The 144,179-nt window shown below is 37.8% G+C and overlaps 3 protein-coding genes across 4 annotated transcripts; 1 reads left to right on the forward strand and 2 right to left on the reverse strand.

Annotated features, from left to right (window-relative positions):
* Positions 1-3,950: 3,950 nt before the first annotated feature.
* LOC106084311 (H/ACA ribonucleoprotein complex subunit 2-like protein) lies at positions 3,951-4,950 on the forward strand. Its single transcript, XM_013247891.2, has 2 exons — positions 3,951-4,290; positions 4,594-4,950. The coding sequence occupies exons 1-2, from the start codon at positions 4,037-4,039 to the stop codon at positions 4,823-4,825; spliced, it is 486 nt and encodes a 161-aa protein (XP_013103345.1). The 5' UTR covers positions 3,951-4,036; the 3' UTR covers positions 4,826-4,950.
* Positions 4,951-20,579: 15,629 nt separating this feature from the next.
* On the reverse strand, positions 20,580-81,941 carry LOC106084314 (probable helicase with zinc finger domain). 2 transcript variants are annotated; one of them, XM_059361362.1, is made up of 5 exons: positions 79,900-81,941; positions 63,373-63,924; positions 48,734-51,145; positions 45,434-48,656; positions 20,580-29,390 (listed from the first exon to the last, which is right to left on the reverse strand). In XM_059361362.1, exons 2-5 carry the CDS (start codon positions 63,703-63,705, stop codon positions 28,600-28,602), a joined length of 6,759 nt encoding a protein of 2,252 aa, XP_059217345.1. In that variant the 5' UTR covers positions 63,706-63,924; positions 79,900-81,941; the 3' UTR covers positions 20,580-28,599. The 2 variants fall into 2 exon arrangements, with proteins under 2 accessions (XP_059217345.1, XP_059217349.1); XM_059361366.1 differs by lacking the exon at positions 79,900-81,941 and adding an exon at positions 78,748-78,914.
* A 3,669-nt stretch (positions 81,942-85,610) lies between these two features.
* LOC106094378 (uncharacterized) lies at positions 85,611-86,941 on the reverse strand. The gene is made up of 2 exons (XM_013261589.2): positions 86,854-86,941; positions 85,611-86,785 (listed from the first exon to the last, which is right to left on the reverse strand). The coding sequence occupies exons 1-2, from the start codon at positions 86,879-86,881 to the stop codon at positions 85,914-85,916; spliced, it is 900 nt and encodes a 299-aa protein (XP_013117043.2). The 5' UTR covers positions 86,882-86,941; the 3' UTR covers positions 85,611-85,913.
* Between the last annotated feature and the right edge of the window lie 57,238 nt (positions 86,942-144,179).

Below are 144,179 nucleotides of genomic sequence, written 5' to 3' on the forward strand. Positions count from 1 at the left end.
AATAAATTTTTTTGCGTGCAATATAATTGCAATACATACTAAGCCCATTGAGATTTTTGTAGTGTTTCAAAAAAGTAACCGTGAAAACCATGAGTTTTCACCGGTGAAAAACGAACATAGTACCGGCCATAAAATCGGTTAGTTTTGATAAATGCAAATTTGCCATGCAACAAGTGTGGCAGATTGGTCAAACTAATGTTTCGTTTTTTGTCACTAAGTGTTTGCGACTAGAGCTGCGTACTGGGCTTATAGTAGAAATTTGTTCAAAATACGATGTCACCCTGTGTAATTATCATCAATGTTACCATCAACCGTATCCGTGCTGCTCTCCAGTTTCTAAATAAAAATCCGGAAAGATTGTTCTACGACAAAAAATCTGGGATATGTGTGGTATACCAAATTAAAGGTACTTAAGTCTTCTGCCCTCCAGTTTTAAAATAGAAATCTGGAAAGATTCTTGTACTAAAAACAGTTCTGGGGTATGTGTAGTATACCATAGTAAAGGTATTGATCTCCCCTTTAAAGGTTGGTACTATATTCGGTTTTCACGGTGAAACTCCATATAAAAAAATGAGCGGAAAATATTGAAAAAAAGTATTCATTTCGCCATAACTTGTTTTTTATCGAGGGGAAATTTACGCCCAAGAAGGGCACAACCACTGTCGCTGCACAACAAGTCTTTTCAAATTTGCAACTTTGAACAGATGTTTTGTAAAGATCAGCTGTTTTAAAAAGCAGCCGCTACATGAAAATACAAAAGTTATCGCCAAAATGTATCAAAAAGCAAAGGTAAGTAAAAAATATAAATATTGTTTATTGGTAATTATTAAATTTGTTTAATTGTTATTTACTTTTAATGACAATAACTCGACAAAAGAAGTTGTAATTTTACCTCAAGTCAGTTGTTCTACATTAGAAGATAAGTGGAAAATTTGCGGAATTATTTGGAAATTTTTGAAAAATTAAAACATTGTATCCTTCCAGACACCAAGAAAAGAGCCATTATCGGTTTCTTAAGCGTTTGATAGAATCATCCCTATCGGAGAGCTACGATGAAACCAACACCTTTTCTTTTAATATGTTAAGAAGGGAAGATGCTGCCATGGAATTGAGTGGGTCTAGCTGGGTAGTTAAACAAATGACGCACAGGGGGATTAGAAAAAATTAGTGCAAATTAGAAAAAAAAATTAGAAAATTGTGAACGGATACAGATATCTTCAATGATAACAAAGTGTCCATAGTCGCCACATGACCAAATAGAATGCTTCCGTAGCCTCACATCAGCCACAATGTCCAAAAGCATTATATGGTTAGTCCAAGGTATCTTTGTCAGCAGAATAAGTGTACTTTTGTGCACGGTGATGGCATGTTAAGCAGTTGTAGTCCTATGCAGCCTTCGAAATGCATGCTAATGCTCGGAATGGAAATGATCCAACGAGAGGAGCGGGAGGAGTAGTCCCTCATGCGTCTTGGCTACTGATGAGAGAAGGGAGATCGGTCTGTACGACACCCCCTTACTCGTGTCCCTTTCAGGTTTCAACCAAAACAAAAAAATCAGCTGTTTTTCTGCAAATTTTTACAGGAAGTCGTTCGCGTACTTTTGCTCGCAAATTTTTAAGAGAATAAATTGGCGCTTACTCTTCTGCAAATTTTTACTGAAAAAGTACGCGACCAGACCTATTGTAACTAAGTGTTTGCTAGTGTTATGCGATGTTTACAAGACACATCTGATGTATGGTTATTGAATAAGTATTGGTGAAAACAAAGATGTATTCGTCACTTGTACACATAACCATCAAAATCATTTCATTTTTTTTTTCGTTGAATGATGTTTATCGATTACCGTTTACAAAGAAATGTGTAATCATTGATTGACAGATATTGAAGAACACGTTATGTGACAAATAAGGTAATGAAATGAGAAGCAAAGTATGAAAAAATAAATAAAATCAAAGAAATGAAAAAATCGATGTACCGTTTTAGGCAAAAGCTGAATTTGTTTCTTTTTAAATAGTTTCGTGTTTCATTATTTATTAATTTCGAAGGGGTGGGTTTTGGTTGAAATTGCAACACCACATGTGAATTTGAGTATGGTCCACACAGCTGATAAATTGGTTGGTGCTATATTAATTTGTATATGTAAATGGCAACATGTTGGCCAAAGAAAGCCAAAAAAATCAAATGTGGTAACCTTGTCAAACCACTGAAAGAACGATTTAGAGACATTTTTCCCTCAAAAAATACGTAGTACCGGCCTTAATATGGCGTATGCACTTTTTTGAACGAAGTCCATTCATGGCTTTCAGACTGGATTTAGGGTCCTACCCTCCAGTTTCGAAACAGAAAACTTGAACGTTTGTTCTACGAAAACCCGTTCTGGGGTAAGTGTGGAACGCCAAATTAAAGGTAATGATTTCCACTTTAATTTAGTAGGCGCACTTTTTTGAACGAAGTCCATTTATATCTTGCGATTAGTGTCCTGCCCCCCCAGTTTCGAAACAGAAATCTGGAAGGTTTGGTTTACGAAAAACATTTCTATTGTAGGTGTGGTATATTTAAATCTTGTATGTAAAAAATTTCGCTAAAAGCGATAAGGTACCTGCTGTATCTCCTAAACTATGCGTCTTGAAGGGAAATGGGCCTGAATTCATGACACCATAAAAAAATTTCATTGTAAATCCACTAAAAATTTAAATTTCAGTTGAAAAATTAAAATGGCTGTATATCTTAAACTATGAGTCTAGAGGGAAATGTGCCTTAAGTTAACACTTAAGGCCAAAACAGAATGAACGCGTTGAGGAGCGTCGCGTTAAAAAATGCAACTTTGCAAACAAATATTACAAAAGCAACTGGCAAAAGTTAAATAATTTTTAACTTTGACGACCAAAAACTCTACTTCACGTGTGGCAACACAGAATGGAGCTCGCTTTCAAGCTTTCAAAAGTTAAATCATTTTTAACTTTGACGACCAAAAACACTACTTCACGTGTAGCAACACAGAATGGCGCTCGCTTTCAAGCTTTAAAGTCGAAAGTTTTTTAACTTTTTCCCGTTTGTTTTTTGGAATGTGTATACGGAGTTGCATTCTTGCAACGCGACGCTCAGTACCAAAGCTCATTCTGTTTTGGCCTTTAAAGACTACCAAAGCAACGCAGAAAAGTTAAACAATTTTCAACTTTGACGAGCGTCATTCGGTGTTGTCATACTTGAAGTAGTGTTTTTGGTCGTCAAAGCTAAAAATTGTATAACTTTTGCGAGTTGCCATTGGCCATCTTGTTCCCGCGGCGATCCGTCGGAGCTTACTCACCTACAGGAGCTTGACGAGGATAGCCTCCTCCAATTTTACTCAGCTGTTTACGGTACGCTATCTGGTAGTTATGAAATGATGTGTACCATAGACGTAGTGTAATTGTCGCAGTAAAAAAAGTCTGTCCATACACAACATGCACTTATAAGGTGAGGTCATGCGAACAGCTGAGTCAAATTTGTTTATATATGTTTTGACTTGAGTTTGCAGTAAATCTAAACGTCAAAGGCTCGATAACACAGCTGTGATTTTTTCTAAAATATTAATAAGAATTTCTACTTGATCCGATGTTACACACATAAGCAACAAAACAGTGTTACAATGATGAAAATACAAATATAAAACACATTTTATGAAGATAAGTTGTAAAATATAAGTTGTTTATTTCTAAAAACCACTTTGACATTTCAATTTTCGACATTTACCACTCAAGTTATTTACTTTCGTTGGGGGTAGATTTTTGCTGTTGTGCTAATGACTCTACCTCTTAATTATACCATGTTGGGCAGGTGAGCCAACCTTGTTAGTTCAACCATTGTCTGTGCTACTAATAGACGACTTCGATTTTTCCTCACAAAAGAATCGAATAATCGATTAGTCCAAAATCGATTTTTGGATCTCTCTGACAAACGCTGTCGTTTTTTAGTTATCTGCACGTGTTTTGTTTTAAGCGTGAAGAGTGGTATTTTATCCATAATATTTTCTTTAATTTTAACTAAACATTAAAAAATGGGCAAAATTAAGACTGAACCCTTGGATGATACTGCCACCAGCGAAGCATTGAACGTCACTAATGTCAGTGTAAAAGAGGAAGATACCTTTGATGACAAACTGAAGTATGTGAATGCTATTTCTCAACCCATGGCCAGCAAGAAAATAGCCAAGAAATGCTATAAACTTATCAAGAAGGCAATGAAACACAAAACTTATCTACGCAATGGACTTAAAGATGTACAGACACGTTTGCGTAAAGGCGAAACTGGGTAGGTGGCACTTGACAATTGCGGTATAGTCAGGCTAGACTGAACGCTTGATAGAGTGAAAGCCTCTTTCGTATAAGTGAACATATGTAACCCCAAAAATAGAACGGATTGAGCTTACAATTTAAATGTTCATAATTTCCAACATATTTCATTCGGACAGAGAATCTACATGCAAAATTAATAATTTTCAATGCAATAAACCTTTTTCAACGTACTTAATTAGAGCTCTTGCACTATTAGTTCGCTCCCTTACCTTCCTATTGCCTGATATTTGTAATTTACTGAAGTTTTGACTTTTTATAGCTTGGTCATTTTCGCTGGAGATGTTACACCTGTGGACATTATGTGCCATTTGCCTGCGGTGTGCGAAGAGAAAGGTATCCCCTATGTTTACACTCCCAGCCGTGCTGATTTGGGTGCTGCCATGGGTGTACGACGCGGTACCGTCGCTTTATTGGTTCGGGAAAATGATGACTACAAAGATTTATACGATGAACTTAAACAAGATATATCCACCTTGTACGTTCCACTGTAGACGTGTAGATATTTTCCCATATAGTTTTTTTTAGTTTTTTAAGGCAATAATACATTAAGAAATTTTTATAAAATTTATAGAAATATATGAAAGAACCAAACCTAAGGAGCAAAGGCAAAGCTGCACTTTATAGCGTATTATACATTTTTGAGGGGCTTTTGCCTTAAAACGGTTGATGTTGCAGGAGATCAATGGGGGTGTCCTATAAAATAAAGTGTAGTTTTGCTGGAGCAGGATGTTTTTTGGTCAAACTTTCCATTTCCATAACCAAGTGGGTGGGCATAGAAACACAGTTTTTTTTTGTTAGTTTGTCCCTTTGGGATCTTTTTGTTTTATTTTATAACTTTTTTTTTGTCATTTCTTTTCATATATTGATTTTTAAAAATTTTCTGGTATTCTTTATGCTAAATTACTTGAAATACATACAATATATATAATTTTTTTATAATAATAATCTTTTTTTTTATTTGTAGTTAATTACATTGATTTATATAAATTTTTCTTATTACTCGTTTATTATATGTATAAATTACTTGCCAGGATTTGAATTGTTTGCCTTATACAATGTATGAAGAGGTGTATTTTGGGATTCATAGTTTATAAGTGTTATGGGATATATGGAAAATGAAACCTAAAACTTAAAGATTATAAAGGTGTATCCTTTATATTTCCTACGAAAGAATAGAATCTAAAAATGTCTAGAAATAGCTATATATCAAAAGATTATTTAAATATAATCTTCATGATTGCATTGTATATATGGTTTAAATAACGCTTCAAAAATTAATCAAAAAATTGGGTGAAGTAAAGGAAGCGGGATACCATACCAAACATAAATATGAAAATTCTTAATGAAAGAAAATGTATGAATATGATCGTTTATGAAAAATGTTCTTATATTTATGTAATGTTTCATACATGTAAAGAAACTTATATTATTAATAATATTATTAATTTTTATCATAATATAAAAATTATGTTATTGAAAAATGTCCACGGAAGACATAGAAAGTTGCCAAAACTAAAAAACGGACTCACCTAACGTTGACGGCCGCCGCAAAAGAATTCAGGAACATTATTTGCGAATCTACGCCAAGAATGTGTGATGTCTATACGTAAAGGTGGTTACATTTTAAGGGCGGATGTTGATTTTAAATCATTTTAACGCGTTGCTCGATTGTATATCTAATGAGTTTGAGAAATGTCAATTTATTTACCAAGAAAAACTTGTCGTTGGGGTGTAAGTCACATTCACCACGATTAGTGGCTAAAAAAGTAATCGGCGAAAAATATCTAACTTCTCACATATCAATGAGTGCAGTCCGAATCAAGTTTAAGCTCAATGATAAGAGGCCTCCTTTTTATAACCGAGTCCGAACGGCGTGCCGCAGTGCGACACATCTTTAGAGGGGAGTTTTACATGGCATAGTACCTCACAAATGTTGCCAGCATTAGGAGGAGAAACCACCGCTGAAAATTGTTTTCTGATGGTCTCGCCAGAATTCAAACCCAGGCGTTCAGCGTCATAGGCGGACATGCTAACCTCTGCGTTACGGTGGCCTCCATTCGGACGATTATAACGCAATGAATAGTGTAATTCATTTAATGCGACTCATACAGTGGAAAAATTGCGTAAAAACCTTCAAGAGGATTGCTATGTTCACAGTGGGAACGAAAGCTCTTCCAAAATGATGAAAAATGTTCTTGCGTGCGTACAAGGCAATAATGAGTGTGTGTGTGTGTGTTGCCCATTAATTCGTGCCAGCAAATTTTATTTTCCAGATAGGAAGGGACAATATCTCTGGTCCAACGCTAGGAAAAATAAGCCTCTACAAAAGAAGTTCCGATAGTAAATTGAGGGCATGAAACATAGTGGTGATATATTGGGTTGCACAAAAAGTAATTGCAGATTTCTCAAATAGTCGGCGTTGACAAATTTTTTCACAACTTGTGACTCTGTAATTGCATTCTTTCTTCTGTCAGTTATCAGCTGTTACTTTTAGCCTGCTTTAGAAAAAAGTGTAAAAAAAGTATATTTACTTTCTTTTAAAAAATCCGCAATTACTTTTTGGGCAACCCAATAATATGTGTGTTCGCGTACTCAAAAATTTGTCCAAATTTGCACAATTTGTTACTGGAAGTCGTTCGAGTACTTTATTTGCCAGCAGAAGAGAGCGGGAAAGTGCGTGAGAGAGAGCACAATTTTGAATTTTTGGTAATTGAGAGCTTGGAAATTTCTACTAGAGGTTTATTCCCAGCAAAAAAATTGCAGCATCGAACAGCTGTTTTATAAATTTCAGCTGTTTCAAATAAAAAGCAAAAGGGGATGTTGGAGAATCATTTGATCTTTTGAAAGGAGAATACGTGCGATTTTTTTTCGGAAGAACGAATTCTTTCTTTTTTTTTATTGAGACCGAATAAGTGAAGATGGTTTGGTCTGAAGTCGATGAAATTGCCTTAGAGGACGGGTATAAATACCCTTTACCCCGGATAAGAAGATATAATAGCTACAGGCGAAATTATGTCGCAATTTTACAAGCATACCAAAGAGGCAGAGGTTTCCCTATTATGAGAATCGTAATGATCTACACAATAAGTATGCGAATTTGGAGACTCACAATCACTTGTAATGATCGTGACACCATCAATAGTATTGTTGCTAATGAGGACCTTCGCATGACAAAGCGTTCTTATACCTGCTGAGCTCTGCGAAATTAGAGCAGTGGTGCAGATACCAGTTGATGAGGAATTTACAGAGAAATTCCTATTCGAGAATATAATTATCAGGCATGAGGCCGAGTATGGGCCGATTGCTGAGAACATCGATATAACTGAGGTCAAACGCTTCACCAGACCCGTTCCTGTGAAGGTAGGAGAATCAATTCAGAGGCGGTAATGTTGTCTTTCTGTGGTGACAGATTACCATCCCACTTAATTTTGAACAAGGTTTATTTTCCGGTGAAACCTTTCATTGAGCGGATTCTTAAACGTAAGAAGAGTTGGAGGTACGGACACTCCGCTGGAGTCTGTAGCCGATCGCACGAACATTTGTTGGCATTTGTTCATTAATACCCAAATGTTTTGACTGTGGAAAACCACACGACTCGAGGTCCAATAATTGCGATATTCGAGAAGGAATTAGGCAAAAGGCCAAGAAGGATGCGGAGGAAAAAGCCCCAGAGATCATGGAAATGTCCGAAGTTACAAAGCAACCCATTTCTACAGACGTTTTCAACTTTTTGCAAGAAGAATTCCCAGAGGTAAATACGAAACGTCCGAAGTTGAAAGCAAATGCCAAAGCCAGTAAGAAAAGAAAGCTTACAAGAATTCCATATATAGCTCCTAGTGCTGAGGGCATGTCAGCAGACTCTGACCCGAAACTGAAAACGAGCTCAGATACATCTACCAACGTTTCGGAGTCAATTGCAAATCAAGTCGAGTTCGATGTAAACTCACACCTACTGAAGACACCCACATTAATCCAGTATCTAACTACTCCATTAATAACGATAATTCTCAACCAATTACAACCAGAACAGACCTCATCCATATCCATAACCTCCGATAGTGGCATCAATACACCCTTACATATTTTTGAAGCATTTCAAAAAGAAGGAATGAAGCGTCTTGATGACCATGAAGATTCTACAAATCAATTTAAGAAGCATTAGAAATAAGATAACCGCAATTGTCTCAATTCCTGAAAGATTCAGGGGTAGACATTGCTTGCATATCGGAGACGCACCTGGATAACTCAAATGATTTCTCAATTCCCAGCTATAACGTTTTAAGGAAAGACCGGATTACCTACGGTGGCGGCGTTGCTATTCTAATAAGGAAATCTATTAATTTCACCAACATCGACATCAATATTTTGAATTGCAATATAGAAGTAATCGCCTGTTGTATAAACAGCGAAATCGGCCCAATTGTAATCATATCTGTTTATATTCCACCTAACGTGACACAGCGGATCTCATAAACATTGTTTCATACATTCCGCTAAATGCGAAAATTATTATGTGTGGCGACTTTAGCTGTCATCCTCAGATATGGGGTTGCACCGATACTGATACCCGCATCCAAAAATTGGATATATGTCGCATCTTCTACTTGATTGTTCTCTGAGCAAAATTTTCAAGATAAAAAGGATCCAATTTGGAGCACTTTGAATCGCTCTGGGAGCAATGATATCCACCCATACACAGTCCCTGGAACTAGAGGCCAATGTTGTGCCTTTACCGGAGAGATTTAAGTTCCTGGCCAGTAGTTATATTAATAACATTATTACCGATTGCAGGAATCCAGCTAATTAATTTATTCAAAAATATAATGAACAGTTTCAAGCCTGGCCCACATTTTTCCAACTGTATGACGGAAAAAACAGAGAATAATCTCATTAAACAGAGAATAATCTCATTAAATATCCACTTCAAGCTAGCCTGTTACTCCCCAACCTTACATTTCTAGACATCTGTATAAATCGCTCGTCGACATCAGCCATTGTGTACAATGTACAATGTCACTATGCAGACTAAATTTCCCGATTATACCAGGGTATTCACCGACGGTTCAAAAACTCCAGACAAAACCAGCTGTGCCATGTGAATGGCTTTACTGGACGTCGAAGCATCCTTCACCTTAGATAACAACTCTTCTATTTTCTCTGCAAAGGCGTATACAATACTAGAAGCCTTAATGCTAATCAAAACCTGTGATCCCGGGAAATATATACTCATCACAGACAGTCCTTAAGCCCATTGAATCCCAGAACACAAAAAATACCCATCACTTTATCAATAAGATAAAGAATGAGGTGTACCAAATGTCTAGGAGGGCCTTTACCGTACACTTTCTATGGGTGCCTAGCCACTGCGACATCGATGGTAATGGGTATGTGGACCGTATTGCCACTAATCACAACCCGACTGACTGGCACCCAAATTTATGCCTATCTGAGTTGAGACAACACGATGAATCCTCCGCTGTTACATCTTGGCAAGGAAAATGGAATACAAGCATACATATATGGTAGACGATTTTACTCGTTTTCTCCTAAAGTTCACTGCCTTCTTTGGTTCCGAAATGTTAGAATGCCCCGAAGTGTCGCGATAACAACGATAAGACTTAGGTTCGGTCACAACCAGATGAAATATCATCTCCACAGAATTAACATAACCAGCTCTGACAGATGTGATTATAAACATCAGATGCGAATATAAACATCAACAAAAGACTTTCCCTATTACAAAAACTTCAAAATCTTGGCATACACAAACCATCGATAGACACGATACTGAAAATTAACAACATCAAGGCTAATTTTGCTTTATGGAAATATTACAGAGATGCAGGCATCAACATTTGAAAATCGAGATATGACAAACTGATAGCTACAATTGTACCCATGAAAAATCCCCTGAAAGTGGCAACATAGACTTAGTGTCTCATGTCACTTTAAATTCCATCCCAAATGCGGTGGAATTGACATATGGAAAACATATGTCAGAAGAAGAAAAGAGGCTGTTATTACTCTCCTACAAATTTTTGCTGGAAAAGTACGCGAACAGACCTAATATTATCAAGGCCACATGGTTGTCCCCGATCAAGAAGCGAGAAATTGAGAGAATTGATTTGGGGAGCGAACAATGTGGACATAGAAAAGCTGCAAACGAAACCAATGGCGACGGGTTACTCCATTTAATTAACCCAATTGCTTAATGAAGGACGCTCCTTGTACCAAAGACATACCGGAGCTAAGACAAAACATTGTCCATGACGTGACGTGACATGACGCCATGTAACTTAGGTGCCGTCATTGGCAAGCTGTGGTCTACTGTTAAGTTACTTTCGAACCTCTGCAAGCGGAATGGCAGGACCTCAGTCATTTTTGACGACATAACATTGACTGGTGGGAGAAGAAATGCGCCCGGTTATTCAACCGGCAATTTATGGGGCACCCCGAGAGTGACAAGGAAAGGAGTAGAGCCATTCATCGTATTCGTGATTTCCGGGCGGTTGAACAACCATCGCAATTAGCTTGGACGAAGTTAAAAATGCGCCAAGTGTTCAAAGGCGCTGGACCCAGACGGAATCTCTACACTGACGCTGAAGAACTTGTATGTAACGAGAGCCGAGTACATCATACTGCTCTTTAACCTGTATCTGAGCACTCTCATAGTTCCCCATGTCTGAAAAAATGAGCAGAGTGATCCCGCTACTGAAAGCAAAGGACCTAGGTAAAGAAGAGTCGTTCAGGGGCCTAATCACGACATTCGATTTCCATTCTCTTTTTGCATTTTTCGAATCATAAAAGTCGATATCGTGTTTCGTTTGTTTAAAATATTGGGTTGCCCAAAAAGTAATTGCGGATTTTTTAAAAGAAAGTAAATGCATTTTTAATAAAACTTAGAATGAACTTTAATCAAATATACTTTTTTTACACTTTTTTTCTAAAGCAAGCTAAACGTAGCAGTTGATAACTGACAGAAGAAAGAATGCAATTACAGAGTCACAAGCTGTAAAAAATTTGTCAACGCCGACTATATGAAAAATACGCAATTACTTTTTGGGCAACCCAATCATATTCGATTGGTCTGTTGTCAGTGAGGTGAGGTTTATTTTGACTGTGTATGCATTTATTTGCACAGATAAAGGCTGGTACTATATTCATTTTCCACAGTTGAAAACACACATTTTTCACGGTTACTGTTATGCAACACTACCAAAATCTCAATGATCTCTCAACACTTATATGAAGATTTTTTCATAAGTAATGATGGAATGTCCTACTGAGTGTTTTTGCTTCAAAATCTATTATCTGAAAAAAGTAATCACTAAAAAATGTCATGAAAAGCGAACATAGTACCAGTCGTAAGAATGCAAAAACGTTCATTTTTAGTTGTGTTCTTCACCATTTTTTTTTGTCTCTCGGCACGGGATAGCTGTGAGCACCACACGGGCTGGCATTGAGGTCCGATATGTGTGGTGTTCGTTGCTGTCAAGAGAAGCTTAGCTGCAAGCTACCGGCCGCGTCCACAGGTTGCGGATAGTGGAATACTCCATACGGAGCATTCCACTATCCGCACCCGTACCCTAATTTTCAGAAACGCCAGATCTCGGAGATCGGTGGTGCGATTTAAGCGAAATTTTGTTTCCTCTCATATGGTACCCTAAAAATAAAAATTTTGTATCCAAATTTCGGATGGGGTACCTAGGGGGGCAGCCCCACCCTAAAACCTACCAAACATATATTTATACAAATCACGACAATATGGGACTCAAATGAAAGGTATTTAGGATATCCAATTGTCGGACCAAATGTTAGCGGGCCCGAGGTGGGCCCTCCGATTAAGGGCCCGACATATTTACCGACCATGGCAATATGGGACTCGGACTCCAAATTTCGGATGGGGTACCTAGGGGGGCAGCCCCACCCTAAAACCTACCAAACATATATTTATACAAATCACGACAATATGGGACTCAAATGAAAGGTATTTAGGATATCCAATTGTCGGACCAAATGTTAGCGGGCCCTAGGAGGGCCCTCCAATTTAGGGCCCGACATATTTACCGACCATGGCAATATGGGACTCAAAAGAAAGGTATTTGCGAGTAGAATACGAATCTTATATCCAAATGTGGGACCACGTATCTAGGGGTCCTTGAAAAATATCACGTTACGTTGTTTGGTCATGTTTGTAGTTTTTATCCGAATTAAGGGAGCAAAAAAGTGAGTATATTATAATTATTTTTTTAATTTTATAAAATAAATACTTCGAAGTCCTATTTTTTTGCCTAATTTCTCGAAAATTTGGGTTTTTACGATAGGTAAATACGTGCGGGCAAAAACTCGCACATTTCTATTCGATGTTTTGAATAGCATTAATCGATAACGGATGCGAGAATGTGAAATTCGATCGTAAGTCGATTGCAGATGCCAGAATTAGGCCCCTGTATATAATTTAGGGTTTAAATGCAGTTTACGCGCCCCTCACCGATCTTCTTGAAATTGATATATTTTCGGGTACGCCCTTGGTTTCGTTTCGCCGGCTAATGTGAAATATTTGTGAAATGAGGTGACTCGTATGATTGATTTCACCAAAAAACTGTGAAAACATTTCACTAAAAATTTTTTGGTGAAAGCAATGTAAATTCCTTAAAATCACAAAACAACTGCTGAATAACCACTTTTGGATTGTTTTTTTATTTGTGTCATTAGTTTTAAAGTAAAAAGGCGTTATGTTCAGCCGGGCCGAATTTTGGATACCACCACCTTTCGTCATAGTCCGGTGAAAAATGCATAATTTATGCCCCCAAAGCAGCTTTATCGAAATATGGTCCGATTTGGACCAAATTCGACACAGATATTGAGAGGTCTAATAAGTCATTGTTTAATTTTGTAGAACAAAATATTGGTCTTTTTGGTAGCCATATCCAAATATAGACCGATCTGAACCATATACGACATGGATGTCGAAAAGCCTAACATAAGTCACAATGTAAAATTTCAGCGGAATCGGTTTATAAATGTGCCCGTTTAAGGGCCAAGACTTTAAATCGAGAGATCGGTCTATATGGCAGCTATATTCAATTCTAACCCGATCTGGGCCAAATTAAAGAGGGCTGTCGAAGGGCCTTACACACATCACTGTCCCAAATTTCGGCGAAATCGGACAATAAATGCGCCTTTTATGGGCCCAAGACCTTAAATCGAGAGATCGGTCTATATGGCAGCTATATCCAAATCTGGATAGATCTGTGCCATTTTGCAGAAAGATGTCGAGGGGCCTAACATAAATCATTGTCCCAAATCTCGGCGAAATCGGACAATAAATGCGCCTTTTATGGGTTCAAAACCTTAAATCGAAAGATCGGTCTATATGGCAGCTATATCCAAATCTGGATAGATCTGTACCATTTTGCAGAAAGATGTCGAGGGGCCTAACACAAATCACCGTCCCAAATTTCGGCGAAATCGGACAATAAATGCGCCTTTTATGGGCCAAAGACCTTAAATTGATAGATCGGTCTATATGGCAGCTATAGCCAAATCTGGACCGATCTGAGCCAAATTGAAAAAGGATGACGACTAGCCTAACACAACTCACTGACCCAAATTTCAGCAAAATCGGATAATAAATGTGGCTTTTATGGGCCTAAAACCCTTAATCGGCGGATCGGTTTATATGGGGCTATATCAAGATACAGCAGATATAGCCCATCTTCGAACTTAACCTGCTTATGTAAAAAAAAAAAAAAATCCGTGCAAAGTTCAGCTCAATATCTCTGTTTTAAAAAGAGTGTAGCATGATTTCAACAGTCAGACAGACGGACGGACATGACTAGATCGTCTTAAAGTTTTACGCTGATAGGGTCGGAAATGGATATTTCGATGTGTTGCAAACGGAATGACAAAATCACTTCAGTGTGGTCTCAACAAGACAGCCAACTAGAAAGCCGCAGGAATTTCGAAATTTTAAAACAAATTACAAGTCCAATCGGCCCATTATTAAAGAAGATATTCGGATTTATATTTAAAACTTTAACGGCCTATATCTCAAGAACCGGGTCCTTCCTGGACAAAATTTGTATTTTATTTGGTTCGCGGCATGGGGCGCTATCACATGACAAAAAATATTGTTAAAATCAGTGAGGGGCTCGCTGTTGTTGTAGCAGTTTCTTGTGTTCTATCTTTCGTCAGCTTGATTCTGTTGAGTGCCAAGACCCAGTTACTCTGTGACTAAGATGGGGTGCTGGCCAGTTAAACAGGTAACGAGTATCTTGCGGTCCCTGGTTACAATCGGGACGAACATCTTGCACGTCGGTATTAATCCTTGCTCTGTAGGAGTTAAGGCGGCTACATCTGAGCCATAACTACTCTGGTTTGCCGGGGGAGGTCAATTTCTACAGGTGCAATGGGAGGCGGTCGTTCTCCAAGGGCTACATTCACCTGGTAGCCATTTACAGCATCTGCTACCGTTTCTGCATGAATGTTGTCTAGACCTGCATTATATAGAGGTTCTCTCTTGTAACGCTGAACCTTACGCTCTAGATCATGTAGATCTACTTTAAGGCTTCTGGGCAGTGGATATCTAGCCACAAGATGATAAATTGGATGGTCTCTGCGATAACAGCCCAAAAGGTATTGCTTAGACAGCATGTAGTTATGTCTTCGCACTGGTACGATCTTTGTATCCTGATGGAGGTGGTCCACATGAGAACTGAAGAGACAGCCCGTCGCAGTTCGGAGGGCGGCATTCTGACAGATCTGAATATTATTCCACTGCGTGTCACAAAGCTGACAAGACCACACTGGCGCTGCATAACTTACCACAGACCGGCCAATTGCTTTGTAGGTGGTCAACAAGGTTTCTTTGTCTGCACCCCAAGGGCTGTGGCATGTGGGGAGAATGTGTAAGAGCTGTCAAATGTGATGCCAACTATTTTGGGACACTTGATGGTCGGAATCATTTCTCCATCGACCATCACAGTCAGTTCAGTGTTCACCTCACGCGTATTTTTACGCGTGAGGCTGAAGATTTGGTGGCAGATATCTTCAGATTTCTTGCAGCGAAATATGAGGCAATGTTGAGGTAGACGTACAACCTATTGCAGATGTCAACAATGGGTGGCGGGCCTGATGCCATGATCTATGCCGTCTGGAGAGGGTGGAATGGAGAATAGGGAGAGGTGAAACAGTGCCGGAGATATCACCCCACCTTGGGGAACTCCCTCTTTCACTCTACGATGCTTCGACTTTTTATCCCTAAATTCCACAAATGACTGGCGACCACACAGATAATTCGCGACCCAACGTTTCAGGCCTGGCTGGAGGGAAGTGTTGGCGATGTCGAATGCCTTCGATTGGTCCATTGCACGAGGACCGTCCTATCACATGGCCTAGGCGGCGGACCCTCCCCCTTACCCGAAAAGTACTACCGATCGGGACAATATGGGACTCAAATATAAGGTATTCAGGCCCCAAGCAGACATATTGGGCGTTCATGTCAATATGGGCCTCAAATGAAAGGTATTCGGGAGTAGATTACGAATCTGGCATACAAAATCAGATCGAAGTATAGGGGGGGTACCCCTTCCCTCCAAAAACGCTTTAAATGGGCATATGACCGTAGAATCAAAAACGGCTCAAGCGATTTTCGTAAAATTTTCACAGATTGTGTAAGTTTGTCTGGAAGGAAACATAGGCTATATAATTTTTAGATATCGGAAGGAGGCGGTCCCTTCCCCTTACGCCAACAACGCCATCCAAAGTCAAAAGAGGACTGATATGCACAATATGGGACTCAAATGAAAGGCAATGGAGACTAGAAAGCGAATATCGTATTAAAATTTGGGTCCAAGTACCCAGCGGGCCTCGCTAATCTAAAAACTCCTCTAAACAGATATATTCGACGTTCATATCAATATGGGCCTCAAATGAAAAGTATTCGACAGTAGATTACAAATATGTCATACAAAATTAGGTCCAAGTAATGGGATGTCGCCCTACCCCCAAGTACCCCCAAATGGGCATAATAGCCGACCATGTCTATATGGGACTCAAATGAAAGGTATTTGGGAGTAGATTTCGAATATGACTTTAAAATTTGATTTCGAGTCTAGGTGGCGCTTTTTTTCCAAAAATAAGTCAAATAGGTTGATTGACCCATTATGACAATGTGGGACTAAAAGGAAAGGTATTTGAGAGTAGAAAACGAATTTGATATCCAATTTTGGAGCCAAGTGCACCCCCAAACTGAACTTAATTTTCGATTATGGCAATATGAAGCTCAAATCAACGTTATTTGGGAGTGAAGAACGAATTTGATATCTATTTTCAGGGAAAAGTGCCGGTGACCGCCCCAGCCCCAAAATACCATCCAAACATTCCATATTTACTGACCAAGATAATATGGGTCTCACATTAAATGGAATGCAGCACGAATTTGATATCCATATTTGATTCGAAATGTCTGAGTGCCATCCCTCCCCGAAAAAAGCACTTCTCATTACCCTAATTTTTAAAACCACTAGATCTCGGAGTTTGGTAATGCGATTCGTTCGAAATTTTTTTTGCACTCTCACAGTCAAAACGAAACATGTTTTCTATTGTTGAGGTCGGGTGCTTCGGGGGCCGTCCAAAACCCGCCAAATGGGTATATAGATCAATCACACAATATAGAGTTCAAGCGAAAGGTGCTTAAGGGGGAAAAAAAGAAGTTGATATCCAATTGAAGAGCCATGTGTTTGGGGAACTGCCCTACCCGTAAACACCTTCCTATTATATAAAAGCTATTTGATGTTTAAATTGATTGATTTTCGGGAAATTGAAACTCATTTCCGGGACGAAGTCCTTGGGATCCATCCCACCCTCAAACAGAATTTATTTACCGATCATGTAGAGCACGAAGCGTATATTTACATTAAGGGCCAAGTGTCTCTAAACCGGAATTATTTACTAATACGATAATATAGGATCCAAAATAACGGTATTTGGGAGTGGAGTAAAAATTTACCCAGGAACCGAGAAGGGGCACACTTCTGACACATCAATGAAAGCCTTTCGATTCAAGTTTAAACTCAATGATAAAGGACTTTTTTTATAGCCAAATCCGAATGGCGTGCCGCAGTGCGACACTTCTTTGGGGAGTATTTTTTACATGACCATGCATGGCAAATGTCGCCAGCATTAAGAGGGGATCACCACCGCTTTAAATTTTGTGCGATGTTATCGTCAGGATTTAAACGCAGGCGTTCAGCGTTATAGGCGTACATAGGCTACAGTGGAACGCATACGATATACACATTCAGGGCGAAGTGTCCCAACCCTAAAAAGATATTAGAGAGTTAAAGAAGGCGCAGCGGAGCGGGCCCGGTTCGGCTAGTTAAAAATAACAAAAAAGTGAAATTTCCTTTTTTCAATAACAGCAAATTAAAGAATTAGGAAAAACTCTACCAAAAATAAAAATGAAAAAAAATAGTAGTGAAAGGAGTTATTTGGGTCTTGATTTGTATATGATGTAGTATGTATGTTTGTATAGCTGTATGTGATGAGTGTGTTTTGTGGCTTTCAACTGAAATATTACAATTTATTTGTTATTTTTTTTATATATTTATATATATTTTTAAATATTTATTCTTTTTTTATTTTCTTAATATTGTTTTCGTTTTTTTTTTTTGTTGTTTTACATAAGCTTATATAAATTTTTGTAATGATTGGTTGTTTATTCGGTTGTGGGTAGTTTGTTTTTGTTTTTTATTTTACTTTTAGTAAATGACAATTTAAAATGTTTTCTTTCTGTGTTTGTTTGAATTAATTAGTTAATAATTGTAATAATAAACATAAAAATAATAAGTAATAATTAATGATAGTTATCATAATTATATTTGATAATGATATAAAAAGGTAAATAATAAACACTATATTTAAACTATATTTTGTATGAATATAATAGTATTTTTTTTGTTTTTGTTTTTTTTTTCACAATGTTAGTTTTTTTTTTGTTTTGCGTACATACATAAAATATTTTTTTGTTGCATATTCTGGATTTATGCTTATTTGTTTTTTTTTTGTTTTGTTTAAGTAAGAAAATAGGTATAAATTAAATTATTACAATAATTTTTAAAATTTTTATTTTTGATTTTTTTTTTTTAATTTTCGCAATCTGCATTTTCTCTATATATATAAATGATGAAATGGTTTTTTTTATACAGTTTCTTTTTTGGAAAACCATAAAATTACACTAAAGAGCTTACACAATGTTTGTTTTTGTATAAAGGCTCCATATATGTATATTAGTATATAGATGAGGTGATATTTGGCCAAAATAAGAAGGAAATAGCCAACAAAAGTTTTGCCATGACCTAATAAAAATTAAATTTGAAGGTAAAACTTGTGTTAGCCGGAAAACTTCAATTTTACCAAATTCACATGCCAAGAAAACCCCAAAAGGCAATGCCCCAAAGTTAATGTTTCATTCAAAATTTTAGCTTGTTGACATTGTTTTGAGGCTTTTGGGAGAAGGGAGGGGTTTTGTTTTTTTTATATATATATTCTTTAAATATACATATATTTTTCAAAATTTTTACATTATTTATTTTTTTAATATTTTTTTTTTGCATAGTTTTATTAAAACCTTATTTTTTACAATATTAGTTTTTTCTGTTTTTTTTTCTAATTTTTTTGTTTTGTATTTTGCGTTGTTTTTTTTTCCTTTTTAGCTTAAATTATGTAAAAAGAGTCCTATTTATAAGTTCACAATAAAAATCTTATACATACATATATATAAATTTTATATAATATTTTTAAATATTTTTTTTGTTTCATTTTGTTTTTTGTTACATTAATTAGTTAATTACAAAGTTTGCAAAATTTTTTCCTGGTTTTGTTTTTAGTTTTTTTTAACATTAATTTTGTGGTTTCTATAAAATATGTGTTTTTTATACATTTAAATATTTTTTCTTCATATAATTTATGTATATAAACTCAAAATAGCATTTAAAGTGTTTGTTGATTTAATTTTTAGCAAAAATATTTATATCTATTGTAATTCTAAAGTTTTTTAGCCTTTTGAGTTTTTTTAGTTTTGTTTATGTTTTTTTTTGTTTTTAAATTGTTTTTTTTTTTTAACTTAAATTTTTTGTTTTTTTTTTTTAATTTTTTTTTTACATTTTTTTTATTGAGTAGTGGCTTAATGAAATAGCTGAGTTAGTTTTGTTTTTATGGAAGATTTCAAATCAAAGCTACCTAAATTATTTTAATAAACACAAAATACTAATGCGTTATAAAATTTTAATAATAAGATTCTGAATAGTGGAGTGGTAAAAAAAAAAAGTTTTTTTTTTTTAAGAATAACAAGCTCATATACTTTGTAGGCGTGAGTTAATGAAGTAATGCAAGTTTAAACTAAAAGCTTATTCCGCCACGACTTGGAACAAGTGCACCATACCGTTTAAAACCTCTTACATAATTTGTTTGTTTCACTAGTTTTGGTCAATCCCATGGCAGCCGGTTGTACGTACCGGATTTACCAAATGAATTCCTAATACACACTGCTACTACACCAACAACAACAACACTTAGTTATGGTAGAAGGGGTATCGAAACTAGGTGTTGGAATTTTTGAAATTGTAAATGAGAACACAAGGGCGAAGTGCGTTTTTAGAAATTTAATTTAGTTATAGAATCATAGATTTTCAACACAGAAAACAAAATAAAAATCGGTTATAATCATGAAATTAATTGATCGAATTAAATTTTTTAATTGAAACTGCTTCAATCACGAAAATGATAATATCCATCACCGTTTTTTGAAAAAGTAATTGAAAATTTGTTCAATTAAAAACATTGCATATTCAATTAAAAAAAAAATGAAATTTCCAATTAATTCTTTCATTGGTCCAATTAAAAAAAATGATTGAAATTTTAAATTAATTTTTTAATTGATCCTTAAAAATATTATTGAAATTATTTGAAAATTCCAATTAATTTCTATATTTGGTACACAGATGTTTAGCTGTTGGAACATGAACCTGAGGTGCGTTGTTTGGGCAAATGTCCGTGGGCAACCGAAAAAAACTAGACTTTAAATGAATTTACTTGAGCATTATATTTGAAAATTTTTAAAAATACGATTAATAAATGATTGAATCAATTAAATTTGTAATTTTCAGATTCAATTAAAAAAATAATTGAATCAATTAATTTGTTAACTTAAAAGGATTTTATTTTTACAATTTTTTTTTTCTGTTTGGTAAAAGTCCCTTGGCTTAGTTCTTGGCCATAGATTGAATTTGGAAAGGAAAATTTCAGCAAAGGGTCAGAAGGCATTGAATGCCTTTTACTGCAATCAAATTTTGGCAAATTCTTACATTTAAATATTTGCTCTAGTATCAGATTCCGGACAAGGGCAAGCTTCTCGGTATGGTCGGTGGTGTATTGCAGCGCGATTGTACTAATCATTGGGAGGCACCTGGTGCGATGCCACTTCTATGTTTAATGTGTAGTATTTTGTATTTTTGGATTATTCGATTAATCGTTTATTTGAAAATTCAAGTCCAATGATTAACCGAACAAGACCGAAAGATTGATTGACAACTAATCGATTAATCGTTTAATATGTCTAATAAAACAAAACGGGAAATTTTTTGAGATCTTATTCTTCATATATATGTATGTCGATTTAAATTGTAAATCGGGAAAATTGAACCGATTTATTTGATCTTCCATTTTGAACTAAAGTAAAATATTTCCATCCCAATCGAATGAATTTTTACACAAGTGGGGCCCAAATGATCAACAATTCACATATTTTAAGCTCTCTTTACTTCCAAACGATTAATCGATTAACCGTCCCAAATTATTCGACTCTGTATAATTTTCAATTGTTCGATTTTTTGAAAAGTCATGAATAATCGAATGTACACTCTAGTGTGTAGCAAAGATAATTTTAGGCAAGATAAATTTAACAGGTAGGAGCAGTTTAGCCAAAAAAAAAAATTGGTGCACTATCTGTCAAAATCAGTATTAAGTGCAACTCTGATTTTGAGTGTGTTGCCAGTTCGCGCCATTTTTCGTTGGTTGTGTGCCTTATTGCTCTTAACTATAATGCACACACACACACAACCAAAACTCGTTGACTGATGGTGCACTTTGCGTGAAAAAATTGTACTCAGCTATTTGCTGTACACTACCAGGGTTAATATGTCTTGAATTTTAGGAACCTGTCCTTCTTTGGGTATGCCCAAAAAAAAAATTTATAAATGAAGGGTACCTTATATCTGAGAACTCCATAAAAATTTCTACTAAAATGCCGTTTACCCTTTTTAACCCGGGTACCGCCAGACCAAATCCAGAAAGGAAGACAATCTTCAAGACACCATTAGAGAAAAGTCTCCGGAATGTAGTCGGTCGTTCCTGGGGCATACCCATAGTCGAATCGAACCCACGACCCCTGCACTGATAATCCAAGCACGCTAACACCATCTCGGTTACAGGGGCGCCCTTTTACATGGCATAGTACCATACAAATGTTGCCAGCATAAGGAGGGGGAAACCACCGCTGAAAATTTTTTCTGATGGTACCGCCAGGATTTGAGCCCAGGCGTTCAGCGTCATAGGTGGGCATGCTTATAAATGCGCTATGGTGACCTCATTAACAAAAGCCAAAAGAGAATCAAAAACTTGCTCGACTTTTGTACACTGGTGGTAAAGATAAGTAAAGATTCATTATCACCGAAGGCGAAAAGTGGTGGCTCTTAGTTGTTATGAAGCAGCGGGTGCTGGTCAAAAGCCCAGCATCATAAACTGACATTTTGGGGAAGGTCTGGTACTTTATTCGAAGCTTGAAAAGAACGTAAGAACGACTGCGTAATCCCATTACACCAGAAAATGTCACATAATGCTTCTTTACTACAATTCCAGACCCCATGTAGTGAATGTGGTGGAATGTAAGTCAAAACAGGATTTAATGGAGGAAAAGGAAACACAATATGTGACTGTAGTGCAAATGCTCCATACGGCAGTCGCGTACTATCAGCGATATCGAGCGGAGAGCCTCAGTGTGAGGCCAGGCGACAACGGCTTTTGGACAAATACCGAGTGCCTATGATGATCGATATGACAAGGCGAGGTATTGGCGCTTTTAAATAGCCAATGGCCACCCTGTTTCCGCGGCGAACGAGCCTGCTCACCTACAAGAGCTTGACGAGAATCGCCACCTCCACATAAAAATGAGGCTACAACAACAACAACTACCGACCAAATGGGCCACATAAGCTTCTGTCTACAATGAGAAAGACCTTTAAAATTGGCAGTATCGCCACCATTAAAGCTATGAATATGAATCACGGCTTACCGTAAGCATAAGTTTATTACTATCTTCTTTTCTCTTATTTTGCCTGTTGAAGATTTTAACTATGCAAAAACTGGTCAAGCGTTAGTAGGAAGTGGAAAGTCATAGCGGATAATACATAAACGATAAATTGATTTCTAAAGAATTCCAAAAAAAACGCATAACTTTTTTTCACATCGCATAGTTTACAAAATTTCTTAAAATTTGTAACGAAATGTTTTTTTTTTTAAGTACCAGCTAAACCGTAAACTCACTTTCACTTGGTATAGAGTTTAGTGTAATAATAAAAAGTTGCCTGTTTGTAGTCGAGCCTGAAAGTAGATGATGATATAGAACAGGACTGACCTGAGCCTCGGGTTGGTTACTAAGTTTCGAATGTGAATTTTTTTTCTATTGCCTTTAAATTTACACTGTGTAACATTTCAATGGAGGATTTGTACTAAATATGAATCTTAATATGCTTGTAGGAACTAATAAACTGTCTATTGCTCACATATAAAACTAGGATTAAAATAATTAAAATAAAATTAATGCAAAAATTTAAGGATCCTATAACAGATTTGAATGTGGTTCAATGTATTTCTATATTATATTTGCTTTATTTACAACAGGACATTCAAAAGCGTTACACCTCGAATGAATATAAACAGGCAAAGCCATATAAGATGGCATACCCAGCAACTAAATTGGGATTGTTTAACTAACCACTTTAGTTATGCTACTCCTTATACTGGATATGATGAAAAATGGAGTTTTCGACTGATTCAGCTTTTGCATGGTTTGCTTAAGTTGTAGCAAATAGTTAATATTGTCTACACTCGGATAGCAAAATCCTTACTAAGACCCCTAAACATTAAACAACATTGTTGCTACTATTAACGACCTAAAGAGTTTTGACGAAAATGAAATTTTTTCCAAAAATACTTTTTTACACGTGTATTGGTTTTATATCACGAAGCTTGGTGTTATTTTTCAAGCGTTTCCGTAATATTTGGGCAGTGAACAAACCTAAACATAAGCGCTTCAAACAATATTCCACAACATTGTTTTATGATTTCCAATAATACCAACAATGATAAAACCAAACTCAGCTTTTCATTAAAGTCCTATGGCCGTATTTGTGAAAAAATCTTAATGTAGCTTTGAAATAGTAAAATGGTTACTGAGCGGGTTTTGCTTAATAACGAACCAAGTGTTTATTAAAAAAAAATATTAGTAAGTTTTGAAGTGGTCATTGAAGACCTGTCTATTGGCATTTGGCTTTTTGAAAGCTTTTAATTGAGGAAACCAATAATACGTCAGAAGGAGGTCATCTCTTTTTGAAAATATTAAGAACAATTCGTTTCTCAATCGTATTTCTAGTAATCCTTGCTTTTTTGATACATAGAATATTGATATAAGGGATTACTGCTGCAACAATATTTTAATCCTAGTTACTCACTGAAAGGGTCTTTTTGTACCATCGTTCGAGAGAGTCTATTTTATTCTATTTATAAGAACCCTATTACAACTTGACAGGTATAGAATATTTGAGCAGGCCGAAATATTCTATACAATTTCGCCGTTATATTTTATTATTAGTCTCTGAATACCCTAGAGCTTAATTTCACAAATTTGAATTCGAAATTAAAATGTTTTATTAAAAAAATAATTGATTCAATAATTTTTTAATTGAATCTAATATAGTTTCCAATTACAAAAAAAAAACTCATTATCTTAACTGTGCTATTGTAATTTAATATCTTTGATCCTAAGTCTTATATGCAGTAATATCCAAAAGATAAGATCTCATAACTCTGCTTTGTAAATATGAACATAATAATGAACCAATAAAGATGAAATTGAAATCCAATTACAAAAAGGGATTGCTAATGTTGCCTTTCCCAAGTAAATGAGTAATCGATTCAAATGTTTTTATAGGCAGAAAAAAAATATATAAAAATCGGTTTCAATCATGAAATTTATTGATTCAATTAATTTTTTAATTGTTGTTGTTGTATTAAACTGTTGTTGTATTACGAAAATGAAAATAAATCACAGTTTTTGAAAAAGGTAGTTGAAAACATTTTCGATGAATTTTTTTAGCAGGTCCAATTAAAAGCTTTATTGAAAGTTTTTGAATATTTCAAAAAATGTTTTAATTGTTCTAATTAAACAAGTGGTTGACATTTGTAAACTAAGACATTAAAATAAATAGTAATATTTTCAAGTACCTTTCAAGTAAAATAAAAATGCATTAATGTTTTATATACAGAAAAAAAAATTGGTTTTAATCATGAAATTAATTGATACAATTAATTTTTTAATTGATACTGCTCCAATCACGAAATATCAAGCACTGTTATTGAAAAAGGTGGTTGAAAAAATAAACAACTAAAAAACTTGTTAACTCAATTAAAAAATGATTGAACATTTTGCAATTCCTAATTATTTTTTTTAAGGTCTAATTACACAAATAATTACAAAAAATTTTTAAATTTTCAAATTTTTTTTTTTTTTTTAATTAAGTTTTAAAACTAAAAAAATCAAGTTCAGCTAATAAAAATTTATAAAAAAAAAGTAAGTAATTCAATACAAAAATGAAAATTTATGTAACAAATTAGTACGTTGACAACGCAACTGAAGTTGGTTTGCCATCCATAATCGACCCATAAATATTTTTTTAATTGAATTAATTAAAAAATAGATCATATTAAAAATGTTTAACAGCTCTATTCTGAATAGCAATTCCCTGGGAATTTATTCCCTACTCCCTTTTCCCCTATTCTGAATAACAATTTACTGGCAGTTTATTCCCTTTTCCCTTATTCTAAACAAACTTTGAAAAAGGAAAATACCTCCCAGGGAAAAAAAGTAGCTACTCTGAATCGATATAAAAGAGAGAATGAGATGGTAAAACTTGGCAAAAATTCCCCCAAAACAAATGAAAGGGAACTAGGATAAAAAAAATTAGCAATTTTATTGTTTTTATAAAAAAATGGTACCAATTCTTATTATTTATGAACAATTTAAAATGTATGGAAATTATTTTTCACTTTTTCATCAAAATCAAGTACCAAATTGTTGAGTTATCCCGGTTAAAAAAATGTCATGTACCCACCCACCATAGAAGATTTGCTTAAGTTTTTCAATTTATTGGCACTCAGTTCCGTGTCGGATATTTAAAGGAGGTTCCTTATCATTGAGCTTAAAGTAGAATCGCACTCAATGATGTGCAAGAAGTCTTCTGCCTGTTACTTAATGGAATGTTCGTGGGCAATTATTCAAAGATACTTGGCGCCACATTTGGCAGCATTTACTCCACAGGAGTAAGAATAAATCCATAAGTCGCTTTTCGGCAGCACTATGTCCAGCAGCCGTCCCAACCACCAAGAAAAGCGGCCGCCGCCCGGAAATGGCAATTAGATCTTCAAGTTCTAACTCCATAAAAGTAGGCCTTTAGATTATGATGATGGCGTATCAGGCATTTATGACAATGAAGGAGAAGCAAAGCTCTATATTACGATTCAGCCACCTTAAGCAATTAATTCCGTGATTGAATCTGATTATTTTTTTTTTTTTTCGTAACATCGTTTAAACAACATTTTTTGAAAATTTTACGCATTCCATTTATTTTTTAGAGCAATAAAAAATTTTTGGAATATTTCGAACACATTCAATCACTGTTTAAATTGGATCAAATAAAAAACTTGACGAAAATTTCACATTTTTGCTTTTTTTTTAATAGAATACACATTTATTTAATTGAAAAACTTTTTAACTTCCTTTTTTAATACTCGTGATTGAAGCAGTTTCAATCAAAAAATTATTTGGATCAATTTCGGGATTGAAACCAATTTTTATATATTTTCAGACATGAATTTTTCGAAGAAAAAAATTGAAAATTTCAATAATTTTTTAATTAGACATCAATTAAAAAATTAATTGAGGATTTCGAAAATTTTCAATCTTTTTTTAATTGAATATAAAATTGTGATTGATATCTTTTTCGTGATGGCAGCAGTTTAAATAAAAAAATTATTTGAAGCAATTAATTCCGTGATTGAATCTGATTATTTTTTTTAGGGTGTGGTAGCATTTTTTAAAAAGCATTTTTTTTTTTTGAAAATTTTACGAATTCTTTTATTTTTTAGAACATTAAACAAATTTCAATCATTTTTGAAATTGGAACAATTAAAAAAATTGTCGAAAATCTCACAATTTTATTAATTTTTTTGTATGTTAAATCATTTTTTAACTACCTTTTTTTTAAAAATAGTGATTGATATCTTTTTCGTGATTGAAGCAATCTCTATTAAAAAATTAGTTAAATCAACTAATTTCGTAATTGAAATTGAGCATTTTTTTCGATATAGGAGCGTCCACTTTTTTAGAGCAATTAAAAAATTAATTGAAAATTTCGAAAATGTTCAATCACTTAGTCGGAAATTTGAAAATTGTAATATTTCTTTTTTATTGAAAAAACTTTTCAATAACCTTTTTTAAAAACGTTGATTGATATAATCATTCATTTTGTGATTGAAACAGATTCAATTAAAAATTTGGATGAATCGTTATTTCATTGATTGAAAACTTTTTTTCAAATTTTTCGGTATAAATCGCTTAAAGTAAGAAAATGTGGTAAAAATGAATTAAGGATTAAAGTCTTACTAATTCTGTTTTGATGCTATAATTGACCAAAATATTTCATTTTATAAAATGTTATTATTTGGTGTTATTTTCATACATCACATCGAAATGGGAAGACATAAAACTCATTAAAAAAAAGATAATAATTAGGGTTTTCTAGTTTTGAAAAATTTTATATATACACATTCCTATTTTTCAGTGATTTATAGCAAGATTCATTGTGAAAAAATATTTATTTGGGAAAAATTGACATAAATACAGAAAGAGTACGACTTTAAGTCTAATTTTTACTTATTTTCTTTCAATTTGTGCCTTTTTATATGAAATTTCTACTATTGGTGTATTCAGAGAATCTAGAATATTTTTTTTTAAATTCCATCATTTCGATTTGAAAGAGTTCTCATTTCTATTATGAAAACAATACCAAAGAGACCCCTTAAATGAGTCGCTTGAGGTTTAAGATGTTCTTCAAAAATATACCTTAGTATAGTAGTATTAAACATATTGCTGACAATCAAATAATTCAAGGATAAATCTAGCTGTAACTAAATCTTAATGAATATAAAGCAGAACCCTTCAAACTTTTAACCTTTCAAAACTACAAAAAAATCATTCTTTAATACAGCCCTTAGTGTTTTTTCTCATGTAATTCTAGTCTATAATGTTACCTATGTTATAGCTAAAATATTTAATTAAATCGTAATTCATAACGTGGGGGGAGAACAATCTTAGTAGAAAATCAGGTCAACATTGTCGACATTGAATTTCAAACAAATAAAAAAAAAAAAACAAACAAAGTTTAAAGTTTTAAGGCTTTTCCCCATCGCTGGGCTGGAGGCTGAATGAAATGAGGTGCAGAAATGTATGCTTAGAAACTTTACTTTAAAGTTTAAAAGTTACAAAGTATAGCTACAAAGTTAAATTTTATAAATACCAAAGAGTGAATATACAAAAACGATAATTAATTAAATAATTTCAAGTGAACTAAAGGCTAAACTAAAATTATTTAAAATTAATTATAGTAGTAAATAAGAGATAATAATCCATTTTTTTTTCAATTGCCAAACAAATACTAATCGCTATCACTTTTCATTTCAATCCCCTACATTCTCGTCGCCATGCTCAGAGTCATTGTTTCTGTTTCGTAAACTTGTCCTCATTTGTCTTAGGTTTTCTCGTGCTAACCCAACTAATTATACAATACATTCACATACATTATAAGGTGAAGATATTTTCAATGCATCGCAGCCAAAGCCTTTTACTTCTTTTTCGTAACAAATGAAAATTCTATTGAAAATAATTGTAAAAACCATTCGTACCTTGACCCAGCTCCCTAATAGCTGCAAAGGGATCTTTATCCCCACATTCACCATTGGCGGTGCCGCCTACATTTAAACTCAGGCCCGCCAAGCCATTGCCAATGCCACCACCACCACCACCAGCACCAGCGCCCAATGCGTTATGTGTAAAATTATGATGCTGGTGTTGCTGTTGCAATGTGGATTCTTGTGTCTGAGGTGCCTGACTCAGCACTGCTGCATATGTTGTATTACGACTATCGCCCGATGTCGAAACTGCATTTCCGCTGCCACCTGCACCTGCACCACCAGCACCGCAGGCGGCATTACTCGTCTGTTGATAGTTAGGTGTATGAAAGCTGTTGGCTACGCCATCGGCTAAAGCATTAGCAAAACTATTATTGCCCATAAATAAATCCATGTCACCACCTTTAATGCCAGCGGCATTGAAATTATTGTACAATAATTTCTGTAATGTGGCATTATTCTGTTGATGTTGTTGATCCTGAAAAAGTGCTTCAATAAGAGTGCTAGAACCGGTCGTCAAACCTGCAAGTATGTCATTGGGACTGCTGTTTAAAATATTATCGGGTGTGGACGATGGCAGCGAGTGACCACCGGTAGACGATGTTGAATTGCCAGCACTATTAAGATTGTGACCATTTCCCATTGTAAGGCCTTGGCGTCTATAAAGTGGAACAGATGACGAATTCGATGATGTTGAACCAGCGGCGGCCATATTGGGACCCAACATGAAATCTTTGCTATTCAGCAAAGAATCTGTAGAAAATAAAAAAAAAACAAATATGGGTTAATTACATATTTTGGCAAAATTAAAAAAAAAAAAATATTGTATTTATTGAAAACGAGTAAAAGACCTTTAAGGCCGAGCCGAGTCAAAAAGCCTAATGGTTAGAGATCGTAAATGGTATCGTAAATACCTGGGTAGTTACCCATTTATACCAACAATTTTGCAGATATCTTGGGTATAAAAATATTTTCCAAACAATTGTTGATGTTTTCGTATTCTTTGTATATAAATCTGATCTTCTGATCTCATAAAATCGGATTTTAGTTATATATAGCCGCTATATAGACCGATCTCTAGACTTAAAGTCTTGAGGCAATAAATTGGTCATTTTTCAAAATAGTTTCCAAACAATTTTTTATGTTTTCGTATTTTTTGTATATAAACCTGATCTTCTGATCTCATAAAATCGGATTTTATAGCCGCTATATAGACCGATCTCCAGACTTGAATTGGTAATTTTTCATCCGATTTCGATGAAATTTGGCACAGTGAGTTCTGGTGGACCCCAACCCATTTCTATGAAGTGTGGTTCAGATCGGACTATATTTCGATATAGTTGCCCTTAGACCGACCGCCCGATCTCCTGATATAAGGTATTGAGGCCATAAAAGATCAATTTTTTACCCGAATTCGATGGAAATTTGGCACAGTGTGTTCTGGTAGACCCCTACCCATTCCTGTCAAATGTGGTTCAGATTGGACCATATTTAGATAAAGCTTCCATATAGACCGATATTTACCGATATAGTGTAATGAGCCTATAAAACAAGCATTTTTCATCCTGGTACCCCTCTTAACCTTTAACCTTAAGTTTTTGTTGAATATCATCAAGTTCAGACTATATTTGGATATAGCTGCCACATAGACTGATCCCTCGATATAGAGTATTGAGCCCATAAAAGGAGAATTTTTCATCCGATTTGGATGAAATTTGAAACAGTGCGTTTTGGTACCCCTCTAAACATTTTTGTTGAATTTCGTCCGGTTCGGGTCATATTTCGATAGACGGACGGGAGGACATGGCTAGATCGACTGAGAAAGTCGAGACGATCAAGAATATATATACTTTATGTGGTCTTAGTCGAATGTTTCGAGGTTTTACAAACGGAATGACTATATTAGTATACCTTTATCCTGTGGTGGTGGATATAAAAATTGTCAAAGGCTTGGACACACTAGAAAATGGTATAAATCTGTTGGTGCATACGAGAAATGTATGTTTCTACATTTACATAATAATTGCTCTAAAATTTTTTGTGTAAACTACAAAGTTGAGATGCAGATACCCAGTCAACTAAAGGTTCAGAATTCGGTCAGAAGCCGGTACGAAAGTCGGAAAATTTATTCGAATTCGGAAGTCTATCTGAATTCTTAACGAAATATATATGAAGTGGTTGACACAATTTCGGAACGAAATGTCTGAGGGAAATCTGATGTTTCTGATAGAATTCATAACCAAAATTATGGGAAATTCGACCGTTAAGACTTCTGACAGAATTCTGATGTTGAGTCTTAATGAATATGGATGTGTTTTCCGACTTGTCTTATCGATTTTTGACCGAAAGTATACAGTTTAACCTCGATTATCCAGGCCTCTATTAACCGGTTACCCTTGTAAACCGGCATGCAGAGCTTTTAATTTTGAACCTCTATTAACCGTGCTTTACCTCTATTGTTCGTGCTTACCTCTATTAAGCTAGCCATAGACGAACGATTTGTTGGTGTGATTTGCAAATTTATTGCTGCGATTTATTGCATACCGTTTCTCCACACACGCTCGAACAAATCATAATTCGGCTGACGTTGAAGAGTAAGCATATGCTACGAAGCGGATGATGTTCATTTTGTGTTTGAACTTCGGTTTGTGCTTTTCTTTTCTTTTCTTTTTTTCTTTTCTTTTGCGCATCTTCTGCAGCTCCCTTCTGTACGTTGTTCGTAGGCAATTATATTTTTTTTTTACTAGGTCCACCGAAGCATTTTTATCAACCTCTTTCCATTTTGTTACGAGTTTTTCCCATGATTTTTGTTTTTCTAATTTGTCTTTATATTTTTCACTTTTTGTTTGCCAAATGGCATTTTCATTTTTTAACACATCAAAAAATTCTATCATAAAGTCTTTGCTTGCCATTTTTTGTGTGCACTACACGACCTTTCGTTACAATGGTTGAAGAGCAACTGAAATGGCAAAATGGCTTAAAATTTGCGCAGTAGCCCACACACGTATGATTTGTTTGCCAACAAATTGCAAGTTTTTGAAAATTTTCAAAAACTTGCAATTTGTTCGCAAACTACCCCACAGACGTAAAAACGCGACCACAAACCCAACAAATTGCTCGAATTTATCGTTCGTCTATGGCTAGCTTTATCCGTGCACCACACACATGATTGTTTGATGTAAAATTCTGGGATTCCCCTTTTTATTTTCAGTTTAAGGTGAATATTAAATAAAATTCAGTTTCTAATTGAAAGTTGATCGGTCAAGGTGTTTGTTCGAAAATGGCTCCACCAAAAAAAAAGAGACAAAAGAAAGCACGAAAAGTTTTTCGATTCAGGAAAAACTAGAGCTGATTAAAGATCAAAGTAGAAACATGTCCATTGGTTTGTTATCAGAAAAATATGGTGTTGACAATAAAATGTGCGCGATTTAATTAAAAAACTAGGAAAAAATTTTTAAATTTGCCTCTATAAATGGTTTGAAAAAAAAGACACACTAAAAAATGTGAAAATCCAAAAGTTATTTCGCAACATACAGTTGGTTTCGCCAAGAAAGATCCAAGGCATCCCCAATTTCAGAATGTGGTGATTATAAGGAGGCCATCGTGGCGCAGAGGTTAGCATGTCCGCCTATGACGCCGAACGCCTGGCGTGAACATCAGCAAAATTTTCAGCGGTGGTTATTCCCTTACTAATGCTGGCTACATATGTGAGGCATTCTGCCATGTTAAAACTTCTCTACCAAGTGGTGGCGCTATGCGGCACGCCGTTCGGAATCGGCATAGAAAAGGAGGCCCCATATCATTGAGCTTAAACATTAATAGGACTGCACTTATTGATATGAGAGAAGTATCCCCTGTTCGTAAATGGAATGTTCATGGGAAAATTAGTTAGTCAATAATCAGCCCAATTCTGAATTCTCCCTGGGAATTAATTTCTCCCTCGAATTCTGATTGTATTGAGTTGAATCCTATTCTGATTGTATTGAGAGAAGAAAAATTTGGGAGAGGGAATTTCGAAAACAGCTGTTTGGCTTCAGCTGTTTAATTTTGGCTAAACGTTTAACTATTATTTTTCGGAAAAAGTAACATAAAAGGGAATAATAAGCAAAAAGTAGTAAAAAGGGTGTTGAAAAAAGTTTTAAAACATGTTTAGTGTAGCTTTTGTAATGTTTGTTTTACTTTTTGTTGTTGTAGCAATTTGTCACTATATTTCTGTGTTGTGATAACAACTTTCCGTCTTCATCCAACAATCGTTGGCTAAAATGAGATGCTTTCAGAGTGGTTTGGTGGACGTTGGCGTTTTCCTTGTCAAAATGAGTGTAGGGGGCTGTATCTACCGGATCGTTCTTGGGCAGAACTACTTTAGTGAGTAATATAGTGGTTTGCTTCTACTACGTCGTCGTGAATGCTCTGGTGGTCTGTCTGATATGCTGCTTTATCTAAAGACCTACATTTATGCAGCTAGAATTTGAATATCTAATCGACATTTCCTGGCGGTGGCCGCTTTTCTTGTTGGTTGGGACCGCTGCACCTAATGCTGCCAAAAAGCGATTTATGGATTTATTTATATCCCTATGGCGTTAATCTTGCCAAATGTGGCCTCAAGTATTGTTGAGTAATTGATGGTCTGAAGTGTAATGTTGCAAATTTGCCCAAGAACATTCCATTAAGAAACAGCCAGAAGACTTCTTGCATATCAATGAGTGCTGCCCAATTTTACTTTAAGCACAATGATAAGGGACCTCCTTTTAGTACCACTTAGTAACATCTCTTTATACATATGGGTCTAGGAATATTCAAATATGAACCACATATTTTGATACCTATGTATATCCCATGTCAGCCGGTTATACGTTCCGGATTTACCCAATAAAGTCCTTCATCGGAAGGGCTGCGGCCTAAGTGTACAACACACTGCTGAAACAACAACAACATGCCAATGTATATTCATATACCAATTCTAGAATTCTCGTATTTTATTGTCAATAAACCTGAAAAACTTATGCAAACCTTCTGTGGTGAGTAGATGACATAGAACCTAATAAAAATTTGTACTTGTTTTTGATGAAAGTGAAGTGAAAAATAATTTCCGTACATAATAAATTGTTCATAAATATTGTAGTAAGAAGTAAATTCATAAATTTTTATACTAACTCCCTTCCATTTGTTTAGGCGAATATTTCCCAAATTTTATCGTCTCATTCTCTCTTTTATTTCGATTCAGAATACCTACTTTTTCCCTGATAGACATTTCCCTTTTTCGTAGTTTGTTTAGAATAAGAGAAAAGGGAGTAGGGAAAAAAAAACTCCCAGGAAATTGTTATTCAGAATAGGGGAAAAAGGAGTACGGAAAAAACTCCCAGGAAATTGTTATTCAGAATAGGGCTGTATAAGTCAACCACTCTGTATTGAAAGTGAAAATCTGTCAACTGAACAAATTTATAACGCCGACGAAGTGTTTGCCTCAGACTTCGCTGCGGGGATTCCAAAGTCGACTTTCGACTTTTTGTGGGAAAAAGGTCGAAGTCGACTTTCAACTATTAAAAAATAGAGCTAGCAAAATATCAATGGCACTATCGAAATTTTATATTTTTTACTGAATATCGATTCATATTTTTCCGATGGATACTATCGCTAAAGTTAATTTTTTTGAAAAATTAAACAAAAATAAGCAATCCGACACTGAATGTATACTTTAAGATACATTGCTCATATGGAGGGCGCAATCTTCGTCCGATTAGGATAACATTTTGTACAATAATTTCTCTCATGACTTCCAACTGACCTTACTAAACATGGCATGGTAACTCACAAATGTTGCCAACATTAGGAGGGGAAAACCACAGCCGAAAATTTTTTCTGATGGTCCCACCAGAATTCAAACCCAGCGTCATATGCGGATATGCTAATCTCTGCACTACGGTGGCATCCTAATCCCATACTAATGTAGTCCCAATTTTTGATATTTTTGTTCTGAAACCCAGATTTTTTTCCATTATGTCTAAAATTTGGCAAACTACTTTCGGCCTGGCGAAAGTATATTCCAATCCATGGACGATTCGATTAATATTTTATAGTAGCTCTCATATATTTAAGGTACATTTCACAAAGAGATTTTTGCATCGAATTTAGCGAAGTTTAAATGGAATTTAGAACAGAAAGACTCCGATTTGGGGCAGGCGGTCTTTTTTGCTGTTTAATGGTGACGACAACAACAAAATTTGAAAAATGGTCTTTGGTAATGCCGGATACATAAAATCGGATAGAATAGAGATATTTTAGGGTTTCTTTTTGAGTTTTATAGGGTTTTTGATTTTTATATAAGTGATTTCTCGTATGTGCAATAAAATGTGATGTTCTACTTGGGGTTAACATTCAGAAAAACACTAATTGGAAGTCGGCTTGGATATATACCATTTCAAGTTTTAATTAAAATATGATATATAGCGGGAATGTAGAAACTATTGAAATTCGGAAAAAAAAAATGCCATATTGGTGTTAGAAAGCGGGGTGGGGTTTGGTATAAAAATGTGCCAAATTTTGGATTTAAAACTTTTTCTTAATACCTCCCCTTATGAAAATACAATACAAAGAAATGTTTATACCTTGATGGAAAACGTTTACGTAGAAAAAAAAATAAGTATTCTATTAAGAAAATTTTGCAAATTTTGACAAAAAGTCGAAACGTTGCTTTGTGCTAATGCAGCTGGGACACACAGATTCAAACTGATGGTAATAGGAACAAGTGCCAATGCAAGAGTATTAAAAAAATGTTCCCAAGCTAACTGTTATTTATATTATCAATCAAATAAGAGAGTCTGGGTAACACTAGAACTTTTCCTCGAGTGTTTCAGCCACAATTTTGTGCCAGAATTAAGAGAACATCAACAAAACATTGGTTTCGATAGGAACTGCAAAGTGCTTTTGCTTTTAGATAATTGTTCATCACACCCAGATGTAAATGTTCTGAAATCGCAGTAAAATTTTTTTCACCGAATTTCACTTGCTTAATTCGAAGCTTCAAATGCAATCACCGAAAATTAATGGTCCAAAAATTTTTGTAATATTAAGACAGCTTTGTGGACAGCTGCTGCATATTGGGACAAGACCACAAGTGTTACGCAATGTTTGGAACAACCTGCTGTCCCAAGATGACGAAAATACAAACTATGCCGCAGTTGTACAATCAGACATTCTAATACCGCCTGGATGTTCTATTGATGACCTCTCAAAGTGGATCGAGTGCGATGTCACATCCTTTGCTATTCTATCTGATACCGACATAATACGTATGACAAATCAAAGCGAAGATTACAAGACTAATGGGGATTCCGAAGTGAGAGACGAAGAAAACTCAAAAGACCCAGAAATACTCATATTGGCTCAAGCAATAGAGGGATGCAGTGTTCTTTTAGAATTTCTTGAAAACAATAGAATTCTAGAAATTTCAGAGTCAGATGTAATACAGGTACATCGCACTCAAACAAATCTACTCAAACTAAAAATACACGCTTAAAACCCAACAACACTTCATAAGTACTATAAATAATAATATTTAACATATATTATACAACGGTTGCCTTTTATATTCCAGGATAAAAGAATATAAAAACAAGTAAAAAGGCGTTAAGTTCGGCCGGGCCGAACTTCCCACCACCTCGGGAATATACGTAAACCACTTTTCATCCAAATCCGGTGAAAATTGTATACCTTTTGTCCCAAAGTAGTTATATCAAAATATGTTCCGATTTGGACCAAATACTTATAAGTACAAGTCATTGTTCAATTGTGTATAAAAAAATATTGGTCTTTTAAGTAGCTTTATCTAAAAATAAACCGATCTGAGCTACATACGACACGGATTTCGAAAAGCCTAACAAAGTCACTGTGTCAAATTTCAGTGAAATCGGATTATAAATGAGCCTTTTATGGGGCCAAAACTTTAAATCGAGATATCGGTCTATATGGCAGCTATAACCAAATCTGAACCAATTTGGCCCAAGTTTCAGAAAAATGTCGAAAGGCCTAACTCAACTCACTGTCCCTAATTTCGGCGAAATCGGACAATAATTGCGCCTTTTATGGACCCAAAACCTTATATTGAGAGATCGGTCTATATGGCAGCTATATTCAAATCTGGACTGATATGGGGCATATTGCAGAAGGAAGTCGAAGGGCTTTACCTAACTCACTGTTCCAAATTTTCGGTGACATCGGACAATAAATGAGCATTTTATGGGCCCAAAACCTGAAATCGAGAGATCGGTCTATATGGCAGCTATATCCAAAATTGGTCCGATCTACACCAAATTGATGAGGGATATCAAAGGGCCTAATACAATTTACTGTCCCAAATTTTCGCAAAATCGGATAATAAATGTGGCCTTTAATGGCCTAAGACCTTAAATCGGACGATCGGTCTATATGGCAGCTATGTCCAAATCTGAACCGATCGGAGCCAAATTGACGAAGGGTGTCGAAGGGCCTGACACAACTCACTGTGCCAAAATTCAGCAAAATCGGAGAGTAAATGTGGCTTTTATGGGCCAAAGACCCTAAATCGGAGGATCGGTCTATATGGTAGCTATATCCAAATCTGGACCGATCTGAGCCAAATTGACGAAGGATGTCGAGGGGCCTGACACAACTCACTGTCCCAAATTTCAGCAAAATCGGATAATAAATGTGGCTTTTATGGGCCTAAGACCCTAAATCGGCGGATCGGTCTATATGGGGCCTATATGAAGATATAGTCCGATATTGCCCATCTTCGAACTTAACCTGCTTATGGACAAAAAAAGAACCTGTGCAAAATTTCAGCTCAATATCTCTATTTTTAAAGACCGTAACGTGATTTCAACAGACAGACGGACAGACGGACGGACATGTCTAGATCGTCTTAGATTTTTACGCTGATCAAGAATATATATACTTTATAGGGTCGCAAATGGATATTGCGATGTGTTGCAAACGGAATGACAAAATGAATATACCCCCATCCTTCGGGTGGGTATAACAAATATTAATCATCGAAAATCGCTTTGTTTTTCAAAATATTCCTCATTTGTCATGTGTTTGAACCAATTATCGAAGCACTTTTGCCACTCTGATTGAGGTATCTCCAAAACATTGAACCGCTTCTGGAGGTGTCAAAGAACGTTGACCTCTCATTTTATTTTTTACGTTCGGGAATAAAAAGAAGACATTCGGTGCCAAGTCAGAACTATACGACGGATGACTCATGGAATCGATGTTTTGAGTGTTCAAAAATGCAGTTGTTTCGTATTTTCCGAGCATTTCTTTCGACCAATCGACAAGAGACGTTTTTGAGCGATTTGAAGCTCAATAATGAATGTATGCTGGTCCCACTTATACCTAAGGTTGCCTCTATATCACGATAAGTCACATGACGATCTTGCAATATCAGTTGGCTTACAGCATCAATGGTTTTTGGAACAACAACTGATTTTGGACGACCTTTACGAATTCGCCTTGGAGTGAACTATGACCTCGGTTGAATTCACCATATCATCGATAAACACTGGTCCTTGATAGAGCTTCATCGCCAAAAATTGCATTAAGTTCATCGATACACTGTTGTTGAGTTAAACCACGACGAAAGTTGTAAAAAATAATCGCACGAAAATGTTCAAAATTTAATTCCATTTTTTGGGCGAGATGAATCTTTTAAGTTACTGCAAACAACACAAATAGCGCACGTATGTCAACATGTTCTGGTTATACGTACAACCTCAAAAAATGTCAAGCTTTACGTTAGAGCTGTCAGTTGGCAGATTGCAACACAAGGTTTGTCCGATCCCGAAACCTAAAAGGCAACTCTCGTATATTTAACTCCCATATATATGGCTAATTTGGGATAGCCATATTAGTATGAAATACAAAATTTGTATTCGTATCGAGAGAAGGTTGGCCTGATTTCACTGCTGAACCTAAAGAATTTTTAATTGAAAACTAATTTGAGTGCAAATCTGACACTGGAACGAATCTGAATCAAAATACTTACATAATAAGAACAATAAATCTACTAAGGACTGAAGTTTTTTTGTAAATTATTGAAAAATTAAAAAAATAAGTTTGATGATCCACACAGTAGTAGACATTTCAAAGACATTTGGATGTTCCCCCGCCAACTTGTTAAACAAGCAAGAGAAAGCAAAGGCGAAAAAACTAATGGACCTTTATTATCTGAAGAAATAAGAAAGTTAGCAATTAGTTTCTAAGAAGAATACACAAATAGTCATATTTAACCGGGTAAAAGGGATTTCGTTTCTATAAAGCAATCAGATGGGAAGCGTGTTCGTATGCAGAAACGTTTTAATTCTGTGTAATCTCTCGGAGCTTTATCATATTTTTCAAACAGAACATCCAGATTGTAAGATAAAATTTTCCACTTTTGCTCGATTGCGTCCGAAGCACTGTGTTATTGCAGGCTCAAGTGGAACACATTCAGTTTATGTATGCACTTTCCACGAAAATGTGCGTTTAATGATCGACGGAGCATCTATACCCTTTGTGATCGAATCCACCGAAACTCAATACGTATAAAGCCTGTTTAAAAGTCATGGTCTGCGAAAAGGCGACACCTAAGCTGAGCAGATTTGTATCTCACACAAATATGAGTATCCCAAAATTACCCATATACAAACACATAGTCCATAAAGTCTGCGTTCTTGTGACAATTTCTTTTTTAATGAATTAAAAACAACATAAAAATAATAAATAAAGGTAAGTTTTGTTGTATATGTTGTTTTTTTATATTTCTTAATAAAGAAAACAAAAACAAAAATACAAGTTTGCTTTTCCCTTTTTGTTCTAGCGGTACTTTTGTCTCATAAGAAGAAATTATGACAACCAAAAAGTCTGCGTTCACTTTGTTTACTTCGAAAGTACCGTTACTTTTTATGATGCTTGTTCTTATTTTTGATCAGTTTCAGTTCATTATCATAACAAGTGATAGTTACACGAGTTTTTTTTTTTTAATTAATAAATTTGGAAACATGGAAACTAAAGGAAAGGAAATATGCATATCTGAAAGAAAAATAATTATTAAATTGTGGAAAGAAGGACAAAGCTTTAGAAATATTGGTGGAAGAAGATTTAGTCAAAAAATTTGAGTTGTAGTTTACACCGCAAGTCAACATAGTGATGGAGAGACACAAAGTTTGTACTTGCAAGCAAGAAGAAAGTCAAACAATTGATGAATATGTGACACGGCTACGAAGCTACAGCACGAACTGTGAATTTGGCTTGCTGCGAGAATCCTTAGTGAGAGATATATTCATATGTGGTCTTTCATTTAAATATTCAAACATCAAGGAGAGGCTTTTATCGAAGGGAGACATTCAATTATTGTAAATAGAGCCCTTACGATTACGCAAAAATGCAATGGCGAAGGAAAATGCGTTGATGTTGCAGCCTGAGTGTGTGGAGGAGAACGCTATAAACGTTGTGCAGAGACGGAACGTCAGAAAGCAGACTCAAATGCAAAAGTATGGTGGCAGAAAGTACAATAAGAACGACGGCGTTAAGCGTCAGAATTTTAATAAATATTCTAAAGGCGTCAATTATAAGAAATGTGGACAAACACATGGAAATAAAAGTCCGGCCGAAGGTGTGGAATGTCATAAGTGTGGATACAACCATTTTGCAAAAATCTTCTTTTTAAACAACAAAATGGTAAAGCAGCCGAATGCAGAAGATGATGGATTTGAAGATGATGATTTATTCATCGGATTGGTCAATGGAGATGAACAGAAGCTTATTGAATGGAATGTAGAGGTAAAAATATCGAAGTTTAGAGTGGTATTTCAAATAGATACCGGTGCCCAGGCGAATATCTTATCTTTTGAGACAGCTGAGAATTTGAATATTAAAGAAGAATTGAAGAATACGGCAGTTAGAATATTTACTTTTAGTAAGGAGAGAATACCTGTTCTTGGAACAGTGAAATTGAATGTTTACTATAGAAAGAGGCTTTATGTCAAGAAATTTGTTGTTGTTAAATTTAATTGCAAGTAGAATTGATAAGTGGAGTGAAGAATATATCTGCTGAGAATATAATTCAGAAATATTCCAATATACTTAGTGGTCTTGGTTTATTGCAAAATGAGTTCAATTTAAGGATTAAAGAGGATACCATTCCTGTTGCAGAACCACCGCTTAAAATTCCGTTTAAGTTATATGACGGTTTGAAAAGAGAATTGAATCGAATGACAGATTTGAAAGTGATGTTGACTAAACCGAACGGTGACATTAGATTTTTTTTGGACCCGAGGCATTTGAATATGGTGATTTTAAGACCCCGGTTATTCTTTTCCGAGAATAGAGGATTATAAGGCTAGGCTCAATGGGTCGAATTATTTCACGTCGTTGGATGCTAGTAGTGGGATTTGGATGATACCTTTGGATGAGGAATCTTCCAAATTATGTACATTCAATACGCCTTTTGGGAGATATCGATTTTTGAGATAGCCATTTGGCATAAACGCAGCACCTGAGATTTTTCATTCTGAAATGATGAAGCTTTTTGGAGATATACAAGGGGTATAGATTTACATAGATGATTTTTTGATATACTCTTCGAGTATGGAAGAGCATACGGCGATTTTGGAGATGGTTCTAAAGAGGGCGAGCAGGCTTGGATTGAAATTCAACAAGTCGAAGTGTAGATTTTTGAAAGGGGGAGATAATATTTTTAGGTCATATTTTGGATAAGCCTGGGAATGGGTTGAGATGAGAAGATTAAATCGATTTTGGAGATGCCGCGTCCGAATGAAGCCAAGGATTTGCAGCGATTTTTGGAAACGGTGAATTATTTAGGATCTTTTATAGAGAATTTGTCCAAGAAGAACAAGAAGTTGAGGCAGTTATTGAAGAATGAGGTTTTGTGGCATTGATCACCTGCGCATAAGATGGAATTTGAGAATTTGAAGAGGGAAATAACGGCTTCTCCGGTTCTGTTCTACTTCGATCCGAGAAGAGATATTGTTTTGTCAGTTGATGCGTCGAAATTCGCCCTTGGGGCTATTATTTTGCAGGATAAGCACCCGATTGCATATGCATCAGTTTCGTTGACTGAATCTCAGAAGTGTTATGCGCAAATCGAGAAGGAGCTTTTTGCTATTCTTTTAGGAAATGTACGGTTTCGCCAATTTGCTTATGGGTCGAGGATTGTTGTTGAGACTGATTCCCCCAACTCCCGGTAGGGAGTTGAAAATTGCTGATACATTGTCTGGGCTCCTTTGGCGAATGAGGTAATGACTGGTGTGGATAAGGAGATTTCTTTACATTGTAATTTTATTTCATCCCATTTGGAAGTTCCATTTGCGGGAATTGATGTGATAAGGGAACATACATTGAAAGATGAAGTTTTTTCGAAGATATTTCGATATGTTCAGGGTGGCTGGCCGGGGAGTAAGAATGCTGTAGAGTCTAGTGTTTCTCCATATTTCAAGATTAGGGACGAGATTACTATTTCGGATGGAGTTTTGTTAAAAGGTAACAGGATCATGAACCCAAGTAGTTTAAGGCAGACAGTTTTGAAGAAAATTCATGAAGGGTATTTAGAAGTTGTTAGATGCAAAAATTAAGCTCGCCAGTCTGTTTATTGGCCTAATATCTACAACGATATTGAGAATATTGTTTCTAATTGTGAATCGTGTCTTAGATACCAGAACTGCAATACACATCCGGAGTTATTGTCGCACGAGTTAGTGGATTTACCCTGGTGGCAAGAATGACAAGGAATATTTGTATGTCGTAGATTATTTTTCGAAATACATTGAACTTGAAGTACTTAGTAAGGGATTTAGTAGTTCTTTTGTAATAGCTAAACTTAAGTCAATTTTTTCGAGGCACGTTATTCCGAAAACATTTGTTTCCGATAATGGGTCTCCTTTTTTATTCTATGGAATTTAAAAAGTTTTGCGATGGTTGGGGTATTGAGCATCGAACATCGAGTCCGTATCTTCCGAGATCGAATGGTTTAGCAGAGAGGTCGATTCAGACGGTCAAGAAATTACTTGTAAAGTTTTTTAAAGCCGGTTCGGATCCATATATTGCGTTACTTCACTATAGGACTACGCCTAAGGGGAATTTGCCTAGTCCATCTGAGTTGCTCATGTCAAGATCGCTTCGAACTAAAGTTTCCTCAATTCTCGAGAATTTTGGTATCGAAACTAATTTGAAGAGAAGTTCCGAACATTACAATAAGACGGCTAGAGTCCTGAGTCCCGTTTTGGAGGGGGAAAGCGTTGTGTTTAAAAATACACCGAGTAGTTGTTGGTATCCCGGAAAAATTGTAGACGTTTGCAAAGAACCTAGATCATTTGTAATATTGGATAAGAAAAATACCCGAGAATTCAATTAGCAAAGAAAATGATGTTTTGGATGAAGACAGAGAACAGGCTGATGAAGGTACATGTGCAAGGGACGAGGTAGACAGTTACATGACTAGAAGCGGCAGGACTATTAGACAGCCTGCAAGGCTCAATTTGTAATTTACTTGGTTAATGTAATTACAGTAAATGTATTCCATTTCAATGAATCTTCATATACAGTATTAATTTTATTGAATTAATTTTGTTAAGTTAGATTAACTTTATTACATTGAATTAGTTTTGTCATATGGATTTTAATTGACTTATTTAATTTATTTTATTATTGTCGTAATGATAATGTGAGACACCCTGTAATGAATATGTGAGACACCCTGTAATGAAATCAGATCTCATAGACAGCTACATTGTAACTTTAGAATAAGATCTTTATAAATAAAGATATTAAACTTAACAGAACAGAAATAAGGAACATTTTGAGGCATAATTGGTGAAATCGAAGGGCGCATAAAGGGTTAAAAATTTGAAAAATTTTGTAACACATATTTTTAGAATTTAGGAAATTCTGAACAAAAAAACACTTTAGGCGCTTTAAAGCCATTCATTTGTTTTGAGGTTATAGCGGTTTAAACATTTTTCTGCTAAAAAGTTTGAATACTGACAGTGTGGCAACCTTGCATCACACGGATCTAAATGTATAAGTTAATTTATATATATATATAGGTGCCAAAAAAATATGAGCACTGTTTTGTTTTTTTGAAAGAATGCCTCATATATCATTTATGTACAAAATAAATAGAAGGGGACCCAGAACAGAGCCCTGTGGAACCCCAGAATTTAAGGGAAGAACACCAGATCCGCTCATATATGAAAATACAAGTTTACAAACGGAAACTAAAACGTGTCCCAGAGTTTCTCAACCAATGTCTCATGGCATCAATCAATTCTGTAAGATGAACCAGCAACGATGAGGTACTACTATGCCCACACGAAAAGCATAATGCGAATCAAATATTCTATAACTAGTACTAGTAAGAATCTGGTCTTTCACAATGTGTTCAATCTAAGACAGAATTGGATGAATAGATAAAGGTCAAAGATCCTAAGGGCTACGAATAGGGGAAGTCTTAACAATGGGCGCAACACGTGCAGTCGTCCACGCTAAGGGAAATATAGACGCGTTAAACAAACTAACAACATAGTCCGAAATATGGGGATATATTAAAGTAAAAAATCTTGACGCCACCGTAGCGCAGAGGTTAGAATGTCCGCCTATGACGCTGAACGCCTGGCGAGATCATCAGAAAAAATTTTCAGCGGTGGTTTTCCCCTCCTAATGCTGGCGACATTTGTGAGGTACTATGCCATGTAAAACTTCTCTCCAAAGAGGTGTCGCACTGCGGCTCGCCGTTCGGACTCGGCTATAAAAAGGAGGTCCCTTATCATTGAGCTTTAACTTGAATCGGACTGCACTCATTGATATGTGAGAAGTTTGCCCCTGTTCCTTAGTGGAATGTTCATGGGCAAAATTTGCAATTTGCAAAAAATCTTGACGACATGCCATCAACCCCAACTGACTTCGATTAAATTCAAAGCAATTAGAACATCATCGCTATCAACCCAAGAAAAAGAAAGGGCCTCCATCAAAGGCTTTAAAAGAATTAAAATCGAAGACAGAAGAACTATTAGATGGGGACACAGAAGCAAAAAATTAATTAATCTCTTCAACGATTTCAGCCAATCATCATTATGCATCATTTAATCTCGTATCCTAACAATGGGAACAAAAGCATAAAGTTGTTCAAAAAGTACAGAAAGCATAGCACATTTGATATAGAAGTAAACAAGAAATAATCAAAATTTGACAAACAGAAAGCAAAAGTCCATCCCAATCAATGTTCTTATAGTCGTGATATTCAATGACTTCCTTAAAAAAGGTCATACAAAGACGCAAAAATAAGCGCATGATGTGATGAAAGAGATGGACAATGAGCTAGTTTGCAACAATGTACACAAGAAATATCGTTTACCAAAATGAAATCAATTAGCGATGACGATGATCAAAGTGAGTTGGCCTTGAGTTATGCAGAACAAACAAGCCTATTCTAGAACACATTGATCGCAGAGCAAAATCCTCATTGGCGCTAAACATGTCACAATTGTAATCTCCGACAATAATCGCAGTGGAATAATTTAAAAGTATATTAGGATGAAGGTCCTCAGAATAAAATTTCAAAAAAAGGGACTCACACCTTCCTAAAACCGAAGTCCGGAACACAACTTTATGTTGAAAACTTTATGTTGAAGCCTTTTGGGTACATAAATTCCGACTTCGCCGCCCTCATGCCTCGACGATCATTTCACATGCTTTAAATCATTCAACACATAAACATAGCTTATCCAAAAAAAAAATATGTGTCTGTTAATTGTTCTACTTACTATTTGCCATGAAACCGCCCTGTGCATTGGCGGCTTGTTGCTGCTGCTGCTGCGGCGGCATACCACCGATCATGTTGTTTGGTCCCATTGTATTTTTGGCCATGTTACCACCCTGATGATTATTCATTACAGCTGTTCCGCCTACACCATTTGTGCCTGCACCAATATTGGGAAACATTTTGCTGCCACTCATTAGTGGGTTAGACGATGACGTGTTCGTATTGAGCAGCATTTCGCCACCATTCATGGTGGATGCAGGATTATTACCACCGTTACTGCCGCCGGCAACACCAAAGAGATCTCGCAAAATAGGTTGTGATATTTCATTGCCATTTATTATGGAATTAAATACCATATCGATTTGTTGATTGAAATTAATATCCAATGGTTGGGGATCATCGTTGAGGCATGAATTCGTTTGCAGGGGATTACCTTGGTTTGGTGGACCCATGAAGGGATTAATATTTCTTTGTGGCTGTTGTGGCTGTTGCTGCTGTGGATAGTTCATCAGTGGCTGCATGAAAGAGGCATCTCTAGGCATCAGTTGCTGCTGTTGTTGTGTAGGAGGCTGTGGCTGAACTCCCATGTTATTCATAAAGGATTGTGGCATGTGTGGTGGAGGTTTGTTCACCGGTGGTTGGGATTGCTGTTGCTGCTGCTGCTGTTGTTGTTGTTGTTGTTGTTGCATCATGGAACTTACTTGCCTCAGAACTTCCGTGAATTTGTTGGCAGCATCTTGTCCTTGGGTTTCCAATAGTTTTAAGTACCACTTGTATTGGGATTCTTTAGGTTCAAATGTCATTTCATAGATGTTCATGTTGGGTGGCAATAGAGAGGCATATTCATGGGGTTGGGGAAATCTCAAAGCAGTTGGCGATTGTTGCTTATTTGCCGAACCAACCATGGCATTCGGTGGTGGTGGAGGGGCTTGAAACATCGTGCCACCGATGTTTAGGGGCACGTGCACGTTGTTAAGGAATTGGAAGTCTTTATCTTTCAATGGACCCTGCAGGTTGTTTTGTCCGAAAAAGGCTGCATTTTGATTAGGAGCTGCTCCCCCATTGCCACCGGGTGGTCTTGGCATGAATGGATCCATGGGACTTATGGGACCATTGGGTATACCACTCATATTCCGTTGATTTATCATTTGCAACTGATTTGGAGGAGGTGGTGGGGCATTGCCCTGACCAAAGCCACCAAAGTTTGTATGATTTTGTGGTGGTGGAACTTGTGATCCTTGACCAGGGTGTTGCTTGCCGGCATACAAAGCCTTATTTGCCAAGTAGCCCAAATCATTCGGATTGTTGCGTAACTGCTGTTGATTCGGCAAAGGAGGTGGTGGCTGCAAAGGTACGCTTTGCCCCCGCATATTTTGGGCTGTTTGTTGCGCGGAAATTTGTCGTCCATTTGCTCCGTTGGGATTAGGAGGCTGTTGCATCTGCTGTTGTTTCGGCAAAACAGTCCAGGGATTCGATTGTGGTGGTGGTCCCCAAAGACTGGCATTCGGATTTTGTCCAGATGGTACACCTGATTGTTGACCGGGTGCCGAGGGAAAATTTCCCCCACTCCCAGGTGGTCTCAGTTGTTGTTGTTGGGCATGCTGCCACGGCATGTATTGAGAGAATTGATTGCCACCTCCACTGTTTGGCGGCTGACCCATGTGTACTGGTGGCGGCGGCGGACCTCGTGGATTGAATTGCTGACTATTCAAAGAGGGCGTCGGTTGCGGTGGCTGCTGCGGACCCCCTGAAGGAGGTGGTGGGCCTATTGCTCTCATTGGCATATGATTGGGATGACCATGAAAATGATGTCCTCCTTTTCCCATTCCTTGATTCATCATGACAGCTGCAGCTGCAGCGGCTGCATTATAGGCCGCCGCTGCAGCGGTATGCGGACCATACATATGCGGCATTTGCTGGTTAGCCATTGCAGCAGCATGATGCGGTGGTATTTGTCCCGAACCCCCGCCAGCCAACAGACTTGGATGAGGTCCCATGCCCCCCGGACCATGATGATGACCAGGATGAGGTCCCATTGCATGGTGGTTGTTGGCTGCCATAGCCAAATACATGGCTGCTTGATCACGTAAATACGCTTCGGGTTGTAAAGATCGCGGTATAAACTCAGGTGCTAAAGGATTTAGAACATAACCTCTTTTTAGTTCCACACCATCCAGCTGAGAACGCAACTGCCACATCGTTATGCCAAAAAGAGATTTATTTTCATCACATATTTCGATAAAGCGCTCCCAAACCTTTCGACATCTACCTATCGAACACAGGGCCACTGGATCCCCAACAACTGCAACTAGACTTTGTGCTCTTGTTATGGCCGTGTTTAGCAATTTGGAGTTACTTAGAAAACCATAATCAGCATCTTCTGTGGGTGAGCTGGTTTGTCCGGGAAAACTGCCCCCACCAGCTGCTGTACCGCCCATGCTGACGGGCAAACATGTTCGGCGTGTACGTACCGTTGACAAAAATATGGCTCGAAACTGTTTACCTTGAACATTTAGAACACGCTCCACCGAAATGCCACCCATTCGTCTTTTACGAAGCTCTGAACGTATGCGAAATACTTGATCCGCATAAGGAGTCATAATACCAATACTGGCATCGTTTATTTTGCCCCATGAACTGGGCCATTTCTTGCGCAGCTCCGACACCCTCTCTACCACTTCGTACACCTCTGAATTATTGTAGAAAGCGGTTGAATTCTTATCTTGCACATCCTCACCTCGGGTGGTGAAAAACGTAAGAGGATAAAATTTTTCATGTCTGGGTTGTTTTCCGGAAGCTATTAGCTTTTGCTCATAGAACAGCTCCGAGGTGAATTTTATAATTGCTTCATGGGCACGATAGTTTTCACACAATAAAATTTTACATGGGAAATTCGAAGGATAATGATCGTAAAGGCGTTCCAATAGAGAAATGTGCAATTTGCGCTCTTTGGCAAATGCCGAAAACAGCTCGGGACTCATTTGCATGTGATCACCAGCCAACACAATGCGTGTGCTGTCATTGGCCAATGCCAGCGGCATTATTGCTTCACATTCCATAGCCTGGGCGGCTTCGTCGAGAAATATATGGGTAAAATAGCCCTTCGGCAGATCTAAGTTGGCCAATTCCATGGAGATACTTAAGGTCACCACCACAATGCGATGCTTCATAATGTCCTTGACTGTAGGACGACGGAAATTTCCAGCACCATCAGTGATACAATACTACAAGAATAGAAGAGGGAAAAACAAAATTAGAAAGGATATGCTATTTACCCCCCTCATATTGTATAACTTCTTACCTTTTGAACTACACTATTAACAGTGGCAACCCAACGCTTGTGGTAGTACACTCTGAGAGGTGTGGCTTCCTCTAGTCCCGCTTCTATCCAAGGATGTAAATATTCTTTTATATACAAATCTGCTGCCGAATTCGAATGGGTGCATATGAGTATCTTAGCTTCAGGTTGTGTTAAAAGTTGCTTTATAGCCTGGGCCAGAGTGTATGTTTTGCCCGTGCCAAATGGTCCTATTAGAAGTATGGGAGGCAGTTTAATACTTAACGATGTGGTTATGGCATTAACGGCCTCCCTTTGCTTAGCATTCAGCTTGGGTTCGCAGGACTCTGACCACTGCTTCTTGGGTGTCCATGGAATATTGGGCTCCACTTCGGTGGCAGGGAATATTATTTTGAAATCTGTGATTTTATCGACAGCATGATGCCATTCGCAATATGGCAAGCGATTCAATTGGAATTGTATGTCCACATGCAATTCCGTGTCGGCCTTTAGTTTCATTGTTTCCACACATTTGGCAGACAGCTTTAAGTAGATCACATTTTTGCCTTTGTCTTCGATTACCGCCTCGTATACATGACGCTTCTTGTCTACACCGAGATTCGCTTCATCCACCACAGATATATACACACTTGAACAATTCGATAGAATCAAGCGTCCGGCCGAAGTATCCTCCGAGACATCTTTACCCAGATGCATGAGGGCGAACAATTCTCCCGACAAGGAGTATTTGGCCGTACTTGTGGCCATACCTGCAGGTGTAAGTATATAATTTGACGTCACATTAAGCTTTGTACGCAGATTGAATCGAGCTATTTGTTCGTAGCGGGCTATTTCTTCAACGTAAAGCAGTTCATGTATGCGCGAACGGTAGTTGTTTTGGGTCAAACGTTTCTCCAATATCGTTGACTGGGTCAGCGTAAATGTCTGTGCTCGGGGGCAGGGATAGCGTTCAAGCATTTCCTTTTCATGCTTTATGTCATTGAGATAGCCCTCAGTCTTCATATGGGTACCGATGGTGGTTTCAAATCTCACCAAATTTGTATTGGATACATCCCATCTGGTGGCCGAACTGTTGATTATATCACGTTTGATTTCTTCTATCTTCTCTGCATCGCTTACGGGCACAACGTCTACACAAAGGTGCCGCACCAGTATGGGCTCAGAGCCAAAGTCAAAACACACCGCTTGACGGAAGGTGCCATAGATCTCGGTGTGAAATTCCACAGTGACCTGATGCTCCGTTGTTGTATTTGCGGTAGCAGTTGAACTGGATGGTGTTTCCGCACTGTCAGTGGACTTCTTCGATTCCTCTTTTTCGGATGAGCATGTAGACGTGGAAGATGATGACGTTGACAGCTTTTGTGGCATCCATTCTTGGTTGGTTTTTGCATCCAGATCGTATGCCGAGTCGGGTGTTTTTATGCTCTTTATTGCAAAATGACTGCGATGAGCATCCTGCAGCAGGGCCACAGCCTTTAAAGATTTTCCGCTGGTTTTCAACACAAATACCCACTCCCGCTTGGATGTCTTTGAACTTATGCTGGTGACAAGATCTTGTTCGCATGTTGCTTCGATACCCTCCACTTTTTCGCACATAACTTTCTCGGGCGCCGTAGACTGAATCCATTTTTCCAAAATTTGTTCCGTATACGATTTACCGTACAGCTCTTTCTCACATGCCTTCTGTAGACGCATACGCCGGTACTCAAAACGTTCCTTCCACTCATTCAGCTCATCTTGACCATGGGCTTCCACACACTGGTTACCATAATGGCATAGTTGCGATTCAGTCCAGGACTCGCAGAGGCTATAGGAATCCAGAGTAAAACCCCTAGGCGGAGGTCTCCACTTCCAATCTCTGCCTTCATCCGACATTATCACATTCTGATGCGCCTCAGTTTGACAGTGTTGCCTCAATTCGTTGCGTGTATTAAATGTTATAGCACAATACGAACATGTGGTGCTATTAGCATCTTCAGACGCAGCGTTTGTTTCATCGGCGGACGATGATGTTTTGTTGCCAGCAGCACTGACACCCAGTGATGCTAGCATGAGACCAGACATATTGTTCAGAGGACCACCATTAGGTGTAGAACTCTCGCGTTTTTTAATACCTTTAACACTGGCAACCCCAACAATGCTGTTATTGCCTGCCGCTCCAACCCCCAAGCCACTGCATAAATGTTTACTATATTTATCCAAGGCCAAACCTTTGCTGGCCCAACTGTCGAGCTTGCTATCTAAACTGGCCATTTTATCATCCAAGAACGCGATATCCATTAACTTTTGTTCGGATTTATCATAACTGTACAGCATATTCACAACAAGCTGGTAACCCTCCAAAACATTGCATATTTCGTTGAATTTCCGAACTCGAAATTGGGCAATCCATTCTTTGAGTATCTTTTCAGCTTCCTGCAAGACAAAGGTTTGAAGAAATTATGTCATGTGGTGTGTGCTTTAGTAAAGTAATTTACATTGGAAATGGAAAAGAAAACAAACAAATTTCCTCTCTCTCTCTCTAGGAAGCATTCTTAGTACTAAAGCAAATACAGGTAGCACTGAGATGTAAGTTCCCATAATAGGAGTCACAAGTATACTAATCCTTCCTCTGCTTGATTCTGTTGAGTATATCCTTCCTCTGCTTGATTCTGTTGAGTATCCAAATCTAGGAACTCTGTGACTAAGATGGGGTGCGTCCAAAGGGATCTGGTTCTGAGTCGAGTGGGTCTGGCTGGGCAGTTAAACAGGTGACGTATATCGTGTGGTCCCTGGCCACAATAGGGACATACATCCTACACGTCGGCCTCATCATCAAGTGGACCGATCGGGACAATATGGGATTCAAATGAAAGGTATTTAAGAGAAGAGAACGAATTTCATAATCAAAGTTGGGTCCAAGTACCTGGGGCGGCGCCACAGCCTCAAAACCCCTTAAAATAGGTTTATTTGACGATGATGACAATATGGGTTTCAAACAAAAGGTATTCGCGAGTAGATTGCGAATATGGTAACGAAAGGGGCGGGCACTCCACCGTTACCTCAAAAACACCACCCAAAATCAAAAGTGGACCGACAAGAAAAATATGGGTATTAAATGAAAACTATACGGGAGTAGATAATGAATCTGGCATACAAATTCATGTCGAAGTATAAGGGATTACCCCACCCCCACAAAAACGCCCAAAATGGGCACATAAGCCAATCACGAATATATGATCAATCCCATGGCAGCCGGTTGTATGTACCGGATTGACCCGATGAATTCCTTCATCGGCAAGGGCTGCCGCTTCAGTGTACCACACACTGCTACTACAACAACAACGAATATATGAGACTCGGTTAGTTTTTTCCGTATAGACTGAAAAACGGCAGAACCGATTTTCCGAAATTTTCGCATATTGTGTAGGTTGGTCTGGAAGGAAACATAGGCTATATAATTTTTCGGTATCGGAAGGGGGACGGACCCTCCCCCTTATGCCAAAAACATAACCCAAAATCAAAAGTGGACCAATCGGGACAATATAGGTATCAAATGAAAGGTATTGAAGAGCCGCCCCAACCCCAAACAGACATATTGGACGTTCATTTCAATATGGGGCTCAAATGAAAGGTATTTTTGAGTAGATGTTGAATCTGCCATACAAAATCAGATCGAAGTATAGGTCACGCCACCCCTCCAATACGCCATTAGACCCATTATGACTATATGATACTTGGCTGAAACGATTTCCTTAAAATTTTCATAGATTGTGTATGTTTGTCTCGAAGGAAACATTGGCTATATAATTTTTAGATATCGGGTGGAGGCGGACCCTCCCCGATATCTATCCCAAAAACGCCACCCATAACCGAAAGTGGTGCGATGAGCACAATAAGGGTACCAAATGAAAGGTATTGGAGACCAGAAAACGAATATGGTATTAAAATTTGGGTCCAAGTACCCAGAGGGCCCCCCCCCCACCCCAAAATTCGTCTAAAGAGATATATTCGAAGTTCATGTCAATATGGGACTCAAATGAAAAATATTAGGCAGAAGATTACAAATATGGCATTAAACATTAGGTCCAAGTAATGGGAGATCACCCAACCCCAAATGGGCATATAAGCCGAACATGGCTATATGGGACTCCAATGAAAGGTATTAGGGAGTAGATTACGAATATGGTCATGGTAAAACGCCCAAAATGGGCACATTAGCCAATCACGGATATATGGGAGTCGGTTTGTTTGTTCCGTATAGACTGAAAAACGGCAGAACCGATTTTCTCGAAATTTTCGCATATTGAGTAGGTTGGTCTGGAAGGAAACATGGGCTATTTAATTTTTCGGTATCGGAAGGGGGACGGACCCTCCCTTATGCCAAAAATATAACCCACAATCAAAAGTGGACCGATCGGGACAATATAGGTATCAAATGAAAGGTATTGGAGAGTAAAATACGAATGGCATTAAAATTTGAGTCTAAGTACCCATCGGGCCGCCCAAACCCCAAAACTCCCCCAAACAGACATATTGGACGTTCATTTCAATATGGGGCTCAAATGAAAGGTATTCGGGAGTAGATTACAAATTTAGAATAAAACATTAGGTCCAAGTAATGGGAGGTCGCCCAACCCCAAATGGGCATATAAGCCGAACATGGCTATATGGGACTCCAATGAAAGGTATTAGGGAGTAGATTACGAATATGACATTCAAATTTACGTTCAAGTGTAGGTGGCGATTTTCCTCTAAAAGATACGTCAAATGGGTTATTTGACCCATTATGACAATATGGGACTCAAGTGAAAGGTGTTTGAAAGTAGAAAACGAATTTGATATCCAATTTTGGAGCCAAGTGTTTTGGGGTATGTCCTAAAGCACCTCCAAACTGAACTTCATTTCCGTTGGAAATAAAGAACGAATTTGATATCTATTTTCAGGGCAAAGTGCCGGTGGCCGCCCCAGCCCCAAAACACCCTCAAAACGGTTCATATTTACCGTTTACCGGCCATGGCAATATGGGGCTCAAATTAAAGGAATTTGGAAGTGTAGCACGATTTGATATCCATATTTGAGTCGGAATGTTTGAGGTGCCATCCCTCCCTTAATGAGAACATTACCACGAGGAACCGAGAAGGGGTAAATTCTCACACATCAATGAGTGCTTTCCGATTCAAGTTTGAACTCAATGATAAGGGATCTTTTTTTTATAGCCGAGTCCGAACGGCGTCCCGCAGTGTGACACCCCTTTGGGGAAAATTTTGTAAATGACCATGCTTGGCATTGTACCTCGCAAATGAGGAGATAAATACCCGCTTTGTCTGATGTCTTCGCCAGGATTCGAACGCGTTCAGCGTCATAGGCTACAATCGCACGAATTCGATATCCGCATTAAGGGCGAACAGATATTAGAGAGTTAAAAAAGGCGCAGCGAAGCGGGCCCGTTTCCGCAATTGCTTATAAAGCACAACCTTTCCCATTTTGTTGATGGGAATAATAAGCTATCCGTGCTTGAAGAAAAATGGATCGGCATTGACGTATGTACTGCCTTCAGTCCAATAGCGTTAAGGGAATCAGATAGTGGTCTCCAGCCGGAATTTAGATAGCCACTGATAACAACATCATCATAAACCACAGATATATTTGATGAGATGTCTATTAATGAATCTGATGGTATGTACCCGTTAGGTCGGTAGACACAGGCAAGAAGGTATTTTCTAGATCCAACCATATTGACTCGATCTTAGCATTATTATCGGATTTATATACAATCTACATACATGGAATATTGCATTTGATGTATATTGCTACTCCTCCTCGAATTGAGTTTCTGTCATTTCGATAAATTTTATATTCACATACACTTATTCTGGCATCTGAAATGGAAGCGTTAAACCACGTTTCGGAAACGTATACAATTTCTATTCCTGACATTTCGAAGATATATTTAAATTCCTCAACTTTATTTGTCAAGCTATGCGAACCATTTTTCTGCTAAGATAGAATTCAAATAACATATTTTTTTTAAGCCGTCCTTGGAACTGCTCCCATTATTTAACACCGACATAAAGGGTGATTTTTTTGAGGTTAGGATTTTCATGCATTAGTATTTGACAGATCACGTGGGATTTCAGACATGGTGTCAAAGAGAAAGATGCTCAGTATGCTTTGACATTTCATCATGAATAGACTTACTAACGAGCAACGCTTGCAAATCATTGAATTTTATTACCAAAATCAATGTTCGGTTCGAAATGTGTTCATTCACCGTAACGTTGCGTCCAACAGCATCTTTGAAAAAATACGGTCCAATGATTCCACCAGCGTACAAACCACACCAAACAGTGCATTTTTCGGGATGCATGGGCAGTTCTTGAACGGCTTCTGGTTGCTCTTCACTCCAAATGCGGCAATTTTGCTTATTTACGTAGCCATTCAACCAAAAATGAGCCTCATCGCTGAACAAAATTTGTCGAAATTTGAACACATTTCGAACCGAACACTGATTTTGGTAATAAAATTCAATGATTTGCAAGCGTTGCTCGTTAGTAAGTCTATTCATGATGAAATGTCAAAGCATACTGAGCATCTTTCTCTTTGACACCATGTCTGAAATCCCACGTGATCTGTCAAATACTAATGCATGAAAATCCTAACCTCAAAAAATCACCCTTTATATGATAATGTGGGCAACGCAAAGACTTAGAATTAAGGTACATTTTTTTCCTACTGATTTTTTGTAAAAGAATAAATAGCTACATAAATAAACGCAATACTTGGAGTTGGAAGAATGAAAGAGGATTAAGACGAAAAAATTGTATCGGATTTTGTTTTTACCAAAATTAGGCCTCGATATGAGAAAGTAGAGGCAATCATATTTTTTCTTCCCAGTTTTATTGCAGCCCGAAGAGTTTTGTAATTTTTTGCTGTAAGATTTTCATTGATTTGGATTGGGTTGTCTAATTCAAAACCAATATGATGCAATCTTAATGGTGTTTTACATCTAATTCTAAATTGCGATAACATTTTTAAAAAATAGTTCTTTATATATGGCGTAAGCATTTGATCTATAATTGTCGTGTCCATTGAATTTTTATTGTTCTTACTTTGCAGACGGTATATTGCTTTGTATTGTGGTGTAGGTATTGAGTTGCCCAAAAAGTAATTGCGGATTTTTTAAAAGAAAGTAAATGCATTTTTAATAAAACTTAGAATGAACTTTAATCAAATATACTTTTTTTACACTTTTTTTCTAAAGCAAGCTAAAAGTAACAGCTGATAACTGACAGAAGAAAGAATGCAATTACAGAGTCACAAACTGTGAAAAAATTTGTCAACGCCGACTATATGAAAAATCCGCAATTACTTTTTGGGCAACCCAATATATTTAAAATATAACAAATACTATCAAAAGCATTATTCAAGCGTTCAGATTTATCATATGGTATTCTGTTTATACGCAAATCGCATGCTTAAGATAGATTATCTTGTCTTCTAACCCGTGTTCTCAATAATTTTATTTTTTCTTACTTGCTCTTTAGTTTTCTTAACTCAGATTCTGCCACAGAGACTCTCTCGTCTATGATTTTTAAATTCTCATCAATTCAATGCATCTGGCTCATCAATTATGCTAAGCACTTTTGACTCAATTTTATCAATTCCTTTGGTGATATGCGTGACAAGTATTTCTTCGCTTTCCTTTAACATTAACTTTATTTGTTGTAGCGTCCATTCAGATTATGTGGTTTTTGTTAAGCGGGGGTTTTTGAGACGACTTGGATTCGTGCTTTACTCCCAAAGACCTTTCATTTGAGCCCCATATTGCTATGGTTGTAAATTTGTCCTCTTTGGATGATGTTTTTAGGCAGGGGCGGTCCCCCAAACACTTGGTCCCACGTTTGGATATCAGATTCGTATTCTACACTCAAAAACCTTTAATTTAAGCCCCATATTGGCATGGTCAGTAAATAAATCCTGTTTGGGGGGTGTTTTGGGGAAGGGGTGGACCCCCAGAAACTTGGTCCCACATTTGGATGTCAGATTCGTATTCTATTCATGAATAGCTTCCATTTGATTTCCATATTGCCACGGTCTGTAAATATGTCCTATTTAGGGGTGTGGTACACCACACACTTGGTCCGGCATTGGATATCTGATACGTTTTGTAAAATTTCACTAAAATCGCACCACCAATCTCCGAGATTTGTATTTCTGAAAATTAGGATAAAGGGGAGGGTTCCCCCCACCCTTCAGATATCAAAAAATGTAGTACTCCGTTTTTACAACGGGATCATTATGCACTATCTGTGAAAATTTCGGTTCAGCCGTTTTTGGTTCTATAAGGAACACACAAACAAACACAAATTTTTTTTTATATGATGACTAGCTGGACAGCGCCCGCACCGCTGCGCCTTTTTTCACTCTCTTATTTTATCTGAGCCCTATACGGTCACGTCCGGAAATAAGTCCTGTTTTGGGTGCTGGTACAGCCTTTCAGATATTTCGCACCAATGTGGATAATATATTGGTCTCTTCTCCCAAATACCCTTCATTAGGGCCTTATATTGCTATGGTCGGTAAAAATGTCTGGTATGGGGTTGTTTTTGGGGGTGAGGCTGAACCCTATATATCAGATAAGTGCTTTGGTCTCAAATACCTTTCATTTGAGTCCCATATTGTCATTATTGGTTCATATTTCATTTGGCTGGAGGCTTTTGAGGTGGGTCGTTCCCTAGATATCCTACCCTAAATAAGGATAAAAATTCCTGTATTTAAGTTATTATAAACAAACTAAATTTCGCTTAAATAATGGCCCACCCATCTCCCAGATCTGGCGTTTTTGAAAATAAAGTAAGGGGAGGGTCCGCCCATTAAAGTTTCGATGTTAGATCTACTTTATTTTCTTGGATTTGGTGGTGGATTGGAGTAGCCAAACTCTATGTCCCGAAGGTGGATATCACATTCATACTCCCCTCCCAAAAACCCCATTGAAGTTACATATTTTTATATTCTGTATATATGTGTGCTTTAGGGGTAGTTTATGAGGTGAGGCGTCCCTGAAACACTTGACCATGAAACAGATACAGATTTGAGCCCCTATTCGTGCCATAATCCACAAATATGTCCACTTTGAAGGGTATGCAGGGTGGGGAAGCCACCCACGTAGTTAGAACTGAAAAAATATCAGCATCGTGCTCTACTCTCAAATTTTTTAATTTGAACCCCAATTTCCATTAGTTTAGAAGAAGTTTATGGGGTGACACGACCCCTAAACATTTGGCCTCAAAATTGGATATCAAATTCGTTTTCTTCTATTCTAATAGGCATTCTAAGTTTTATTAAAAATGCATTTACTTTCTTTCAAAAAATCCCCAATCACTTTTTGGGCAACCCAATATTGCCCTAAAGGAAAAAACGCGGAGCAGTTTGCTAAAAAGTTACGAGATGTGTATGGTGATAAAGCCTTAAAAGGAAGACAGTGTCAAAATTGGTTTCGCAAATTCCGTTCTGGAGATTTTTCACTTAAAGATGAGCCACGTTCAGGTCGGCCAAATGAAGTTGATGATGACCAAATCAAAGCATCATTAATCGAATTGGATCGTCATGTAACTGAGCGTGAGATAGGAGAGAAGTTAAATATACCAAAATCAACCGTTCATTATCACATAAAAAGTCTTGGACTGGTGAAAAAGCTTGATATTTGAGTACCACATGTATTGAAAGAAATTCATTTAACAAACCGAATCAACGCTTGTGATATGCACCTTAAACGCAATGAATTCGATCCGTTTTTAAAACGAATCATAACTGGAGATGAAAAATGGATTGTTTACAACAACGTTAGTCGAAAACGATCATGGTCCAAGCATGGTGAACCAGCTCAAACCACTTCAAAGGCTGATATCCACCAAAAGAAGGTTATGCTGTCTGTTTGGTGGAATTGGAAGGGTGTGGTATATTTTGAGCTGCTTCCAAGGAACCAAACGATTAATTCGGATGTTTACTGTCAACAATTGGACAAATTGAATACAGCCATCAAGGAGAAGCGACCAGAATTGGTCATAAACGTAAATGTGTCATATTCCACCAGGACAACGCTAGACCGCACACATCTTTGGTCACTCGCCAAAAACTGAGTGAGCTTGGCTGGGAACTTTTGATGCATCCTTGCACCATCAGACTACCATTTATTTCGATCTTTGCAGAACTCCTTAAATGGTAAAACTTTCGGCAATGATGAGGCTAGAAAATCACACTTGGTTCAGTTTTTTGCAGATAAAGGCCAGAAGTTCTATGAGCGTGGAAAGGAAATTTGCCAGAAGATGGCAAAAAGTTATCGAACAAAATGGCAATTATATATTTGATTAAAGTTCATTCTAAGTTTTATTAAAACAGCATTTACTTTCTTTTAAAAAATCTGCAATTACTTTTTGGGCAACCCAATATATCAGCATAGTGCTCTTCTCCCAAATACCATTTATTTAAACCCCATATTGCCATTGGCCTCAAAATTGGATATCAAATTCGTTTTTATACCCACCACCGAAGGATGGGGGTATATTCATTTTGTCATTCCGTTTGCAACACATCGAAATATCCATTTCCGACCCTATAAAGTATATATATTCTTGATCAGCGTAAAAATCTAAGACGATCTAACCATGTCCGTCCGTCTGTCCGTCTGTACGTCTGTCTGTTGAAATCTGAGCTGAAATTTTGCACAGATTATTTTTTTGTCCATAAGCAGGTTAAGTTCGAAGATGGGCTTTATCGGACTATATCTTGATATAGCCCCCATATAGACCGATCCGCCGATTTAGGGTCTTAGGCCCATAAAAACCACATTTATTATCCGATTTTGTTGAAATTTGGGACAGTGAGTTGTGTTAGGCCCTTCGACATCCTTTGTCAATTTGGCCCAGATCGGTCCAGATTTGGATATAGCTGCCATATAGACCATATAGATAGAAAAGCCACATTTATTATCCGATTTCGCTGAAATTTGGGACAGTGAGTTGTCTTATGCCCTTTGATATGTTTCTTTAATTTGGTCCAGATCGGTTCAGATTTGGATATAGGTGCCATATAGACCGATCCTCTGGTTTAGGGTCTTAGGCCCACAAAAGCCACATTTATTATCCGATTTTGATGAAATTCGGGGCAGTGAATTGTGTAAGTCCCATCGACATCCTTCGTTAATTTGGCTCAGATCGGTCCAGATTTGGATATAGCTGCCATATAGATCGATCCTCCGATTTAGGGTCTAAGGCCCGTAAAAGCCACATTTATGATCCGATTTCGCTGAAATTTGGGACAGTGAGTTGTCTTAGGCCCTTTGACATATTTCTTCAATTTGGTCCAGATCGGTTCAAATTTGGATATAGCTGCCATACAGACCGATTTCTTGATTTATGCTTTTGGGCCCATAAAATGCTCATTTATTGCCCGATGTCCCCGAAATTTGGAACAGTGAGTTAAGTTAAGCCCCTTGACATACTACTGCAATATCGCACAGATCGGTTCAGATTTGGATATAGCTGCCATATAGACCGATATCTAGGTTTTAGGTTTTGGGGCCATAAAAGACGCATTTATTGTCCGATGCCGCTGAAATTTGAAACAGTGAGTTTGGTTAGGCTCTTCGACGTCCTTCAATTTTGCCCAGATCAGTCCAGATTTGAATATAGCTGCCATATAGACCGATCTCTGGATTTAAGGTTTAGGGCCCATAAAAGAGGCATTTATTGTCCGATTTCGCCGAAAATTGGGGCAGTGCATTGTATTAGGCTTTTCGACATGGTTATGCAACTTGGCCCAGATCGGTTCAGATTTGGATATAGCTGCCATGTAGACCGATATCTCGATTTAAAGTCTTGACCCCATAAAAGGCCCATTTATAATCCGATTTCACTGAAATTTGACACAGTGACTTATGTTCGGCTTTTCGACATCCGTGTCGTATATAGTTCAGATCGGTATGAGGTATATGAGTATAAGGTATGAAATTTTCACCGAATTTTGATGAAAGGTGGTTTACATATATACCCGAGGTGGTGGGTATCCAAAGTTCGGCCCGGCCGAACTTAACGCCTTTTTACTTGTTTAATCTCAAATACCTTTCATTTAATCCTCTTATTGCAACTATTAATATCGAGATCCACTCCCTTAAAGACCCAAAATTGCCATGGTGAGCAAATACGTCCTATTTGGGCGTTGTTATGTGGGTGGCACGTCCCCTAGGGAGTTGATCCCGAATGTTGATATCAGATTCGTGGTCTTCTCCCAAATGCCTTCCATTTGAGCTCCATATTGCCATAGTCGGGGTGGCCCCATACACACTTTTTCCCGAATATTAATATCAGATTCGTGCTTTACCCCCCAAAGACCGTTCATTTGAGCCCCATATTGCTGTTGTAGTAAATTTGTCCTCTTTGGGGGTTGTTTTTGGAGAGGACGGCCCCCCATACACTTGGTGTCATATTTGGATATCAGATTCGTATTCTACACTCGAATACCTTTTATTTGAGCCCCATATTTCCAAGATCAGTTAATAAGTCCTGTTTGCTCCCACATTTGGATACCAAATTCGTATTCTACTCGCAAATGCCTCTCATTTGAGTCCCATATTGCCAAGGTCGGGAAATATGTCCGATTTAGGGGTGTTTTGGGGGTTGGGGTGGTCCCCCAAACACTTAGTCCGACAATTGAATAGCAGATACGTTTTCTACTCTTAAATACCTTTCATTTGAGTCCCATACCATGATTGGTCTATATATATATGTTTGGTAGGTTTTGGGGGTGGGTCTGCCCCCTAGGTACCCCATCCGAAATTTGGATACCAAATATTTATTTTTAGGTTACTGTAAGAGAGCACACAAAATTTCGCTTAAATCGCACCACCCATAACCGAGATCTGGCGTTTCTGAAAATTGAGGTAAGGGGGAGGGTCCGCCCCCCTTCAGATATCAAAAAATTTAGTACCCTATTTTCACCACGGGATCATTATGCACCATCTGTGAAAATTTCAAAAAAAAATCGGTTCAGCCGTAAAAATATACAAACAAACCGACAAACAAACACAAATTGATTTTTATACCCTCCACCATAAGATGGGGGGTATACTAATTTCGTCATTCTGATTGTAACTACTCGAAATATTCGTCTGAGACCCCATAAAGTATATATATTCTTTTATGTCGATCTAGCCATGTCCGTCCGTCCGTCTGTCTGTCGAAAGCACGCTAACTTCCGAAGGAGTAAAGCTAGCCGCTTGAAATTTTGCACAAATACTTCTTATTAGTGTAGGTCGGTATGTATTGTAAATGGGCCATATCGGTCCATGTTTTGATATAGCTGCCATATAAACCGATCTTGGGTCTTGACTTCTTGAGCCTCTAGAGTGCGCAATTCTTATCCGATTGGGATGAAATTTTGCACGACGTGTTTTATTATGATATCCAACAACTGTGCCAAGTATGGTTCAAATCGGTTTATAAACTGATATAGCTGCCATATAAACCGATCTTGGGTCTTGACTTCTTGAGCCTCTAGAGTGCGCAATTCTTATCCGATTGGAATGAAATTTTGCAGGACGTGTTTTGTTATTATATCCAACAACTGTGCCAAGTACGGTTCAAATCGGTCTATAACCTGATATAGCTGCCATATAAACCGATCTGGGGTCTTGACTTCTTGAGCCTCTAGAGTGCGCAATTCTTATCCGATTGGAATGAAATTTTGCACGACGTGTTTTGTTATCATATGCAACAACTGTGCCAAGTATGGTTCAAATCGGTCCATAGCCTGATATAGCTGTCATATAAACCGATCTTGGGTCTTGACTTCTTGAGCCTCTACAGGGCGCAATTCGTATCCAATTTGAATGAATTTTGGCACGTAGTATTTTGTTATGATATCCTACAACTGTGCCAAATATGGTTTAAATCGGTTCATAACCTGATTTAGCTGCCATATAAACCGATCTGGGAACTTGACTTCTTAAGCCTCTAAAGGTCGCAATTATTATTCGATTTGCCTCAAATTTTGTACGACAGATTCTCTCATGACCATTAACATACGTGTTTATTATGGTCTGAATCGGTCTATAGCCCGATACAGCTCCCATATAAATCGATCTCTCTATTTTACTTCTTGAGCCCACAAAGAGCGCAATTCTTATTCGAATTGCCTGACATTTTACACAGGTCTCCAACATAAATATAATTTAATTGTGGTCCAAACCGGACCATATCTTAATATCGCTCTAATAGCAGAGCAAATCTTTTCTTATATCCTTTTTTTTGCCTAAGAAGAGATGCCGGGAAAAGAACTCGACAAATGCGATCCATGGTGGAGGGTATATAAGATTCGGCCCGGCCGAACTTAGCACGCTTTTACTTGTTATATATAAGATAGCTGCCAAAAAGACCAATATTTTGGTCTACAAAATTTAACAGTGACATATATTTTTTAGACCACTCAATGTTCGTGCCGAAATTGGGTGCATAAGTTATCCAATTTTCACCGAAATCTAACGAAAGGGGGTTTACATATATACCCGAGGTGATGAGTGTCCAAAGTTCGGCCCGGCCAAACTTAATGGCCTTTTTCTTATTTATTTTAAAAATTAACACGAAAGATGTCTTGATACAACTTACCAAATATTTTTTCAGTTTACACAAAGAATGTATTTGCCATTTTCGTGTTCGTGATACGCTGGTTAAACAATCTGCTGGCTGTTCGTTGATCAGTGACAACACTTTGCGGGCATCGGCCAAACAGGGCTCATACTTTCCTAGCTGGAATAGGCACTCGCAACGTCCCAAAAGACAGATTATATGACGATCCTTTTGCACACGACTCCAAGTGGGCGCTGAGGCTAATATCTCATCATATAAGGTGGCAGCACGTAACCAACTTCGACAACGCACCAGATCGTGAGCCTGTTTTTCCTTGTCCGACATAACGGCCATGAGATGTGTAGTTTTCATAATGTTGGTGTTGTGAATAAAGCGAAAGAAAAGAGTTTGGCTTTGCTATAAAGATCCGCCCTTTTCTTAAGCAACAAAGTTTTTTTTTTTATTTTAAGGTTTAGTTTTAACTTAATTTACAAATCTATTTTACAATCCTTTTAATATTGCAATTAAAAGTTCTAATTCTTAATTAGGACATTTTGACAATGAATGTTGTTGTATTCCTTGGAAAAAATTCTGCAATGGAAAAAAGAAAGAAAATATTATTGATAAAATTATTTAAGAAATGAAAATTTCAAGAGATAGTAGATATCTATCTAAAAACTAAAGCAAAGTCGAAACAAAGTCAATCGATTATGTTCCACTACAGATTATATGCAAATTTGCTCATGATAAGGTACTTCTTTCCCAGGCGTACGACGTCAAAGGGGGATATGGTAACCTCTGAGCTACAGTGGCCCCAACTACGCATTATAACTCATATTTCCTATATCCGCTGTTATGCTGGATATAGTACAAATGGATGAGTTACATTTTTGATGTCACTTCTTTGTTAAGCAATGCAATTGGGCCCATGAACATTCCATTAAGCAACATATCAATGAGTGCTGTCCGATTCAAGTTTAAGAGGCCTTCTTTTTTATAGTCGACTCCGAACAGGAATTCAATCTCAAAAGTAACGTTTAACTTAAAATTGAAATTTCAAGCTACAATAAAATATTATGCTCCATTCGAAAGGGTATAAAATTCTCTATCATATTTCGAAAAAATATGGTCTTAGACCATCTAACCTGATTGTAGTAGATTAACGAACATGCACTTTTTATTTTTATACTCACCACCGAAGGATGGGGGTATACTAATCTAGTCATTCCATTTGAAACACCTCGAATTATTCGTCTAAGACCCCATAAAGTATATATTGGGTTGCCCAAAAAGTAATTGCGGATTTTTTAAAAGAAAGTAAATGCATTTTTAATAAAACTTAGAATGAACTTTAATCAAATATACTTTTTTTACATTTTTTTTCTAAAGCAAGCTAAAAGTAACAGTTGATAACTGACAGAAGAATGAATCCAATTACAGAGTCACAAGCTGAGAAAAAAATTGTCAACGCCGACTATATGAAAAATCCGCAATTACTTTTTGGGCAACCCAATATATTCTTGAATCGATCTAGCCATGTCCGTCCGTCTGTCAAAATCACGATAGCGGTCGAACTTGAAATTTTGCACAGATGCTTAATATCGATGTAGGTTGTTGGGGATTGCAAATGGGCCATATTGGTTCAGATTTAGATATAGCTGCCATGTAAACCTATCTCCAGATTTAACTTCTTTAGCCCCTGTAAGCCGCAATTTTTGTCCGATTTGGCTAAAATTTTGCATATAGTCTTCTTTTATGACCTTTATGACAACTGTGCTTAGTACAGTGCAAATCGGTATATAACCTGATATATTGGGTTGCCCAAAAAGTAATTGCGGATTTTTCATATAATCGGCGTTGACAAATTTTCTCACAGCTTGTGACTCTGTAATTGCATTCTTTCTTCTGTCAGTTATCAGCTGTTACTTTTAGCTTGCTTTAGAAAAAAAGTGTAAAAAAAGTATATTTGATTAAAGTTCATTCCAAGTTTTATTAAAAATGCATTTACTTTCTTTTAAAAAATCCGCAATTACTTTTTGGGCAACCCAATAGTTCCCATATAAACCGATAGCCCGATTTGACTTCTTGAGCCCCTGGAGACACAATTTTGTACGATTTTGCTGAAATTTTGCATACGGAGTTCCGTTACGACTTCCAACAAGTGTGCCAAGTACAGTCCAAGTCGGTCAATAACCAAATATAGCTCCCATAAAAACCGATCTTCCGATTTGACTTTTAACCCTTACAAGCCCCAATTTTTGTGCGATTTGGCTGAAATTTGCATATGGTGTTCCGTTATGGCTTTCAACAACAGCGCCAAGTACAGTCCAAGTCGGTCTAAAACCCAATATTGCTCCCATATAAACCGATCTCCCGATTTGAATTCTTGAGCCCTTACAAGCACAAATTTTTGTCCGATTTGGCAGAATATTTGTCTGAAATTTTGTTCGTGGTATTTTTTTTATGACTTCCAACAACTGTGACAAATCGGTCTATAACCTGACATAGCTCCCATATAAACTGATCTGCCGATTTGACTTCTTGAGTCCTTAAAAGCCGCAATTTTTGTCCGATTTGGCTCGATTTTGCAAGCGGCGTTCTATTATGACTTCCAACAACTGTGCCAAGTACGGCCAAAATCAGTCTATAACCTGATATAGCTCCCAAGTAAACCAGCTAAAACTTTTGCTGGTTTCATAGAAGTTTGGTTTGTAGAATAAAATTATGCCCTACAACTTAATTTATTTTGTATAAATTATTAGAATAATCCTAGGGGGTGGGTTCCCAAGATTCGGCCCGGCCGAACTTAGAACGCTTTTACTTGATTTTATACTCACCACCAAAGGATGGGGTGGTATATTAATTTTGCCATTGCGTTTGCAACAAATCGAAATATCCATTTCCGACCCTATAAAGTATATATATACTTGATCGTCGTAAAGATCGAAGACGATCTAGCTATGTCCGACTGTCTGTATGTTGAGATCACGCTACAGACTTAAAAATGAAATTTTGGGCAGATTTTTTTTGTCCATGGACGATATATCGGACTATATCTTGATATAGCGCCCCCATATAGACCGATCTTCCGCTTTAAGTTTTTAGGCCCATTAAAGCACATTTATTATCCAATTTCGGCAAAATTTGGCACATTTTTTGCATTAGGCTTCCCGATATTCTTACTTAGTATGGTTTAGAGACTGATCTCCTGGATTAGGGTCTTGAGTTAAACGTGTTGGAGTGACAATGACTATGTTAAAAAAAATCGCAATGTTAAGGCAGTCAAAATAATAGCAGTGAAGTATAAAATCAGGAAAATATCATTAAATTTCAACATTTTCAATGTAATTTGAATTAAAATAGTTAGAGATTAACTCGTGTGTTATTTTTCGTTAATAATATTCCAAAATTTGTTCCAAAAGTGGGCTGTGGAAAACTTTGTAGTGGGGTCACTCGCCGTTGGATAAAAAAGATATCGAAAGAATAAACTTATAATTTAAAATTTTGCCGAATTTTTCTGCAAAAATCATAAAAACGCATTATTACAAACAAGTAAGAGCGTGCTAAGTTCGGCCGGGCCGAATCTTATATACCCTCCACCATTGATCGCATTTGTCGAGTTCTATGCGCGGTATCTCTTTTTAGACAAACATAGAATATTGAATTATAACTGTTATGCTATTGGAGCTATATCAAGTTAAAGTCCGATTCGGACCATAAATAAATGCTGATTGACATTGTAGAAGTCATTGTGTAATATTTCAGTTCATTCGGATAAGAATTGCGCCTTGTAGGGGCTCAAGAAGCAAAATCGGGAGATAGGTTTATATGGGAGCTGTATCAAGCTATTGATCGATTCCGACCATACTAGACACGTATGTTGAAGGTCATGAGAGAAGCCCTTGTACAAAATTTCAGCCAAATCGGATGAGAATTGCGCCCTCTAGAGGTTCAAGAAGTCAAGATCCCCGATCGGTTTATATGGCGGCTATATCAGGTTCTATATCGATTTACGCCATACTTAGCACAGTTATTGGAAGTCAAAACAAAACACCTCGTGCAAAATTTCAGCCAAATCGGATGAGAATTGCGCGCTCAATTGGCTCAAGAAGCCAAAATCCAAGATCGGTTTATATGACAGCTATACCAGATTATGAACCGATTTGAATCATTCTTAGCACAGTTGTTGAAAGTAATAGCAAAACACTACGTGTAAAATTTCAGCCAAATCGGATGATTTCAATTGGCTCAAGAAGCCAAAATCCAAGATCGGTTTATATGGCAGCTATATCAAAATATGGACCGATTTAAACCATACTTAGCGTAGTTGTTGGAAGTGATACCAAAACACTAAGTGCAAAATTTCAATAAAATCGAATAAGAATTGCGCCCTGTAGGGGCTCAAGAAGTCAAGATCTAAGATCGGTTTATATGAGAGCTATACCAGATTATGAACCGATTTGAACCATACTTGGCACAGTTGTTGGATGTCATAGCAAAAAACTTCGTGCAAAATTTCATTCCAATCGGATAAGAATTGCGCACTCTAGAGGCTCAAGAAGTCAAGACCCAAGATCGGTTTATATGGCAGCTATTTCAGGTTATGGACCGATTTGAACCATACTTGGCACAATTGTTGGATATCATAACAAAAAACGTCGTGCAAAATTTCATTCCAATCGGATGAGAATTGCGCCTTCTAGAGGTTCCAGAAGTCAAGACCCAAGATCGGTTTATATGGCAGCTATATCAAAACATGGACCGATATGGCCCATTTACAATACATACCGACCTAAACTAATAGGAGGTATTTGTGCAAAATTTCAAGCGGCTAGCTCCACTCCTTCGGAAGTTAGGGTGCTTTCGCCAGACAGACGGACGGACATGGCTAGATCGACATAAAATGTCGCGACGATCAAGAATATATATACTTTATGGGGTCTCAGAAGCATATTTCGAATAGTTACATACAGAATGACGAAATTAGTACACCCCCCATCCTATAGTGGAGGGTATAAAAACTATGGTGAAAACCAGAGATGAAAAATCATACCATACCATACCACTTAGCGGTAGTAGAAAAATGTAAATGTAAGCACCCGCAATCACTAGTAGACTATGAATGTTGTTGTTGTACACTAAGGGGACAGTAGAGCTGGCAAAATATCAATGGCACTATTGATATTTAATTTTTTGACTGAATATCGGTTGATATTTTTCCGATGGATACTATCGCAAAAGTTAAATATTTTGCACAACTAAACAAAAATAAGCAATCCGACACCAAATGTATCCTTTATGATACATTGCGCCTATAGAGGGCGCAATTTGCATCCGATTAGGCTAACATTTTGTACAATGACTTCTCTCATGACTTCCAGCTGACTTTATTAACCTTGGTTTTATTTGGTCTGTGCATTGATATTGCTTCTATATAAATTGAAATATAGGTGATGGAAAATTAACGATAGTAGCAATACTACTACTACACACCCCTCTGAACATGGCGAGGAAAGTACGATCTGACACTGCACGGAAGCTGGACATTGAAAAGCTGCAAACACAACAAATGGCAGCGGCATACTCCACTCGACTGACCCAACTGCTTGATGAAAGCACTCCTTGTTACGATGATATAATGGCGCAGTGGCAAACTATTGCCCACTTCATGGAAAATGCCGCAAAATCCGTACCGGAAGCCTCCTCCAAGAAACCCATGGTACGACCAAGAGTGTCGAGTTGCTATATGCGGGATATAGAGCAACCCTGCAATCAGTAGCAACGCGCCAGATGAAGGAGTGATATCGGGAGAAAAGGAGAGAGGAGAAACGTCTATTCCGCAGAAAGAAAAAGAAAATGGAAAGACGTGAGTGTGAGCGAATTGAGATGTACAGGAGTCAGAATGAAGTCCGAAAATTCTATCGAAGGATTAAACATCAAACCGATGGGTTTGGTGCAGGTACATCCTCCTGCAGAGACAAAGAAGGAAACCTGGTAACTGACACAGATAACATGCTGAGGATATGCAAAGAATATTGTCCGACGTTGGTGGCGAAGAGGATACCGCAGAACCAATCCCTGATGATGGTATAGAATGTTTACCTCCTAGTCAGAATGAGGTCCAAGTAGCAGTGACCTGACTAAAGAACAACAAGGCAACAGGAGCCGACGGCTTACCCGCTGAACTATTTAAGACCAGAGGCGACACGCTGATAAGGTGTATGCATCAGCTTATCTGCGCAATCTGACCAGAATAACGCATACCCGATGATTGGAACTTCAGCATATTATGTACCGTACACAAGAAAGGAGACAAGACGGAATGTGCCAACTACAGAGGAATAAGTCTCTCTCGAGCATACTGTGTGCAAGATTAAAAACCAAAGTCAATGAGATAATTGGGCCCTATCAATGCGGCTTTAGACCTGGTAAATCCACCCAGTAAATCACACTGCGCCAAATCCTGGAAAAGACCCGAGAAGGACAAATTAACACCTACCATATCTTTGTTGACTACAAAGCCGCCTTCGATACACCTTTACGTTCAGAGGTATTTCAAGCCATGTCTGAGTTTGGTATACCTGTAAAATTAATACGACTCTGCAGGATGACACTTGCAGATAGGCGTTCCTCACTAAGAATAGGAAAGAATCTCTCCGAACCATTTAATACCAAACGAGGTTTCAGACAAGGAGACAGCCTATCGTGTGATCTCTTTAATATACTGTTGGAGAAGATTACACGAGATGCGGATGTGAATAGATATGGTACAGTAATGACAAGAGAAGACATGCTTCTCGCCTATGCCGACGACAACGATATCATAGGTCGGTCACCGGAAGTAGTAACTGCAGCCTTTGAAAGAATCGAAAGAGAGTCAGTGAAAATGGGTCTGGCAGTAAATGGAGATAAGACGAAATGGATGGATCGAAATAGATCAACTCCCAAAAAGCCTTGCACAACCGAGCAGATAAAGAAAATGGAGAAAGTTGGGAACCACAACTTTGAGACAGTCAGTAACTTTATCTACCTCGGCACCGCCGTAACCGAAACGAATGACACCAGTTTCGAGATTAAGCGAAGAATAATCCTGGCAAACAGATGCTACTTTGGATTAAGTAAGCAGTTTAGAAATAAGGGCATCTCTCGACAGACGAAGACTACACTTGACAAGACACTGATACTACCCGTGCTGTTATATGGTTCTGAAGCATGGGTACTTGTGAAAGCAGATGAGGCAGTGCTTGGAGAAAGATTCTTCGTAAAATATATATGGACCAGTTTGCGTTAATGGAGAATATAGACGGCGTATGAACCACGAACCGTATGAGCTGTATGACGACGATAGCACGCATCAAAATACAACGGCTGCCTTGGCTAGGTCATGTTGTCAGAATGGATGAAGAAGCTCCAGCAAAGATGTCTTTTGAAAGCAAACACGGTGGTACACGCAAACCGAGAAGATCAATAGCCCGATGGAAAGATCAAGTGGTGGGAGACACCTCGAAACTTGGTGTCAGAGATTTTAGAATGAGCGCAGAAGATCGAGGCGCTTGGAACGCTATTCTACGTTCGGCTAGTGGAATAAATATTCTATCATATCCAATTAAAGTAAGTATCAATACTACGATATTTATTATAAAAACTATCGAATGTTGCGATTATCGATAGTTTGCAAGCTCTAGGGGGCAGCCCTTGCCGATGAAGGACTCCATCCAGGAAAATTAATACTTTTGAGAAAAATACATTTTACAGACACATAACAGTTTGTAAAATCTCACATTAATAGGCCAATAGAATAATTGAGAAAGATGCTGTGATTAGATGAATCAAAAATTGTGTTGAACTCCAAAAAAAAAATTGTGGGGTGGTTCTGAGTCCTGAAAATATGTGAATCGTTCGTGCAAATTAATAATATTGTCCTCGATATACAACTAAAACGGAAAATCATGGTGGATCCAATTTAATGGTTTGGGGATGTCTCTCTTAAAAAACATTATGGATGCATCCCAATATATTGAAATACTCCAAAATATTGGGTTGCCCAAAAAGTAATTGCGGATTTTTTAAAAGAAAGAAAATGCATTTTTAATAAAACTTAGAATGAACTTTAATCAAATATACTTTTTTTTACACTTTTTTCTAAAGCAAGCTAAAATTAACAGCTGATATCTGACAGAAGAAAGAATGCAATAACAGAGTCACAAGCTGTGAAAAAATTTGTCAACGCCGACTATATGAAAAATCCGCAATTAGTTTTTGGGCAACCCAATATTATGCTCTCATATGCGGAAATTGAAATAACTTTATCATGTAAATTTCAAGAAGATAATCCCCCTTATTCCGGTTGGCAATGGCCTAGATTAGTATAGTATTATGGTTGTCGAAGACGAAAATTCGTTTACATTTTTGGTATCACATAAGTCGAATTCGACTGTCAAATTTGACCAAAACGAACAATATATAAGTTAAAAGCTTTCTAAACTACATCGCGCCTGTTTGTCAAAAGGGTATGGAACTCACTTTTATCCACCATAGGATGGGGGCATACTAATTTCATCATTGTTTGTAACTCCTCGAAATATTCGTCTAAGACCTCATAAAATATACATAATATTCTTGATCATCATGACATTTTAAGTCGATCTAGCCATGTCCGTCCGTCTGCCTGTCGAAACACGGAAACTTTCGAAGGTGAAAAGCTAGCCGCTTGAAAGTTTGCATAAATATTTCTTATTAGTGTAGGTTGGTTGGGATTGTAAATGGGCCATATCGGTCCATGTTTTGATATAGCTGCCATATAAACCGCTCTTGGATCTTGACTTCTTGGGCCACCGATTTGGCTGAAATTGGCAATATCTATCCGATTTGACTGAAATTTTGCACGACGTGTATTGTTATGACTTCCAACAACTGCGCTAAGTATGGTTTAAATCTGTCCATAACCTGATATAACTGCCATATAAACCCAACTTGATTCTTGACTTCTTGAGCCACTATAGGTCGCAATTCTTATCCGATTTAGAAATTTTGAAATTTTGTCTGACGTGTTTTGTTATGACTTCTAACAAGTGTGCCAAATATAGTTCAAATCGGTCAAGAACCTGATATAGCTGCCATATAAACTGATCTGGGATATTGACTTCTTGAGCCTCAAGAGGGCGCAATTACAATACTATCCGATTTGACTGAAATTTTTTACATAGGCTTCTTCCATGAACTTCAACATACGTGATACAGCTCCCATATAAACCGATTTCTCTATTTTACTTCTTGAGCCCCAAAAGGCGAAATTCTTTCTCGAATTGGCTGAAATGTTACACAATGACTTTTACTATGGTCTCCAACATTCAGTGCAATTACGGTCCGAATCGCACCATAACTTGATATAGCTCCAATATCATAGCAATTCTTTTCTTTTATCCTTTGTTTAACTAAAAAAGAGATATCGTGAAAAGAACTCGACAAATGCAATCTATGGTGGAGGGAATATAAGATTCGGCACAGCCGAACTTAATTTTTTTTTAATTTTTTATCACTTAAAATATTTCTCTATTATGCGCTGCTATTTTTTTGACCGCAGCTGTATACCGATCTCCCGGTTTAAAGTCTTGGGCCAACAAAAGGAAAATTTTTCGACGATTCTTTGCACAGTAGGCTGTGTAAGACCCTTCAACATCCGTGTTCAATATGGCCCGCATCGGCTTAAATTTCGACATAGCTGCCATATAGACAAATCTCCCGATCTAAGTTCTTGAGTCCACAAAAAAGGGCGTTTATTATCCGATTTCGCTGAAATTTGGCACAGTGTCCTATGTTAGGCTTTTTGACATCCGTGCGATGTATTGTTTACATTGGTCTATATTTAAATATAGCTGTCATATAGACTGATCTCAAGATTTATGGCCTTGGGCCCATAAAAGGTTGTTGTTTATAGGTGTTTTAGCATTAAAAAGAAATATCTCAAAACATACATATATATATAACGGATATATATCCGATCTGAGCAGATTTTTTGATATTCACCAAAAATCTTCTTTTCGACTTCCTTCCTTCCTATGCTATATTTCAATGTAATCGAATCATAAATTAAAGAGCTATTGTAATATTGCCATACCATTTTTCGCTGTGCGAATATAGACAACAGTGGGTCACAAGCGTTGTCGTCATCGCCTTCTGCGTCCTCGTCGTCGGACTCCGACCTCTCCCGTGCGGCAATATACGCAACAGCAGCACCCCCAATATTGCCAGGCCATTGCTGGAAAGTGTATCTTTCTTGCAATTGAATGGCAATGGTCTGAAGGTAATGGTCGACGAAATAGTAAATTTAATGAGTTGGAAGAATAAATTGGTTGCAGCGATCCAGGAGACAAAGCTGACCAACCCCTGAAATCCTGCAAAGTTGTCACGGATGCAATGTGCTACGTAAGGATCGCTTAGGGAATGGAGGTGGGGGATTGGCCTTCGTGCAGTAAAGACCCAACTCGCCTGCGCCTGGCGCTAGTGACCCCAACATGGAGTGTATGGGGATAGGTCCTGTATGGAGTCCGGTACTGCCGGCATAGAGCTATACAACGTGTACATACCGCCAGCAGGAAGTTGTAATTAAGTTAATGGACAAGCTTACTATCCCGACATAAGTGGGCTACTGTCTTTAATTGGCATCACGTTTCATGGCATTCTCCCCTAGCCAGAGCAAATTGAAGGCTCAATGTTTTACACGGCGAATGAGGATGCCCCACTGTGATTACGAGAAAATGCAACAGTTCGCCAGACATATCCATTGCATATCCTCATGTCTCCTGAATAACGTATTCTGGCAAGCCGACATTTCTTTGGGATCAGACAGCCTTCCCATAATTCTCACCAACGACCGACCACCCGACTTGGTAACCTCTGAGCGCCGGACGTTTATCAAGCAGAAGAAGGCCAGTCGGGTCGGCTTCAGAAAGTACACCATTGTACACGGCGCTTCAGTGAACTGACACTCCCCTCGAATGAGCTAGTTTCCGAGAGGAAATTCCAAGACATCATTAACGCAGCAGCCTCTCGCTTTATACCAACCGGTCGAATTCCCAAAGTGCGGCCCAATTTCCCGGCACAGGCAGTGGTACTCGCAGATGAGCGTGATGGGATTTATTGCACGGACACCACGGACCCCAGAAACAACAAGCTGAATCTAGAAATTCAAGGTAGTCAACGAATATAAGCGGAGTTTACGACTGGAACACTGGGAGCATTGTAACTTAAGAACAGGTTTAGGCAAGCTGTGGTCTACTGTTAAGTCACTCTCGAACGCTGGTAGACGCGATGGCGGGACCTTAGTCACTTTTGGCGACGTAACTGTGACTGAGCCGAAGAGATGCGCCAATAAATAACCGTTAAACAACCAACCGTCAATTTATTGTGCATCCCGAGAGTGACAGGACTAGGAGGAGAGCCATTCGTCGTACCTGTAGTCTCCGAGCCAAAAGGCAGCCATCACAATTTAGCGTGGACGAAGTTACGAATGTCATCCCTGGCGCCAAGTCATCCAAGGCGTTGGGCGCCGACGGTATCTCTACACTGATGCTGAGTACCTTACGATCTATCTGTAGTTCGAGTACCTTACGACTGTCCTCAATCTGTCTTTGAACACTCTTATAGTACCCGATATCTGGGAGAAGAGCAGAGTGATCCCGCTACTGAAGCCTAGCATGGACCCGGTTAAGGGTAAGTCGTGCAGACCGATCTCTCTTCTCCCACCAGTAGCCAAGACGCTTGAGGGACTACTCCTCCCGAGCCTCGTTGGAGAATTTTCATCCGCCGAACATTAGATTGCTTTGCATGCCATCAGCGAACACATTTGCTGTGGCTTAAAGCAGCCCAGACCATGTGAAAGGACGGTCCTCGTGGCACTGGAACTATCGAAGGCAATCGTCATGGTCAGCCATGCCATACTATTTGAGGACATCGCCAATACGTCTCTCCAGCCAGGCCTGAAACGCAGGGTCGCGAATTATCTGTGTGCTCGCCAGTCATTTGTGGAATTTGGGGATAAAAAGTCGAAGTACCGTAGAGTAAAACAGGGAGTTTCCTCAGGCGGGGTGATATCTCCGGCACTGTTTAACCTCTACCTATCCTCCATTCCACCCCAGACGGCATAGAGATCATATCATACAATCGTTCGCGTATGATATGATCTCTTAATGACATATGGTCCATTAATGACATCTGCGATAGGTTGAACGTCCACCTCTACGCATGTGCCTCGTATTTCACTGCATGAAATCGGGAGATATCTGCCACCAAATCTTCAAACACATTGTTCACTACAAATGCGCGTGATGTGAATAATGAGCATGGGATAGATGTGAGCACCACACAGGCTGGAACATTGAGTTCCGATCTGTATGGTGTTTATTGCTGTCACGAGAAGCTTAGCTACGAGCTACCGGGCGAGTCCACAGGTAGCATAAGGAGGAATGCACCATCCGGAGCAGCTGTAACTGCAGTCGCGGACAATCAGCGCCGGGTTGTCTGCTCAGTTCGCATGTGGACCACCTCCAACAGGAGACAACGATCCTACTCGTGCAAACACACATATATACATGCTGTCTAAGCAATAGTTTCTGGGCTGTTATAGCAGAGGCCTTCCAAATCATCATCTTGTGAATAGGTATCCACCGCCCAGAATGAAGGTCTGCATGATCTAGAGCGTGAGGTTCAGCGCTACAAGAGAGGACCTGTAGATGAAGCGGCATATCAAGTGGGTCTAGGCAACATTCAAGCAGACACTGTAGCAGTTGACCTCCCCCGGCAAACTAGAGTAGATCTGGCTCAATTACGATCCGGCAGAAGCAGCTGCCTCAAATCCTACAGAGCAAGGACTGATGCAGACGTGCAAGATATATGTCCCGATTGTAACCAGGGACCACACGACACACGTCACCTGCTCAACTGCCAAGCCAGAACCACTCGGCTCAGACCCAGATCCCTCTGGACGCACCCCATCTTAATCACAGATGTTCCTGGACCTGGATACTCAACAGAATCAAGGAGACGAAAGATAGAACACAACACACTGCTACAACAATAATATCAATTTTCTCAAATGGCATAGTTCTTCACAAATGTCGCCAGCATTAGGAGAGGGTAATCACCGCTGAACAAAATTTTTTCTGATGTTCTCGCCAAGATTCAAATCAAGGCGTTCAGCGTCATAGGCGCACATGGTAAGCTCTGCGCTACAGTGGCCTCCTTCCTTGTGCCAGTAGTTAAAGCTGGTTTGCATGAAACGAGTCTTCCCTTGGAGACCCCAAAAGTCCTTTCTGTACTTGATATAAAAAAGCAACAAAAATGAGATGGGGGATAGATAGATCGGGAAAATCGCTGTCAGCGAAGTTTTTCCTGATCTAGTAATTTCAAAGCCCTACAATGGTTCAGAGTGACAAGGGTGGACTGAGGGAAAAAGAAGCCAGTTATGGGAAAAGTTGTGAGGCGTTCCTTTTTCTCTTTTCCGTCGGGGCGGGTCATATTTTCAGTAGAAATTCTCTAAAATTTGCGCAAATGTGCATATCCTCTGGTTTAGAGCAGAGATGACAGCCGGTTGTACGTACGAATTGGCCCGATGGAGTCTTTCATTGGCAAGGGCTGCCCCCTCAGTGTACAACACCGAGTTTAAGCTCAATGATAAGAGGCCTCCTTCTTTGAGGAGAAGTTTTTAGGAGGAGGAGATAACCACCGCTGAAAATTTTATGATGGTCTCGCCAGGATTCGAACCCAGGCGTTCAGCATCATAGGCGTACATGCTAACCTCTGCGCTACGGTGGCCCCCAACCAATACCAAATTTCAAAGGTCAATCATGAATATATCAAAAGTTGTTCAATAAAAACAGTCCGCTGCAAAATTTTTATTTTGACGCTTATATCACTTTCGAGAGAAGGGCTTGATATGATATAAAGCGCTGTAACGATGTCACTAGCATGTGACAGGGGACGAGAAGGCTGATTTGCTTGCTCTGGATAATAGATTTTCACTCGCTTCTCCTACATACATAGCTATAACGGGCTCCGATTGCTTTGTAAGAAAACGTGTTTTAATAGATAGACCTCAACAGCAGGATATGAGCATACGAAACAACCATGGTATGAACGCTCGAACGCTCTTTTAGAACCATATTTAATAAATATTCTAAAACACCTATATGTTACTCGTCCAGGAGAGTAATGTGCCACTCTTCCAGAAGAGTGTTTTATAAATCTTCCAAAACATTAATTTCTTACTCGTCCACACGATTCTTGCGCGATTCCAAGATCTTGCAAGACTCTTCTGACCTACTCTTTTGTAACTCATGTGGAAGATTGGCGGAACACTTTTCCCAGAAGATTCGTCTTGAGGACACAACTCCTTACGACTTGGGAAATCGTCTACGAATCTTAGACGAGATCGTCCGCGAACGTAACCTTCATATAGAAGATTCGCGAAAGATTGTTTAGCGATCAAAAATGTTTGCAGGGTATTTATCCCGCGTTACAACACCTAGCGGTGGTGTTCTCGGAAAATTCAGACCTAAATTCTACTCCATATTTTAAGACAATTTTTGACCATTTAAATAAATAAATTATACTTGAATAACCCTTTCATTGTCCTTTCCCTATGACTGGAACGTCATCAATGCCCAAAAATATGATTCCATTTCTTTCAATCCATGAGTTTTATGTATTACACACAAAGTGACAATTCAAAATTCTCTAACATTTAATAAATTTTCCATACCAACCATCCCGACTTCTGCAATTCCTCATAAATATGCCCAAAAGTTAAGGTAAAAATTTCTACAAAACAATTGTCCTTCTGTATTTTCATTATATAAATCCAATTACTAAAAAAAATTATTGCTATTTTTATGAATACATAGTTTTGAACATCCTTATTTAAAATTCTATCTCAAAAAAGAGGAAACCCCTATAAAACTTTCTTTTTCCCTCTCCACACATCTAAAGGAAAATGTTTTTGTAAACAATTAGGTTTTTATGGTGGGGGTGGCAACATATAAACTGGAACGGGGTAAAATTAGACCGGTGACAGACCGGCTTTTATATGGGGGGAGAATGGGGGAAGAGCTACCGACCATCTCCTCAAGTATTTAATAATAGAAAAGGCATAAAAGGAACAAGAAGTAGGTAGTAAGAGTACAAAGTTTTTGTTGCTGTCTGGTAAAAACTTCACACATTTGTCCCGGTTTCCATACACACACACACACACACTCGAAATTGTACATTTTGGAATTTTCTTTTCAGAAGATTAGCTCACATATATAGAATTGAATTGAATACAAAATCCATTTGGATGTTTTTTTATATTATTAATTATTTGCACTTTTTTGTTATTGTCACTTCATCACTTCTATTCTTTCTGCACCCAATACTAACTTTTTCTCGTCGTCTTTTTATTTTAGTGTACAGTCATTTTTTCACATCGAAGGCGACCTTATTTTCTCAAATTTCCTTGCAAACGCATTCAGAACAAAATTCTCGATATGAAACATGTAATTTTGAGAATATTTACAGGCCTAATTACACTAATTTCCTTAGAATCGAAGAAATATCAACATAAATTTAATAAAATAGCCATACCGTCGTTTTTGGGCCGTCGTTTCTGTTCGTCCGACAAGAGACCGCATTGTGATGAGACAAAAGTAAATAATTGGTAGAGAAAAGCAACCGGGTAATTGCTAACTGAACTATTTACTATACATTTACTTAAAATTATGTTAAACAAATACTAATGAAGTAACATGAGTTTCAAAAGTAAAGCATTCTGGAAAGGTAACAAACTTCAATTGGGGTTAAACACAAGAAACCAATGTTTTTTGCATAAATGTTTGCAATCCTTACATATGGTTACTTGAGAGTCGCCTATATTTTCTAGCAACTCTAGCTACTTGTGTCAAAATGGGAGAAGGAAAGAAGAAAAAAAAATAAGGCTGTTGCCAGATTTTAATAAAGCACAAATATAGGGAAATAAACAAAAATGCATACAAGGAAAATCACAGCTTCATTATTAAGAAACTATAGTACACAAAATTTGGACTGAAAGCTTTTAGTCTAGGCATTTATTCTAACATGAAGTTATATATCACAGTATAAGGTAAGTATTCCCATGTTTATTTGCCTGATCCCAAAAATACCGTTTGGAATAAATAAGTGCGAAAATATGGCCACATTTGTTTTTTTTAATATATATTTTTTTTCTTGCACAAAAACAAAAATGTAAATTCTGGTTTTATTGGGTATGTGTAATCCTTCATTTTTTTAGCTTTATTGGAACATACTTTATATTGCTACGTATTTAAGCAATATTATTTTCCCCTACTATTATTTTTAAACACTTCTTTTGACCCCTTTTCTGCGAAACACCTTTCTAAATGTTAAGTAGTCTATCACTTTTCTACTCTTTTCAAGGAAGAAGCAGCTGTTTTCATTTTATGTATTTATTTTGTCATTTGCAAACGTAAATATCACACAATCACTTATGAAAACAACTAGATACATCATATACACAGGTTGTGAATTGCAACTCACTATTTTTAATGTTGTTTTTACAATATTAAATTCACTAAATTTATTTTATACATATTTAGTTTTAGAAGGGCAAGCAATGAGTTTTCTGATTACCAATGGGTAATCAGTACAAAAACAGACTACCTATTAAAAATAAATATATATATACCATTATAAGTTTCACATGTATGAATAAGTTGTACAACAAAATAGAGCCCATTAGAATTTGGACTGGTTTCTTTAATTGCCATGTTTTATTCATTTCATTTCAGTGCAAAACAAATCGTCAGCGTAATGAATCAGGGGTGCGCCTTAGAAAGTTGCATTTTCCCTGTCTGCTTTGCCGAGGGAGATGCAATGGGTGGCGGCGCTCCAAGGATTGCTTCCACTCGTTATCTGTTCAACGCTTCTGCTGATGTGTCTGCGTGAATGCTAATAACTGGGATCTACAGGTTCTCTCTTGTAGCACTGAACATCACGCTCTAGAATATAGAGTCTAGATCATGTAGATCCTCCCTGATATCGCTTGGTGGTGGCCTATCCCCAATTTGGTGATCGGGATGGTCTCTGCGAAAGCAGTCTAATTGATACTCATTAGACAGCATGTAGTTGTGCCTTCGCACTTGTATGATCTTTTTCTCCTTATGGAGGTGGTACAAATAAGAATTGAGGAGTCTGCTCGTCGCAGTACGTCGGGCAGCATTCTGACAGATCTGAATTGTATTCCACTGCGTGTCGCTCAACTGGTGAGTCTACACCGACGTTGAATTGTTTATAGCTGACCATCCAATTGGTTTGTATGTAGTCCATAATTCTTACGCCTTTGACTAACACATTCAACTTCTTATGCATCTGCGCTGACGATAGAATGAACAGTCTGGCAGAAGATTTCGTGGCAGATATCTTCAAATTTCTGGCAGCGAAATAAACGGCAAGATCAGCAAAGTGGTATTCGTGATCGTACAATCGTCCGCACCTCGATGCGGTCTGGAGGGCATGGAATAGAGGAGAGGAAGAGTTGCCGGAGATATCACTACCCCTCGAGGAACTCCCTGTTTCACTCTACGGGCTTCGACTTTTAAATGTTCACAAACGATTGGTGACTACACAGATGGTTCGTAACCAATGTCTTAGGCCCGACTGGAGGGACGTTTTAGCAATATCCTCAAAAAGCGTAATTTACCTTATCGAAAGCTTTCGAGAGGTTCAAAGCCACGAGGACCGTCCTAACGCATGCCTTGACATGAGTTAGACCACGGTTGTTGTTGTTGTAGCAGTGTGTTGTACACTAAGGCGGCAGCCCTTACCGATGAAGGACTCGACGCAATCCGGTATGTACAACCGGCTGGCTACTGACAAAAGAAGAAGGTGAGTCTCCTTTCCAGGCTTCAGTAGTGGGATAACTCTGCCCATTTTCTATATATTGAGAATTATGAGAGTGTTCAGAGAGTGATCTGTATCTTGTACTCGACTCCCTGTATATGCAAGTTCTTCAGCATCAGTGTAGATTCCTTTGAGGCCCAGCGACTTGGACGTTTTGGAGATGCGGATGACATTTGTAACTTCGTCCACGTATTTGTTTGTAGGTTTGTTTGTTTGTGTGTTCCTTATAGACTCAGAACCGATTTTCTTGAAATTTTCACTGATGGTGCATAATGATCCCGTGGTGAATATAGGGTACTACCTTTTTGATATCTGAAGGGGGAACGGACCCTCCCCCTTACCCTAATTTTCTGAATCGCCAGATCTCGGTGGGTGGTGCGATTTAAGCGAAATTTTGTGTGCTCTCTTATAGTAACCTACAAACAAAAATTTGGTATCCAAATTTCGGATGTGATACCTAGGGGGCGCCCCACCCAAAACCTACCAAATATATATATACACAAATCACGACAATATGGGACTCAAATGAAAGGTACTTAAGATCAGAAAACGTATCTGATATCCAATTGTCGGACCAAGTGTTTGGGGGACCACCCGAACTCCCCAAAACACCCCTAAGTCGGACATATTTACCGACCATGGCAATATGAGACTCAAATGAAAGATATTTTTAATAATTTATAGTACATATGTATAATGAAAGTTAACATTAAAATTTATCTTAAAAAATAAAACAGGAATTAAATACTACTCAAACAATAAAATACGAGTAAAATACGAAAGTTTCTGGGGGTCCACCCCTTCCCCAAAACACCCCCAACCAGGACTTATTTACTGACCATGGCAATATGGGGCTAAAATAACAAATATTTTAGTGTAGAATACGAATCTGGTATCCAGATGTGGGACCAAATGTTTGAGGGACCGCCCTGAGAACATCCCCCAAAGACGACAAATTTACGACCATAGCAATATGGGGCTCAAATGAAAGGCCTTTGGAAGTAAAGCACGTATCTGATATCTATGTTCAGAAAAGTGTCTATGGGGCTACCTCACCCCATAACACCCAAATAGGAAGTATTTGCTGACCATTGCAATATGAGGCTCATGAGAGGTATTTTAGAGTAGAACACGAATCTGATATATATTTTCAAAGCCTAGTCACTGAGTGGCGGCCCCATCCCCCAAATCGGTCATGTTTGCGACTATGGAAAAGTGGAGCTCAAATGAAAGGTATTTGGGAGTACAGCATGAATCTGACAACAACATTCGGGACCAACTGTCTAGGGGACGTCCCACCACCATAACAACCCCAAGTAGGACGTATTTGCTCACCAAGACAATTTGGGCCTTCAAGACAGTGGAGCTCGATATTCATAGTTTTTAGAGCCCATACCCCAAACCGGACATATTCCCTGGCTTTTTCAATAAGGTGTTTGAGTAAATGGTATTTGAGATTAGAAAACGAATTTGATATCCAATTATGAGGATATATGTATATATATATATATATATATATATATATATATATATATATATATATATATATATATGTATATATATATATATATATACGGTGTTCATTCACCGTAACGTTGCGTCCAACAGCATCTTTGAAAAAATACGGTCCAATGATTCCACCAGCGTACAAACCACACCAAACAGTGCATTTTTCGGGATGCATGGGCAGTTCTTGAACGGCTTCTGGTTGCTCTTCACTCCAAATGCGGCAATTTTGCTTATTTACTTAGCCATTCAACCAGAAATGAGCCTCATCGCTGAACGGTGAATGAACACATTTCGAACAGAACACAGATTTTGGTAATAAAATTCAATGATTTGCAAGCGTTAAAGCATACTGAGCATCTTTCTCTTTGACACCATGTCTGAAATCCCACGTGATCTGTCAAATACTAATGCATGAAAATCCTAACCTCAAAAAAATCACCCTTTACATATATATATATATATATATATATATATATATATATATATATATATATATATATATATTTATATATATATATATATATATATATATATATATATATATATATATATATATATATATATATATATATATATATATATATATATATATATATATATATATATATATATATATATATATATATATATATATATATATATATATATATATATATATATATATATATAATATATATATATATATAGACCAATCACGACAATATGGTATTAAGATTAGAAAACGTATCTGATATCCAATTATCGGACTAAGCGCCCCTCCCTAAAAACACCCCCAAACAGGACTTATTTACTGACCATCGCAATATGGGGCTCAAATAGAAGGTTTTTTTGTGTAGAAAACGAATATGATATCCAAATGTGAAACCCAGTATTTTGGTTCCCCCCCACCAAAAACACCCCCCACATAGCAATATGGGACTCAAATGAAAGGTCTCTGGAAGTACCCCACGAATCTGATATCAATATTCGGGAAAAAGTCTCTATGGGCCCAACCCACCGACCCACCCCATAACACCACCCAAATAGGAAATATTTGCTGACCATTGCAATATGGGGCTCCAATAAAAGAACAGAACACCCCCCAAACCGGACATGTTTGCCGACTATGAAAAATATAGGGCGCAAATGAAAGGTATTTTGGAGTAGACCACGCATCTGATATCAACATTCGGGACCAACTGTCTAGGGGACAGGACGTATGTGCTCACCATGGCAATTTGGATCTTAAAGAGAGTGGAGCTCTCCACAACGCGGACATATTTGCTGATTTTTTCAATAACAATTTGAGATTAGATAACGAATTTGATATCTAACTTTGAGTCCATTGGCAATTTGGGGTTCAAATTAATTATATTGAGAGTAGAGCACGATGCTGATTTATTTTCAGGGCTAAGTGTTTGGGGGACAACCCACTCCCCAAAACACACCTAAATCGGATATATTTACCGATCAGGTCAATGTGTGGCTCCAATGAAAAGTATTGGGGAGTAGAGTACGAAATTGATCCCCATTTTCGAGACAAATTTTCTGGGGGTCTATCCCTTCCCAAAAACACCCCACAAACAGCAATTATTTATGACCATTGTAATATGGGGCCCAAGTAAAGGTATTTGGGAGTAGAATACGAATCTGATATCCAAATGTGAGACAATGTATTTCCCGAAGAGTACAAATTTACCCACCAAATGAAAGGTATTTGAGATTAGAGAACAAATATGATAACCAATTTTGGAGCCAAGTGATTGGGGTACGCCTCATCCCATAAACGTCCCTCTAACCAATGGCAATATGGGGTTAAATAAATGGTGTTTGAGAGAAAAGCACGATGCGGATATTTTTCTCAGGTCCAAGTGTATGGGGACCAAGTCATCCCGAAAACACCCGTAAATCGGACATACATATTTACGGGTTAAGGCAATATGGGACTCAAATGAAAGGTATTTGGGAGTAGATCACGAAATTCATACCCACTTACGGGACCACGTTTCAGGAGGTCCACACCACTCCCTAATCCCCATGAGAATATCGGGCTCAAATAAAGCCTCTTAAGAATGGAGTACATCTAACATCCAAACTCAAATGACCCTAAACCCATTGATCGAATTCATAAATCAGTAAAGGGATTCAGATAAAGGCATTTAAATTGTTTAACTGTTAAGCCAAGCGATATACATACAAATACTATTTGCGTAGCATGTTTTTTTTTATTTTTAATTGAGTAGTTTTTTAACTTATGTTAAAAAAAGTACGTCATATGCATAGTGTGATTATTTATAGGTCTGATGGCTTCGCATTGTATGAAATGAAATAAATAAAATAAAAAATAAATAAATATAGGATAATTTTGTTCGATATAAAGTAAAAGAAGGCGCAGCGGAGCGGGCCCGGTTCATCTATTTAGTATACAATAAAACTTGAATCGGACAGCACTCATTGATATGTGAGAAGTTTGCCCCATGTTCCTTAATGGTATAGTCATGGACAAATTTGCAATTATTCAGCCACATTGTTTGCTACATGTACATCGGCGGCTTAATGTAAGAATTTTTGGCGCCAGTATTTCGACCTGTCCCTGTTCCTTTATGGAATGATCATGGACAAATTTGCATTTATTCAGCCACGTTGTATGCTACATGGACAGCGGAAGCACAGCGGCGGCTTAATGCGAGAATTTTTGGCGCCAGTATTTCGACCACCAAACTTTCAAGCTTAGATACCTGCCGGCAAATTCAGATGCTTACTCATAAAGAATACTATCAACTTTTTGTTGTTATAATTGTAAAAATTTATTTATATTTAAATGATAATAATTTATATAAAATTAAATAATTTTTGTTTTTTGCTTCAAACGGCGTTGATCTAGTAAAGCGTGAAAATTTTGTTAGAAAGACTGAATTTTGGAAAGTTACTAAAAATGCAATCTACCCTTCTAACAAAGTTTTCATGTTCAATAAAAAATAAGCTCGACTCCGTTTGGGGGGTTAAAAGTAATCAAATACAACGACCGGCACACATAAATAATAGCAAAACACTTTTCAAATAATTTAAAATAACAGATAAAATGACAAAGGAACAGATAAATAAAAAAAAATATGGAGTATAAAACATTCAGTTATTAGCATAAAATACTTAAAATTAATTAACTAAAAATATCGGCGAGCATAACATACATCGGCCATTATAATATCACAATGTTTGGGATTGTTTATGCCCATTTGTTGGAGATCTCTTAAAGTTAGTAATTTAAAACTGTATAGATCGATTTCTTCTCTTTGAAAAATTCCACAATACATGGACAGACCTCTGTGGTGAAGAATTTTTGATATGTTTGAGCACAGGGGCTTTAAAGGCACAGGTGAGGCTAGAAGAAAATTAGTGTTTTTGTCAGCGAGACTACGAGGTTGCAAAAATGTATGTCTTCTCTCCTGTTGTTTATTTTTCAGATTGTGTTCTTGAAGCTGACGTTGACTTAGCTTTTGTTGCTTCGCATCAAGTATTATATTGGGATTTTTCTGTTTAAGTGGGGTGCGGACGTTTGTAGGTGTCGAAATATATTCTTGAGATGTATTTTGTGACCTGACATCTGGCGCTTTGACAATTTTAATAATAGGACGATGCTGATTAGGCATTTGGTTCAATGCTGCTGTTGGCTGCTTGTGAGTTTGACATTCCTTCGCTTGATGACAACAGTGCTGTTTTGGTGGATCTTTCAGCTGCAGGCGAATAAATGGCTTTTCGGCAGGGTTCTTTTGCTCCTGTTGAGGTTCAAATATATTTCGAATTCTACGAAATTTCTCCGAATAACGTTGCCTTGGCACTGGACTGTCTCTTCTAGATTTAAGATGGCCACAGTCTTTAGTGGCAGATATTTGTGGATCTTTTCGCTGCTCGTTGTGATGCATTTGACGCACATCATTAATATAGGCATCTAAAGAACCATCATTACCCACAAAATCAAAGTTAAATGAGGAGTTTTCATCAAGTGGCGTTAGAGGAGTTAGAGGTGAATTGGGCACTAAAATCACACAAGATTTGAGGTTAGGAAAGATTTGGACTTTTTAAAATTATTTATTTTATACGTACACTTTTGCATGTACGCATACCGTTCCATTTTGAAGGGGCAATTTATTTAAAATACCGATATAGAACAAAATTATCAAACAATTATAAAAACACAGATAAAACAAATTTGGCCGAGCTAAAATACACGAATACTGCGAAAAAAAAAACGAAATTTGTTAACAAAAAACCGTTATATTGGGATGGTTCTAAAGAGTACTCTGCCGAAACCAATCCTGGTTTTAGACTGTGATCATGGAATGTTTACATGGAAAGATTGGTCACTTGTTTTTTAAAACAACCATGACATAATTACCAGGTAGGGTACCGTAAATAGCTGAGTACAATTTTTTCTCGCGAAGTACACTATCTGTCAACAAGTTTTGGTTGTGTGTGTCTATTTTAGTTAAGTACCATAGTACACGCAATCAACGAAAAACGGCGTGAACTAGTTACATACACAAAATCAGAGTTCTACTAATCACTGATATTGACAGATGCACTCAATATTTTGTTGTTGGGCAACTGCCGCTACCTTGATTGGAATATTAAACCCCGTTTACACTGTTCATTAAATCCGGATTTAAGGCTCTCGTCAGCTGATTTTAGAAAGGGAAAACAAATGATCGAGTCATAAAATCCGGATTTAAAGAGCAGTGAAAACGGGATTTTAATTTATTCCGATTGTAGACTGTTGAGCTTTGTTTTTGAGCATAGCGTTAGCAAAATGCCGGGGGAGGTCCATTTCTTCAGCTGCAATGGGAGGCGGTCATTCTCCAAGGATTACATTCACCCGCGAGCTATTCACCGGATCTACTACCGTGTCTGCATGAATGTTGTCTAGACCTACTTGATATGCCGCTTGATCTAGAAGTTCTCTCTTGTAGCGCTAAACGCTCTAGTTCATGTAGATCTACTTTAAGGCTTCTAGGCGGTGGATAGCTATTCATAAAATGGTGATTTGGATGGTCTCTGCGATAACAGCCCAACGTGTTCGTAAAGTAGTTTTTTAGTTAGCGCTTTTATTTCTCATTCAAGGCCAATACAGACGCTCCGCGTTGAGAATTTTTCGTTGAAAACTGCAACTCTGCAAACAAATATTAAAAAAGCAACGCGCAAAAGTTAAACAATTTTTAATATTGATGACCAAACACACTACTTCAAGTGTGGCGACACCGAATGACGCATGGCGAAACAATTAAAAGTGGTCTCATTTGTACAACAACCATATATCATATGGTGCAATCCGCCATCAAGCTGATGGCGACGTTTTGCCAAAGAACACAAAGAAATTTGTGTGCGTGTGTGTATACGAGTGCGTATATGAGCTGAGAATATGCAAGAAAGAAGATGAAAACAAAAAGAATGCAAACAAAAATCTGACATCTTAATGCTCTTAAACATGGGGCTGCTGTTTACTTGAGACCACCTTTTTAAATCCGCCTTGGGTTTCAAGCGTCAAAGTTGAAATGTTTTTAACTTTTGGGCGTTGCTTTTGTGGAATTTGTGTGCAGAGTTGTATTTTTGCTTTTGTGGGATTTTTGTGCAGATATGCAAATTTGCAACGCGACGTTCAAGACGAAAGCTCAACTCGCTCATTCTGTTTTGGCTTTGAGAGCGTTAAGCCTTGTTTTTTAGCGCCGCATTACAAAATTGCAAATCTGCACAAAAAATGCCACAAAAGCAACACGGAAAAATGTCAAGTTTGACGCTTGAAAGCGAACCTCTTTCTACCACGCGAATATTAAGTCAGGATGTACTAATAAGGTGCAGTCATGCGAACAGCTGAGTGCAATTGTTTGTATTTTTGTTTTGAGTTTGCAGTAAATCTAAATGTCATAGGCTTGATATCACAACTGTGAAATTTTTTTAAAATCCTGAAAGGATGATCCGATATTCTACACATAAGAAACAAAACAGTGTTATAATGACGAAAAAACAAATATAAAACTCATTTGTAGAAGATAAGTTGTAAAATAAAGTATATTTCTAAAACCACTTTTTCAAGGCGACGCTCATCAACGCGCTCATTCTGTTTAGGTCTTAAGCTCATTTTGCACGATCTGATATGTCGTATGCAGCGTTGCCGTTTTTGGTAAGTTCCTACCAAAATTGGTAGATTTTTATTCTCTTGGTTGGTGGTAGGCTGACTCCAATTTTTTGTAAGTCTTTCCTACGTCGTGGATAACTTAAAATTCGTTATGCGTTAAGAATGCAGTGCAAACCCATGGATGTCGATGGTGAAGGGGTCTCTGCTTCAAATTTTAGTAAAAAGGCCGTAAGTTCTGATATTGATTAATTGGTACCAATGTTATGGGATATCTTCCAAATTTTATGTGAAATGCGTCTTTTTTGCTTTCAATGCCTTCAATCAGAAAACAGGGCTATGTGGCAGCTGCATACAATCTATGGTTCATGCACAGATTGAGAAGTTCATGCAACTCACTGCAAAATGGTTAGTAAATGCGTATTTCTGGGCTCAACATTTAAATCGGGAGATACTTTATCCGATCTCGACACGGTTGTTCATTAAAATCGGGGCAAAAATATGATTTTATGAACTTAAGATTTCTTATCGCGAGATCGGTATAAAGGGTGCTCTATTAAGATATAGGTCATCTTTCAACGTAAGGCTATAGAGCGATTTCAACAAACAGACGGACGTACATGTCTAGATCTTTTATGAATAACGACGATCTAATACTTCGTAGCGTCGAAAATGTATAATTTAATGTGTTCGAAACGAAATTCCAGAACGGCCAACTGATCCGTTCGGTGGTGGTTATAAAAACAAACCACATTTTTGCCTTGTAGAACATTTGGTAGGTTTTGGTCGTGTTTGGTGAGTGGCAACACTGGTCGTATGTAATTTCAAAAGTAGCAGTTCTGAAAGATGTACACATCGTGTGATAAGGGTGGTACTATGTTCACTTTTAGCGAAATTTTTTCATGATTAATTTTTTTAGATAATAGATTTTTAAGCAATAGAACTTGCTGATTTTATTCAAAAGGACATTCCCTCATTACTTATGATAAAATTTCACATAAGTATTATGTTTTTACTGAGATTTTTTTAGTGTTTCAAAAAAGTAACCGTGAATAACATGTGTTTTCATCGGTGAAAAACCAACATAGTACCAGCCAATGCGTACGAAAAATTTAATATGACAAATGGATATTGGAATAGGTATGCAATTTTTCGAACATACATGTAGACACATGTCTATAAAAAAGTACAAAACATGCCGATTAGAGCGCACTCTAATCATATTTGACATACACAAGGCAAGTCTTATGAATACAGAAAGTGACAGCTCATATGACATGTCTGATTGTGTAATTGCCACATTAGTGCATATCATTTTAGAGTCCAGACCGCAAGCTTACAATATATGGCGAAACAATTACAGGCGGTCTCATTTATACAACAAACACAAATAATATGGTGCTATCCGCCATCTCGTCATCAAGCTGATCGACGTTTTGCCAACTCACACAAAGAAATTTGTGTGCGTAAAGGATCAGAGAATATGCAAGAAAGAAAGTAAAATCCCGTTTACACTGCTCATTATATCCGGATTAAGGCTCTCGTCAGCTGATTTTATAAAGGGAAAACAGATGATCGAGCCATTAAATCCGGATTTTAAGAGCAGTGTAAACGGGGTTTTACAACAAAGAGAATGCAAACAACAATCTGACATCTTAATACCGTCAAACTGAACAGCTGTTAACAGCTGTTCACGTGAGACCACCTTATTAAATCCGCTTTGAACACAGCCAGAAAACGTTCGCTCGTGTGTGAACGTGTGCAGGTAAAATGATAAAGAAAAACACGTATGCAAAGAGAACGTGCAAAAAATGGGGTGGTTGCTGTGAACGTAAACACAGAGTTGACATCTTATTACCTTCAAATTGGCCGGCCACTGACCGGCTGTTTTCAGCTGTTCACGTGAGACCACCTTTTTAAATCTACTTTGCATATTGCCCAGGATTCACTAATAGAAAGTTAGGTCACTTGCGAAAACATAAAGTTGATAGGCCCCATGAACATCATTAAGGATGTCAAATCAGACGATTGAAAGTGTCATTATATAAGAGAAAACGTAAACAAAGAATGAATGTAAAAAGAGAACAAGTTGACATTCCCAATGCCAAGGACAGCCAAAAATAGAAAAAAGAATTAAGTCGCCTGATCGCTTGGCTTAACCTTAACCTTAAGTGGATCCCGCATATTACCCATGACAAGTACCAACTACCAGGTAGTGTACCGTAAACACCTGAGTGCAATTTTTTCTCACGAAATGCACTATCTGTCAACAAGTTTTGGTTGTGTGTGTGTATGTATTATAGTTAAGAACCATCATACACACAAACAACGATCACTTGTTATGACAGATAGTGAACTCAATATTTTGTTGTTGGGCAACTGCCACTACCTGTAAATGAATATATCTTGCTTCCTACCCTGACATAATTATCAGGGTAGGAAGCAGCTGAGTACGATTTTTTCTCACGATGTGCACTATCTGTCAATAAGTTTTGGTTGTGTGTGTATTAAAGTTAAGAGCCATAACACACACAAACAACGAAGAAAAATGTTGAGTCCTTTTTATACCATAGACATACCTAATAATGCTGTTGAATGCTACATTTAATTTTCGTTGACTTAGTGTATCGCAGTTTGATAAAAGTTCACACCCATAAATCAGACCTGGAATTAGAAATGTCTTTGCTACATCGTTCACGCAGCTTTGCATATGTCTGACCGGTTACAGCATTTATATGATTTGACCAAGTTAAAGAACTGTTAAAATTTACACCTAAATTCTTAGCACTAGACACAATATCAATTTTCTCTCGTTTTCTTTATTGGGTTGCCCAAAAAGTAATTGCGGATTTTTTAAAAGAAAGTAAATGCATTTTTAATAAAACTAAGAATGAACTTTAATCAAAAATACCTTTTTTACACTTTTTTTCTTAGACAAGCTAAAAGTAACAGCTGATAACTGACAGAAGAAAGAATGCAATTACAGAGTCACAAGTTGTGAAACAATTTGTCAACGCCGACTATATGAAAAATCCGCAATTACTTTTTGGGCAACCCAATATTTTCTAACCTATTCTAAAGTTAATTTTAACGATTTCACAAAATTCTAAAGTTTATTCTAAATATTTTCTATAATGATATCCGAAAATGTTTATTTCTTACCTGGATTACCAGTTCAGGCGTCGTGGTTTCGATTCCTGCCAGAAGCCTTGGTCTGTCGCTACTGTGGTATCACAATGGACTTAAGAAATTGTCTAAGTGAGTTTGAAAAAGACTGTCATTCTTACCGAACCTATAAGACTGCACTATTACTATAAGATTTAATCTTGTTGTGTAGGTATTCATTAAATAAATAAATTGTTATTGGAAGCAGGGATGGAAAATACAAATTTTGAAGTTTGACAGCCTAGTGGGAATTCGCGCTACCATACCCACAGGGTTGCATCGTTGATTTCGTTGTTGTTGGGCTTATGACTTTACCTTCTAATTGTACCAAGATTGAGAGCTTGCAAATTTCTACTGGAGGGTTTTTGTCCCAGCAGAAATTTGCAGCATCGAACAGCTGTTTTATGAAAACCTGATGTTTAATTCAAAAAAATAGCTAAAGAGAGAAGGCTATTCTCAATCTCCTGTAAATTGTTAATGTTGGCACTATATTCGGTTTACTCGGTGGAATTTCATATAAAAAAATAAGCGGAAAATTTGATGAAAACTGTTCATTTCGCTATAGCTTGTTTTTTATCTAGGGAAAAATTACAGTTCATGATGCCCAAAAAGCGCCCAACCACATTCTGCTCGCAACAAGTCGTTTTCTTACGTAAAATAAACGCTATCGCCAACTTTTAATTGTAACAAGTGTTCTACGACGAATTACCGATGTCCGTGTGTCTGTCCGTACGTCTGTTTTAATCACTCTATAGCCTTCAAAAATTGAGATATTGAGCTTAAATTTGACACAGATACGTCTTTTTGATGCACGCTGGTTAGGTTCTTGAACGGGCCAAATCGGACCATTTTTGGATATAGCTGCTATATAGACCGATCTGCCGATTAAAGGTCTAGTGTCCATAAATGCTTTATTTTTTATCCGATTTCGCTGAAATTTGAAACAGTGAGTAGCTTAAGGCTTCCCGACATCTGAACTAAATATGGTTCATATCGGACCATATTTAGATAAAGTTAACATATATACCGATCTGCCGATAAAGGGTCTGAAGCCCATAAAAGCTTTATTACTCGAATTCGCTGAAATTTGAAACAGTGGGTTAATTTAAGCCTCCCGACGTCTGACCTAAAAATGGTTCAAATCGGACTATGTAGATATAGCTTCCATATGGACCGACCTCCCGATTAAGGGTCTGAAGCCCATAAAAGCTTCGTTTTTTTAACCGATTTCGCTGAAACATAGGACCCAAATGTGGTTCAGATCGGACTATATTTAGATATAGCTCCCATATAGACCGATCTGCCGATAAAGGGTCTGAAGCCCATAAAAGCTTTATTTATCACCCGATTTCGCCGGAATTTGATACAGTGAGTTGTTTTGAGGCTCCCGATATCCGAGCTTAATATGGTTGAGGTCGGACTATATTTAGATATAGCTGCCATATGAACCGATCTGCCGATAAAGGGTCCAAAGCCCATAAAACCTTTTTTTTATCCGATTTCGAGGGTAGCTTTAGGTCTCCCGACATACGTCGCAAATATGGTTCGGATCGGACTGTATTTAGATATAGCTTTCATATGGACCGATATGGCGATTAAGGGTCTGAAGCTCATAGAAGCTTTATTTAATACCCAATTTTGTTGAAATTTGAAATACAAAATTCAACATTGACTTTTATCTAGTAGACCACTCAATGTCCGTGTCGAAAGGGGGTTTACATATATACCCGAGGTGGTGGGTATCCAAAGTTCGGCCCGGAACTTAATGTCTTTTTACTTGTTTAAACTATTCTTTGAATAGAAGGCATTAAACAATGGTCTAATGCCGGACAATATCCTGCAATGGAATCTCAATAAAGCTGAGTATTCCGTTCAGCTTTCCAGGCGGAATGCTGTCAAAATCCATATAAAAAAAAACGTTGGCTAAAAATAGGCGGAAAAATAGTACTCTGCTTATAGTGAGGAAAATGGCAAAAAACTATTATAGAAGCATCACTTGAAACTATTGCCGTCATTATTTTTGTTTGTTTTATTGGTTTCAGCGGTTCGTTTTTCTTTATTTATTTGAGAAAAAGTAAACAAAATGGAGAAAACAATAAAAGATAAAGAAACGTGTTTTGGTATGGAAACAAAAACATTTGATAGCTGTCAAATTTCGCTCGCCAAACAACTAAAAATTTTAGCGGCTATTCCGAATAAAATATCAACCCTTACATTTTAAGATCGAAAAAAAAGCCAAGAGACATACTTCTAAAATAAATAAAAATGTCTCTTTCATTGCATGGCGAAGCAATTAAAGGTGGGCTCATTTGTATAACAACCACAAATCATATGGAGCAATCTGCCATCTTGTCATCAAACTGATCGTACCTTTGCCAACACACGCAAAGAAATACGTGTGCGTTCATGAGCAGAGAATATGCAAGAAAGAAGATAACAAAAAAGGAAATGCAAACAAAATTATGTCATCTTAATACCGTCGAACCTGACCGGCTGTTAACAACTGATCGCGTGAGACCACCTTTTTAAATCCTCAATGCGGAAAGCAACGTGCAAAAGGTAAACAATTTTTAACTTTGACGATTGAACTCGTGCAGGATACCAAATAAAGAGATGAGTGAATGCATAAAATGAGACCTTCGGCAAAAAGGAAAGATTGATTCGGATTCCAGTGAGTGCATAAGTATTATTTTTCTTGTCGTCTGCTATCGTAGTAAGAAATTCGTACGAAGGCAACGTGGATGATTTAGTAAAAGCGTGGGTAAACACACACATGCCCTGTTTTTTTTAACATAAAAAAAATGTTTGCAAACGATTTATGTGATCAGTTCATATTTTGAAAATGACAGCGAGACGCTTTCATATACATCAAGTGCAGGGAGCAATTTCTCAAAACTCACTGTAACGGCTATGAATTCGAGATAAAAATACTCGCAAGCATGACATAATTACCAGGTTGTGTCACGTAAACAGCTGAGTTGCGGTGTGCGGCTTAATGTGCAACCCCAACGCCATCTACTAGCGAATAGTAGACAGCCAGCGGTTACAAATCGCCTCCCGTCAACGAAAGAGAAAGCCAGCTGACACGAACTGACAACTATGGCTACCACCATATGTTTTGTTGGTGCCCGCTGGAAGTCAAATTTGATGATGGAGGAGGCTTCCTTCTTTTTCGATTGGAACTTGGCAGCGAATGGAGGTGGAGCTCAGCGAACGACAAGAGGGAAAAGGAAACACCAGAGAAAAATTTTATAGATTTTATTTTATTGAATTTTGTTTTTTTGAATTGAAAATGAATGTGAATCAAAATGTAAATATAATTTAAAAAAGCCAGAAGGTGCAAACAAGTGACACTTCTTGAAAGAAATTCATTTTAAGAAAAATGCTTCAAAGGCGGGCAACTAAGCCACAAAAATCTCAGCGAGGGACCCAGACGCTGTTGCATACCCCAGCGTCAATAAGGTATTCCATAAAGATTCTCATGACCAGGAAACCCGACTGCAATACGAACGTTTGGCTCTCGGACTGTTGATTCTTTTTGTTGAAAATGTAGTTTTTTGTATAAAAAAAAAGAGAGAAAAATGATAGGTAGGGACAGCATTAGTGGCATTAGGGACCTTATTGACCGCAATGGCCGTTACCAAGGCCGCATTCTACACTGGCAGTCCATTAACATTCATCCGAAGCTGACGAAGCGATGCAAAACATCTGAAAAGAGGGGAAATTCCAAAATTTTAATTATTGGTTTTTTTAAATAAGTTTTTTTTTTTTAAAGAATAGTTAACGATTTTATATCTTCCAATTGTTTGAAAGTTATTAGACCCAGTTAAAATTTAATTTTTTTAAAATTCTAATTTTAAATTTTGTATTTTATCTAAACATTATTAATGCTGTAAAACTTTTTCCAATTTAATAAAAACAAGTAAGAGAGTGCTAAGTTCGGCCGGGCCGAATCTTATGTACCCTCCACCATCCATTGCATTTGTCGAGTTCTATGCGCGGTATCCTCCTTTTTTAGGCAAACACAGAATATTGAATAAGAACTGCTATGCTATTTAAGTTATAGTCCGATTCGGACCATAAATGAATCCTGACCATTGTAGAAGTCATTGTGTAATAGGGGCTCAAAAAGCAAAATCGGGAGAAAGGTTTATATGGGAGCTGTATCAAGCTATTGATCGATTCAGACCATATTAGACACGTATGTTGAAGGTCATGAGAGAAGCTGTTGTACAAAATTTCTGCCAAATCGGATGAGAATTGCGCCCTCTAGAGGTTCAAAAAGTCAAGATCCCAGATCGGTTTATATGGTAGCTATATCAGGTTATGTACCGATTTGCGCCATATTTAGCACAGTTATTGCAAGTCATAACAAAACACATCATGCAAAATTTTAGCCAAATCGGATGGGAATTGCGTGCTCTATTGGCTCAAGAAGTCAAGATCCAAGATCGGTTAAATGACAGCTATACCAGATTGTGAACCGATTTGAATCATACTTAACATAGTTGTTAAAAGTGATACCAAAACACTACGTGCAAAATTTCAGTCAAATCGGACGAGATTTGCGCCCTCTAGAGGCTTAAGAAGTAAAGACCCAAGATCGATTTATATATCAAAACATGGATCGATTTAAAACATACTTAAGGCAGTTGGCGATAGTGATAACAAAACACCACGTGCAAAATTTCAGTCAAATCGGACGAGAATTGTGCCCTCTAGAGGCTCAAGAAGTCAAGACCCAAGTTCGGTTTATATGGCAGCTATTGATATAACATGGACTGATTTGGCCCGTTTACAATCCTAACCTACACTAATAAAAAGTATTTGTGCAAAATTTTAAGCGGCTAGCTTTATTCCTTCGAAAGTTAGCGTGCTTTCGACAGACAGATGGACGGACATGGCTAGATCGCCTTAAAATGACATGACGATCAAAAATATATATACTTTATGTGGTCTCAGACGCATGTTTTGAGGTGTTACAAACAGATGGTGGAGGGTATAAAAACGTGAATTTGTATTATGAATTATTCTTGAAAATACTTGCCTTATTAATTGAGTGATGGAAGGCTAAACTGCCACTACCTGTAAATTAATATATCTTGCTCCCAAGTGCCGAATGGTGGTTGCTTTTCAAGATTATCTGCTCAACAGCGGGATTCGCTGGATAAGTTTAAGCCAAGCGATCAGCCGTATACAAATTTTGTAACTCACTAATGCGTGTTTACGCGTGCATGTCAGAAAAAGTTATATTAGGTTGGTTTGTATAGTGTGAGTTACACATCAAATGTACGCACGCACCTGACAAAATAAGTTAACAAACTCTCAACTTTGAACGCGTTTCGGGGGCACAACACATGATTTGCATATGTTTACTGTTCAATAACTTTTTATTAAAAACATATTCAAACACATCATTGCCAATTTCCACTGAAATTAACTTCGGAAATGACATAAATAAGCTGATTTCTAGAAATTCGTGAGCAGCAAAAAGCTCATGGTATGTAACTTGAAACAAAAGAACACATGTGGGCGCATTAGATTGCTTAAGTATGCATAAGTATGACATAATTACCAGGTAGTGTACCGTAAACAGTTGAGTACATTTTTTTCTCGCGAAGTGCTCTATCTGTCAACGAGTTTTGGTTGTGTGTGCCGCGAACTAGTAACATACACAAAATCAGATTTGTACTAATCACTGATTTTGACAGTAAGTGCACTCATTATTTTGTTGTTGGACAACTGCCACTACCTGTAAATGAATATATCTCGTGCATAAGTCTTGGTCTGTAACTCCGGCTTTAAGGATGCAACTCTGCAAACAAGTCATACGAAAACGACGTTCAAAAATTAAACTGCTTCACGTTGGCAACACGCTGCAGTTTAATCGTCTGAAGGATGGTACAATATTAGTTTTCCACAGTTGAAAACACTATTTTTTTCACGATTACTTTATTGAAACACTACAAAACTCTCTATGAAAACATAATGCTTTTATGAAGATTTTTCATAAGTAATGAGGAAATGTCCTACTGAATGAAATAAGCAAGTTTTTTTCCTCCAAAATCTATTATCTAAAAAAAAGTAATCACAAAAAAAATGTCGCGAAAAACGAACATAGTACCACCCATAAGTTGCAAATTCTTTAATTTTTGAACGTCGCTTTTGCGGGATTTGTTTGCAGAGTTGCAATTTCAATGCGTGCGCATGTAACTCCCCTTTATTGATGTTCATGGGGCCTGTCCACTTTATGTTGTCGCAAGTGTTCTAACCTTCTATTAGTGAATCCTGACTCAACAGCAACTTGTTCGTTTTAATCTGTCTTCTGTGTTTCGTTCGTCAGTTACGATTTCACCAAAACAGGCACCAATGAATGGTATTGGTCAGGGCTTTGTTAGCTGAAAGGACTAAAATGAAACACAGCGAATAAAGTTTTTTGAAAACGACCCCTTATTGCAATTATTGTAAAAGCTGTGTTCGGGAACTCAAAAATTTGTGCAAATTTGAAAAAATTTTTACAGGAAGTCGTTCGCGTACTTTAGAGAGTTCGCGTACTCGCGCGAGAGAAGGAGCAAATGTTGACAGTTAGAAAATAGAGAACCTGTAAATTTCTACTGGGACTTTTTTTGCAAGCCAAAAGAGAGAATTTTTTTTTTTCTACATTAGAAGGTAAGTGCAAAATTCTCGGAATTTTTTGGAAAACATCAAGAAAAGAGCAATTATCGGTTTTTAAGTGTTTTAATGAATTCATCCTCAACGGAGAGCTACGATGAAACCAACACTGTTTCTTTGAATTTGTTAAGTTGGGAAGATGCTGCCATGGGATTGACTGGGTCTAGCTGGGCAGTTAAACAAGTGACGCACCGTGCAAATTGGTCTGCCAATTGTGAACGGATAGATATCTTCAATGATAACAAAGTGTCCGCAGCCGCCAAATGACCAAATAGAAAGCTCCCTTAGCCTCACATTAGTGGTCGTAGCTATTTATCTAGCCACAATATTCAAAAGCATCAGATGGTTAGTCCAAGGTATCCTGGTCAGCAAAACAAGTGTACTTTTGTATATGGTGATGACATGTAAAGCAGTTGTAGTCCTATGCAACCTTCGAAATGCATGCTGATGCTCGGTGAATGGAAATTGATTAACAAGAGAAGCGGAACGAGTAGCCCCTCATGCGTCTTGGCTACTGATGAGAGATGAAAGATCGGACTGTACGACTCTCCCTTGCTCGTGTCCTGTTCAGGATCAGACTGCCCATCTTCCAAACATCGGGTACTATAATAGTGTTCAGAGAGGCTGAGGACAGTTGTAAGGTAATTGACTTCAGGCAGATACAGACTCTTCAGCATCAGTGTAGAGATTCTGTCTGAAACTAGGGCCTTGAGCGATTTGGCGCCACGGATGACATTCGTAGCTTCGTGCACGGTTTTTGTTGTTGTAGCAGTGTGTTACACTGAAAGACTCCATGGGGCCAATGCAGAACGTAGAACCAGCTGCCATGGGATTGGACGGTAATTTGTGATGGTTGTCCAGCGGCATAGAGATCACGGATATACGAATGGCTCCCCTTTTAGCCTTTTCACTCTCGGGTGAATAAATTGATGTTTATCTTAGGAAAATACCACAAAGTATAGCATTTTTTATTAAAAACAATTTGTTTTCTAAGCAAGCAAAAAAAAAAAAAACAAACAACAAAAATCAGCCGTTTTTCTGCAAATCTTTACTGGAAGTCGTTCGTGTAATTTTGTTTGCAAATTTTTTAAAGAGAGTAAATTGGCTCTTACACTCCTGCAAATTTTTACTGAAAAAGTACGGGAACATGCCTAAAATAGCCATTATTACAACCCTGATGTCTGCGATACTCTCATAAACCCCGTTTACACTGCTCTTTAAATCCGCATTTAACTAGCAGTGTAAACGGGGTAATAGGCACTTATATTACAACCCTGATTTATGTATGTTTTCTGCGCTGCTTTCACTTGGGACTTACTAACACATTGCCGCCAATTACTATTACGAAAAATAACTGTAGTTTTCATAAAAAGATTTTTATAAACTGGAAGTGTGCGGCTAATATACTCGTATTATCTTGTTATTAATGCAATAGGAGATCTCCAAATAAGAAAAAACCAGTTCGATTAGATTGCCAACGAGTAACACACTGATTCATCTCTCAATAAATAATGGCACAACTAGCCTTGACTCCATGCCGTCTTGATAGTCCAACGACCGCCGGTTCACCACTGGCCAATTCTACATGCATTAGCCAAACCTGTGCTTCTAGTAACGGCACCAATATCATTATAAACAATTACAGTCAAATTGTTATAAATAAAACAACAGCAGAGGAGAAAGTTCGAAAACCCCGTAAATCCATTGCTGCTGGTAAAAAATCAGGGACCTCAAAAAAGACTTTGGTTCCCAAAAAGACCACCTCAAATGTGGTTATAAAATCTGGTGGTAGTGCCAGCAATGTGTCAAGAAAAATATCAACTGTGGAGCAAATACTCGGTCAAATCAATATGGGGAAATATGCAAATCTCTTTAAAAATTATGATTTGAACAAATTCAAGGAAATGCGAGAATTGGATTTGAATGCCATGGGCATCACCAGGCCACAGGAGTTGCGCACATTTAAGGAAGCTATTAATAAAGTAAAAGCTGACAGCGTCAATGCCTTAGTTTAAGTTACCAAGATTATAAATTTAGTTTTTTTGGACCAATTGCAAAATTTTCATGTGTTAAATTTTAATTTTTTGTATTATGCATTTTGTTTTTAAATATTTGTGTGTGTTATGTTAAATTTAAATGTAATTGTTTTTTTTTGTTTTTTTTTTGTATGCTGGACATTCAAATGATAATTGTTTTGTATACCAAAAGATTTCTTATTAAAAAATAAATAAATGCCAAGATAATCACATTGTTTTATACTTTCTTAGAATGTGCTCAAAACAATAGAAACAATTTGGCTTAAACCTGTAACACAGAATGCCAATGAAATGGAGGCAATTTGCCTTGGCTTTATAAAAAATGGGGCTTAGGTAAAACACGATTAAATGCGTTGTAGAAATGGCTAATTGCTAAGTCATGAAAAATCTATTGAAAAGAAAGTCCATTGACATTGGCCCTGTTGATTCGAATTTGCATGTTTTGGAGATAAACACATTTTTGTACCAAGTTTTTCTATTCTTTCGGGCGGCACCGGCTCTTGCACAAATACCGAATGCCTATGATGCTCGATATGACAGGGCGAGATATTGGCGCCTTTAAATAACCAACGGCCACCCTATACCCGCAGCGATCGGTCCTTTGGACAAGAACGATCACCTACAGGAGCTTGTAGAGGATCGTCAACTCCACTGTGGTATCGCAATGGACTTGGAAAGTGAGTCTGTAAACCTAACCTATTTCTCTATAAATTTTTTTATCTAAACAGAATTTTTGTTTCCGAGGCCTGGGTACTTGTGAAAGCACACGAGGCAGAGCTTGGAGTGTTAGAGAGAAAGATTCATCGTAAAATTTATGAACCAGTTTGCATTGATGGAGAGTATTGGTGTCGTATGAACCACGAACTTTACGACGTTAGCATAGTTAAATGTATTAAAATACAACGCTTGCGTTGGCTATGTCAGTTGTCACAATGAACGAAGAAGCTCCAGCGAAGAAGTCTTTTGAAGGCGCTCAAGATTGTTACACGCAAACCGGGATGGTCAAAAGCCCGATGGAATGATCAAGTGGTTAGAGCTACGGGTCTCGTTCAGATCCAAATTCTTATAACAGATAGCTGAACCGGACCCGCTCCGGTGGGGGACACTTCGCCCTGAATGTGGATATCTAATTCACGCCACTGTAGCCTATGGCCGCCTATGACGCTGAATGCCTGTGTTCGAATCCTGGCGAGAACATCGGACAAAATTTAAAGCGGTGGTTATCCCCTCTTAATGCTGGCGACATTTGCGAGGTGCCATGCCATGCATGGTCATGTACAAAATTCTTCCCAAAGAGGTTTCGCACTGCGGCACGCCGTTCGGACTCAGCTATAGAAAGATCCTTATCATTGTGGTTCAACTTAAATCGAAAAGCACTTATTGTTGTGTCAGAAGTTTGCCCCTGCTCGGTTCCTTGTAAAATGTTTACTCTACTCCCAAATGTCTTTTTATACCCACCACCGTAAGATAGGGGGTATATTCATTTAGTCATTCCATTTGTAACACATCGAAATATCAATTTCGGACCCTACAAAGTATATATATTTCGGATCGTCTTACAATTCTAAGACTATTTAACGATGTCCGTGTGGCTGTCCTTCTATCCGTCTGTCCGTCCGCCTGTTGTAATCACTCTACAGCCTTCAAAAATTGAGATATTGAGCTAAAATTTGGTTTTTTTTTGATGCACGCTGGTTAAGTTCTTGAACGGACCAAATCGGATCATATTTGGATATAGCTGCTATATAGACTGATCTTTCGATAAAGGGTCTAATGCCCATAAATGCTTTATTATACCCTCCACCATAAGATGGGGGGTATACTAATTTCGTCATTCTGATTGTAACTACTCGAAATATTCGTCTGAGACCCCATAAAGTTCTTGATCGTCGTGAAATTTTATGTCGATCTAGCCATGTCCGTCCGTCTGTCCATCCGTCCGTCCGTCTGTCTGTCGAAAGCACGCTAACTTCCGAAGGAGTAAAGCTAGCCGCATGAAATTTTGCACAAATACTTCTTATTAGTGTAGGTCGGTTGGTATTGTAAATGGACCATATCGGTCCATGTTTTGATATAGCTGCCATATAAACCGATCTTGGGTCTTGACTTCTTGAGCCTCTAGAGTGCGCAATTCTTATCCGATTGGGATGAAATTTTGCACGACTTGTTTTGCTATGACATCCAACAACTGTGCCAAGTATGGTTCAAATCGGTCCATAACCTGATATAGCTGCCATATAAACCGATCTTATGTCTTGACTTCTTGAGCCTCTAGAGTGCGCAATTCTTATCCGATTGGAATGAAATTTTACACGACGTGTTTTGTTGCGATATCCAACAACTGTGCTAAGTATAGTTCAAATCGGTCCATAACCTTATATAGCTGTCATATAAACCGATCTTGGGTCTTGACTTCTTGAGCCTCTAGAGGTCGCAATTATTATCCGATTTGCCTGAAATTTTGTACGACGGATTCTCTTATGACCATTAACATACGTGTTTATTATGGTCTGAATCGGTCTATAGCCCGATACAGCTCCCATATAAATCGATCTCTCTATTTTACTTGTTGAGCCCACAAAGAGCGCAATTCTTATTCGAATTGGCTGAAATTTTACACAGGTCTCCAACATATAATTTAATTGTGGTCCAAACCGGACCATATCTTGATATCGCTCTAATAGCAGAGCAAATCTTTTCTTATATCCTTTTTTGCCTAAGAAGAGATGTCGGGAAAAGAACTCGACAAATGCGATCCATGGTGGAGGCTATATAAGATTCGGCCCGGCCGAACTTAGCACGCTTTTACTTGTTTTTTCATCCGATTTTGCTGAAATTTGAAACAGTGAGTAGTTTTAGGTGTCCCGACATCTGATTCAAATATGGTTCAGATCGGACTATATTTAGATATAGCTACCATATAGACCGATCTGGCGATAAAGGGTCTGAAGCCCAAAAAAGCTCTATTTATTAAGCAATTTCGCTGAAATTTGAAACAGTGTGTAGTCTTAGTTCTCTCGACACATATCGAAACATATTTTGGGGCGGCCAAATATCGGACTAATTTTAGATATAGCTGTCATATAGACCGATCTTACGATAAGGGTCCTAAATCCCATAAAAGCAATATTTATTACCCGATTTAGCTAAAATTTGAAATGGTGAGTAGGTTAGGGACTCCCAACATCCGACCTAATTATGGTTCAGATCGGACTATATTTAGATATAGCTGCCATATGTACCGATCTGCCGATAAAGGGTCTGAAGGCCAAAAAGTGGGGTGACCCCCCATACACTAAGCCCGGAAAATATAGCAGCAACGTGCTCTATTTTCATATATCTATATATCATTTATTTGAACCCCATACTGCCATTGGCTTCAAAATTGGATATCAAATCCGTTTTGTAATCTCAAACATCTTTCATTTCAACCCCTTATTGCCAAAGTCAGCAAATATGTCCGGTTTGGGGTATGTACCCTAAAAACTATCAATATCGAGCTCCACTCTCTTTAAGACCCAAATTGTCATGGTGAGCAAATACTTCCTATTTGGGGGTTGTTATGGGGGTGGGGTGGCCCTATAGACTATTGATATCAGATTCGCGTTTTACTCCCAAAGACCTTGCATTTGAGACACACATTGGCTAAGGTCATAGGTTTTTCCTCTGTGTGTTTTTTTTTTTTGGGCAGGGCTTGCCCCCCAAACACTTGGTTCCACACTTGGATATCAGATTCGTATCACTCGCAAATACCTTTAAATGGAGTTCCATATTGCCATGGTCGGTATATATGTCCGATTTTATCGTTTTTTAGGGGTTGGTCCGACAATTCGATATCAGCTACATTTTTGTACCCTCCACCATAGGATGGGGGCTATACTAATTTCGTCTTTCCGTTTGTAACACCTCGAAAAATGCGTCTGAGACCACACAAAGTATGTATATATTCTTGATCGTCATGACATTTTAAGTCGATCTAGCCATGTCCGTCCGTCTGTAGAAAGCACGCTAACTTTCGAAGGAGTAAAGCTAGGCGCTTGAAATTTTGCACAAATACTTTTTATTAGTGTAGGTCGGTTGGGATTGTAAATGGGCCTACTCGGTCCATGTTTTGATATAGCTGCCATATAAACAGATCTTGGGTCTTGACTTCTTGAGTTTCTAGAGGACGCAATTCTCATCCGATTTGGCTGAAATTTTGCACGAAATTCTTTGGCATTATTTCCGATACCTGTGCCAGGTATTGTTTAAATCGATTGATACTCTTATATAGCTGCTATATAAACCCACATTGGGTATTGACTTCTACAGCTTCTAGAGTGCGAAATTCTTTTCCGATTTAGCCGAAATTTTGCGTGAAGTGTTTTCTTTTGACTGTGTCTAGTATGGTCTAAAACAGTCCATATCCTGATATAGCTGCCATATAAACCGATCTCCCGATAAGACTTCTTGAGCTTCTAGAGGGCGCAATTCTTATTTAACATGGTTGAAATTTTGGTATTGGTATGACTTCCAACAACTGTTCCAAGTATGGTCTAAATCGGTATATAACCTGATATAGCTGCCATATAAACCAATCTCACAGTTTGATTCTTGAGCCTCTTGAGGGCGCAATTATTACTCTATTTGCCTGCAATTTTGGAGGTGATATTTTTCTATAACTGATGTTTTTATACCCTCCACCATAAGATGGGGGGTATACTAATTTCGTCACTCTGATTGTAACTACTCAAAATATTCGTCTGAGACCCCATAAAGTATATATATATTCTTGATCGTCGTGAAATTTTATGTCGATCTAGCCATGTCCGTCCGTCTGTCTGTCGAAAGCACGCTAACTTCCGAAGGAGTAAAGCTAGCCGCTTGAAATTTTGCACAAATACTTCTTATTAGTGTAGGTCGGTTGGTATTGTAAATGGGCCATATCGGTAGATGTTTTGATATAGCTGCCATATAAACCGATCTTGGATCTTGATTTCTTGAGCCTCTAGAGTGCGCAATTCTTATCCGATTGGGATGAAATTTTGCACGACGTGTTTTGTTATGATATCCAACAACTATGCCCAGTATGGTTCAAATCGGTTTATAACCTGATATAGCTGCCATATAAACTGATCTTGGATCTTGACTTCTTCAGCCTCTAGAGGGCGCAATTCTTATCCGATTGGAATGAAATTTTGCACGACGTGTTTTGTTATTATATCCAACAACTGTGCCAAGTATGGTTCAAATCGGTTCATAACCTGATATAGCTGCCATATAAACCGATCTTGGGTCTTGACTTCTTGAGCCTCTAGAGTGCGCAATTCTTATCCGATTGGAATGAAATTTTGCACGACGTGTTTTGTTGCGATATCCAACAATTGTGCCAAGTATGGTTCAAATCGGTCTCTAACCTTATATAGCTGTCATATAAACCGATCTGGGTCTTGACTTCTTGAGCCTCTAGAGGGCGCAATTCTTATCCAATTTGAATGAATTTTGTCACGTAGTATTTTGTTATGATATCCAACAACTGCGCCCTATATGGTTCAAATCGGTTCATAACCTGATATAGCTGTCATATAAATAGATCTGGGAACTTGACTTCTTGAGCTTCTAGAGGGCTTAATTTCTATCCGATTTGGCTGAAATTTCGCAAGACGTTTTTTATTGTTACTTTCAACAACTATGTCAAATAAAGTACAAGTCGGTTCATAACCTGATATAGCTGCCATATAAACCGATCTGGGATCTTGACTTCTTGAGCCTGTAGAGGTCGCAATTATTATCCGATTTGTCTGAAATTTTGTACGACGGATTCTCTCATGACTATTAACATACGTGCTTATTATGGTCTGAATCGGTCTATAGGCCGATACAGCTCCCATATAAATCGATCTCTCTATTTTTAAGCCCCCAAAGGGCGCAATTCTTATTCAAATTGGCTGACATTTTACACAGGTCTCCAACATATAATTTAATTGTGGTCCAAGCCGGACCATATCTTGATATCGCTCTAATAGCAGAGCAAATCTTTTTTTATATCCTTTTTTTTGCCTAAGAAGAGATGCCGGGAAAAGAACTCGACAAATGCGATTCATGGTGGAGGGTATATAAGATTCGGCCCGGCCGAACTTAGCACGCTTTTACTTGTTCTATTTAAAAATGTCATTCAATGAACTTGAATGTCCATTGTGATCATTGTGCACCATCTGTAAAAATTTCAAGCAAATCAGTTTAGCCGTTTTTGAGTCAAACAAACCAACAAAGAAACACGTCTTAGTTATTGTGTCCGTCATGACAGGTCGCTGTCTAATCGGAAAACATGCTGACGGACTGAAGGTTGCCAGTAACGACTTTTGCAGAAGTCGTGAGAACATCGCTGTTGTTGTTTTTTTGTTGTTGAACATTCGCAATTAGTTGAGCTTTTTAAAACGATCTGGACTTTTGATGATATGGAAAATTTTGGAAATTTTAGAAAATTTCTCAAAATTTTATTTCTACAGAAAATTCATTAGAAATATTTTGTAAAATTTTATTTTTGTGGAAAATTTTCCAATTTTTTTTTCTATAAAAAATTTTGCATAAATTTTTTTTGAAGAAAATTTTGCATAAATTTTTTTTTGAGAAAATTTTTCAATAAATTTTTTTTTGTAAGAAAATTTACCAAAAAAAATTTTCTATAGAAAATTTAGTCAAATTTTATTTTTAAATAAATCCGATCTACGAAACCAGTCAAATGCTATAACAAAGCAAATTTCTGCCTAATTTTAACAAGTAAAAAAAGTGTTAGATTTGACCGTGCCGAACTTTGGATACCCACCAGCAAGGATATAATAATCGTCCTATTTTATTGGGTTGCCCAAAAAGTAAAAGTAATAAAACTTAGAATGAACTTTAATCAAATATACTTTTTTTACACTTTTTTTCAAAAGCAATCTAAAAGCAACAGCTGATAACTGACAGAAGAAAGAATGCAATTACAGAGTCACAAGCTGTGAAAAAATTTGTCAACGCCGACAAATCCGCAATTACTTTTTGGGCAACCCAATATTATAACTCCACTATTATATCCATAGTTTTATCTAAATAGGGGCTGATCTCGATCATATTTTATTCAGGTCCCGAGAGCTCACAAAAAGTAACTGTTTCAGCGAAATCAGACAAGAAATCCGTTAGTAATGGGATTAGGATCCAAACTTAGAAGATCGATCTATATGACAGCTACATCTGTATAGACTGATCTAATTTATATTTGGGTCGAATGTCGGGAGGTTTAAAACAACTCACTACTTAAAATTTCAACGAAATCTGGTAATAAATAAAGCTTTTATGGGCTTCAGACCCTCAATCGGCATACCGGTCTATATGACAGCTATATCTAAATATCGTCCTATCTTTACAATATCTGTGTCAGATGGCGGGAGGCTTAAAACAAGTCACTGATTCACATTTCAGTGAAATCGGATAATAATTTAAGCTTTTATGGGCTCAGACTCTCAAGCGGCAGATTGGTTTATATGGCAGTTATATCTAAATATAGTCCGAACTGAACCATATTTAAGTCGATTATTCGGAGGCTCAAAGAAACTCACTGTTTCGAATTCCAGTAAATTGGGTAACAAATAAAGCTTTTATGGGCTTCAGACCCCTTATCAGCAGACCGGTCTATATGGCAGCTTTATCTATATATAGTCCGATCTGAAACCATATTTGAGTTGGATGTTGGGAGGCTCAATACAACTCACTGTTTAAATCGGGTTATAAATGCATCTTTTATTTATGGGCTTCAGACCCCTTATCGGCAGATCCGTCGATATGGCAGCTATATCTAAATATAGTCCGATCTGAACCATATTTAGGTCAGATATCGGGAGGCCCAAAACTTCTCACTGTTTCAAATTTCAGCGACATGGGATAAAAAACAAAGCATTTAATCCTTTTATCTACAGATCGGTCTATATAGCAGCTATATCCAAATAGGGTCCGATTCGGCCGTTCAAGAACTTAACCAGCGTGCATGCATATCAACACACGGCCATTGAAGCCATCACACCTAATATGGTTGAAAAGTCTTCTAACCAAAGACGAAACGCGTCCCATAGTGGTTGGTGTGTATTGCTATCTTTGGCTTTCCTCTTCCATTTGCATCTTCCATCATTCAGCTAGTCTCGAAAGAGAAACAAACATATTTTATTTATATAGAAATTTTTTTTCTTAGAAAACTTGGTCAACACTTTATTTCCTGGAGAATTTTATGAAAATTTTATTCTAAAACAAATATTCTCAAAATGTTAATTCCTTAAAATATGTAGTCAAAATATTTCTCTAAACATTTTTTTTTTAATTTTAATTTTCTGGAAAATTTTGTTTAAAATTATTCCTAAAGAAAATTTTATTGCAAAGAAAATTTTGTCAACCTCTTTTTCTATTCGAAATTTTATCCAAAAATTTATTTCTGCAAAAAATTTGTTTACATTTTGGTTTATATAAATGTTCTCAAATTTAATTATGTTTTCATTGTATTTATTATTTTTTTTTTAATTGCATTACCTTAATTTTTTCCAAAGGAGTTTATATACAAAATAGTGCCTATACACGATTTTCAGCAAAGCTTTCAAAGTTTATTTTTAATATCTGATAAATCAATTCCTTTCTTTTAACATATCTGCAATTTAAAATCCCTCATCGACATCCCTACATGCAACTCAAACATTACGATGTAACATAACTAGCCTAGATTACTTATTTGGCCATGTGGCAACACTCTTTTAGTCAGCTGTAACAACAAAAACATTTTCGCGCATTTTTCGTGTTGTGTGTGCAAGGTTAGTGTCAAGTGGAAAACAAAGTAAAAAGATGAACCTACAAAAACTCCCAAAAAAATGTTACAAATATGAATGAAATCAAGTGTATTGAGTGACAAAAGTATAAAGAGATTGAAATCGTTGAAAAGTCTGCGTAGCCATTGAACGAACAAAGAGTTTAGTGGGCTGGTGAAAAGCAAGTGGAAAATAGCAGATTGTGGGCCAGGTCATAGCAATGTTGAATGAACTTTTCATTGATACTCGTGCTTACATACATATGTGCTTTAGCAACTGTTTACCAATGATTGTCAGAAAATCAAGCACAGCCACATAAAAAAGGTGTTCTAATCATAGGAAACATAGCAAAACGTTGTCCCCTGCTTTTGTTGGTTAACTTGTGAAATGTTCCAAAGATTGTGGCTAAATCCAAGTGAAGTTTAATGTTCTTTTATCTTCTACTGATAAAATATGTGATTTACAAATTGATTGAATTAATACAAATCAGTGAACTTAGAAAATGTTGAGAATAGAAATACAAAGCAAAACAAGTTTTTATATGCGCCCCGCTGCCCTTCTCTCCCTTTTTCAATCAAGCGTTAAAAAAGCCGGTTGAAATGTTTTGTTTATGTGTGCGTCGTTGTTGTTGCTGTTTTGTTTCTTATTAGACAACACAACTTGTTCAATGTTCGTCGGTTCGGTTCGGTTAAAAATTGTTCGATGCTGCTGTTCATAATGAACAAGTTGGTGCCACTCAAAAGGACTGAAGTTGATTGGGGTCGCTCGCTTGCTCAGCTACATGCATTATGGGAAGCATAGAAAGTAAGTTGAGAGATTAGCATTTGTTTTTGTAGTGTAAAGATATACAGCACACAGATGATAAATGAGGTTGGCGAAATGCTATTGAGACAAGTAAAAAGGCGTTAAGTTCGGCCGAGCCGAACTTTGGATACCCGCCACCTCGGGTATATATGTAAACCACCTTTCGTCAAAATCCCGTTAAAAATGCACACCTTATGCCTCATATCAGCTATAACGAAATATGTTCCGATTTGGACCGAATACTAATAAGTACAAGTCATTTTTCAATTGTGTATAACAAAATATTGGTCTTTTAGCTATATCTAAAAATAAACCAATCTGAACCATATACGATACGGATGTCGAAAAGCCTAACATAAGTCACTGTGTCAAATTTCAGTGAAATCGGATAATAAATGTGGCTTATATGGACCTAAGACCCTAAATCCGCGGATCGGTCTACACGGGGGCTATATCAAGATATAGTCCGATACAGCCCATCTTCCAACTTCACCTGCTTATGGACAAAACAAGAATCTGTGCAAAGTTTCAGCTCAATATCCCAATTTTAAAGACTGTAGCGTGATTTCAACAGACAGACGGACGGACATGGCTAGATAGTCTTAGCTTTTTACGCTGATCAAGAATATATACTTTAGAGGGTCGGAAATGGATATTTCGATATGTTGCAAACGGAATGACAAAATGAATATACCTCCATCCTTCCCTGGTGGGTATAACAAGTAAAAAAGGTACTTTTTGTGGTCAAATGGTACCATTTTTTACTCTTTACGACCGTAGCTTCCTCTCATAACTTAGCACGTAAATGGGCATTAAGATCGGCCGGGCCGAGCTTTGGATACCCACCACCTCGGGTATATATGTAAACCCCCTTTCGTCGCAATCCAGTGAAAATTGGATAACTTACGCACCCAAATTCGGCACGGACATTGAGTGGTCTACTAGATAAAGTCACTGTTGAATTTTGTATTCAAAATTTCAACAAAATCGGGCAATAAATAAAGCTTTTATGAGCTTCAGACCCATAATCGTCATATCGGTCTATATGACAGCTAATCTAAATACAGTCCGATCCGAACCATATTTGGGACGGATGTCGGGAGACCTAAAGCTACCCACTGTTTCAAATTTCAGCGAAATCGGATCAAAAATAAAGCTTTTATGGGCTTCAGACCCTTTATCGGCAGATCGGTCTATATGGCAGCCATATCTAAATATAGTCCGATTTGAACCACCGTAGCGCAGAGGTTAGCATGTCCACCTATGACGCTGAATGCCTGATTTCGGATCCTGGCGAGACCATCAGAAAAAAATTTCCAGCGGTGGTTTTCCCCTTCTAATGCTGCCAACATTTGTGAGGTACTATGTCATGTAAAACTTCTCTTCAAAAATGTGTCGCATTGCGGCACGCCGTTCGGACTCAGCTATAAAAAGGAGGCCCCTTATCATTGAACTTAAACTTGAATTGGACTGCACTCATTGATATGTGATATGTGTTGTCCCTGTTCCTTAGTGGAATATTCATGGGCAAAATTTGCAATTTTTGAACCATATTTGGGTCCTATGTTGGGAGGCGTAAAGCTACTTACTGTTTCAAATTTCAGCGAAATCTTGTAAAAAATAATGCTTTTATGGGCTTCAGATCCTTTATTTGGAAATCAGTCTATATAACAGCTATATCTTAATGTAGTCCGATTTAATCCATATTGAGATCAGATGTCGGGAGGCCTAAAACTACTCACTGTTTCAAATTTCAGCGAAATCGGATAAAATATAAAGCTTTTATGGGCTTCAGACCCTTTATCGGCAGATCGGTCTATATAGCAGCTATATGCAAATGTGGTCTGATTTGGCCCGTTCAAGAAGAGCGTGCATCAAAAAGATGTATCTGTGCCAAATTTCAGCTCAATATCTAAATTTTTGAAGGCTGTAGAGTGATTACAACAGACGGACGAACAGGACAGACATACGGACATCGTTTTATCGTCTTTGAATTTTACAAATGCAAATTGCAAATTTTGCCCATGAACATTCCACTAAGGAACAGAGGCAAACTTCTCACATATCAATGAGTGCAGGCCGATTCCAGTTTAAGCTCAATAATAAGGGGCCTCCTTTTTATAGCCGAGTTCGAACAGCGAGCCGCAGAGCGACACCTCTTTGGAGAGAAGTTTTACAATGTTTGGCCCCTCGACATCCTTGTTTAATTTAGGCCATAACGGTCTTAACTTGGATATAACTGCCATATAGACCGATCTCTCGATTTAAGGTCATGAGTCAGATTAGGCGCATTTATGGTCCGGTTTCGCTGAAATGGCACAGATCGGTCCACATTTGGATACAGCATCCATATAGACCGATCTCTCGATTTAATGTCTTGGGCTTTAATAGGCGCATTTCTTATCCAATATCGCTGAAATTTGACACAGTGACTTATATTAGGCTTTTCGACATCCGTGTCCTATATGGTTCAGTTTGGTCTTTATTTGGATATAGCTGCCAAAAAGACCAATATTGAAAAGAGACTTGTATTTATTAGACCACTCAATGTCTGTGCCGAATTTGGTCTAAATCGGACCATATACCCTAGGTGGTGGGTATCCAAAGTTCGACCCGGCCGAACTTAATGCCTCTTTACTTGTTTTAATTGGAATAATTTAACAATTTCAATCATTTGTATACCCGCCACCATAGAATGGGGTGTATAGTGTAAAACACTATATGCTCAATTTCAGCCAAATCGCATAAACATTGTGGCTTGTAAGGGCTCAAGAAGTCAAATCGGGAGATCGGTTTATATGGGAGCTATATTAGATTATAGTCTCTGACTCAGTTGTTGAAAGTCACAACAGAACCATACACGCAAAATGTCAGCGAAATCGGATAAACATTGCGGCTTGTAAGGGCTCAAGAATTCAAATCGGGAGATCGGTTTATATGGGAGCTATATTAGATTAAAGACCGATTTTGATCATACTTGGCACAGTTGTTGAAAGTCACAACAGAACACTACACGCAAAATGTCAGCGAAATCGGACATAAAATGACGGCTTGTAAGGGCTCAAAAAGTCAAATCGAAAGATCGTTTTATATGGGAGCTATATCAGGTTATAGACCGATTTGGACCGTACTTAGCACAGTTGTTGAATGTCATAACAAAACACTACACGCTCAATTTCAGCCAAATAGTATACCCCCATCCAATGGTGGTGGGCATACTAATTTGGATCAATTAATTTTGTGATTAAAAGCTGATTTTATTTTTTCTGTGTATTATTCAGCAATCCTCGTATTGCTGCGGTATTTTAAGAGGGCGTTCATAATTATACCCTCCACCATAAGATGGGGGGTATACTAATTTCGTCATTCTGTTTGTAACTACTCGAAATATTTGTCTGAGACCCCATAAAGTATATATATTCTTGATCGTCGCGACATTTTATGTCGATCTAGCCATGTCCGTCCGTCTGTCCGTCCGTCCGTCCGTCTGTCTGTCGAAAGCACGCTAACTTCCGAAGGAGTGAAGCTAGCCGCTTGAAATTTTGCACAAATACTTCCTATTAGTGTAGGTCGGTTGGTATTGAAAATGGGCCATATCGGTCCATGTTTTGATATAGCTGCCATATAAACCGATCTTGGGTCTTGACTTCTTGAGCCTCTAGAGTGCGCAATTCTTATCCGATTGGAATGAAATTTTACGCGACGTGTTTTGCTATGATATTCAACAACTGTGCCAAGTATGGTTCAAATCGGTTTATAACCTGATATAGCTGCCATATAAACCGATCTTGGGTTTTGACTTCTTGAGCCTCTAGCGTGCGCAATTCTTGTCCGATTGGAATCAAATTTTGCACGACGTGTTTTGTTATGATATCCAACAACTGTGCCAAGTATGGTTCAAATCGGTCCATAACCTGATATAGCTGCCATATAAACCGATCTTGGGTCTTGAGTTCTTGAGCCTCTAGAGGGCACAATTCTTATCCGATTTGGATGAATTTTTGCACGACGTGTTTTGTTATGATATCCAACAATTGTGCCAAGTATGGTTGAAATCGGTCCATAACCTAATATAGCTGTCATATAAACAGATCTGGGGATTTGACTTCTTGAGCTTCTAGAGGGCGCAATTCCTATCCGATTTGGCAAAAATTTTGCATGACGTATTTTATTTTTACTTTTAACAACTGTGTCAAATAAGGTTCAAATCGGTCCTTAACCTGATATAACTGCCATATAAACCGATCTGGGATCTTGACTTCTTGACCCCTAGAGGTCGCAATTATTATTCGATATGCCTGAAATTTTGTACGACGGATCCTCTCATGACCATCAACAAACGTGTTTATTATGGTCTGAATCGGTCTATAGCCCGATACAGATCCCATATAAATGGTTCTCTCTATTTTACTTCGTGAGCCCCAATGGGCGCAATTCTTATACGAATTGGCTGAAATTTTACACAGGTCTCCAACATATAATTTAATTGTGGTCCGACTCTTTTCTTATATCCTTTTTTGCCTAAGAAGAGATGCCGGGAAAAGAAGTCGACAAATGCGATCCATGGTGGAGGGTATATAAGATTCGGCCCGGCCGAACTTAGCACGCTTTTACTTGTTTTCATTCAATTTTCCTCCCAAGAAACATCATTTTGCAAATCCATTTTTAACCTTGAATTCCTCTATTCGCAAGCATTGTGTCTCCGGCACCTGATTCGCACCAAACATGCCGCATCGAACATCACCGTTTCGAGTAGGGTGAGCTTAAATATGAGGAAAATGTAAATAAATGGTTCGGTATGATGCTGTTGCGTTTAGTCGCAGTTACAACCTCGTCGTGGTAAAACGTCTCAAAGCGGAAGCGGAAATCGATTTTTCGTAAATTTTTCAAATAAAATTGAAAATCAATCAAAAGTTTTTGCAAATTCAAAGTAAGAAAAAAATCAAAATTCGAAAGCAAGTGTATCTCTAAGCTAAGGCAAAGAAAGAATTCCTCTTTCCCCCACAAAAAAAAAAAATCCAAAAATTCGAGCAACAACCTTAAAAAAAAGTTTACAAAGCTAAAAGGAAAAATCTAAAATATCACAAAATTTGAAATTAAATCAATTGGTGTAAGGGTTTTTATTGTTTGAGAATAAAAATAATTGGATTTCATAATTTGTGAGTGCATTTGTGCCTGTCTATTGTCTAATTAAGTAATTAAATAATAATACAAAAAAAAAATCCATATAATTGTGTATGGTGTTATTGGTTTTTGTCACCACCAAGTGTTTTAAATTTTAAATTTTCTAACAACTAAAGAAAATTGCAGATTTTCAACGATAATTACAAAATTTTCCCAATTTTTGGGAAAAAAAAGAAAATAATAGAAAACAACTAAGAGGTAAGTTCCAGATTCAAGAGCTTGAAGCAGCATTGTTTGAAATAAACTACAACTACAACATGAACAAAATTGGGAAACTTTATCCTATCAGCATTTGTCAATCAACAAGATGAAGATGACTTTTATAACTGCATTTATTTCTTTAAATTTCTGCTCCAGAAGTTTGTTGACTGACCACACCGAAACACAAACACGCACATGAACATAAAGTGTTCACTCACCAGTGGCCAGTAGAGGTAGAGGAAGGAGAACACTTCTTTGATTAACATCTTCTGTCAGTTGGCCTGTCACTGATTGTTGGTTGCAGGCAATAGAACTTTGGAGTCCTTTCCTGCTGACCTCCCTTTCGCAGTGCTTTCTCTTCGCTTAGCACTCACTCCTTTGTCCCCACAAAAGGCATAATGGGCCAAGCTATAAGCATTTAACATTGTTGGAAGGCAATGCCAGGCGAGGAGAAGAGAAGAGCTGCAAAACGTGTCAAAAGTTTTCCAAGGGCCAGTTTGGCTTTAAGACAAATTCTCTTCAGCATTTGCAAAATGCAAGAACAGCAGCGATAACAACTGCACTTTGCTGCCAAGCTCATGTAAACGATAAGTGCCAGCAAGACGACGACCTTGGACAAGAAATATGTTTCTATAGATGTGTTGGCTGGCTGTATGACTAGATGTTTGGCTAGCTCTACGCTTGGCTGGCTGGCTGGCTGGCTGGCTGGCTTTTTGTTTGAAATCGAGAGGGAGTGGGAAAGAGCGAGAGTTAGAGAACATACACATCTACATATGTCTATAAACCAGTGTTTGTTGTTATTAATGTTGTTGGTGTCTATGGCTTAGTGCATGCAAATGTCCTTCACAACAATGGAACAGGATATTACATCTTTTCCTTGAAGATAACACAGCAATAAAAAGGATTGAAAGCTTTTTGCTGACATACTACATTCAAAACTAAATTGCCATACAATAGCTAAGTGAATAAAATGTGTGTGTGTGAAAGTGAGTGTGTGTGTGTGTGTGTCTGCCATTAGATCACTTATTTGAATTCCTATGCCATGCTCAAGAACAATTTGATTGAATTATAAGATTTCCATTAAAGTTCAAAGGCCTTTCAAAGCAAAGCCTTTTTACTATTTGTTGGCATTGTGAGCGAGAAAACAATGTGTGAAAAGGCTGGCATTGTTAAATTTTAGGAAATGATGTTATTGAATTGAAGTGTATGCATTTCATTTGGAATAATTAAGGCAAAGAAAATGAAAAAAAAACAAAACATGTAAAAGCGTGCTAAGTTCGGCCGGGCCGAATCTTATATACCCTCCACCATGGATTGCATTTGTCGAGTTCTTTTCCCGGCATGCCTTCTGAGGCAAAAAAGGATATAAGAAAAGATTTGCTCTGCTATGAGAGCGATATCAAGATAGGGTCCGGTTTGGACCACAATTAAATTATATGTTGGAGACCTGTGTAAAATGTCAGTCAATTCGAATAAGAATTGCGCCCTTTGGGGGCTCAAGAAGTAGAAGTTATATGGGAGCTGTATCGGGCTATAGACCGATTCAGACCATAATAAACACGTATGTTGATGGTCAAGAGAGGATCCGTCGTACAAAATTGCAGGCAAATCGGATAATATTGGGTTGCCCAAAAAGTAATTGCGGATTTTTCATATAGTCGGCGTTGACAAATTTTTTCACAGCTTGTGACTCTGTAATTGCATTCTTTCTTCTGTCATTTAGCTTGCTTTAGAAAAAAGTGTAAAAAAAATATATTTGATTAAAGTTTATTCTAAGTTTTATTAAAAATGCATTTACTTTCTTTTAAAAAATCCCCAATTACTTTTTGGGCAACCCAATAATTGCGACCTCTAGAGGCTCAAGAAGTCAAGATCCCAGATCGGTTTATATGGCAGCTATATCAGGTTATGAACCGATTTAAACCTTATTTGACACAGTTGTTAAAAGAAAAAATAAAAAAACATCATGCAAAATTTCAGCCAAATCAGATAGGAATTGCGCCCTTAAGAAGCTCAAGAAGTCAAGTCCCCAGATCTGTTTATATATGACAGCTATATCAGGTTATGAACCGATTTGAACCATACTTGGCACACTTGTTGGATATCATTACAAAACACGTCGTGCAAAATTTCATTCCAATCGGATAAGAATTGTGCCCTCTAGAGGCTCAAGAAGTCAAGACCCCAGATCGGTTTATATGACAGCTATATAAGGTTATGGACCGATTTGAACCATACCTGGCACAGTTGTTGGATATCATAACGAAACACGTCGTGCAAAATTTCATTCCAATCGGATATGAATTGCGCCCTCTAGAGGCTCAATAAGTCAAGACCCAAGATCGGTTTATATGGCAGCTATATCAAAACATGGACCGATATGGCCCATTTATAATACCAACCGACCTACACTAATAAGAAGTATTTGTGCAAAATTTCAAGCGGCTAGCTTTACTCCTTCGGAAGTTAGCGTGCTTTCGACAGACAGACGGACGGACGGACGGACGGACGGAAGGACGGACGGACGGACGGACGGACAGACGGACGGACATGGCTAGATCGACATAAAATGTCACGACGATCAAGAATATATATACTTTATGGGGTCTCAGACGAATAGTTCGACTAGTTACAAACAGAATCCTATCCTATGGTGGAGGGTATACAAATGTAAAGCAAAGAAAAAAATTTTGCTCAAAGGACCAGATTTTTTCAAGATAAACGAGTAGGTTAAGGCAAACGATGAGAGAAGCAAAATTTGTAATATTCCACAACACCATGTCTGTTTACCACATTGTTGGCGCCTTGGTTAATATGCTTTGCTCCTACGAAGATGCACATCTGAGTTCAAAGCTTGTCAAGAACATCAGAAAAAATTCAACGAGGGTTATCTCCTCATTAATGCTTCTCCCCAAAAAGGGGAGAAGCTATAAAAAGGAGGCACCTTATCATTGAGCTTAAACTTGAATCGGAACATTCCATTAAGGAACAAAAGTCAACTTCTCACATATCTATTAGTGCATGTGAAAAGTTTGCTCCTGTTCCTTAATGAAATGTGTTAATGGGCAAATTAGCAATTTGTAAATGCTGGCAACCAGGGACGTAGCAGGATTTTAATTTTTTCAATATTGAAAAATTGCTAAAGTTCTTTTGTTACTATAAAATCGGTAAAGGTATGTACCTAAATTTTTTTATTGAAAAGTGTGGTCACCCAGATAACAGATTAAAGCATGTGCTCATTGACTTAAATCTAATGATGAAAAGATGTTGGTTGGTTGTATCTATAGACCTAACAATGCCATTCATCTTGACCTTCTTCAGAATGTTCTAAAAACTGTCACATTGGTTTATAATGAGGTTCTAATAACAGGCAATTTTAATTCGAATATTACTACTGGATAATATGTTGACACAGGGTCTTCATGCCACTAATATGTCCAGCCCATTTTTCATCCCCTGTCAATACACTTCTTGATCTATTTTTTGTTATCAATCCGAATACTACCCTTCTTTAGGACCAAGCTTCTGCATCATGTTTCTCTAAACATTATTTGATTTTCCTTACCTATAATTATACCCTACATCACTACTGTGGTTGAGGGCTTTATAACTTTGTGCATTTGTTTGTTCCACCCAGAAGGAAGAGATAGATAGACCTATTGATAAGTGTACAGATCGACTGGGAATCACTTTCTGATTCGATTTAGCTATGTCTGTATATATACCTGACCCGGTCCCGCTCCCCAGCGTCTTCTTTTACTTTTATATGACCAACCATCTAGGGGACGTCCCACCACCATAACAACCCCCAAATAGGACGTATTTGCTCACCAAGACAATTTGGGTCTTAAAGAGAGTGGAACTAAATATTTATAGTTTTTAAGGCCAATATCCCAAACCGGATATATTTGCTGAGTTTTGCAATAAGGAGTTTAAATGAGATTAGAAAACGAATTTGATATCCAATTGTGAGGCCAATGGCAATATGGGTTTCAAATAAATGATATATAGATATATGAGAATAGAGCACGTTGCTGATATATTTCCGAGCTTAGTGTTTGGGGGATCACCCCAATCCCCAAAACACCCCTAAATATTTACCGACCCTGTAAATGTGAAGTTTAATGAAAGGTATTGGGGGGTAGATCAAGAATTGATACCCACTTTCGGGACCAATTTTCTGGGGGTCTACCCCTTTCCCAAAATACCCCACAAATAGCAACTTTTTACTGACCATCGTAATATGGGGCTCAAAGAAAGGTATTTGGGAGAAGAATACGAATTTGATATCTAAATGTAGGACCATGTATTTAGGGCATCACCCCTTCCCCAAAACACCTCCCAAATGGTAAAAATTTTTCGGCCATGCAAATATGTGGCTCAAATGAAAGGTATTTGAGATTAGAAAACGAATTTGATAACCTTTTTTGGGGCCGTGTGTTTGAGGGACGCCTCATCGTGTAAACTCCCCTAAACCAATGGCAATATGGGGTTTAAGTAAATGGTATTTGAAAGAAGAGCACGATGCTGATAATTTTTTAAGGCCAAGTGTCTGGGGGACTACCTCACCACCGAAAACACCCCTAAATCATATATCATGAGAATATCGGGCTGAAATAAAGTTTTGTAAGAATGGAGTTTTTGTGGTGAAGGGTGGATCCCCTGAAATGTGGTCCCATATTTGGATATTAGATTCGTTTCTACTCGCAAATGCCATTTATTTGAGTCCCATATTGCCATGGTCGGTAAATATGTCCGATTTAGGAGTGTTTTAGGGGTTGGGGTGGGCACCCTAACACTTGGTCCGACAATTGAATATCAGATACGTTTTCTTATGCTAAATACCTTTCATTTGAGTCCCATATTGTCGTGATTGGTATAAATAAATGTTTGGTATGTTTTAGGGAGGGGCGGGCCCCCTAGGTACACCATCCGAAATTTGGATACCAAATTTTTATTTTTGGGGTACCATATGAGAGCACACAAAATTTTGTACCACCCATCTCCGAGATCTGGCGTTTCTGAAAATTAGGGTAAGGGGGAGGGTCCGCCCCCCCTTCAGATATCAAAAAATGTAGTACCCTATTTTCATTGTTGTCATTTATCAACTGTAGTTATTACAGTTTGAACATACAGGCTCGAAATATGATACGGATTGTTTAATAACCCATCTGAAAACATCCACCGAGGTCCATCAAAATTGGTTCAGAATTGGATATAGCCCCCGCTATGTACTTAAAGGGTAGGTAGGTAGGGTATTATACAGTCGGCACCGCCCGACTTTTACCTTTCCTTACTGGTTTTAATATATCGCAGTTTGGACTAAGGTTTTTTAGAGCTCAATTTCCATTAGATAAATTGGAATGAGCTTTACTGCCTGATTACTGCTGATGAGCAACTGAAATTTCTTCAGTATAATATTCTTTCTTTGTAAAATGTTTCGGTTCCTATTAGGTATAAGAGAATCACTTTGAGTACGAAGCCCTGGCTTAGCTCTGCGATTAGAAGGTGTATCAATGATAGGGATAGAGCATATTCCAGGTGGAAGCGCTATAAGACACCCGAACTTTATGAGGAATTTCATGCTGCAAGAATGTATGCAAATGGTTGGATTGATTCAGCCAAGACTGAATTAGAACTCTTAGAACCGATTCAGTTTGGTCATTGATTCTAAGTGCAAATGGAAGCTTAGGGGGGTATGATTTTACTATTTACTGGCCATTGGTTATTTGAAGGCGCCTTGTCATCTCGAGTATCATTGGCACTCAGTATTCAATTAAGAGCCAGTACCACCTAACCCCTCACTGAGACTCTCCTGTCGAAATCGCTGACTGCCTGCAGCCGCATTTGCAGCTATTCCGCATAAAAATGAAGCTTTCCACTATCCACACTTTCCACTAAGAGCCAGTGCCACCTAACCCCTCACTGAGATTCCCCTCTCGAAATCGCTGACTGCCCGCAGCCTCATTTGAGCTACTCCGCATAAAAACGATGTTTTCTACTATCCGCAACCTATGGACGCGCCCGGTAGCTTTCAGCTAAGCTTCCCGTGATAACGATGGACATTTAACTAACCGCTGAACTATTTAAGACCGGAGGCCACACGCTGATAAGGCGTATGCACCAGCTTGTCTGCGCAATCTGGCTAGAAGAACGCATATCCGATGGTTGGAACCTCAGCATACTATGTTCCGTACACAAAAAAGGAGACATGACGAAATGTGCCAACTACGGAAGAATAGCATTCCTGCCCATTAGCATCAATGATATCAATGCGGCTTTAGTACCAGTTCTAAATCCACAATAGACCAGACATTCACACTGCGCCAAATCCTGGAAAAGACCCTAGAAGGATAAATCAACAAAAGTATTCAAAGGTATTTCAAGCCATGTCTGAGTTTGGTATTCCTGCAAAACTAATAAGACTCTGCAGGATGACACTGTCCGATACACGTTCCACAGTAAAAATAGGAAAGAATCTCTCCAAACCATTTAATACCAAACGAGGTTGCAGACATGGAGACCGCCTATCGTGTGGACTCCTTAATATCCTGCTGGATAACTCACAAGACAACAAATGCACTCGCCTATGCCGACGACATCGACATCATAGATCTGTCACCGATAGTAGTAACTGCAGCCTTTGAAAGAATCGAAAGAGAGTCAGTGAAAATGGGTCTGGCAGTAAATGGAGAGAAGACGAAATGGATGGTTTCAACTTCCAAAACGCCTTGTGCAACCGAGCAGATAAAGATATGGGGGAACCACAGTCAGCAACTTTTTCTGCCTCGGCACCGCCGTAACCGAAACGAATGACACCAGTTTTGAAGTAAGGGGAAAAATAATACTGGCAAACAGATGCTACAACAGATGTTGTAAGAATGGATGAAGAAGCTCCAGCAAAGAAGTCTTTTGAAGGCAAACACTGTGGTACATGCAAACCGAAACGACCAAAAGCCCGACGGAAAGATCAATTAGTGGGAGACACCTCGAAACTTGGTGTCAGATACTTTAGAATGAGCACAGAAGATCGAGGCGCTTGGAACGTTACGTTCGGTTATTGGAACAGTTGTTGTTGCTGTAGCCACATTTCCGCAAGCTCCTGTAGGTGAGCTAGCTCGTTCTAGTCCAAAGGACCGATCGCTGCGGGAACAAGATGGCCATTAACTCGCCTTGTCATATCGACCATCATTGGCAATCGCGACTATCTGACTGTCCGGGACTGTCGTTGCAGCTACTCTGTATGGAGCATTCCACTATCCGCAACCTGTGGATGCGCCCGGTAGCTCGCAGCTAAGCCTCTCGAGACAGTAATGAACACCACACAAATCGGACCTCAATGTTCCGGCCTGTATGTTGCTCACAGCTATCCCGTGCCGGGAGTGGAACTAATGTTCTGTCATAGGCAATTAAAGAAAGTAAGTAATGGAAGGTTATTAAATGGAGTTGGGAAGTAGTGGCCTCTGGGGATCACTGTTGGAGATGTGGACGAGCTCCACAACACATTCATTAAAATACCAACGCTGAAGCAGATGGGTATGATGATGGAGTGGTGGATGCCTTACATGATGACGGTGGTAAAATGTTTTGCAAAGGTTAGGCCCAACGCCGTTGGACCTGACGGGATTGATCCTGGGTTTATGCGTATACTTCTTCCGCGCTTATTACCACATTTCGTCTGCCTTCTCAATACCTCAATACGATGCTGAGTTCGAGCACATTTCCTACTTCTTGGAAACATGCTAGAATTGTGTGTGTGCCAATATGGAGTTTAGCCTCGCAGGAATCGTTGTTAACTGATATGCAATCAGCCTTGATCAAGGTCTCGGAATTCATAAGCAGCGACATTGATGACAATAAGGTCTGCTTGTTCTACTTGACCCCACAAGGGCCTACGACACCGTTGATCACCGAATCTTGTGCTTTAAATTTCATCGATTTGTCAATTTTTCTGCAACATCTGCAAGACTCATAATGTCATACGTTACGAATCGGTCACAGTCGGTACATACGGGGTCCACGATCTGCAGACCACTGGTTGTTAGTAAGGGTGTCCCCCAAGGGTCTATCGTCGGGCCACTCCTTTTCTCTAGTCTATAGCCGAGTACATATGTGCAAATCCACCTGAGCAGCCATATGGATGACATTGATCAGTGTATTCGGAATCTTAATGAGTATCTCTTCCGTGTTTGTGAGTGGGCCAAGGCGAATGGTCTTTAATTGAATCCTCAGAAATCGAATTCATTTTATAGATTCAGCTTCGACACACTTCTCAATGTGAGAGAAACTCAATTTCTGCACAAGATTATCTCAGGTACACGAGATCCAATAGGGGGAAGAAAATCATACCATTGAGACGGCGAAGTCTAGGTGGAGCAAGGAATGAAAAAGTTTGTTTTCTTTAATACACATAGTGTTTGCTTTTGTTCTCTTTTTCTTCTGGTTGTCTAAATGATGGGTGATTTCAAACTACATTCTGTCAATATACGAGGGTTGAGGGCTAATTTCTTTGCGGTGCATGCACATATTCATTTTCACCGTCCCAATATTCTAGCTCTTTGCGAGACCCAGATGCGCGAAGATTCTGATCCATAGGATCCATTCACATCCCTGGATACCACACTCTGTCTCTTTTTATTTCGCACAGAGGCCTTGTGGTATATGTACGTAATGATGTAGTGTTCCAAAGACGACAACACCTGGACTCACAGGATCCAGAATTTAATACTCTTTGGGTTAAATTCGGGATTGGAACACATATACTGCACTTCGGATTTCTATTGGGTTGCCCAAAAAGTAATTGCGGATTTTTTAAAAGAAAGTAAATGGATTTTTAATAAAACTTAGAATGAACTTTAATCAAATATACTTTTTTTACACTTTTTTTCTACAGCAAGCTAAAAATAACAGCTGATAACTGACAAAAGAAAGAATGCAATTACAGAGTCACAAGCTGTGAAAAAATCTGTCAACGCCGACTATATGAAAAATCCGCAATTACTTTTTGGGCAACCCAATATATGGAAGTCCATACTCAGAAAGTAAGGCTTCCATGAAGGGCTTTGACGCCCTTTCTGATTCCATTACAAATATTTTGGAGCATTTTCCGGCAGTGAAATCGTTGTTGCTGGGGATTTCAATGTCCACAACTCCTCCTGGATTTGCAATTCGAGCCATACGTATCCTGAGCTTTCTTGGCCACTACGTTGAGTTTATCGCTGCGCATAATGGTTTGGCACAACTAGTGAACGAACCGACACATATCGCATGTGTCCAAGGGCGCTAAAATAATACTCTAGACCCTTTCTTGACTTCACACCCTGAAAAGAATGAAGTTAATATTCGTGCACTTAATTTAACTGACACTACAACTAGTCTCCAATGTATAAAGTGACTAACTAGTAGTTTGTATAGGATAAATTACAATAGTTAATTTAGCTTAATAATAATTAAGTTTAATTCAATTAATATATTCGAAAGTGTTTAAGTGTTTTAGTTGAAACGTGTAAGTAAAGTTTTGATATCTCCAAAAGTTTTGTCGCTTCCTCATTTTCATGTTGATGGAGGCTGTAACGATCTACCATATAATGGCCCTATTCCCCTTGGAACTGGCTACCTACTAGCCCCAGCTGTGCTCAGTCTTGGGGGCGTTCTTTCTCCAACAGAAATAGGCATGGATGCGATTACATAAAGAAAATTTTAGGTAGCTCTTGAAAACTAATAGACAGATGGAAAGGAAAAGCATAGATAGTTAAAGAAGGAGAATGACGTTATTATGAAGGCGTGACACCAGATGTCAATTGGTCACATTGTATCTTACACCCACCCTGCCGTACAGAAAAGTATCTAAATACCTAACTGCCCTCCAGAGTGTGCTTTAGCGTGAGTACCGAACCTTTCGTGAATAAAAATTTTCGTTTACAAAAACATTGTGATATATATTCAAGAAATTATTAAAAATACATAAGATTGATTGAGTGGGAGAGATTAATTCGAATGCAGTAATTCAATGACAATAAATGGAAAATAAAATGTGTATTAGGGTGTAATGAAAAATTAAAAGCAGTATAAATTATTAATGTAAATGTCTGAAAGTATTTCTAATTCCTAATTGAAATGTTATGAATTTAATTTAGTAAATCTTATTGAAACGCTACAAAGATAAAATGATTGTTTTGTTTTAAAAGTTCGAGCATTTCAAACCGTTAACAAATGAAAGTGATAACAAGTAAAAGCGTGCTAAGTTCGGCCGGGCCGAATCTTATATACCCTCCATCATGGATCGCATTTGTCAAGTTCTTTTCCCGGCATCTCTTCTTTGGCAAAAAAGGATATAAGAAAAGAGTTACTCTGCTATTAAAACGATATCAAGATATGGTCCGGTTCGGACCACAATTAAATTATATGTTGGAGGCCTGTGTAAAATTTCAGCCAATTCGTTTAAGAATTGCGCCCATTGGGGCTCACGAAGTAAAATAGAGAGAACGATTTATATGGGATCTGTATCGGGCTATAGACCGATTCAGACCATAATAAACACGTTTGTTGATGGTCATGAGAGGATCCATCGTACAAAATTTCAGGCATATCGGATAATAATTGCGACCTCTAGGGGTCAAGAAGTCAAGATCCCAGATCGGTTTATATGGCAGCTATATCAGGTTATGAACCGATTTGAATCTTATTTGACCCAGTTGTTGAAAGTAAAAATAAAATACGTCATGCAAAATTTCAGCCAAATCGGATAGGAATTGCGCCCTCTAGAAGCTCAAGAAATCAAATCCCCAGATCTGTTTATATGACAGCTATATCAGTTTATGAACCGATTTGAACAATACTTGGCACAGTTGTTGGATATCATAACGAAATACTTCGTGCAAAAATTCATTCAAATCGGATAAGAATTGTGCCCTCTAGAGGGTCAAGAAGTCAAGACCCAAGATCGGTTTATATGGTAGCTATATCAGGTTATGGACCGATTTGAACCATACTTGGCACAGTTGTTGGGTATCATAACAAAACACGTCGTGCAAAATTTCATTCCAATCGGATAAGAATTGCGCACTCTAGAGGCTCAAGAAGTCAAGACCCAAGATCGGTTTATATGGCAGCTATATCAGGTTATGGACCGATTTCAACCATACTTAGGACAGTGGTTGGATATCATAACGAAATACTTCGTGCAAAAATTCATTCTGATCGGATAAGAATTGCGCACGCTAGAGGCTCAAGAAGTCAAGACCCAAGATCGGTTTATATGGCAGCTATATCAGGTTATGGACCGATTTGAACCATACTTAGCACAGTTGTTGGATATCATAGCAAAACACGTCATGCAAAATTTCGTTCCAATCGGATAAGAATTGCGCACTCTAGAGGCTCAAGAAGTCAAGACCCAAGATCGGTTTATATGGCAGCTATATCAAAACATGGACCGATATGGCCCATTTACAATACCAACCGACCTACACTAATAAGAAGTATTTGTGCAAAATTTCAAGCGGCTAGCTTTACTCCTTCGGAAGTTAGCGTGCTTTCGACAGACAGACGGACGGACGGACGGACAGACGGACGGACATGGCTAGATCGACATAAAATGTCACGACGATCAAGAATATATATACTTTATGGGGTCTCAGACGAATATTTCGAGTAGTTACAAACAGAATGGCGAAATTAGTATACCCCCCATCTTATGGTGGAGGGTATAATAAACAATGACTTACCACAATTGTCCCACGTTGTCATCTGGCCAGTTGACGATCGTTGTTGACATGGTAGTTTAGTATGGCAAAAGAGGGCTTAACGTTTTGAGATGCTCGAGTACAATTGGTTAAAGACGAATATGTGTAGTAAAGTAAGGTGAAAACTTAATCTATTTCAATGAGGTAAATTCCTGTTTAAGCTCCATTAAAACTTGATATGACATTAAATTGAAATTTAATTTTTTCTTAGATTTTCTTGTCAAAATGTTCCAAAAACGTTCCATCCATTGATGGAATAGTAAAATCCGGGTAGTGTTCTGGTACCCTTAAGGATACCAGAACTATATGACTGTTCTAGTTAGTTGTAGGGAGATACACAATTATTGCCACAATAAATTTTTGCGATCTCCAACAATCCAATTGAAATAAATTTGAAAACTTCCTTGAAGCGGAAAAAGAACCTTTGAACCAAAATGCTGGACTCAAAATGTGCACCCAAATATGGTTTTAATGGGGCTGTCCGGCCTTATGAAATGGATTGCGATTCTTAAACTCTCCCAAACAGATATCCAAATGAGGCAATTCCTTGCTCTTTCTGCTAAACTTCCTTAGCAATCGATAATGGGGCTGTCCGCCCTTATGAAATGGATTGCGATACTAAAACTCGCCAAAACAGATATCCAAATGAGGCAATTCCTTGCTCTTTCTGCTAAACTTCCTTAGCAATCGATATATTAATTCCTATTAGGAGAAATAATTCTGGAATGTTTCCTCCTTCAAATTTTACATTTGAGAAAATCTTTCTTATTATCACGACTGAACAGTTTGAAATTTGAATTCAAAATGAAAAATTATATACACCAAAAATGAAATTCAATTTAGTCTGACATTTCTTTCAAAGAAAAAGTTTTAAAATGAAATATTCGGCCTACTACAATTTTCTGTCATTTGGACATAGAAAGTTCCATAACAATAAACCATACATATGTACACTACAAGGCGAGTGTAGTTGAATATCTCCTCTTTCACCGTCTAGATTTTTAAGTCATTGTTGCGAACATACCAAGGTGCTTTAACAGAATTTCTTATACATTTACTTTGGAAGCGTTGTAATTTTTCAATATGTTGTTTTTTTGAGCAGTCCCAAAGTTCTCCATATAGCCAGATTGGCTTTACCACTTGCTTGTAAATCATTAGCTTGTTATCAGTAAATAGTATAAAATTTCTTCCGAGAAACCAACTAAAATTTCGATATTTAATATCCAAATTCCTCTCTCTTCTTATTGATATGTTCTTTCCAGCTAAGTCTCGAGTCTGAGGTTATGCCAAGATATTTCGCACTTTTTGCAAATGGTACCTAATTGATGTTGATTGTATTGACGGATTGTACTGCGTTTGTTTTGTCGAGAAGTTTACGTGAAGTGACTTATTGTACTTGCACACATCATTTAAAGCTGATTGTAATTCGGTGGTGTTTCGCCCAGTTTGCCATTCGGACGGTGTTGTCAGCAAAGGTTCCAATAAAACAATTTTTGTATAACGGCATAAGTATATATTAGATAGAGAATTGGTCCCAGAATGCTTCCTTGAGGAAATCCTGATGTAATTGGATATAATTTGGTAAATTCTGCTTCACATCTAAATCTAAAGAATCTGTCACCTAGATAAGGTGAGGTGATATCAACGAAGGTTTGTGGGAGTATCGTTTTGATTTTCCTTGTGAGTCCTTCATGCCATACTACATCAAAAGCTTTGCTGTTTGTTTTCGAAAGTTATCTCGATCGTATGCGTAACCCAATGAACTTGTTCAATAGTTGAGTGTTTCTTGCGAAATCCAAACTGATGGTCGGCTAGTTTCAAGGCGTTTGCAAAACAGTATCTCAAACAATTTTCCTATTATTGGAAGTATCGATATCGGCCTATATGATTCGGTTTTATTTGGATTTTTCCCTGGTTTCTGCAACATAATTACCTCCAAAACTTTGCAGTAGCTGGGAATATGTTTGAATTTCAAAACGGAGTTCAAAGGCGGCGTAGATTCTGCTCATCGAACTTTTTAATATTTCTGCTCAATTTTTTAGTAACATTGTTCGGAAGTCTCCGGTCTTCCGTAGAAAGCGAATGCTGCTATTTTTTCCACAATTTCTATTTTTGCCCAAATAGCTCTCTTATATGATTCGGGTATGTAGGAGTGGTCGGTGCTGGTTTCATTGGTGTATTGTTCCATGCAGCTTGCTGTTTATTGCTCGTAAATGCGAGAACTTCTCTTTCAATGTCGTCTGTGGCCTCTATTGATGTGTAGGTTATTGATTTTTTGATTAAGTATTTAAAGTCATCCCAATCGGTTCTCTTGTGGATTAATCTAGTTTTGGGATAAAATATGGCGGACCGATTTTTATATGTTAAATAAATAGGCGAGTGATCGGAGCTAAGTCCATATCCATCCTCTACTGTGATCTTATTTGCATCAACTTTGCAAATGATGAAGATGATGAAGATAAGATTCTTCATCATTTGCGTTTTTGCTCTGTCTGACGGCCAATACGTTGGCTTTTCTGTCAAAACAACTTGGCATCCCTTACTCTTTACGGCTTTGTATAATGCTTTTCTTTTGGTAGTGAATATGCTTTGCGTTATAATCCCCACTCATGATGAATCTATACCTGTGTGAGTTAATAAGGTCTTCATATTGTTCTCAATTTAGTTTGTGACATGGTGGACTATACACCGATGTAACAGATAGTGGATGAGCATTTTCTATAATGGTGTAATGGTGACTGTGGTAGCTTGAAACTCCTCCGGACTAATTATATTTTCTATCCAATGTTTAATCGTTTTTTTATACCCTCCACCATAGGATCGGGGGTATACTAATTTCGTCAATCTGTTTGTAACACCTCGAAATATGCATCTTAGACCCCATAAAGTATATATATTCTTGATCGTCATGACATTTCAAGTCGAACTAGCCATGTCCGTCCGTCTGTCTGTCGAAAGTATGCTAACTTTCAAAGGAGTAAAGCTAGGCGCTTGAAATTTTGCACAAATACTTTTTATTAGTGTTGGTTGGATGGGATTGTAAAAGGGTCCATGTTTTGATATAGCTGCCATATAAACCGATCTTGGGTCTTGAACCTCTAGAGGGCGCAATTCTCGTCCGATTTGCACCTGGTGTTTTGGTATCACTTTCAACAACTGTTCTAAGTATGGTTTAAATCGGTTCATAACCTGATATAGCTGCCATATAAACCGATCTTGGATCTTGACTTCTTGAGCCGCTGAAGGGCGCAATTCTCATCCGATTTGGCTGAAATTTTGCATGAGGTGTTTTGTAATGAATTCCAATAACTGTGCTAAGTATGGCGTAGATCGATACATAACCTGATATAGCTGCCATATAAACCGATCTTGGATCTTGACATCTTTAGCCTCTAGAGGGCGCAGTTATTATCCAATTTGGCTGAAATTTTGTACAACGGCTTCTCCCATGATGAACATACATGTAAAATATGGTCTGAATCAATCTTTAGCTTAATACAGCTCCCATATATACCGATCTCCCAATTTTGCGTCTTGAGCCCCTACAAGGCGCAATTCTTATCTTATATATTCGTGATCAGCGTAAAAATCTAAGACGATCTAGACATGTCCGTCCGTCTGTCTGTTGAAATCACGCTACAGTCTCTAAAAATAGAGATATTGCACAGATTCTTTTTTTTGTTCATAAGCAGGTTAAGTTCGAAGACGGGCTACATCGGACTATATCTTGATATAGCCGCCATATAGACCGATCCTCCGATTTGGGATCTTAGGCCCATAAAAGCCACATTTATTATCCGATTTTGCTGAAATTTACGACAGTGAGTTGTGTTAGGCCATTCGACATCCTCCGTCAATTTGGCTCAGATCGGTTCAGATTTGGATATAGCTACCATAAAGACCGATCCTCCGAATTAGGGTCTTAAGCCGGTAAAAGCCACATTTATCATCAGATTTCGCTGAAATTTGGGACAGTAAGTTGTGTTAGGCCCCTCGACATTCTTCGTCAATTTGGCTTAGATCGGTCCAGAGTTGGATATAGCTGCCATATAGACCGATCCTCCAAATTAGGGTCTTAAGCCCATAAAAGCCACATTTATTATCCGATTTTGCTGAAATTTACGACAGTGAGTTATGTTAGGCCCTTCCTTTGTCAATTTGCCCTTCCTCAGATCGTTGAAAAGTTGAAAGGGTTCTTAAGAATTTAAACGGGCCCATATGGCATATCCACACTTGTCATGCGTGAGAGTTCTTTGACGCTTGATCGTCCATTACAGAATCTTTTCAACCTTGCCTACCGTACGGGAGTCTTCCCGGCGCATTGGATGATTGCGAACGTTCAGCCAATACCGAGGAAGGGCGATGCGAACAACCGAGCGAATAACCGGCCAATTGCGATATGCTCCGCTCTCTCAAAGGTTATGGAGAGCATGGTTAATCACCATCTTGTGAGAGTCTAATGGCCTTCTTAGCGACCAACAGTATGGGTTCTGCAGAAATCGCTCTACGGCCTCATGACATTTTTGTCGGGACGTTGATGAGAGTAAGGTTGTGGCTCTGGATATCTCCAAGGCATTTGATAGGTTCTTGCACGGTGCACTACTATCAAAGCTTGTCGCATTTGATGTTGGTAATGGCTTCGTTCGATTTATTTCGAGCTTTCTCATAGATCCCACTAATCAAGTCGTTATAGATGGGTTCTCATCCAATGAGCATTAATTTCCCGCAGGTGTTCCCCAGTGCTCTGTCCTCTCTCCTTCTCTTTTTCTTGTTATCATCAACGATCTGTTGAGTCAGAAATCGAAACCGATCTACTCATTTGCGGATGACAGTAATCTCTGTCATTCGTACTCATTCGACCATAGGCCGAGTCTTCAAGAGATTGAGGACATGAGGCGGGTTATGGACGATACACCCTGCCAGGATTTGCTGTGGGCCAAATGAATCAGTGCTGTTTGTTTTAACACAAACGATTCGCTGACCCATTACGATCATCCTTGTCTATCAACGGTATAGATGTTAAGTACTCAGAAGCTCTTCACGTTCTGGGCATGAAAAAACAAAGTGATGACCGTTGGGCTAAACATGTATTTGAAGTGTCGAGAGAAGCATTCAAGTGCTAAGTCTTCCTTAAACGGTGTAATAATTACTTCACTCCTTCTGATCTTCTTAACATCTATGCCACTTTAATAAGGCCAAAAATGGAGTGAAACTTACATGTGTGGGCTGGAGCTTTAAAATCATCCCTGGAGCTACAGGACCGTATACAGAGGAGAGCGATGGCGTTGATTGGGGACAGAAGGGTATCCAACTCTGTTGGCTTCCTTGAACATTATCGCAATGTGGGGTGTTTGGCGCTATTCTATCGCTACTTTCATGGTGTGTGTTCGTCTGATATTCGTCTACTTATTCCTGATGTAAGGATGTTTGTCAAAAATACTAGACATTCCAGGAATTCGCACCCGTTTGTAAGTGATTGGCCAGCGGACCGGACAATGCATTATAGAGAGAATTCTTATTTCGCCCGAACTGCTCGTATGTGGAATCGACTTCCGGCTAATGTTTTCCCACCCACTGTGACATCCAGAGATTTAAGACAAATGTACACTACATACATATGGGAGCTGTATCAAGCTATAAATCGATTTAGACCATGTTGGATACGAATGTTGAGGGTCATGGGAGAAGTCGTTGTACAAAATTTCTTTGCCAAATCTGATGAGAATTGCGCCCTCTAGAGGTTGAAGAAGTCAAGATCCCAGATCAGTTTATATGGCAGCTATATCAGGTTATGTACCGATTTGCGCCATATTTATCACAGTTGTTGAAAGACACAATAAACACCTCATATAAACTGATTTCTCGATTTAAGTTCTTGAGCCCTTACAAGCCACAATTTATGTCTGATTTGGCTGACATTTTGCTTGTAGTGTTCTGTTACGACTACCAACAAATGTGCCAAGTATAGCTCCCATATTAACCGGTCTCCCGATTAGCCTTGTTCGGTTCCTAGAAGCTTTAGTTTGATGGTGGGTTCCTAAGAGTCGGCCCGGCCGAACTTAGCACGCTTTTACTTGTTTCAGATGGTCTCGCCAGGATTCGACCCAGGCATTCAGCCGCATAGGCGGATATGCTAACCTCTGCGCTACGGTGGCTGTTTAATAATATATTGGGTTGCCCAAAAAGTAATTGCGGATTTTTTAAAAGAAAGTAAATGCATTTTTAATAAAACTTAGAATGAACTTTAATCAAATATTTAATTGCCATTTTGTTCGATAACCTTTTGCCATCTTCCTGGCAAATTTAGTATTCCACTTCTGGCCTTTATCTGCAAAAAACTGAACCAAGTGCGATTTTATAGCCTCATCATTGCCGAAAGTTTTACCATTTAAGGAGTTCTGCAAAGATCGAAATAAATGGTAGGCTGATGGTGCAAGGTCAGGGCTATATGGTGGATGCATCAAAAGTTCCCAGCCAAGCTCACTCAGTTTTTGGCGAGTGACCAAAGATGTGTGCGGTCTAGCGTTGTCCTGGTGGAATATGACACCTTTACGATTGACCAATTCTGGTCGCTTCTCCTTGATGGCTGTATTCAATTTGTCCAATTGTTGAGAGTAAACATTCGAATTAATCGTTTGGTTCCTTGGAAGCAGCTCAAAATATACCACACCCTTCCAATCCCACCAAACAGACAGCATAACCTTCTTTTGGTGGATTGCAGCCTTTGAAGTGGTTTGAGCTGGTTCACCATGCTTGGACCATGATCGTTTTCGACCAACGTTGTTGTAAACAATCCATTTTTCATCTCCAGTTATGATTCGTTTTAAAAACGGATCGAATTCATTGCGTTTAAGGTGCATAAGGTGAACAAGCGTTGATTCGGTTTGTTAAATGAATTTCTTTCAATACATGTGGTAGCCAAATATCAAGCTTTTTCACCAGTCCAAGACTTTTTATGTGATAATGAACGGTTGATTTTGGTATATTTAACTTCTCTCCTATCTCACGCTCAGTTACATGACGATCCAATTCGATTAATGCTTAATTCGATTTGGTCATCATCAACTTCATTTGACCGACGTGAACGTGGCTCATCTTTAAGTGAAAAATCTCCAGAACGGAATTTGCGAAACCAATTTTGACACTGTCTTCCTTTTAAGGCTTCATCACCATACACATCTCGTAACTTTTTAGCAACCTGATCCGCGTTTTTTCCTTTACGGAAATAATAAAGTAAAATATGACGAAAATGCTCCTTTGTGGGCTCCATATTAAAATTGACGCCAAACAAACAAATGTAAACAAAATTTCGCGCACTTTTTTTCTAAAGCAAGCTAAGAGTAACAGCTGATAACTGACAGAAGAAAGAATGCAATTACAGAGTCACAAGCCGTTGAAAAAATTTGTCAACGCCGACTATTTAAAAAGCCGCAGTTACTTTTTAGGCAACCCAATATATATTCACATTCTTTCCATCGCTTAAAAAAGTAACCAACACCCTTGTGTTTGTTCCAAGCACTTTTTATGTGGCAAACAGTATATGTGGGTCAAATTAAAGTTTAAAACAAAGTTTTAGCGAACTCTGGGCAACAAATTAATTCACATACTGTGTGCATGCATATACAAACTGATGATGCACTCACTTCAACTAGATTAGAGCATAAAAGCCTTTGAAATATCCTACAAATGTTGTTTTTTTTTAAATTTTAGCAATCCACAAAAAACTTAAATTCAAATTGGCCAATAATTATTGTTTTCCACACATGATTGGTAAAATTTTAAAGCAACAAAAGCTGTTTTATTTGCTTTGAATTTGCAACGAATATACAACGAAAATCACAGCAAATGAAACCAATTTAAAGAGTTTTTTTTTGCCATACAGCAAACAAAGTTGGGGAAAAAAACTAAATTCAATATCACTAGTTATTTTCATATACATCATGTGTAAGAAACGTTGATTCTTTTACGAGTACATATCTATGTATACATATATTACAATGTTATATTACATACAATTTCATAAATGTATGAACGTCAGTACATGTTTGTGTGTGCCTTCAATTGTATGTTAACTCAATCATAGGAAACAAATAAAAAGGTATTAAGTTTGGCCGCTCCGAACTTTGGATACTGTATCTAAATATAGTCCGATCTGTACCATATTTGGTTCAGATGTTGGAAGGCTTAAAACTGCGCACTATTCCAAATTTCAGCAAAATAAAGCTTTTATGGCCTTCAGACCCTTTATCGGGAGATCGGTTTAAATGGCAGCTATATCTAAATATAGTCCGATCTGAACCATATTTAGGTCACATGTCACATGGGAGGCTTAAAATAACCCACTGTTGTTAATTTCAGCGGAATCGGGTTATAAATAAAGCTTTTATGGCCTTCAGACCCTTTATCGGGAGATCAGTTTAGCTTCTACGGAAATAGCACGATATCTGTTCCACTAACAACATCTGATACTGTACAGCATTATTTGAGGAATATAAAATGTTCCTACAATCCAGGTCCAGATGGTATCCCTAGCAATATTCTTAAGCACTGCGTAAAATCCCTGTCCGGTGTTCTCTCAATATTGTGTAATGAATCTTTACGGAAACAATATTTCCCTCCATTATGGAACAATTCATTCATTATACCCCTGTTTAAAAGTGGATGTAAATCTGAAGTCACCAACTACAGAGGAATCGCAAAGCTTAGTGCTATTCCGAAACTTCTTGAAAAAATCATCACTGACTCACTGTCTCATCAAGTTTCTTCACTGTTATCAAGATATCAGCATGGATTTCGTAAATCGTAGTCAACTGTAACAAATGTTTTGGAATTAACTACAATTGTTAACGATGGATTTAGAAATCGTTTGCAAACTGACGTTATATATACTGATTTTAGCAAGGCTTTTGATAAGGTAAATCATAGTCTTCTATTACACAAGCTAGACCTCCTGGGGTTTTCAGACTCGTTGCTAGCATGGATATCAAATTACCTGTCTAATCGCACTCAAACTGTAAAATTTAATGATTCTGTTTCTAAAACTACTGATGTTTTATCCGTAGTCCCCCAAGGTAGTCATCTTGGGCCTATTTTGTTTTCATTATTTATTAATGATCTACCATCCACTGCCACTTTCTCTCGAGTACTTATGTATGCAGACGATGTTAAACTTTTCAAAACCATTCAAAATGACACAGATCAACTGAAACTACAATCCGACCTTGACCGATTATACGATTGGTGTCAACTGAATCTAATGAAATTGAACATAAAAAAATGTAAACATATATCGTTTTACCGATTAAATCATCTAACAACAATTTACTCTATAAACGGTTCGCCCCTAGAAACTGTGGAATCAATCATGGATCTTGGCTTCTTGTTAGATCAAAGGTTAAACTATAGATCACATATATCTTTGACGATCAATAAAGCCTATGGTTCTTTAGGATTTGTTAAGCGTTGGAGCAAAGAGTTTGTTGATCCAATCGTCACAAGAAATCTATACACATCCCTTGTTCGATCGATACTGGAGTATGATTCTATAATATGGTGCCCAAATTATAAAATCCACTTCAATTCAATTGAGTCTGTGCAAAAACAGTTCGTGTTATTCAGCTTACGTAGACGTAACTGGACATTTAATACTTTACCATCTTATAAAGAAAGATTAAATTTGATCAAATTGCCTTCGTTGGAAAGTCGGTGTACAATGCTGAATCTGAATTTCATGTTAAATATACTAAACGGAAACTTGAAGTCGGAGTTTCTGCTGGACCACATCTACTTGAACGTGCCGCTGAGACCTTCACGAAATTTTAATCTTCTTCATGTTGAATACTATCGTACGAATTTTGCGAACAATGACCCATTTAGGCGTTTATGTGTTGAATTTAATAAATTTTACAAAAATATAGATCTGTGCGAAAACAAATATTCTTTAAAGAAAAAGATTATTAGTTTGCTGAATACGTAGTTATTAAGCTTGGTTTGTATATATTGTATATAGTCTAGTCTGTAAGGATTATAATATCTATAGACTAATAAATAAAAAAAAAAAAAAAAAAAAAAATATGGCAGCTATATCTAAATATAGTCCGATTTGAACCATATTTGGGCATTAGACCCTTAATCGGGAGATCGGTCTATATGGCAGCTATATCTAAATATAGTCCGATTTGAACCAAATTTGGGCATTAGACCCTTAATCGGGAGATCGGTCGATATAGCAGCTATATTCAAATAGGGTCCGATTTGGCCCGTTGAAGAACTTAACCAGCGTGCATTAAAAAGACATATCTGTGCCAAATTTCAGTTCAATATCTCAATTTTTGAAGGCTCTACAGTGATTACAAGAGACGGACGGACAGACACACGGACATTGTTAAATCGTCTTCGAATTTTACGACGATCCGAAATATATATACTTTGTAGTGTCGGAAATTGATATTTCGATGTGTTGCAAACGGAATGACTAAATGAATATACCCCCTATCCTACGGTGGTGGGTATAAAAATCAATTGAAACTTCAAAGTAAATTGTTCCATTGCGGAGCAATAATAAAAGTAAGCAAAGAAGAGCAGGAAAAAAAACCTGAAAAAAAGAATCCACCTCAGTTATGTTCGAGTACTAACGATACAAAATGAAATGAAACGAAATATCGTTACATTACATTATATTGTAGCTTTGTATTGCAACAACATTCTGTTACAATATTGAAGTTGGCCAATATAATACATTAGAGGCAGCGGGATGTTGTATGAGGTATGGCAATACGAAGGCCTTTTAATGATTTCATAATGGTGGCGTGGCAGTATGAGTGGAAGATGAAAGACCATATATTATTTTATAAGTTGGTTTACATTGTAATACGAAAAACTTAGGTGCCTAGATTAAATCAATAACATTTTGTTGACAAAAATTCGATAAAATTTTCAATGAATTTTCTTCTTAAAAAACATAACAACATTGAATTTTTTTTTCTAAAAACAAAATTACTTGACATATTTTCTAAATTCAACATTTCATTGAAGTTTTTTTTTACCTACAGACAAAATTCCGATCAATTTTTCTTCAAAAATCAAGACAATTGCGTGACAAAGGCAAAATCGAAAGAAAACGTTTAAATGACATTTTCTTTAAAAAAGCCCTTAAAACGTTTTCTTCAAAAATTTGTTTTTGAGAAAGTTTTTCCAAAATCCTTTCTTAAGATCAAGTTTTACAAAAATTGTTTCTTTGGAGAACATTTCATAAATTTTTTTTTTCCGAAAATTTTCCAATAATTTTTTCTTGAGAGAAAATTTCGCCAAAAAAAAAAAATATTTTATAGACCAAGTAACATATGAAAATTTCTCAAGCTAAATTTTTTCTTTAGACGATTTTTTTTGAAATTATATTTTTTACAAAAAATTATATCAACCTTCTTCCTTTGTAGAAAATATCAATAGAATTTTGTCCTAACAGAAACGTTATCAAAATTTATTCTTTACAAAAATCTTTACATACATTTTTTTGAGAGAAAATTTCACTGAATTTATTTTTTTTTCTTTGCGATAAAATTTCCCAAAAAAGTTGTTGGACAAAGTTTGACAAAAAAAAAAACGAAATTCTTTAAAAAAATCTATACAAATAAAATACAGATAAAATTCGCAAAAATGTTTTTGACAAAGTTTGAGAAAAAATATGTTTATGCAAATTTTTTCTTCACACAAATTTTTATACCCACCACCGAAAGATGGGGGTATATTAATTTTGTCATTCCGTTTGCAACACATCGAAATATCCATTTCCGACCCTATAAAGTATATATATTCTTGATCAGCGTGAAAATCTAAGACGATCTAGACATGTCCGTCCGTCTGTCCGTCTGTCTGTTGAAATCACGCTACAGCCTTTAAAAATAGAGATATTGAGCTGAAATTTTGCACAGGTTCTTTTTTTGTCCATAAGCTTCGAAGATGGGCTATATCGGACTATATCTTGATATAGCCCCCATATAGACCGATCCTCCGATTTAGGGTCTTAGGCCCATAAAAGCCACATTTATTACCCGATTTTGCTGAAATTTGGGACAGTGAGTTGTGTTAGGCCTTTCGACTTCCTCTGTTAATTTGGCCATGATCGGTTCAGATTTGGATATAGCTGCCATATAGACCGATCCTCCGATTTAGGGTCTAAGGCCCATAAAAGCCACATTTATTATCCGATTTCGCTGAAATTTGGGACAGTGAGTTGTGTTAGGCATTTCGACTTCCTCTGTTAATTTGGCCCAGATCGGTGCAGATTTGGATATAGCTGCCATATAGACTGATCCTCCGATTTATGGTGTTTAGTCCATAAAAGCCACATTTATTGTCCGATTTTGCTGAAATTTGGGACAGTGAGTTGTGTTAGGCCCTTCGACATCTTTATTCAATTTGATCCAGATCGGTTCAGATTTGGATATAGCTTCCATATAGACCGATTTCTTGATTTATTGTTTTGGGCCCATAAAATGCTCATTTATTGTCCGATGTCGCCGAAATTTAGGACAGTGAGTTAAGTTAAGCCCCTTGACATACTTCTGCAATATCGCACAAATCGGTCCAGAGTTGGATATAGCTGCCATATAGACCGATATCTAGATTTTAGGTTTTGGGGCCATAAAAAATGCATTTACTGTCCGAAATTTGGGACAGTGCTTTGTGTTAGGCTCTTCGACATTTTTATGCAACTTGGCCCAAATCGGTCCAGATTTGGATATAGCTGCCATGTAGACCGATATCTCGATTTAAAGTCTTGGTCCCATAAAAGGCGCATTTATAATCCGATTTCACTGAAATTTGACACAGTGACTTATGTTAGGCTTTCCGACATCCGTGTCGTATATGGTTCAGATCGGTTTATTTTTAGATATTGCTAGTGTACTTATTAGTATTTGGTCCAAATCGGAACATAATTTGATATAACTGATATGGGACATAAGTTATGAAATTTTCACCGAATTTTGATGAAAGGAAGTTTACATATATACCCAAGGTGGTGGGTATCCAAAGTTCGGCCCTGCCGAACTTAACGCCTTTTTACTTGTTTTTATTTTTCGTTGTGCAATATTTTAGCTATAATGTTGTCTTTTATGAAAATGTTACCGACATTTTTAAGAGGACGTCGAGGACTTAACATAGCTCATTGTGCCAAATTGCAGTTCAATCGGATAATAAATGCGTCTTTATGAGCCCAACACTATAAATCGGGAGATCGGTATATATGGCAGCTATATCAAAATATAGCCCGATCGTGACCAAACTCGAGTCGAATGTCGAGTGAACTAACAAAACTCATTGTGCCAAATTTTAGCGAAATCGCACCTTTTATGGAAGTAAGACTTTAAATTGGCAGGTCGGTCTATATGGGAGCTATATCAAGACATAGTCTGTCAATAAACTAAACCTGCACAAGAAAATATCTATGCAAAGCGCCAGTTTAATGTCTCTATTTTTTAAGACTGATACACCGTGCAATAGAAACGAAAAAAAAAACTAGTAAACAAGTAAAAAGTCATTAAATTCGGCCGGGCCGAACTTTGGATACCCACCACCTCGGGTATGTATGTAAACCCCCTTTCGTCGCAATCCGGTGAAAATTAGATAACTTACTACTACTTACTACTACTAAATATAAGTCACTGTTGAATATTGTATTTAAAATTTCAACAAAATCGGGTAATAAATAAAACTTTTATGAGCTCCAGACCCTTAATCGGCATATCGGTCTATATGACAGCTATATCTAAATGCAGTCCGATCCGAACCATATTTGGGACGGATGTCGGAAGACGTAAAGGTGAATAAATAAAGCTTTATTGGTAGATCGTTATATATGGCAGCTATATCTAAATATAGTCCGATCTGAACCATATTTGAGTCAGATGTCCAAATTTCAGCGAAATCGGATAAGAAATAAAACATTTATGGGCATTAGTCCCATAAAGTCCGATCTGAACCTCATTTGAGTCAGATGTTCAAATTTCAGCGAAATCGGATAAAAAATAAAACATTTATGGGCATTAGACCCTTTATCGGCAGATCGGTCTATATAGCAGCTACATCCAAATATGGTCCGATTTGGCCCGTTCAAGAACTTAACCAGCGTGTATCTGTGCCAAATATCAGCTCAATGTCTCAATTGTTGATGGTTGTAGGGTGATTACAACAAACGGACGGACGGACAAATGGACATCGTTAAAACGTTTTAGAATTTTACGACGAGGCGAAATATATATACTTTGTAGGATCGGAAATTGATATTTCAATGTGTTGCAAACAGAATGACTAAATGAATATAACCCCTATCCTACGGCGGTGGGTATAAAAATATGCCATTTGAGAACTTGTAGAGATAACTCTTTGAACTTGAACTTGTAGAGATAACTCTTTAAAATATTATAAATTAAAACAAGTAAAAGTGTGCTAAGTTCGGCCGGGTCGATTTTCATATACCCTCCACCATGGAACGCATTTGTCGAGTTCTTTTCCTGGTGTCTCTTTTTAGGCAAACAAAAGAAGGGAAAGGAAAAAAAGAAAATAATAGCTATGCTATTGCAGCTATATGGTCCGATTCGGACCAGAATGGAATGAATGTTGGAGACCCCAGAAGAAGCCATTGTGTAAAATGTCAGCCAAATCGAATAAGGATTTCACCTTTTAGGGGCGCAAAAAGTAAAATTGGGAGATCGTTTTATAGGGGAGCTTTATTAGGTTATAGACCGAATCAGACCATATTTTACACGTATGTTGAAGGGAGAAGCCGTTGTACAAAATTTCACCCAAATCAGATAATAATTGCTGGCTATAAGGGCTCAAGAAGTCAATATCCCAGATCGCTTTATATGGCGGCTATATCAGGTTAGGATAAGAATTGCGTGCTCCAGTGGCACAAGAAGTCAAGATTCAAGATCGGTTTGTATGGCGGCTATATCAGGATATGAACCGATTGGAACCATACTTGGTACAGTCGCTGGAAGTCATGACGAAACACGCCGTTTAAAATTTCAGCCAAGTCGGATAGGAATTGCGCCCTGTAAAGTCAAGACCTCAAATCGGTTTATATGACAGCTTTATCAGGTTATGCATCGATTTCACCCGTACTTGGCACACTTGTTGGAAATCATACCTAAACACCGCGTGCAAAATTTCAGTCAAATCGGTTGAGAAGAGCGCCCTCTAGAGGCTCAAGAAGTCAAGACCCCAGATCGGTTTGTATGGAAGCTATATCAGGTTATGAACCGATTTGGACCATACTTAGCACAGCTATTGGAAATAATACAAACACTACTCATTTAACGTCAACCGTCTATGATTATCTCGTAAGTGTCTCGTGCCTCGTGAGTTTCTTGTGAGTCGTGCGCAATAAAATTTTCGTCTCGTGAGCGTGTGTGAACGTGAGTCGACATAAAACAGTCGTGTGTGAGCGTGCGTAAATAAAATTTCTTTCTCTTGAGCATGCGTGAGCATGAGTGGAAAATCATTCACGCGCGCATCTCTACTATAATTTAAAAATCTAAGACGATCCGTTCGTCGGTCTGTAAAAGTCACGTTACAGTCTTTAAAATGAAGATAATGAGCTGAAATTTTAGACACTTTCTTTTTTTCTTGTCCATAGGCAGGTTAAGCTCGAAGATTGACTATATCGGACTACATCTTGATATTGCAAATTTTGCCCATGAACATTCCATTAAGAAACAAGGACGAACTTCTCACTTATGGATGAGTGTTGTTCGATTTTAGTTTAATCTCAATGACAAGGGACCTCCTTTTCATCGGTGAGTCCGAACGGCGATCCTCATTAAGACATCTCCTTGGGGGAAAGTTTTTACATGGCAAATGTCGCCAGCATTACGAGCGGATAGCCATCGCTGACATTTTTTTCTGATATTTTCGACAGGATGCAAACCCAGTCGTTCAGCGTCATAGGCGGACGTGCTAACCTTTGCGCTACAGTAGCCCAGTAAACTTATATCGCTTCCATTTGAATTGATGGGGGTATACTAAACTAGTCATTCCATTTGTAATATCTCAAAATATTGATCTAGGACCCCATAAAGTATATATTGGGTTGCCCAAAAAGTAATTGCGGATTTTTCATATAGTCGGCGTTGACAAATTTTTTCACAGCTTGTGACTCTGTAATTGCATTCTTTCTTCCGTCAGTTATCAGCTGTTAATTTTAGCTTGCTTTAGAAAAAAAGTGTAAAAAAGTATATTTGATTAAAGTTCATTCCAAGTTTTATTAAAAATGCATTTACTTTCTTTTAAAAAATCCGCAATTACTTTTTGGGCAACCCAATATATTCTTGATCGTCTCGACATTCTGAGTCGAACTATCCATGTCGGTCCAAATCACGATAGGGGTCGAACGCGTAAAGCTAGCCGCTTGAAATTTTGCACAGATACTTTATATTGATGTAGGTCGTTGGGGATTGCTAATGGACCATATCGGTTCAGATATGGATATAACTCCCATATAAACCGATCTCTCGATTTGACTTCTTGATCCCCTGGAAGCCGCAATTTTTGTCGGATTTGACTTAAATTTAGCATATAGTGTTCCGTTATGACTTCCAATTACTGTGCCAAGTACGTTCAGAATCGGTCTATAACCTGATATAGCTCCCATATAAACCGATCTCCCGATTTGACTTCTTGAGCCCCTGGA

The sequence above is a fragment of the Stomoxys calcitrans genome, chromosome 1, assembly GCF_963082655.1.
Source record: "Stomoxys calcitrans chromosome 1, idStoCalc2.1, whole genome shotgun sequence".
Lineage (NCBI taxonomy): Eukaryota > Metazoa > Arthropoda > Insecta > Diptera > Muscidae > Stomoxys > Stomoxys calcitrans.

What these genes read in the sequence shown, in the direction of transcription:
- LOC106094378 (XM_013261589.2), bottom strand. Translation starts at nt 86,881, where the DNA reads ATGGAACGGTATGCGTACATGCAAAAGT. An exon ending in GTATGCGTACATGCAAAAGT is followed by an intron (nt 86,786 to 86,853) that starts GTACGTATAAAA and finishes GTGTGATTTTAG; the next exon opens with TGCCCAATTCACCTCTAACT.
- LOC106084314 (XM_059361362.1), bottom strand. Translation starts at nt 63,705, where the DNA reads ATGAAAACTACACATCTCATGGCCGTTATGTCGGACAAGGAAAAACAG. An exon ending in GTAAACTGAAAAAATATTTG is followed by an intron (nt 51,146 to 63,372) that starts GTAAGTTGTATC and finishes TTTGTCTTGCAG; the next exon opens with GAAGCTGAAAAGATACTCAA. An exon ending in GGGCGGTTTCATGGCAAATA is followed by an intron (nt 29,391 to 45,433) that starts GTAAGTAGAACA and finishes TATTTTCTACAG; the next exon opens with ATTCTTTGCTGAATAGCAAA.
- LOC106084311 (XM_013247891.2), top strand. Translation starts at nt 4,037, where the DNA reads ATGGGCAAAATTAAGACTGAACCCTTGGATGATACTGCCACCAGCGAA. An exon ending in TTGCGTAAAGGCGAAACTGG is followed by an intron (nt 4,291 to 4,593) that starts GTAGGTGGCACT and finishes GACTTTTTATAG; the next exon opens with CTTGGTCATTTTCGCTGGAG.